The sequence below is a fragment of the Lepisma saccharinum genome, unplaced genomic scaffold (genome assembly GCF_977018435.1).
Source record: "Lepisma saccharinum unplaced genomic scaffold, izLepSacc3.1 HAP1_SCAFFOLD_247, whole genome shotgun sequence".
Lineage (NCBI taxonomy): Eukaryota > Metazoa > Arthropoda > Insecta > Zygentoma > Lepismatidae > Lepisma > Lepisma saccharinum.
This window is the reverse complement of record NW_028143013.1, coordinates 271,025-394,584: the sequence shown is the minus strand read 5'-3', so window position 1 is coordinate 394,584 and position 123,560 is coordinate 271,025. Positions and strand designations below refer to the sequence as shown.

Here is a 123,560-nt window from a genome sequence, read left to right as displayed (position 1 = left end):
CACAGGTACACTTGTACTTTCTTACCTTCAAATTTATCAGTTTCCAGCTTCCGACGTATCTGTCTCCTGTTATAGATCGAACATTCAAAATAAATATTTGTATCTTATCTTTTCGTTTTTCTTCACTTTTTCCGTCAGATGTGCCAGTCTCGGTTATGATCTCCGGTCTGATTAACAGTTTTGTGGTACGTACACAATTTTTCTCCTTTATATACTGTACTATCTCCCTGACGTATTTTCGAAATATATTCGGCATGCATTATTTCGCGCAGAGCATCTAACGCCTACGTGCCTCTCCTATCTTCTTCCTGTCCTGGGACAGTGTACACTTCCACCTTTTCCGAGACACGTGTTCTTTTTCCTCCCTTTTTACCATCACTCCTCTCCATATCTTTCTTTTCTTTATGTTTCTCCATCAACACGTACTAACTACCGCCCACAAACACACACACACACACACACACACACACACACACACACACACACACACACACACACACACGGAAACACAGACCTCACACTTTCTCTCTATATTCACGGATAATCGTTACGCCACATCTCTCTCATCAATTCCAAGAATTTCATAACTATCTTCTTTAACTGTCTCACGTTCCTTCCAATTAACAAAGACCTTTATCTCCCACACTTCAAACAGTTACAAGAAGGCTACGCCCAAAACATGTTCAGGCATGTTCCTTTGAGACAATTTAACCTCTACCGATTTCTCACCGATTCCGAGAATTTCAGCACACACAGATATCACAATTCCAAGAAAACCAACCGTCACCGAAAAATACACACCTACTCCCCAATTCCCAGAATTTCAAACTCATCAACACCATCTCTCCTCAAACACCGGAAACACGTATCACAATTCCAAGAAAACCAACCGTCGCCAGAAAAGAGTCAGCCACATTTCCTCCTCCAACCAATCAAAATTCTCCTCACAAAATAAACCACGCCCCTTTTTATGACGCCACACCAATCAAAACACTCAAAACAATACCCCCATCCACACTAGCTTGCCCCCACACCTACATCATCAATTGATCTTTAATCGATCTCTACCAATCAATTGATTTATCGACTCCAACGGGTAGCCATACCTACTTAGATCCAGTTGACGAAAAGTAAAGTTTCGGATTAATATTTTGTGCATATTATTATAAGTAGTGTGCATATTAAATATTCTTTGGTACTGTCATCCAAAGTTATATAATTCTCGCCTTACAATAAGTTTGGCGGAAATAAATAGCTCTCGATTATGCGACAAATGCTAAACTAGTATATTTACATTACTTAATTTTAGTACTTGGTAAGTCTTTCGGTAGAGGGGTCGGACCCTCCAAAATACTTCGTTGCTTTAAACCTTTACAGCGACCGGCGAGTTTCAGGCGAGGGGGTAGGGAAGTAGAATAACAAATCTTCCGTTTTCCGTTCTGCAGCAGTGTATATCCTTCTGACCGTACCGAGTAGGTGAGAAGCGCATGAAATGTGTGTTGCATATGAAATGTGGCTTCTACAACCAGGGTTGTTAAAATTCCAGGAATTTTAAATAAATTCAATTCCGGCCCAGGAGAGAAAATCAGCAACCGTAAATGTGCTCTGGACCGTAAAGAACCTTTTTATCTGTAAAGCATTTCAATTCGGTTCAGGAACCTTTCCTCCGGATGAATTTAAATACTGTCCAGGAACCTTTATTTTCGGATCAAATTTCAATCCAGTCCAAGTTCCGTATTGAAACGAAACAATACGGAACTTGGACCGAATTTAAATTATGCGAGAAAAAGTGTTCCGGTCCTGTTGTGGAACCGAATAGTGCCCATTAGAATATATGCGTTCCTGGGCCTTTAACAGCCCTATCTACAACACAAAAAATATTGCGATTTGAAAGCAATTAGAGACGTGAGATCGAGCGATATATCACTGCTAGACTTGCCTCGTCATATATCTTGTAAATGAAACATTAAAAGCCTCGTTGATTTGGATAAATGGCGCCGTATGCATTTACATGACGCATTAGAGCGTAACCTTAACATTTTATTCCGCAATCCTAGCTATTAGACACCACTTAACTGGCAGCGCGTTCGTTATATGCTGTTTTAGTAATATGTCCCATGGTGAAATAAATGCTTTCGAAGACATCTCCTGTTAATGTACTTTATGGATTTCTATCGATGCATGCTAACGTGAATATCGATCACCTTCTACGCCTCTGCTTTAACAGCATTACCTTGCATCGTTCTTCTGAGCGGGAAAGGATACTGTAGGGCAGAGGAGGGTCGACACAAGAGATGAAATGTTTCTTGCAGTGATTCGAAGATTGCACGCTTTCCCCAGGTGAGAAAAAAAAAATATTTCGGATTAACGATTTTCTATCGTGGGGTTTTGGATGATATACGAGAGTTTTCATTCTTATGTTCATGTATGTTCACACTTTCGTTGAAGATTTGTTGTAAATTTTAGACTTTTCTTACGAGAATCTATATATAGATTCCCCTAAGAATAGTCTAAAATTTACAATATTTTTACTTATCGCTTAGTTTTCATTTAAGCTGAAGACTCGTTACTCTTTCCAGCCCTCATACTCCTTGTTACGAATATTCGCTTCCCAACCAAATTGAAAATATATATACCGGATGTCCCAAAAGTCGCTTGACCGAGAAATAAATATTTGTATTTTTTTAATACAATTAATGTTGATTAAAACATTTCATATTTGTTACGTTGGTAAGAGACTGTATTGGTAGCAACTTTGACGAGTGGATCGGAAGACGTGGTACAAAAATATTCTTGATTTAGTAACACAAGTATTGTTTTCAAATACAAATATTTATTTCTCGGTCAAGCGACTATTGGGACACCCGGTATATTATAGGGAATAGTAGTAAAATAGCTGGACATATATGTAAAAGATTTACGGGATATTCGTCTCATATGATGAAATTTCTTTATTCATTTGATTTCAAAGGGGAGCTGCAAATTAGCCAATAGTGGCGAAAGAAGCGAAGTAAAATAAAACAAATCAATAATAATAATAATAATAATAATGTTATAATAACATTATTGTTATAATAACATTATTAGTAACATTATTATTATTATTAACATTATTTTATTAACATTCTTATTATTAACATTATTATTATTATAGTACGTTTATCCTGGTACTTGCCTCCCCCCAGACAAAAATTCGTGGTTGCGCCTCTGGCTTTATATATATAGAATCTATTTGGAAGAGAACATTATTTTCTCCTGTAGCTCCCAAAATTTTCGAATATAGACTCGCGAAATCCACGGCCATTATTCGGGAATCTAAATGCAGAATGAACTCATTAACCTAATGGCATCTGGACAGTCTTTACAAATCCATGTATTTTCTCTTATGTCAGATTTGAGACACCACAAGCAACTTCATTAGTCCTTACTCCTTGGTTTTTTAAATTTGCTCCCAGAAAATTGGGAAGTAGAGAAAACCCTCTTCCGTCAGTTTAGATGTAAAAGGGTGCTGGAATCAGGTGCATAAGTATGACAACGGTGCGAAAATGAAATGTTTGTGTAATGAGTTCAAGATAGGCGTCTCATGCATTTTGTTTATACCTGAATCGAATCCGGCGGCCTTTAGTGCAAGGCGACACTTTTATCCCCTATTCTATGGGACATACCCGAGTCTTTTGTGGCGTCGTACTGTACACATTGGAGATGATGACGATATATAAGAAATTTTATGAACGCATCTAATTTCTTAAAAGTGATCTTCCTTGTGAGTGCAAGACTGAATATATGATGGCAATAGAAATAAAATTCCCGCGCGATAAAATTATTGCGCAATCATCTTTGGTACGACAGGTTCAAGGTTCGATCCCTGGTAGGAACTCCAAAATTTCTGTGATGGTCCAAGATCGTGAGGACAATTGGGAACCTACTTGAAATCGATATGTAAGCGAATTCCACTCTCAAAACTAGATGGGACTCGATGTGATGACCACGCGTCACCGAATGGAAAAACACTTCGCAGGCTTTGTCCTTCAAAATTAATTTCACTGAATAATTGTAGTTTTCTTTAGAGGACCTAAACATGGCTTTCTTGCACAGTACAATGTTGTTTTCTTTCACCCTACTTTGATAGTTATACATTCAAAGGATTCCACTACCGAAGCATGAGCATGACGCGCTACGAAACCAGATGTCCCAGGTTCGGACCTTGGACATGTCTCTCGCATAGCTATTCCTTCGGATCATCATTCAATGTCATCGTCGGATTTAACCCAAGAGGTAGAAAAGCGGCGTAAAATAACGAAATAGAAATTATTGATTGACTTGGTTCATTTTACTTCACTTTTCTGAAACTTTTTGGCTAATCGTGAAGATGAGAATGAGTTAAGATTAAATTGATGAAAGAACCATCATAAAGAAGACATTCCCAGGCCGGGGTTCGAATGATTGATTGAATGATTGATTGATTCGCATTATTTTACTTAGCTTTTTGTGCCACTTTTGGCTAATTTGCGAAGATGGGGATGAGTGATGATAGCATGAAATTGATGAATGAACACACACTAACATCCATGCCCAGGACGGGATTCGAACCCGGGATCCTTGGCGTCGTATCGCGATGTGTTAACCACTCCGCCACGGGGCCGGCAAATTGCATTAAATTAAATAACATCTTGCAAAGGTTGGAAGCACGTTGCTCCATAGATCGGCAAGGAAAATGTTTAAGTGCCCTTTTTTACGCATACAAAAAGGTTAATAGAGACTGATATATCCCAACAATATCCCTAATTAATCATTATAACTGTATTTCTATTTTTAGTTATTCGGTGTCCCTTTCCTGCCACTTTGGCTAATGAAGACGAAGAGATTGAGTGATGATTAGATCAATTGATACTCACAAATAATACCTGGACCCCTGGTATCGTGTTAACCACTCCGCCACAGAAATCTACGTACATTACTCTCGTAATCACCTTCATAATGGCACCATTAGTACAAAGTGGCGCGCGGGAGTGGGAGATTTTGATAATGTCGTAATGCACAGTAATAATATATATATTGTTACATAATTCAGGACATAGAAAGGTACATGTATGTCATTTGCAAAAAAACAAAACAACATAACTCACGGTTTGAAAATAGCGTTCTCTAAATGTCGTTACTCCCTGAGGTAACATTCCTGCATTCGGAAATGGACGTTTCTCATAACTTTCTGCAGTACGAGTACGAATACCGTTACGTGTACTCCTAATACGGATTCACGGGAGATGATGGTAAATTGGGCGTCCCTCCCTAAGGTAACATTCCTGCATTCATGAATGAACATTTCTCACAACTTTCTGCAGTACGTCCGCAGTGTATGAGGACGAGTAGTAAACACACGATCCTTTAAATGTACCCATAAAAAGAAATGACACACTAACAAATCTGGTGCTCTTGCAGGCCAGTTCATATCGTCGTTCCTGGACATCATACGCCATTTAGAGGACGTTATTTTCAAACCGTGAGTTATGTTTTGCTTTTTGCAAATGGCATACATGTACCTTTTTATGTCCTGAATTATGTAACAATATATATATTATTACTATGCATTACGGCATTATCAAAATCTCCCACACCCTGTATAAGACCCCATGTGCCACAGAAGAATTTGCAACTTTTAAATTAATTTTGGTATTCTCAGGTGGAATACTAGTTTTATTTATGCACACAACAAGCCTTACCCCACATTAAATATTTAAATCAAGAGTAAAAATATTAACAATAAATATAATTCAAATACTACTCGTATTAGCAACACTATGTATTTGTAGACCCATTGTTAATTCCATCCAAATAGAATTATTTACAGTAATTATTTTATTTGTTACATTTTCACGTCTCGTTTCAACCTCCGTGGCGGAGTGGTTAGCGCAGAGCACCACAACGCCAGGGATCCCGGGTTCGAATACGGGCAAGCGCATGAATGTTCTTTGTGAGTGTCCCTCCATCAGTTCCGTATCATCAATCGTCCTCATCTTCGCGATTAGCCGAAATTGGAAGAAAAGCGAAGTAAAATACGTAAACCGAATCATTCGACCACTATTATTACTCGATTCGCTCGCACCACATGCAATATATTGTGCTACGTATTTTTACATAAACAATTTTACTTTCTACAATACGATAGGTGGGATTAAAACAGGACTCTCAATCAAAAGGCTGCTTATATTTAAGTGGGTGGGGGAGCGGAGTCGGGCGATCACATTTTACCCTTAAGCTAATTGATAATATACTTTTAGTTTTAGGCATCTTGGGAAGCAGTGTCTAATTTATGCAAATGCAGAGGAGTAAGAGGGTTTCAAGACTTTCATTCTGCACATTTTAATTTTTTCTTGAAAGTTTATTCACACGAAATTATGCAACTATTCGAAACTAATGGCAAGCTAATCTTAATCTTCACTACCAACATCACTAGACATTTTATCTAAAAGAAAATTGCGTAACACGGCCACTATTGCCGCTCAACTGAAAGAATTGGCGGACAGAGCGGTTTGTGCTGGGAGAGGGAGATGCCTCAAAGTGTGACCATGTTCATTGGATCCCAAAAATGTTTATGGCCTGATCTGAAATGCGTGCGAAGGCGGCATGTTGACAGGAAGAAGTGTGGTGGATGTACCCCTTGTGTTGTACCGACTGGACAAAAAAATCAGGCGATAGCAACCGGTAGCAACACCGCTTTTTCCCCGTGAACTGGAGACGGAAAGTCTGGACACACATCCCCATGTTTTTCAAATTGCAAGAGACACAATTCTACTGTTTGTCCTATTCCTGACGCAGGGACTAATGGCAAAGAGGCCGTCAGTCCCAAGGCGGTTCCTCCACATAACCCTTGTGCCGATGACCTGCATGGAGGAGGGAAAGGCCATTCTCTGAAAATTCAAAATTTTGGTGTCGATTGCACTTATATTGCTTCGGCTCAGTTTCAGTCTGTGGTAAACTAATAAGCCTTTGTAACGTACCGACTCACATCGTTCCTTGATATTATAACTTCCCACTCATTTTCAAGAAACCTCTGCCTCTTTTTGACCTACTCTATTGATTTGGAGGACAATTGATGAATTTTTGGTCCGATCGGTGAACGCGAGACTGTAGGGTCACGCAGTGTTTGTGATGCCGTTTTCATACATTGCTGAGTGAAATCTCGAGTGTGAAGCTGCCAGCTTGTTTTCCTCTGGATAAAATGGAGCAGATCACAACACCAAAGCCTATTCATAGTGCGAATCAAGATATAAATTTCACTCGGGCGACTTGGAGTTTTAGCGCCCATCTACATTCCACCCTGTTACTCACCCCCGTCTTTCTACTCTGCTCATCCTACTTTCCGCCTTCCTCCAATAATAATAAAACATGACTGCATTATAATTAACGTTTTTAATGACAAAAAAAATAGCGATGTTTTTGGCGTCGGTTTTTGCCTTTGATGTTTTTACTGTCGATGTTTTTGCCGTCGATGTTTTTGGTGTCGACGTTTTTTGCGTCGATGTTTTTGGTATCGATGTTTTTGCCGTCGATGTTTTTGGTGTCGATGTTTTTGGTGTCGGTGTTTTTGGTGTCGATATTTTTGGCGTCGGTGCTTTTGGTGTCCATGTTTTTGCGTCATTGTTTTTGGTGTCGATGTTTTTGCCATCGATGTTTTGGTGTCGATGTTTTTGGTGTTGATATTTTTTGCGTCGACGTTTTTGGTGTCGACGTTTTTTGCGTCGATGTTTTTGGAGTCGATGTTTTTGGTGTCGATGTTTTTGCCGTCGATGTTTTTGCCGTCGATATTTTTGGCGTCGGTGTTTTTGCCGTCGATGTTTTTGGGGTCGATGTTTTTGGTGTTGATGTTTTTGGTGTCGATGTTTTTGGTGTCGATATTTTGGTGTTGACGTTTTTGGCGTCGATGATTTTGGTGTTGACGTTTTTTGCGTCGATGATTTTGGTGTTGACGTTTTTTGCGTCGATGTTTTTGGTGTCGATGTTCTTGCCGTCGATATTTTTGGCGTCGATGTTTTTGGTGTCGATATTTTTGGTGTCGATGTTTTTGCCCTCGATGTTTTTGGTGTCGATGTTTTTGGTGTTGACGTTTTTTGCGTCGATGATTTTGATGACGTTTTTTGCGTCGATGTTTTTGGTGTCGACGTTTCTTGTGTCGATGTTTTTGGTGTCGACGTTTCTTGCGTCGATGTTTTTGGTGTCGATGTTTTTGGTGTCGATGTTTTTGCCGTCGTTGTTTTGCCGTCGTTGTTTTTGGTGTCGGTGTTTTTGGTGTCGATATTTTTGGCGACGGTATTTTTGGTGTCGATGTTTTTGGTGTCGACGTTTTTTGCGTCGATGTTTTTGGTGTCGACGTTTTTTGCGTCGATGTTTTTGGTGTCGACGTTTTTTGCGTCGATGTTTTTGGTGTCGACGTTTCTTGCGACGATGTTTTTGGTGTCGGTGTTTTTGGTGTCGATGTTTTTGCCGTCGATGTTTTTGGTGTCGATGTTTTGATGTTGACGTTTTTGCGTCGATGATTTTGGTGACGTTTTTTGCGTCGATGTTTTTGGTGTCGACGTTTCTTGCGTCGATGTTTTTGGTGTCGATGTTTTTGCCGTCGATGTTTTGTACTGTCGATGTTTTGTGCGGTCGATGTTTTGTGATATCGGTATTTTGTACTGTCGATGTTTTGTACTATCGATATTTTGTACTGTCGATGAAATGTAGGCGATGTTTTTGTTGTCGATGTTTTTGCAGGCGATGTTTTTGGCGTCGGTGTTTTTGGTGTCGATGTTTTTGGTGACGATGTTTTTGGTGTCGATGTTTTTGTGTCGATGTTTTTGGTGTCGATGTTTTTGGTGTCGATGTTTTTACCGTCGATGTTTTTGGTGTCGACGTTTCTTTCGTCGATGTTTTTGGTGTCGGTGTTTTTGGTGTCGATGTTTTTGCCGTCGATGTGTTTGGTGTCGATGTTTTTGGTGTCGATGTTTTTGGTGTCGATGTTTTTTGCGTCGATGTTTTTGGTGTCGACGTTTTTTGCGTCGATGTTTTTGGTGTCGACGTTTTTTGCGTCGATGTTTTTGGTGTCGACGTTTCTTGCGACGATGTTTTTGGTGTCGGTGTTTTTGGTGTCGATGTTTTTGCCGTCGATGTTTTTGGTGTCGATGTTTTTGATGTTGACGTTTTTGCGTCGATGATTTTGGTGACGTTTTTTGCGTCGATGTTTTTGGTGTCGACGTTTCTTGCGTCGATGTTTTTGGTGTCGATGTTTTTGCCGTCGATGTTTTGTACTGTCGATGTTTTGTGCGGTCGATGTTTTGTGATATCGATATTTTGTACTGTCGATGTTTTGTACTATCGATATTTTGTACTGTCGATGAAATGTAGGCGATGTTTTTGTTGTCGATGTTTTTGCAGGCGATGTTTTTGGCGTCGGTGTTTTTGGTGTCGATGTTTTTGGTGACGATGTTTTTGGTGTCGATGTTTTTGTGTCGATGTTTTTGGTGTCGATGTTTTTGGTGTCGATGTTTTTACCGTCGATGTTTTTGGTGTCGACGTTTCTTTCGTCGATGTTTTTGGTGTCGGTGTTTTTGGTGTCGGTGTTTTTGGTGTCGGTGTTTTTGGTGTCGATGTTTTTGGTGTCGATGTTTTTGCCGTCGATGTGTTTGGTGTCGATGTTTTTGGTGTCGATGTTTTTGGTGTCGATGTTTTTACCGTCGATGTTTTTGGTGTCGACGTTTCTTTCGTCGATGTTTTTGGTGTCGATGTTTTTGGTGTTGACGTTTTTGCGTCGATGATTTTGGTGACGTTTTTTGCGTCGATGTTTTTGGTGTCGACGTTTCTTGCGTCAATGTTTTTGCCGTCGATGTTTTTGGTGTCGACGTTTTTTGCGTCGATGTTTTTGGTGTCGACGTTTTTTGCGTCGATGTTTTTGGTGTCGATGTTTTTGCCGTCGATGTTTTGTACTGTCGATGTTTTGTGTGGTCGATGTTTTGTGATATCGATATTTTGTACTGTCGATGTATTGTACTATCGATATTTTGTAGTGTCGATGTTTTGAACTGTCGATGAAATGTAGGCGATGTTTTTGTTGTCGATGTTTTTATGTCGATGTTTTGATGTATAACCTCCGCTACCTTTGCCCCTATGTTAAACACAGACAGAAGAATATGTCGGAATTATTATTTTTCCCCACTGGACACTCATTGTTCTTTAGCCCATAAATAAGACAATTTTTCTTCAAATGTGTAAAATTCAATGCGTATTCACATGTACAGCAATACCACTCCAATTGATGAACATTAATCGATAAACAAACTCTTAAAACCGCAGTGTTGCCATACCAAACACAAACGCTACCAACTTATGCATCAACCCAATATATCTACTATTAAAATTCAAACACCAAGTTTTCAACTTAACAGCTTGATACTTTCAAAAAAATTTTTAACAAACACTAACAAATGAAAATCGACCAAAGAGTAGGAAAATGTTAAATAATTTCACATCAAACAAAGTATAGCGTTACTGGATGTTATTACAACTTGTTTTATTAGTTCGTGACATGATAGAGTATCGGCTCGAGACAAGTTTATTAATTAATATAATAATGAGTTAAGACACGAAACCTGTTATCTTTAGGTAAAATATTATTCAACATTTTGGGCCGGTCGTGTCAATTTACGTGTTACATCCGCAGTATGTCTATTTTTTATAATTTTGGGGAATGGAAAACGGACCAGGATTGCGATAGTAAGTTTTTGATTGATTGATTTGGTGTCTTAAGTTCACGTTATGAACAGTAAGGCTAATCGGGATTGGACCTACAGTTTAAAGTGAGATCCGAACCACTATGTGCCTCCACCGGGTATCGAACCTGGGACCCTTTAATTACAAGGCGACGACCCTTCCACTGCACCATTGGGGAGGTCGACGATAGTAAGTGGAAATTGTTAAAGCTGTAATGTGCAGAAGATATAATAAAACAATAAAACAAACTACAGAGCGCGAGATCAATTTTAATTACAGTTTAATTTTGCATACAGGTTTGTAAACCAACATGGACGTAACTTGGGGACTTACTTTGGGGAGGCAGAATCGAAAATTTCCCATCCCAAGAAGGGGAACACTCTTTATTATTTTGCTCCTCAGGTCCCAAGAGGTTAAAAGAAATACCCTAACTTGCAAATTTTAATAAACCTTAAAATGTAGCGGACGAGTGCCCCTCTTGCCTCCCCTCGAATTACGCTTATATACCACCACTCACAGGTCGTGAGTTATTACCGTTTGAAAAGTTCACACTTCCCGCGTCACTCTTTCATCCTAGAGCTCCCTTGCAAATACACATAATTCACTTCAAAACACTACAATTTGTGTGTTGATTCTGGTAAGAATATACTGCTGTAAAAATATCTCAGTAGTATAAAAGTATATAGGACTGGGACGAGAAATGAAGAGCCCCCCTCAAGCAGATTTGCTTACACTTAAAACTAGCTCAACATGCCCATATGAGCTTTTTGCTCAAGTGTGGAACCCTGTCTAATCCAAGATTTTTGTAAAAATGCCCTCGGGAATTTTCTGTGAAATGAAGAGCCCCCTCAGATTGATTTGCCTACACTTATAAAAGGCACTTCTGTGAGATTGTTGTCCATAATCCTGTCAAAAATATGCCCCTCTTGATATTTTTTTTTGGCCACACCTAAAATTGATTTGCCTACACTTATAAAAGGCACTTCTGTGAGATTGTTGTCCATAATCCTGTCAAAAATTGATATTTTTTTTGGCTACACTTAAAACTAAGCCACCCACACCCATATACATACCCACACACACACATACACACATATTTACTTCAGGTTTAAGTTCAATTGGGCACCAGGCTCAATTTGCTTATCTAATATTAAAACAATGCAATATGCAGAGACCCTCTAGAATTGCTCCGTGACTCTCTCATTTCTTACATCATAAACATATGATTTTTCACCTATGAGAATAACACTACATATGGTGTCATCAGGTAATGCCTCATGGAATTCACAGATAATTTTAATGTTTGTCCTGTCATTCACCACAACTTGTTTCCTTTTTGAAGTATTGATTACAAACATAGGTCTCTGTGCTTTGAATTCATCTGGTGTGTAATACATGTCAGTATTGCCAGTAGTGACTCCTTTGAATGCTGAAAATGCCTCATATAATTTAAGGAAATCATTCTTGGACATGTCTAAGTTGTAATTTTCTCTAGGAAATACCTCATTTCTGCCATTTTTAAGATATATGTTCTTGATGTTGCAGTTATCAAATTTACTTGAATTTTTTTCCTGATTATTGTGTCTTCCAGTCTGAAACAATACCACTACAAAATCAGGCATGTCATATTGTATGCTGGAAAATGAATTTGTAGCATCAAACTCATAATATGTACCAGTTGCGGGCTTCTGTACACATTGATATGTATAAAATTGTAGAGGAACCTGTGGATTTTTTATTATATCAGCTTTGTATTTAAGAGCATAACTGGCCTCATATTCAACAACAGGGATTCTTAACTCCATAGTCTGAATAATGCATTTGCCTGCATCTGGTAGGGTATTAGGCAGAGCTTCCCCTGTAGAGTTTATTGCTCTGTACCTCATCAAAGCATTGTTATCATTTGCAGCTCTTCTAAATGTGATTCTTAAACCACCCTTCCACATAATATCTTTGTAATCTGAGAAGAATCCTGGCAACAGGCGCATGGGGAACAGCACTGTGTGGTTTTTAGATAATATCTTATCACCAGCCTCAAATCCACCTATTTTGTAGTAAGAAGCCTCGGTTTTGGATAATTTTAATGTGGCCAAAGCTGTGGAGGTAATGCCGGGATAATCCACTCTGTTTATAACAACGCCATGCTTTCTGACCTCAATTTCAGAGAATAGATGTGGCACAAAATTATCTACAAGTCTTATATTTGAATTTGCCGGATAATCTGTTCCATCGAGCTTTACAACATCAAATTTGATGTATAGATCTGCTCTGTGGGGGTGTATAAATCCATCCCCCACATCAAGATCAACCTCAATCTCTGTGTTGGGTTGATTTAAATTTGCAAATGTCCTCCTGTTTGGGGGGAATGATTGTAGATCATAACTCTCAATATTTTCCATTTTCTTCTTGTATGTATTTTTATTTAAATATTAATTTCTATGATTGCAGTTGTTGTGGCTCCAGCAAAATCAACTAATTCTTCTTTTTCATTAGTGACCATCAATTCAATATAATCTATTCTATTATGACACACAGGAAAATATAATGTTGGGGATGGATTGTGGATGATTGGCTCCATAAATTCAGAATTAGGTTTAAATGTTGCAATGACGCCTGTTTGTTTGTGAGTGCCTATGCCATTTGATTTGGTGATCATACCCTCAGCCACATTACAGTGAATATTCAGAGTCTCTATGGCTAAGAATTTAGGTATATTAATAGCAGTGTGTTTGATGCCTGCTTCAAGTTTTGTGTTGTTCTCAAATCCTAACAGCTCTCCTATAGTACCCAGATCCACTGTTTCTGTGGCAGATACAATCTCTACTCTGTGAGTGACAGAATTTTGACTTAATACTACACCTCTGGGTAATTGAGCATTTAGAGTGGATAGATTATACTGCCCTGGAGTAATGACAATTTTTTGATCCCCAACTGCAATTGTGTTGTTGTGATGTGTAATATTAGGGATCAAGTACATGCCGTAAAATGCTCTGAGAGCTATTGTTTTGGGATACACAATGTCATCATGTAATTTGAGTTTCAATATTGAATTTTGGCTGGTGAGATGGAATACCCCCATGATTTTTTAAACTTATTCATGGCTCTCTTAACACCTTTGCTTTGTTTCTCAATAGCCAGGTTATGGCGCTTCAATTCATCTAATTCTGCCCTATTTTTCTTGGCATCTATTACTGTTTTTGCTATGGCAGCTGATCCCCCAGCCAAGCTCCCAACAGCCCCGAGAGCAGCTAAGATGGCAGGGATGGTAAATATAAATCCCCCCACATGTGATTTTTTTCTTGATTGCTGTAATTTTTTTAATTGGGGGGTACTAAGCAACAATTTCATTCCATGCCCCTTTGCAAGACAATAATTTTTTTTCTTGCGCTGTTTTTTGGTCAAAAGACTGTCAATAGTTTTAAGAGATTTGAGACCTGCATAAGGTACTTGATACATAACACCCTTGGCCTTCATTGTAGGTTTATTATATACATATTCACAACCCCCACCCCAGTTTTTGTTTGGTGCTCATAGCTATGGTGGTTCCCAATGCTGCTATTTTTTCACTCAAAGATGCATCTTTGCTTACAAATCTGCCAAATGCAGCCTCTTCTAATTTCTTGTCTGCAACATGTCTTTTGTCAAGATCAGAATGTGTGTTGTATGCTATGTCATGGTCTCTACAAGCAGCATCTAGGGGATTAACACCAGGATCCCCTCTGTTTAATCTATGATCCAATTTTGTGCCTGGACCACAATACTGATAGCCTGGAATGTGTAGTTCAAATGGCAGCTTATTTATAATGTCATTATAAATAATGCCCCGGCCCTCAGAAATATTCCAAAATTTAGGTGGTAGAGTATTAATAATTTTTATAAGATATCCAATCCCCTTAGTGTCATTCACTATAAAATTAGACAATTTGGTGCTTATCATGTCCATAATTCCAACCTTTTCATTGTAAAAATTGTGGTTGCCAGCATTTTCCTCCCCAGCTATCACCAATAACCTATCTACAAGTTTCCTGACATCATCAACCCACACAAATTCTTTAGGCAGGGTGTTGTATTGTTTGATCCCACTGCCTGTCTTAATTTGTGACCATATGGGCTTGATTAAATTATTGTATTTTGCTCCACTGCTCGACTTGACTCTTTTTTGTGTGGGATCATTGTTCTGGTATAGAGCATCTGATTTTATTAATATTTCTTTGTAATATTCATAATCTTGATCTGTATAGCTGCCAGGCCTTTTGCTAGTCATCAGTTCCCACAATCCAGGTGTTCCGGGGTACTTAACAAAAGCACCTCTTTCTCCGAGACGAGATTCTGAATAAACAATCAGATCATCCCCCATAAATGTTACTCTGAAATTGCCAATTCTATGTATGATGCTACCATCAAGCTCTGTGTCAGCATATAAGCCAAAAACCTCATCTTTATTGTCTTTAGGTGTGGTTAAATATTTTTGAGCAAGAAGACCCAATTCAATAGGATCCTGAGTAGCTTCAATTCTTCTAGGAGCAATAGGACTAGGTGTATGAATACTGGAAAGTGGGGTGAATGGATAATCTAATATGTTCCTTGCAGCTACAGGTACAAGCTCTGTGATCAAATTTTGATTTTGCTCTGTAACAGTTTTAATATTTTTACCTAATTCACTAATAGCATCAATTACAGGCTGTTCTGTTTGTTTGTATTTTTCATAAATTCCTCGGTTCTCTGATTTCCATCCCTTAAATCTTTTTACAAGATAATCTCTTAACTTAAGATCATCAATAATTGGCCTTTTCATGTTTATTTATATATGTTTCAATGTCTAGAAAATTGTTAATTTTATTTCTGTATTTGCCACTATTGGGTGTTCTTGTCATATCAATTGTGACAAACCCATAACTGTCCTGGTTCCAGCACCTGCTGCAAAACTTGGAAAAATCATTGTAGCTCAAGTCCCCACCTACATATTCATCATGTATGTGTTTGAGGTTGGTATGATCCTGATGAAACACACATATAAAATTGCTGTTGTCTCGGATCAGTTGCTTGGGTATTTTTGAAAAAGTCTGTGCCAGGTAGAAGCAATCAATGTTTTTGTGCCGGCCCTGTGTAAAGAAATTTCTAACCTTGTTTTGATTATCCAGTATAATGTCATCAAACACAACAACAGAATTATCGAGACAGTCATGAAGTGGCTTAACATCTGGTTCAAAAGTGGCAATATCCAATCCATCATATAGCTTCATCAGCTGCTGATATTTTAATTGTTCCAAGCTCTTAGAGAAGATATACAAGTGCCTGTTTTTCCAGTCTAACCAGTTGGGTGCCAATAAAAAATTATCAACCATTAGTGTAGTTTTACCACAAGCAGATGGCCCAACAATAAGACACCTAATATTATCAGGCAGCAAGTTGCCATTTCTCTTATTCTGTTGTTCAGGTTCTGGCAGCCTTTTTATAACATCCCAGGTGTTCATATTATTATTTTGTTTGCATCGATCCAGCTGTTTTCCGGATGACCCAGCCATTTGACAAATAACTTGTTGCCTTTTCTGCGGATAATTTTTTCTATGAGATATGTGGCAGGCTGTTTAGTTTTGCTGAGCTCTTGTTCATAGAACCTGCCTTTGAGAATTTCTCCTCGGTGATCCTTTATTATATATGTGTTAAGGGTCCCGGGTTTAACTTGAACCACTGTAAATAATTCAGTGCTCCAGTTTCTTGTAAAGCCTCTTTTGAATAAGTGCCTATATTTGCTGATTCTTACTTGATCACCAATCTTGTATTTGGCCTTTCTTGTTGTTGGCTGGTATTTAGGATAATAAACAGTGCTGATCAATTTTTGCTCATCAGATGAAGTTACTTCAGAGGGTTTCATGTTGATTGTGGAATGGACCGAGTTATTATATTTATGTAGAAGTTCAGGAAGAATATTAATCCATTTATAATTACCTTGGAGGGTAAATTGTTTATACATAAGATTTTTTAAGGTTCTGTTGAATCTCTCTACAATTGAGGCTTTGAGATCACTGTAACTCGAATAATGTTGTATTGACTGGCTTTTAATAAATTGTTGAAACACTGAATTATAAAATTCTTTGCCATTATCTGTTTGCAAATAGCGCGGGGATCTTCCACTCTGATTGATGATTGTCCTGAGGGCTTCTGTAACACATTTTCCAGTCTTGGATTTGAGTGGCACAGCCCAGGCAAATTTTGAAAATGTGTCTAACACAGTGAGTAGATACTTGTAGCCCTTGTTGATTTTGTCTAAGTTTTTCAACTGTCCACTTGCTATTTCAATCAAGTCGCTTTGCCATAAATCATCTATGCCCTTTGTGACTACTGGGAACCTCTTAAAATTATGTCTGGCCTGTCTGTGTAATTCATCAACAATAATTTTTCTAGACATAATATGTAAACAAAAATATTGCAACTATAGGGTGTTCAGCAGCTGAAACTGCAGGATTTTCTAAATATAATTTGTCTCCAATATGTATTTTAAATTCCAAAGAGCCTTCATCTTCAATATAGGCTGTTTCTAATGTATTGGGGTCTGTAAAATCCTCCAATTCTACACTGGTGATTTTTACTTTGTTCTCAGCATTTGTTATTGATAAGGTAGGGTAGTGGTGTGCCTGTGGTTGAAGCCAATATTTGATCTTGATTGGTCTCAATGTGCCCCCAACAAAAAATTGGTAATAAAATTGTGCAGGGGACAGCATATATATTTTGCCACCTGGTGTAAATGGAGAATCATATTCTTTGTTGGGGATGCTGTACAATTCAAGAATTACTGTATGTTTAGGATTTTCAATTATGCCTGTTATTTCTTTTTCTGCTGTGAGCAATCTGCTTGTTACAGATTCAAGGTGCTCATGAATGGTTCTAACAACATCATCATGGCCTGGCTTAATTTATATGTCCACAACAAGTTTTTTGTATTGTTGCACAATTTCTTGTAGCTTGGTGGCAAAAACAGACAGAGCATTTGCTTGATTGGATTCCATGGTCCCTAGCTGTTGCTTGATATTAGCTACAATTTGTTGCAAATTTTCAACAATTGCCAATTTTGAATTTTGAGCAGTAAGATCATGGACCTGTCTTCTGATATCCTCAAACAGGGCATGCAGTTCATTAATATGTTGATTTGTTGGTAGAGTGGCCACTGTCTGAGTGAGATGTTTGATCTCTGCTTGGATATTCTTGATATCTTCTGATTTCAATATGCGATTCACTGCCCTCTTAATATTTTTAAGTTCCTGTGATGTGGGCAAATTTGATACTGTATTTTGCAAAGATTCAAGTGCCAATTTCACATTGTTTAATTCAGAAGCATCAGCCACATTTTGCATAGCATTTTGGAGCAGGGCTATATCTGCCTGAGAGGGTGTTGATTGTTGTAAAATTTCAAGTTTTGTTTGGATATCATCAATCAAGTGATGAAAATGAGATAGTTCAGATTCAGTGTTGAGGTTTTCAAGCTTTGTGATTTGTTGCTGGACACTGACAAGGGTATCTACAATCCCAGGCAATCGGGATTCTAGTACATTTGCCAAATCACTTTGCACTGCTGCTATTGTACCTTCAAGATGGGTTATGGAACTTTGAATTTTTCCAAAATCTTCATATGTTTCAAGTTGCAGCTTAATATTTGCAACACTCCGAGTTATTGCATTCAAAGCATCAGAAGATGGCAAATTGTTCATAAAATTTTCAAGTGTCTCAATTTTTTCTTTAACCTCGGCTATGGCATTGTTCAGAGGGTCCAGATTAGGTATTTGGAGTGACTGAATCTGTTCCTTTAGAGTAGAAATCACTAGATCAAAATCTTCTTGTGATTTTATGCTTTTGACAATTGTTTGGAGCTGTGCCTGGACATTATTTATCTGCTCTTCCAATTGTTGTTTCAATTGCTCAGAGTTGTTAGCCTGGGTCTTAAATTTGGCTTGAAGAGCTGCTACAGCCTCTTCCAAACTTTGAAAATTATCCAATGTGGCCAGGTCAGTATATTTCTGAAGCAGCAATTTGAGTTCAGAATCAATTTTAAGAAGAGGGTCCATGCATTGTGATTGCAAATTTGTAATTTCTAATTGAAGACTGGCATTGAGTGTAGTTTGTAAAGCTTGTAAATCACTTCTTAGTTTCTTGACTCTGACATCAAGCATCAGAATCTCATCACTGTGATCTTCATGTCTTGTATGGCCAAAAATATCATTAGGCATTTTTGATTTAGTGGTTATTTATTATAGAGTATCTGATTCTTAATTCTATAAAAAAGGGTATAAGCTTGTCATATGATCCAGGGACCTCAATATATAAGCAGTCACCAGCAGAAACAGTATAAACAGTGCCAGAAATCATGTTTGAGTGCTTAATTCTATAAATATTTCTCCCTACTGAAATTTTAACATCACCCTCAGGGGTTGTAATAAATTGTAATTGCCCACCTACAGGTAATTGGTAATGATTTAAATTATTGTTAAATATGTACAATGTTTTGCCTGTTTTATCATCAATATCTGTAAGTATGCTGTTCAGATGAATAATTAACAAAGCACTCAGTTTAGACAGCATAGACTGTATATCAGGAGAGGCTTGTGGTGTTGGCAGGTCCATAATACCTTGTTTTTTAAACCCAAATAAGTTCATAGGCATGTTTATTTATTTCAAATCATGCTCTGTAATTGGGCATTGATTCCCATTTTTCAAATCACAATGACCCCATGGTAAAGTATGTATGCCACATGATAAAATGCATCTCTTATCATCATGTGGGTCCAGAGCCACTTTTCTTACAATATTGCTAGTCAATAAGTGATCCACACTCTGAATTCTGGATTCTGAAGTTTTGATTGTGCTACATGATTTGAGGCAATTTTCATAATCTTCAAATTCAAGCTCTTTTTCAACAGTCACTCTGCCAATGCCCTTGGCCTTTTTGGCAACAGCACCACCACATGTCTCAAAACTGTACATCTTGGCCCTTAACCCAGCAAATGCCACAATAACATCACCAAGTGTCTCATCTTTTAACTTGCCAGGCACCTTTTTGTTGTGGGGTTGAATTTTTGTATGTTCACTGGTATCAAAATATTCAAGCAATTCAGGCTGGGAAATATCTTGATAAACATCTTCTGTTTTAATATCAAGAACAAAACTATCCGTGTCCATGTACATCAATTTTACACTATCACCATAAAAAGGTTTCAACACATCATAATACAATTTTAACATATGTAATTTGGCCAATTCCAATATTACAGCCCCACATAAATAGGCTTATCAAACTTAATTTTTGTTTTTTTCATGTTGAAAAGTGCCATATTTTCATCATAAATTCTTCTATAATTGAAATTAGGCTTTGCAATCAATTTTTTGCTCAGGCTGGGGTCAGTAATTATTTTAACATCGGTATGTTTTCTGACATTTTCAATTGTTTTGCCATATACAGAATTGACCATCAATTTAAACAAGGCCTTATCAAATTGGCTCATTGCAGATGTTCGAAGCTCTGTGTTTGTATTAATATATGATTTCAACCATTCTGAGTGCCTGAACCTCAAAACTTTGCCAAGTTTGGTCACTTGAACACCATGATGCATCAGGAACTGGAGGTTTTTGTAATATATGACATAGCCCTGTTTTGGCTCCAGTGTCATCATGAGCTTCTTCTGTTTAGAGCCAGGTGAGCACTGAACCTCAGGAATTGGGGGCAGATCAGAAAATTTGTTGTGTAAATCATCAGGAATTGTCAGATCAACCTCTAAGAAGAGGCCATAGTTACTGTCATCAAAGTCCTGAAGATCTTCAATATTGAAATCTTCAACCCATTCAAGCCCTGCATATGGCAGTTTTTGCATCATGGCATAACCATAGAGGCTGTTTGCATCTACATACAGTATATAATTTGATGGCCGTGCTGGATCATAATCAGGCATATTTTTGTTATTTGCTCTGGCATATCTCTGTGAGCATTGCACCATGCCTCCTCTTATACATTGCTCCATAAACAAGTACATATCTTGATCTTGGATTAGATCCAATTGCTTTTTAGTATTTAAAAACATTGCAGCCCATGCTAGGCCCGGGGCACTGTAAAAATACACTGGGTCCAGCTCATAATTTTGCATGGAAGATTTTCTGAATGCCTGCAATATATCAGCTAAGAGGGTGACATCAAGTTTTAAATATGCCATGTGATAATCACCAAATGTCTGGCATTTTAAATTGTTCCACATCAATTGGGCATGGTGATAATCATCATCAGTGATTCCAGATCCTCTGATTTTGCTGTAAAACTCTTCTTGTGGTGGCAGAGAACACTCATCAAATTTAGAAAAATCTGTAACATAATCATATGGATATACATCCTTCCGCCTAATTAATTTCAGGTCCTGATTTGGAAACAAAGCACTTGTAATTTTGAATTGATCATCAGATAATTGAGTGGCCAGTGTAGCCAGGCTAGCAGATAAAATTCTGTAAGAATCAAGAAATCTTATGTGAATAGGAACACCATTAACTTTAATTATTTTGCTAATAGCAATATATTTCTCATCATTTTCAGCTAAAATATTTAAATTCTACTTCTCAAACCCCTCGTGCCTGATCAGATGATGAAAATCATAATTGGATGCGCCATGGCAAAATATTGGGACAAATTTTGGTGTCTGGATCTTAATATTACAGCTATTACACAGGGCCATTTTGAATTTACCATCTGTATGAGAATGGTGTTTCACCTTGATTTTTGTATCTGAAAATTCAGATTTACATACCGGGCATTTTTCTGCATTGTTGAAATCTTCAATCTGTTTCTCTGTTAAAGGCAACATAGGTTTTGATTTTAATAAGATGTTAGATGCTATGTCATGGCACTCATTTTCTATTCTATGTGCAAATATGTTGATGGCATCTGCTTCCATGTATGAATCTTTTTTACTAACAACACCATCCTGTACAACAACATAATAAAAACTAGAAGGTTCATGTAGCTGGTATGGTGTAATTGAAGATTCTTCAGGATCTGGATTGCAGAATGCAAGAGGTTTGAGATTTGATTCAAAATCACAGACAATATATGCTGGGTGTCCAACAAGGCTTCAAATTTTTTGAATTTGCAATTTTCACTTGGCATTGGCATCACCATATGAACAGGTTTATGATTTTTACAGTATTTTAAATGCTCAATTAACTTATTTTTTGCAATTTCTGCATTCACTTTACAAACCCCTTTTATTATTTTTTTGCCATCAAATACACTTAAACATCTTCTGCACAACTTGAATATTGTATTGGATTTGTCTAGTTGTGTTCTCACTAAAGCTTCAAGATTATGTATCAGAGTGTAATGATATGTGCCATCCCCTTCAATTAAGAGCAGATCAATCGGAACAGCAGAATCATCATCAATTGTACTGATTCTGAGAGGTTCTATCAAGCAATTGCCACGGCCAGTGGAACAAATAAATACATTAATAGATAATTGTTTGCCATTGATATTCCTGGCCTTTTTTTCAAATTTATCAATATTCTGAACAGATATTGGATATTCTAAACCCTTCATTGCTTCATCAAAATCATGTTCATTTTGTTTATAATAACTTATTCTCTCAGGATGCCTTGAAACTGGATACAAAGCAGCTAAAATACACCACAAAAAGCATTTCTCATCATTATTTTTTATATTAACAACGGCTTGTTTGTTTTTAATATTGACAGGTAATGGCAAATATGTAGATCCTTGTAATGGGCTGAATTCAGAAATATTAACATATAACTTGTGTGGAGAGCCGCATAGGCTCCATCCAGACTCTTTTGCTGCAAATTCAGAGTGTTTAATATTCAATTGATCCATCAAACTGCTTATTATTTTGTCTGAATTTGCATTTGAATATACCGGTACAGTTTCTGTTATGTGGGGCTGTGTAAATTTTGTGCCATTTGGCTTCTTATATTGTGCAAACAATTTGAGGGACAGCTTATAAGAGCCATTTTGTGCATTAAGAATTGCCTGCACATCAGGATTTACACTGTTCAAAAAATTCTTAATACCACATCTTGGCTCTGATACAAACCGATAATCTCTTAATTGCCTATTAAAACTGCTATGGATGGGTGCATAGCATGGCTGCTTTGCAGGTCCAGCATTAACAGGTGCTTCATGCTTCCTTTTCAGACCAGATGTAGATGGTTGTGAGGGCAATATTGATGACTGTGCAGAGCAAGTACCTTTATGTTTATATGTGAAATATTCCATGCTATATTTTCTATTGCATTTAGGACATATTTTTGTGGGAGTTCTGTATTTGTCTGGGTTACAAATCCTTTGGTGTCTGGCCCAATTAGAGCTAAATATATTTTTATTGCATTGGTCACAATATTTTTGATTCGGCATTTTTGTTGTTGTTTATTATATACAATTTTCTGGGCTTCAATTCAAAACTTTATACTGAATAAAAAATATCAGTTGGGTTCAGCAGTGTGATTTGTGTGTGTGTGTGTATGTGTATGTGTGTTAATATTTTTAGCTTTGGTATTTATATAAAATTTCTTGGGGTTCAAATCAAAACTCTATACTTATTATGACAGGTTGTAAAGCCAATAGCCTACAAGTGGAAAAAGAGAATAAATATTGATCTATACTGACCTTCCGCAAATACCTGCACGGACATGCATGTCTAGAATAGCAATGACCTAGCACTGTGTTATGTATTGATTTTTGTATAACAGGCTGGGACAGATATAAGCCTGACTCTAAATAAGCAACAAACAAGCTGGATGTAACAAATATCAGGCAAAATATTGTTCAATATACCAGAAATATATTTAATATGAATTAAACCAAACAGACCTGTAAGTATGAGAAGCACTGTAAAAACACATCTGTTCTCCTCAGCCACTCTCACAATACTGGCTGATGCAATTTTGTTTGCACGCAAAGCTTCATTACTCGGGAATTTCTGTAAGCACTGACGCAGAGGAGAATCACTTGAAACATGCAAAGCAAAAATCAATACTACCGTGTCGGGAATTGTACACACTGACACAAAAAAGAATCACTTGAAACATGCAAACATATAATATAAGAAATAAGAGAGTCACGGAGCAATTCTTCTAGAATTGCATTGTTTTAATATTAGATAAGCAAATTGAGCCTGGTGCCCAATTGAACTTAAACCTGAAGTAAATATGTGTGTATGTGTGTGTGTGGGTATGTATATGGGTGTGGGTGGCTTAGTTTTAAGTGTAGCCAAAAAAAATGTCAATTTTTAACAAGTTTATGGACAACAATCTCACAGAAGTGCCTTTTATAAGTGTAGGCAAATCAATTTTAGGTGTGGCCAAAAAACATATCAATTTTTGACAGGATTATGGACAACAATCTCACAGAAGTGCCTTTTATAAGTGTAGGCAAATCAATTTTAGGTGTGGCCAAAAAAAAATATCAAGAGGGGCATATTTTTGACAGGATTATGGACAACAATCTCACAGAAGTGCCTTTTATAAGTGTAGGCAAATCAATCTGAGGGGGCTCTTCATTTCACAGAAAATTCCCGAGGGCATTTTTACAAAAATCTTGGATTAGACAGGGTTCCACACTTGAGCAAAAAGCTCATATGGGCATGTTGAGCTAGTTTTAAGTGTAAGCAAATCTGCTTGAGGGGGCTCTTCATTTCTCGTCCCAGTCCTATATACTTTTATACTACTTATCTCAAAAAACATGATCTATATTTATATTTTCTGAATGTTAGAAAATATTAATATGAGGGACTCCCGAGGGCGTAGTGGTAATTCAATCGCCTTGTATTCAAAGAGTCTCCGGTTCGATTCTAAGTGGAAACACATTGCATAATGGTTCGGATTAGGGATGGGCAAAGGGATCCGGATCCAAAAGTTCCGGATCCGAAAGTTCCGGATCCAAAATTTCTGGATCCGAAAGTTCCGGATCCGAGAGTTTCGTAACTCAATCCCATTATAATATTACGGTTATACGTCAAAACATCGACGCAAAAACATCGACAACAAAAACGTCGCCTACATTTCATCGACAGTACAAAACATCGACAGCACAAAACATCTACAGCACAAAACATCCACAACAAAAACATCGACAAGAAAACATCGACGGCAAAAACATCGACATCAAAAATATCGACGATAAAAACATCGACAGCAAAAACATCGACAGCAAAAACATCGACTACAAAAACATCGACAGCAAAAACATCGACACCAAAAACATCGACATCAAAAACATCGACGACAAAAACATCGACAGCAAAAACATCGACAGCAAAAACATCGACAGCAAAAACATCGACAACCAAAACATCGACACCAAAAACATCGACGACAAAAACATCGACAGCAAAAATATCGACACCAAAAACATCGACACCAAAAACATCGACGGCAAAAACATCGACGACAAAAACATGGACACCAAAAACATCGACGGCAAAAACATCGATTGCAAAAACATCGACACCAAAAACATCGACAGCAAAAACCGCTACTTTTTGTCATTAAAACCGTTAATTTATAATGCAGTCATGTTTTATTATTATTGGAGGAAGGCGGAAAGTAGGAGGAGCAGAGTAGAAAGACGGGGCTGAGTAATAGGGTGGAAAGGTGAGGGGCGTTAAAACTCCAACTCGCCCAGGTGAAATTTATATCTTGATTCGCTTGATGAATAGGATTTAGTGTTATGATAATAGCATCATGAAGCTACAGCTCTTCTTTGATTCGACCAAACATGCCTACATTGGTCGATCTTGTGTTTAGATTTCTTATCATATCAGCCATGGTTGTTGTGCAAGAGCGGTATTTTCATTGATTCGATTATTTCGCGCTGCACGCGCACCTTCTGACATCAAAACAATATTATTATTAGCACCTGATACTTGCCCCAAAGCTCAAACAATGGAATCGTAAACAATGCGAAGTGTCATGTTTCCTTCTGCTTTCTAGCAAGCTGCTTTTATCATAGACGGGATAGTTGTATGTTCGTTATAGTTATTGTGGATGTGGAAGAAATGTTCCTTTATGACTATGGTACGAACCGACTGAGGGCCCCTTTGCTTTACCTCCCCCGCCCACCTTCACACAGCAGACCCCTTGTGGCAGCCACTGGACAGAAGCCTTCAAAACATCGTCTCTCACAAACATCAGGGTTTATCCGCAACTGATATCAATTCTGCCAGTCACACCAGAAGGGTTTCAAGAATTTTTGTCACAAATGTAGATTGTGCATGAAGTGTTTTTAAGAAACAACGTGTTTTATTTTAAAAAAATACACAGCCTTATATGAACTTAAGAAAATAAGGAGAATAATTTAGCTGTAATTTTTTGCTAGTAGTTTGTGTTAGACATAAATATACAGGTTGTCGCCGTACACATAGGCGGATCTAGAACTTGTTTCTGAAATGATGTCCTCCTGCATCCACATATTTATAGGAAATTTTCACTAACACGTATCAGTTCCTCTTTCAAAATTGCTTCAATTTATTTCTTCATATTTTCTTTCAATTCTTCTGATATATGGCTTCCGGTATAAAAGCTTGGTAGCTCGCCACGATGACGTTAAAAATATGTCTGTTTCTTGTGCAAGGCATCGGAGAGATTTCTGAGGAGTATGTTTCAATCGTGTTCCAACGTCGTCTAGTTTATCCTCAGTAAGCACATGCCGTTTTACCTTAACAAGAGCAGACCCTATTTTCCTAAATTTGTTCACAAGTAACAGATCACTGTCTCTGTGTGAAACAGGAACATCTAGGAATTCTGCTGCAAAACGCATTCTATCTTCCCTACAAGAATTCGTAATGACGTAAGAGTCGTATATAAAAATTCGTTGTTTAAAATTGTACGGATAGCGTGGCATTATTATACTGCAGAAAGAACTGGTAATACATAAAACAAAACAATCTAAAACACTTGTTAACAATTTAACATTTCACAAACACGTGCAAACTGGACAACAGCTGTCTGGGTACTGAAGCACGGACGCGTCCAATGTCAAGGTCAGCGTACAGTTGTGGGTTTAAATGCCGGCAGATGTGCTTTAACTTTCCGACGCGCTAGCCGCCGCCCAACGGCCACCTCGGCCGTGAAAGGCAGTGTATAAGTATATTCTTATCGCTAAAAATTCCTTGAGAGAGAAATACGACGTTATGAAATCAAGGAGTTAACAAACTATGAATTAGAAATATTAAAATTTAGCTCAACACCCAGGTAGTCTGGCAATAAGAGTGTTGCCTTGTAACCAAGTGTACCCGTGTTCGATCCCTGGTGGGGGTACATTTCATTAAGTGGCTCGAATTCCACTATAAAATACTGCAATTTGAGCAAAAGTCAGCACGCTTGGGCAAGTTAATGGTCTTCGGAGTCTTAGGAGTATGCCTACATTCCCCAAGCGTGCTGATTTTTGCACCATATTGCAGTATTTAGTTGGTTGGATTTATATTAACCTCATTTCTGAGGTTAGAAAATAATTTGTGCACTGTCATAGTAGCCCATTTCGATTCCAGCATGTGAAAGCAGAAGAGCTACACGTGAAGAGAATATTAAAATTATGATTTATTAATTTCTAAATTAAAGGAAAGCTTCACTAAGGACAGTAAATGATGTGTTAATTGGATTTGGCCGTTTCAATTCAGAAAGTTCCGATTTTATGAACTACGGAAAGCTACAATCTTCCGCCGCTCACTACTGTTGTGATATGGAAGGGAATTAGCAATAAGAACCCTTCAGCAACTGCTTGCAATGGTTGAAACGTTCAAATTTGCCTTTACCGAACTTTATAAGCTTTGTGTTATTCATTAACAGTTAAATGCAGTGGAGGCGATTGGGTTACAAAACTTTGGGGTGGGGGCAAGAACAATTTACTTTCTCTTCGTACATACGGTTTAGCATAATGCGGGGGCAAAATCGGCAAAAAGTGTGTGTGTGGGGGGGGCATCTGCACCCCCATGCCAACCTAATCGCCGCCACTGCACTAATCGAGAATCAAAAAGTTGTTCCATCCCATAAAAATAATATCCAGGACTATTTTGTTAAATAACTGTTACATTTGAGGGAATAAATACAGCACTCAACCTCCAGTTACCAATCCCATTACGAAGGTAACCCATGATTTGCTGCAAAGTAGAAAAATGTTCTTTCACATTTAACTAGTGGCGGAGATTATGGGGGCGTGGGGAGGCAGTTGCACCACCCCATACATTTTGCCACATTTTCTCTCGCACTATGCTAAACCTTATGTACCAAGGGAAAGTAAACTGTCCTTGTCCTCCCCCCCCACCAGTTTTGGAAACCAATCGCCGCCACATTTAGACATCATTTTCCCACGTATTATCTATTTTTTTGTTTGACGAGGAATTTCTCTATCCAAGTTCATGGGCGTAACTTGGAATCTAACTTTAGGGGGGCACAATCGAACTTGCCGCTTAACTTTTTTGGGGAGGATTCAAAAGTTTTCTAGGCCATAAAAATAGCGTCCAAGATTATTTTTATTTTGTGAAACAACTGCCACATTTGTGAAATCATAAAAATTGCTCCTCTGGCCCGAAGAGGGGAATAAAAGTACCATTGATATGTAAATTTTAATAAACCTGAAAATTTTAGACTGTCAATGCTCCCCTTGCTTCCGCTATTCTCATTTGCGAAAGCAGTCCTCTTCTATTGCCTTTACTTCAGTTACTTTTGTATTTGAGACTATTTCCTGATGTCAAATATTTATGGAAAGAATTTATGACTGTCGTAGCATTCGCACAGCAAGCCCATCTTGTTACAGATAGGATCCTTAAAGGAATAAGTTTCTATCCTGATTCTCTTAAGATGCTTTCGAATATACCATGCCTTGTTGGACTACTTGCAATCAGGGACGCCGACTTGTCAAAATTATTGGGGGGGGGGGGGGCTCTGATCACTGAAATAAATGAATGAATGACTCACTCCCTCCTTTTTTTAAAAATAAGAATTACGTCTTCGTATAGCAGTTTTTAAGCAGCTATTATATTTCTCATGCAAATGAAATGTAACATGAAAAACGTTTAGAAAATGTTTCGAAGTCTCTTTATGTCTTTTGTGTCTGCTCATTTGTTTTTTAGATAACAATTAACATTTTTATTGAAAAGTATGTATTTACATTAAGAGACCAACTTAACAGTTTTATGCGGGCCTCGGTAGCCGAGCGTGTTGGGTGGTCGACTCAACTCGCTTTGATCCAGAGGTCTCGGGTTCGAGTCCCGCCGAGGGCATGGGTGTGTTTTAATGTCCGCAACAGACATGTGACGGGTTGAAAATAACCCATAAAATAACGAATATTTACAATAATTAACAGTTTTATTTAATTATTTACATAAATGCTAACACAAATCGCAGGAAAATAGTTTTACTTTTTTGTTCTTGCTACAATATTTTGATTTTTAAATTTAATTTTACAATAATAAAAAAATAGCATGTACACTAAGATATAAAGTGACATACACAACAAAAACATATGAACATGATTTTAAAATAAAGCAAAAGTTGCTCTACGCACTGGATTATTTTTTTATGAACTCATTAACGTGCGATCTCAGGTCCAAATTATCAAGCACAGTTTGATGTATGTGGACTACCGCTAACCTGCTTAGTCTCTTCTGCCCCATTGTAGATCTCAAATATGTCTTTAGTCGGCTAATAGCACTGAATGACCTTTCGGCTGTGACTGTCGTCACTGGCACAGTGCGGAGGATCATCATGAATTATTCTCCTGGAGGGTGCTGTCTTCCAACAGAAACTTCCTTATGTCACGCATGGTAGTTAGAACCACTTTCTTCTGTTTGGCAATATCACCAAGCATGGACATGTGTATGGAGAGCCTATCGGCAACCAAATCTTGGCGAAAGAATTCTCGCGTTTGCTGAAAGTTTGTTGTGCAACTGTTCACAGCTGAGATGCATGCTTTCTCTACAGCTGTTACTTTTTGTAGTCCTGTAGATTCATGTCCTTGTTTAACACATGATTTTGCTGTATCACACACGTCAGTGTATATTGATTTATAATACTATTTTGGAGTGTAGAACTTGCGAGGTTTGGCAGCATCAGATTTTTCAAGTCTCTTAGGGTCATGACGTTGCTGGGGCAATTCTGGCTCATCAACGAGGCTGGGTTTGCCCTCTGTGCATTTCTGCCAGAACTGCTCAAAACACATTCGCTTTTCTTGAAAGATGTCAGTCAAGTTTTTATTCCACTTATGTAGCACCAATGCGTGGAGACTGAATCTTACAGTTTACCTCTTCTATTGGACCCATCACATTGCAGTAGAGGGAGAGAAAGAAAAATGTCTTGAAGTGAAGCATTGTCTCCAGGTATCCAGCACATTTTAATGCTGCGTCAGTAGAATCTTCTTCAGAAAATCAAGAAAATTGAGAAGGTTTTCATTGTTCCTTAAGATCTCTTGCATACTGGAGGCTCTCAACGTCCAGCGACGAGGGCAGAGAGAAGAAAAATAATACATTAGATCCTCTTAAGCAAAATTATTTGGGGGCTCTGCCCCCACATCATTAACATTGGGAAGGTTCGAGCCCCCCTAAGCCCCATAGAGGCGGCGCCTATGCTTGCAATTAAGCTATATATGTATTGCATTATTAAAAAAAGATCACACTGTTTAAATTATATGTGACTTTAAATTAATCTCTCAGGTTCAGATTCGAAACAACTACACATATATAAACACAATGTATATATTTAATCGTAATAATTGAGGATTTGGTGTTTTAGACCTTTAATTTAACATATATTAAGAGCCTGGTCTCTGGCACCGTGAGCGATCAACAAGGTAATTTTTCTCGTGTGACCCACGAAGGGTTAATCGGAACTGAACCTATAGTTTAAATAATCCATACCACTGTGCAACTTTCCTCCACCGGGGATCGAACCTCGGACCCCTTGATTCAAATACAACAGCGGTACTGATACACAGTGAAGGCGCTTCGTCGTGCGACACCCGGGGAAAATGTCTGGAGAGGAATGGGGCAATTCAATATTGCAAGGGGGCAGTTATATTACTTGCACAAGGTGTGTACCAGTGCATGAACCGAAAGAAAGTCACTACGGAAAAGTCAAGTTGTATATTGGTCATTTCGGTCTCCTGCGTGTAATAAACAAGGAATAACAATAGCCGGTGGTCTTTTCATCTTTCACACGGAGGAGCCTTCCTTTTCCTTTCCCCCGACCACAAACGATGACGGCGAGAAGTGATAAATAGTTACCAGAAACTAAACAATCACGTTCACTGCGCAGTCTCATTGTTTGTAATTTTATCAATAATAATAATAATAATAATAATAATAATAACGTCTTTATTGAGAGGGCGTGTTTCGGCCTCGCGGACCGTTCTTACAACAATGACCATTATACATTGGTAATATGGTAGCACTATAAGTTGGCAACTTGAGTTCGCTCATTACACATTGTTCGTTTCACTGAAACACTTTATAATTTAGGGCAGCCCATCTCAAAATATTCTGGATTAGATCTGAATTCATTAGTGTGAAAAACTTTGTAAAAAATGATTTTCCCGTCGATGTTTTCGGTGTCAATGTTTTTACCGTCGATGTTTTTGGCGTCGATGTTTTTGCCGTCGATGTTTTTGCCGTCGATGTTCTTGGTGTCGATGTTTTTACCGTCTGTTTTTGGCGTTGATGTTTTTGCCGTCAATGTTTTTACCGTCCACGTTTTTGATGTCGATGCTTTTATCGTCGATGTTTTTGGTGTCGATGTTTTTGATGTCGATGTTTTTACCGTCGATGTTTTTGCCGTCGATGTTTTTGCCGTCGATGTTTTTACAGTCGATGCTTTTGCCGTCGATGTTTTTACCGTCGATGTTTTTGCCGTCGATGTTTTTGATGTCGATGTTTTCGCCGTCGATGTTTTTGGTGTCGATGTTTTTGCCGTCGATGTTTTTGATGTCGATGTTTTTGATGTCGATGTTTTTGATGTCGATGTTCTTGGTGTCGATGTTTATGATGTCGATGTTTTTACCATCGATGTTTTTGGTGTCGATGTTTTTGATGTCGATGTTTTTGCCGTCGATGTTTTTGGTGTCGATGTTTTTGATGTCGATGTTTTTGATGTCGATGTTTTTACCGTCGATGTTTTTGGTGTCGATGTTTTTGATGTCGATGTTTTTGCCGTCGATGTTTTTGGCGTCGATGTTTTTGATGTCGATGTTCTTGCCGTCGATGTTTTTGGTGTCGATGTTTTTGCCGTCGATGTTTTTGATGTTGATGTTTTTGATGTCGATGTTTTTGATGTCGATGTTTTTGGTGTCGATGTTTTTGATGTCGATGTTTTTGCCGTCGATGTTTTTGGTGTCGATGTTTTTGATGTCGATGTTTTTACCGTCGATGTTTTTGGTATCGATGTTTTTGATGTCGATGTTTTTGCCGTCGATGTTTTTGGCGTCGATGTTTTTGATGTCGATGTTTTTGCCGTCGATGTTTTTGGTGTCGATGTTTTTGCCGTCGATGTTTTTGATGTCGATGTTTTTACCGTCGATGTTTTTGGTGTCGATGTTTTTGGTGTCGATGTTTTTGATGTCGATGTTTTTGATGTCGATGTTTTTACCGTCGATGTTTATGCCGTCGATGTTTTTACCGTCGATGTTTTTGCCGTCGATGTTTTTGGCGTCGATGTTTTTACCATCGATGATTTTGCCGTCGATGTTTTTGATATCGATGTTTTTACCGCCGATGTTTTTGGTGTCGATGTTTTTGATGTCGATGTTTTTGATGTCGATGTTTTTACCGCCGATGTTTATGCCGTCGATGTTTTTACCGTCGATGTTTTTGCCGTCGATGTTTTTGGCGTCGATGTTTTTGCCGTCGATGATTTTGCCGTCGATGTTTTGTGCTGTAGATGTTTTGTGCTGTCGATGTTTTGTGCTGTCGATGTTTTGTACCGTCGATGTTTTGTACCGTCGATGATTTGACGCTACGCCTAATATTACCACACCTTAAAAGGTATTATGATGAAACCTTTAACACATTTAACAAGATAGAAGTGTTATACAAAAATTATACAATTGTTCTACAGCTACAGTTTTAAAAATGAAAATAAAACATTATAATAAATGCAGTGTGTATAATTACAAAGTTTAAGCCTAACTAAGTGTATTAATTTCAAATCGTGCACGCGCGCGCGCACGCACACACACACACACTATATATATATATATATATATATATATATATATATATATATATATATATATATATATATATATATATGTATGTATGTATGTATATTAGCAGGTAACAATATGTTATAAACACATTCTTACTTCCCAAAGAAGCGCTCATGTGGGATGGCCAAACGGATACGGATCCGAAAGTTCTGTATCCACGGATCCGGAACCAAAAATTCCGGATCCGAAAAATTTTAGAATCCGGATCCGGATCTGGCCATCCCTAGTTCGGATACCACTTTAAACTGTAGATCCAGTCCAGATCCTATCTGAGCATAAATTGTACTTAAAACAAACTTCACCCTTGGAAATAAAAAAATCTAACTATCGTCTTTTGAGAGGAACCGCATCGATAGGTGGATAAAAGTCTTCATTATTTTTATTTGACAGATTGAGGAGTAGCACTGGAATTCCATGGTTCTCCGTGCAGTTCCTCATCGTTTTCTCGCCAGTTGGAATAGCTGGAAAGTTCTTCAGCCTCCCAGAAGGCTACGACAAATACGAAATGCCAAACAAATTTCAAGGTACTGGGCGCATCCATTTTATAAGTTTATATGTTATGTGTTTCGTGTTAGACAAGTAGTAACATAGATGAAAGGTACGGGTGTTGGTTTGCTTCTATTGAAATAACTAATTAATTGCGTTTAATCGTCAGTCAAATGTTATGTTTACGAAATCAAAATACACATCAGAGCATTAAAAAATATTTTGATCCATTATATTGCTAAACTCTATGTGATACTATTTTATGAATCTGACGGGCAATGTAAACTACGCCTAGATGATGTGCAGATGTAAACTTGAAGTTTATGTGCACAATGATGCCACCAGGAATTTAGTAAGTACAGAGTATTAACTTTAAAAAGAGTATTCTCTTTTTTTATTTATTCTTTTAAAGAAATAAATTATCTCTATATCGTGCAGTCCTTTCCTGCATTTAACTTTTTTTCGGGGGGATTTGGAATAAAGGAGGGGAGTTATGACACCCACCAATTCCCCAGGAAGTGCCGGATCTACAAGCCGCAAAACGCCTCAGTGCGGGGGGGGGGGAGTCAAGTAAACCTCTAGGGGGCTCACTTAGCCATTGACATAGTAGAGGGTTCGCGTATGTAAAAAATAAACGTAGAGAAACGAATACAATATATATGTACAGGTAAAGGCAAAGTTAAAATTCCCTGTGCTAAAAACACCGTGTCATGAAGGCACAATTAGGGTATGTGGGGGTAGGACCCCACATATTTTCGATGTCGGCCATCTTGGAGGTGATGTGATCAGCACCAAGCTGCGGCCGCCTTTACCCCCTTCCCTCCCGCGCACCATTTCATCTTAGGCTGGGTGGGCCCCTAGAGCCGCTGTTTGTGAGGACAAAGTCGTAAAACTTCCGTCTCTAGATCATCTACCCCTGGTTTTCCGCGGGGCAGTCATACTAGAATCAAATCAGGCTGGAATTTCTCTTTTAAATCATAGTTGCCGTCATATTTTATTTTCAAGAATTCTGTTTATTTTCAAGACATTCACTCTGAAAGACGCGTGTGTTTGGAATCCTGTGCTTTTCTCCGTGCTACATGGGAATAATAATTCAAATTATTATTATTATTAGTAGTAGTAGCATAGAATAGTTAGGTGGTGGTGGTGGTGGTGGTGGTAGTAGTATTAGTAGTAGTAGTATTGTTGGAGATCTTTGACTGTGATAAATTGGCCATTTTTAATTTTTTCCACAGAATTTTTCATAATATTTCAAAAGCTCAAGGGGGGGTTTAAACCCCGTAACCCCCTTGCGTACGCCACTGGTGTTTAGTACACTCGGTTTCTTCATAGTGCAAGTGCGTTATACCAGCTGGGTGTTTATTGCTTTGGCCGTTGACGTAAAAATCTTCAATTTGCGTGTAAAATATATTTTCGGAAGGTAAAGGGCAACCGTGCTGTATATGTGATGATTGCATGTGATGATGATTTGTAATTCACCGTTCCAGTTCCCCTACGTCTTGCGGAAGTGGAGGAACATGCATTTGGATCTTCAAAAAAACCCATAGAAAGGGGGGGGGGGGATGTAATTGTAAGGTCCGAAGAGCGGTGGAACCACGTAAGAAGTGCGTCGTATTTTTTAACTCAGTTCAACCCTGCTTCACGGATCTTGCACCCTTTTTTCCTTTGGAGGTTTTGGAAAGACCAATTATATGACCCCTTCTTTCCCAAGAGGTAGATGAACTGAAAAGGTGCAATTTCGCTGGTTACAGCTGAAATACTCAACTGCGTGTAGCGGGAACTGCAAAGTCGTGTGACCGTATTCCGTGATACAAACGGCGCCTGTTTAGAGTACTTATGAGGAAATCACAAGTAACACATCAGAAAAAATAACTTCCAGGGTTTCTGTAATTATTGTATTGCGGTGTCTTCAATAATTAGCATATACGTAATTGTAAAAGTGTTACTTTCTTTGTGATTTACCTTGCATAACAAAATTCATAAATGACAAAATCAGCATCTATCCCTGTATGTATACAGAAATGTCAGATAGGTACAATTGTGGGAAATTTATCAACAATCTTGTAATGACCTGGACATTACATTGTAATTCTTTTTAATGCACTTAAAATATTGTGTTTGTTCGGTTTTTAAGTTTGAAAATATTTATGATGTCATAGATGTCAGATAGAAAATAAACTAACATTGATGTGCCAGGACCTGGCAACATTTAGAAAACTGGGAGATTTATTAACAATCTCATACCACAATAGGGTCATTCCACCAAGGTTATTACAAGTATAGGTTGGGCCAATCCGTTGTTTACTCGTGATGACGAAACGACGGTAAGAGGTGAATTTATCCATGAAATGAATTCCAAATTTATGCGCTAGTGTTGCACTATGCAGATAGGAAACCATGCAAGAAACTGAACTACAGCGCCTAGAATAACGTAGTGTGGAAAACGGCATGCTTCTGCGCTCTCAGGCTGGTTCCACCCGAAAATGATACCGCTAGAGGCGCTGGTGTCGGTACACGTGCTAGGCATTCGTCTGCTTATAATGGAAGTAAATGGAGTTTTCGCTGCAACGTCTGATTCTTTTACATGAAGCATTTCTATGAATGTGATAATTGCTATGATATTTGGTACAGTGGTCGCGAAGATATTAACGAACATTCTAGACAGTCGACCACGTCCTGTTATCGTCATACTTTCGTTAATAATACGAGAGAAAAAAATACGCGTGGAATGCTCTTGGCAACTAATGTTTGTGTATGAATTAGGTTCATTATTATTATCATCATCATCATTTCTTTTAAAGATATACACACTGAAGCATTTGTATTTTTGATATTTACTGTCTCTTTTCTTCTGCTTTAAACTAATCGCGGCGATGATGATAATGATGATTGCATGAAACGACAAGGGGAACCCCACAAAACTTTCTTAGTGCCATCGACATGAGTGTAAGGCAACTTTCAAACCAATGGGACAAGCGACACGGGATGTTCACACTGTCACACTAGTGACACACACTTCCAGATTGTAAAATAGCATTCATTGCACATGAGGGTCCCAACTAAGTGACAAGCGACATGGTGCCTTCAGTCTATTAGCAAGCGTTGCTTGCGAACAACAGATAGGCGACACGATAAATCGCACATTACAACAACAGATCTAGGCGACACGATAAGCCACACGTGTCGCTTTGTCGCTTCTGCGTCGCTCAAACTGGGCCATTTCCTCAATAGCTTGCAACATGTTGCCGTGGTTTGTTGTTCGCGCATACGCGATGCAATGAGTGTCTTGCTTTAGTGAGATTGCGCACCAAAGCGACAAGCGGCACGCGACACTTATCGCTTGAGGTTTTCACCAACCGAACGCTGGCCTGTGCTTCCCGTCATGCCGCTACGATGTGAAATGTTGCTCTTGATTGGCTCCTTCCCAAGCAACATGTGTCACTTCGGTATGAAAGTTGCCTTGGACCAAATGACCCGTGTCGCTTTGGTGTGAAATCCTCGTATCGTTTGTCGCTTTGGTGTAAAATCTCCTTGAGGAAACGGTGGAGTCAGAGCTTTTGTCCCTACGGTTCGAAAGGCTGTATTGATTTCCGACTGCTCGCTTTCAAGCGACATTTGTGGTTTGTCGCCTCGGTATGAAATATCTCTCAGGATACTATTTATATTCTAATAACATAGAAAAATAAACTCTAATACACAGTCCAAGACCTGACGTCCGGAATCACATTGCGATGTTTCTTTCTTCTTGTGTTACGCACGCATGCTATTTATTTATTAATTTTATTTTACTTTTCTTTCCAAATTAATGCCATTTCTTGACTGCAAATCACTCCACAAATATAACTGTTTCCATCAATTCACTTACCGCCTTTCTAGAGAAACAAATCTACAATATATTCCAAAAACTAACTAAGCCGCATTACTTTCATAACAAAATTAGCACGTGTGTCGATCGCACTGCCATCTACTTGTCATCGCCTCGGGGAACCAGTTTCTTGGGTCGTTTTCCACACTACGTTATTCAAGGCGCTGTAACTGAACACACGAAATCGAGTACACAAATGAGCATTTCCACCCATTTACATTTTGTGGCTTCAGACAAATTGAAAATAAATATAGATAGTTACTTATTGTTATGCGGGACAGAATATTATTCATCGGAACGGGAATTTTTTTTAAATCCCGACATTCGGGACGGGAAATATTCGCAATTTCTCGACTAGTCGGGAAATCTCAAATTCTCATTTTCACCTTAAGTGATTTTCTTTGCATTTCTGGAATGAAAACTAACAATTTCCGATAAGTTCCAGACACTTGTAATGCAGAAAACGTCAAGAATTAATACCGTTTTAAAATGACCATTCGGTATTTCCCGACTGCTCGGGATCCAGAAAAGTAGGGAAGTCATTTGCTGTAGTCGGGATAGGGACGGAATTTTTCTTTCCGATCCCGGTCCCGACTTTTCGAGATACCACACACCACTTGTTATTTATTTATTTTAGTTCAGCACAAGATACATCTTCCAAGTACGTTGAACATAATATATACGTTATATACGTTTTTCAAAAGGATTCTTCGGTCACCGAGCTTTGGATTCGTGTGGAAACGCTAACGTGAATCATGCTAATGCTAGAATCTGCAGTGCGCATTTCTGCCCAGAAGATTATGTACGTAATCTGAAAAGTCAACTTTTAGGTTTACATCGAAGAAAGATCCTTAAGCAAGATGCCTTCGACTCCTTATTATGAGCAGGAATGTAGGGAGTATAATCCTGGTAAATACTTCACCTACCATTTCTTTGCCATTGGTGTACAATTCTCTCTCGCTTTTTCCCTACATATTCACATAAAGCAATAAAAATATAAACTGCTAACTTTTCATTCCATTTTGGTTATTTATTAAACGGTACGTGTTTGTATTTATATTTGATAAATTTCCTTGCTCTTCCGGCCATTTAAGTCAATTGAGATTATGAAGAAGTGATAAAATAGATGAATGACCAATCACAGTTCCCCTTACTTAGAAGAGCGAACACAAGAAAAAGAACCTTCGTCGAAAAGTCCCGCGCACCTTCTTCCTCTTCCGTTCAGCTCGGGCTATAAGAGAGCATGCTCCACTCTCCCCTCCCCTCCACACTGGAGTACGGTGCACAGGACTCGCGAGTCTGCGCAGGTTTCTTTGATTGTGGTTCCACTATAATAGTAATATAAAATTGTACACTCATCTCACTTAGTTCTCCGGCAGTTTGTTTCTTTATACATCATATTTGGAGAAGATACAATCATATACAATTCAATCTATAGTTGTACAGTCACGGACACTGCCGGCTTGTAATGAATACATTGACTTTCAATGGAATCGTTACAAGCCGGCAGTGTCCGTGACTGTACGTACACTGTATATAACACACCTGGATGTATAGGGTCAAGGAAAAGAAAGAAATGAGCATAATTTTCTCTTCGGTGAAGATGTTGAACCTAAACCAAAAGAAACTCAAATAATGAATTCGACAATGTAAATTGATGAGATTTAGTAAATCATTTGATGAAGTGAACTAATTCTTAGTGGACTAATCGCAAAGTACATAATCAGCTCAGACCCTATTTCTTCTTCATGGTATGTGACGTAAAGTTCCCGCCCAACCGTTTGACGGCGTTAGTGGTTATCGCATCTCCTTTTCTACAGCCTGTAGTACACATCCTCATCTAGACATTGTTCTTGTTCTGGTGTTTAATATCTGCATACTGCAACACTGTCGTTTTGTCATTTCACGTGACTTCACATTGAAGTGATGGATTCACTTGGCCGGTGACACGTCATCGCACGCAAAAACTTCAACCGTTACCATGGTTTTGGGCCAGGGCTGCATTCCACGTCAATTCATCCAGGCCATGTCACCCACCATCCCCGATTTTGATGAAATTCGGTATGCTTATAGAACCTTTGATGCTGATTACAAAAATGACAACTTTTTTAAAATTGGTCAAGGTTTTCAGAAGTTACGCGCTTTTTAAGATCTCCGTGTACGCCACATCCGGCTCCACTTTGAATGACACGCATTAGGTTATAAACGATCGTATCTTCCCTCGGGTTTGCCGTAGAAACTTCAAGTTTGTTTTCTTTTGTTCAGAATGGTATAAGCTTTTATTTAAATAACGTTTCAGATGAATGCATCAGTAAACATGTATTTTTATATATAGTTTTATGTATTTTTTGAGAAAAATAAATGACTAACTTCAAGAGCAAATTTCATGCAATGCCCCCCCTTCAATTTCTCTCCAATTTTATATGTAGGTAGCTCAGAGTGTGTACTAATGCCTGATGAAAAAATTGGGATGGGCGGTTCAGAGACAGGGTGATAAAAAAATCATTTGCATAAAATGACATTAAAAGTAAATCTTATTAAAAATGCTTATGTATTTAGCACAACGCCTGAAGTACAATATGTTTCAAGTTACAATATTCAAAATTTATGTTCACTAAGCATAGGCGTAACCTGGCGGGGGCAAAGGGAAGCTCTTGCCCTCTCCCAAATTTATAGATTAATTTAAAATTTGCAAGTAATAATTACAGTGGAACCCCGATTTAAGTTCCTCGATTTTACATTTTCCTTCATTTTTCATTCAATCTTGATGGTCTGGTTAGTTTTTTCATCTTGGTCTCCTGGATAATGTAAAATTGAGGTTCCACTGTATCTAAGTTAGTTTCAACAGTCTTCATTTTTTAAAATTTTATATATTATATAATTATATATATAATTATTATTAACATTCCCAAGTTTAGCAAATTTATCTTCGAGAACATTCTTTTTGTGCATTTTATCTCAATATGGAAGTTCTTTTTTGGCTACTCTTCATGGGGATACATAATATGAAGTAAGAATTAATACTACACATTTGTGCTGATTGAAGTTTTTTCAAATGGATCTTTTTCGCCACATACCACAGAAAATATCCTTCTGACGGGATGGTTGGAACAGTAAAAATACTTGTAAAGACTTCTATAGTATAAAGAAACAAGTACGGCAATTATGTAGAAATAGTATTCAAGGCATAAATTTCTTAGTAATCATCTAGGGTGAAATGACAACAACCCACAGTACAATGTGTCATCAGCGATTGCAAAGTACTACAACAGTACCAGGAAGTATGCACTATTTTGAACTTACAGGTTCCGTAAGTTACTTTTTACAAGTAACTGAGTTACAGTCAATCATTAAAAAAGTTACTCAGTTATTGTTACTGGTACTTTGAAAGTAACTGAGTTTCTTTTACAGTTACTGTAACAGTAACGTACTGTTAATGATCATTGATTTGTGTAAACGTTACACAAAATCAATGATCAAGAAGACTTCCATGTTTTACTTATGTTTCTAGTACAGTAGAATAGGCAAGACAAGAAACTCCTCGCGACCTCACTCCCAAGCCATACGTAGGGGAGGGACGCACGGAAGCAGGGTTGGCAGTACATACGGGCCAAACTGTCTACGCAGAACGAGAAGAAAAGTAAGCAAGAAATTGAAGTTCATCAAAAAAATAGGTTTTTACAGTAAAAAAAATACACAAGAAGTGAGATGTTAAGATAGTGAATTAAGGTAGAGCATACCTGCACTATAAAGTTTAGTCGCTATCGGTTATGTCTTCTATGCCACTCATGTCATCCTCGTTGATGTGACGATCTTCCAAGGAGCTATCATCTTCCAAGGGACTATCAACGTCAGAATCACTGTCGTCGGCAATATTGATAATGATTCTCTCTGTTGCACTATCGATTAACGGTTCTGCCTTGAGATATTCGTCCTCAATTTTTTTAACGTGATTTGACACTTTTTCCTACGCTGAAAGTGGTAACGTGGCTACAAATTCTGTGCACAAATTAGTAGCTGATTCCACAGTAAACTTCACGTTCTTTTTCGAAATGTATTGTTTCATGTCTGCCCATATCAGTTCTATCGGGTTAAGATCTGGGTGGTATGGCGGTAAACGTACAACAGAATGACCGTGTTCTGCTAAGATGGAATCAATTTTGAACATCTTCAAACGGGGTTTGTTAAGTTTCACCAACGAATACAATTCTGGTTTGAACATGTGTGCGTCAAAGGGGATGTTGTTTTGAACGAGCCACTGAATCATAATGTCTTTTCGGGAGGAGGAAGAAGGCGCAGGATTTATTTGTACGTTATGGTATGAGGCGTTGTCAACAACAACCACACTGTTTGGTGTCAAATTTGGGATCAACTTCTCTCGTAGCCACTTCTCAAAATTTTGGGCATTCATATCATGGTGGTAATCGCCAGAAGACTTTCCAGATTTGAATGTTAACAGTGCACCTGGAACAAAACCCTCTTCGCCGCCAGCATGTACAACAATTACACGTTGCCCTTTAGGCACCGGTGCTTTGACGCCAGCCGCGGTTCCATCTACCCATGCTTCTTTCTTTGTTGTCGAGCTGTGAAAATAAGTCTCGTCAACGTAAACAATGGGTCGCCCTTGTCGACGAAAGATTTTTATGGCTTTGAGGTATGATGAACGTAAACTTCTTATTTCGTCCTTTTCTATAAGCAGTTGTCTATTATTTTCCGCTTTTTTCCACTTAAACCCTAGGTCACGTATTATCTTGCGCACACACCAGACACTGCCTTGGAACCCTATTCTTTGTTTCAAAACCCTTCGGATACCTTCTAACGTTGGCCTTTCCCCATCCGTAATGTGAAATTCGTGCACAACACGCCTAACAACACACTTATCGAACTCGTCTATATCACTCTTGATTTTTCGGCGAGGTCGTGTTTTATGGGGCGTACGGAAGTGCTTCTTCAACGTAGTGCATGCTTTACTTTCTATTACAATTCTTCTGACACTGCTGAAAGAAACACCACATGCGCGAGCCACCCTCCTTTGCAACTGTTTTTCGGACATACGAACTCCCACCTCGTCTTTCATAAATGTATATACATTATATACAATTTCTCGCCCTTGGCTGTGGATTACTTGAAGTCCCCCGAGTTTACTTGCTTTCTCTGAACTGCAAGCTTCCATGATAGCTAGTACACTGCGCACAAAATCACACACAAAACAAACACACACTTTAAATTAAGACAAGGAAGTCGATCACTTTGTTTCTTCGTGCTCGCACAGTATTTATGACGTTCGGCAACCCTGCCTGTGTGCACGATAAGGGGAAGTTCGCGCATGCGCTAGTCGCGTTTCCGACCCAGCACACGGGTGGGAGAGTTTCTTGTCTCACCTCTTCTACTTGTACATAATATATATTCATATATTTACATTATTACTGCTAATAAATGATGGAAAACACAGTCAACTTTGCTTGAACGATTATAATTAAAAATCATTTGTATGCCGACCACGGTATTTTGTATATGGTGTCATTGATTCCACTTGCACCTATTTCTTTCTCCTCCATTCCAAGTTCAACAATATCCAAAGATCCACTCCCTCGACAATGACTTTTTCCTAGCTGGACAACAACATTCCAAACGAACGCAGCAGTCTACCAAAAACAATGGAGTTTTCACATATGATTAGAAATGAATTACAGTAAAGCGTGGATGTTCTAAATTTAGCATGCAACAAAGTATAGCTTCCTTGCCAGCAATTCCAAGTAAATCCTTTCATGTAGCATCCGGAGAAGGTACATATTTTATTTTTATAGTCTGGAACAGAATTGTCCAATTTAGCTATTTCCCTACTGCAAAAAGTAACTCTGTTACCGTTGTTAACGTTACAGGTACTTACTTTTAAAAGTAGCTAATTACAGTTAGAATTCCTAAATAAAAAGTAACTGTACTTGTAACTTTGTAACTAGTTACTTCGAAACACTAGTTGTTTAACAGTCAGAGCCAAAATAGTAAGTGCTGATGTGATATGTTTTGTATAACTGTATGGTTTGACTTTTGTGAAGAAGTGGCTTTCGAATTCCAGCAGTGAACAGTTATGTAGTAGCATGTGTGTGCGTGACTCAAACTTGTTTGTAGGATTGCTTCAAAAGTCCACGTGAAAATGGCGATGCAGCTATTAAATTCTTGCATCCACTTTGTCCATCAACTTCCCACTACTGGCCAAAAAGTATGCTGTGTCTAGGGGACATTAACAACACAAATGGATGGACATATGTATTTAGTGATAAGTCAAATACTTTAGTGTGTTTGAAATGGTCAAAATATCCATCTAAATTGTGAACGGCACAATTTATAGTACATGAAATTTTGGCAATGCATAGAGTACAATTTTTAGGTACTATCTTAATGGGTCACTTGGAAACTTTCTTCGGGTTGAGATAATCGCAAAGTTTTCCATCGCATAAAAATAGTGTCCAGGATTATTTGATAAATACATTTGAAATATCACAATTATTACTCTTTATTCGTTTGTTCCTCAAGTGCCAGGAGGATCACAAAATATATTTAACTTATAATTTTGGAGGGGGCAAGTGCTTCCCTTTGCCCCCGCCAGGTTACGCCTATGCTTAGTAAACATAAATTTTGAATATTGTAACTTGAAACATATTGTACTTCAGGCGTTGTGCTAAATACATAAGCATTTTTAATAAGATTTACTTTTAATGTCATTTTATGCAAATGATTTTTTTATCACCCTGTCTCTGAACCGCCCATCCCAATTTTTTCATCAGGCATTAGTACACACTCTGAGCTACCTACATATAAAATTGGAGAGAAATTGAAGGGGGGGCATTGCATGAAATTTGCTCTTGAAGTTAGTCATTTATTTTTCTCAAAAAATACATAAAACTATATATAAAAATACATGTTTACTGATGCATTCATCTGAAACGTTATTTAAATAAAAGCTTATACCATTCTGAACAAAAGAAAACAAACTTGAAGTTTCTACGGCAAACCCGAGGGAAGATACGATCGTTTATAACCTAATGCGTGTCATTCAAAGTGGAGCCGGATGTGGCGTACACGGAGATCTTAGAAAGCGCGTAACTTCTGAACCCCTTGACCAATTTTAAAAAAGTTGTCATTTTTGTAATCAGCATCAAAAGTTCTATAAGCATACCGAATTTCATCAAAATCGGAGATGGTGGGTGACATTTTCACAAAATTCTGGATGATTTGACATGGAATGACCCAATAGCAACTGATGAATAGTGGCAGAAAATGTCAAAAATAATTGTAATATGTAGTTTAAAGTTTATTTGATTGCTGTTAAGTGTGTTTTCAAAAATATGTCTTACATTAAGGTGATATAGTAAGTATTAATTTCCACGCCTTGTGATCGCTGGAGACTTTTGACACGACATGAGGAGCGAAGGGAGAAATTCCAGGTTATACTGAAAGGTATGTAACAGGAATTTATTGGCGACCAACGTGGGAGCCCGAAGTGAAAAATAATTTCTATAATATACGCGTGTGGCTTAAACTTTGTGATTCGCGTGCGGGTTCAGTTTACGTGATTTAGTTTCTGACTGCTGAAGCTTCGGAGACTTTCGCGGGTGGCTTCAGTTTACGTTATTCGGTTTCGTGAGGCTGAAATTTCAGAAACTTTAGCACGTGATTTCAGTTTATGTACATTAGATACTTTCACGTACGGTTTCGGTTTACAGTGTAAAATGTAGTTATGATAGCCCTTTTTAAGGTAGCCCAAGCTTAAGACAGTTTCCTCGAGGGAGACTACTAAAACATAGAAGAAAAGTTGCTGGGAATACAGAAGAGGTTGTTGAGGAGTGAAAGCAAAAATCATAAGATGGCCCTATTTATGTGCTGCCAAGATGTTTGCAGAATGGAGGAAGTGGTGACGCAGTGTTACGAGTGTTCAATGGAGTTTAATTTGAAGTGTGCCGAGTTTCTTCAGACCAAGGAGTCGTATTCAGCAGAAGAGTTGAAGTGTAAGAAGTGCAATCAAAAGGATATATCGAGCACTGCACGAAAAGAGGTTACGTTGGTGGATGTGTTACGGCTATTGCAAGCGCAAAGAGCAGAAAGGAAAAGAGAAATGGAAAAGCAAAGAGAAGAAAGGAAAAGGGAAATAGATGAACAAAGAGAAGAAAGGAAAAGGGAAATATATGAACAAAGAGAAGAAAGGAAGAGATAAATAGAAGAGAGAGAGAGAAAATTCGAAGAGAGAGATAGGAAATTGAAAGCAGAAAGGTAAAAGGATAAGGAGGATTTAATCAGAATAATTAAGGACGGAAGGAAGAAAGATAGGGAAGAGAGAAAAGCAGATAAAGAAGATCAAGACCATAAATTATCAGAAATTTATCAAAAGATAAATATTCTAGAAGAGAGTAGGGAGCTCGATAAAGAAGAATTAATTTCAAATTGTAAACACAACAAGGATGACTTAAGCAAAGTAATAGATGAGGGCAGAAAAGCAGATAAAGAGGAACTTTATAAAAGCTGGGGAGAAATGATCCAACAATTAAATGATCAGCGAGATAAGCTAAGTCATGAAATAGATGAAAGGAAGGAAGATAAAGAAATGGTCTTAGGAAACCTTCGATAACATGAAAGGAAGGAAGAAAAAAGGGAAGAGCTGATTAGGGGAGCTCTTAGAGCATTGGAATTGGATAAGGAAGAAAGGAAAAAGATAAAGAGGAGTGACAATTAGAAAGAGAGAGACAAGAAAGAGCTAAGGAGAAAGAGGAGAGAGAAAATGAAAGAAAGAAAGGCCAAGAAGGTAGAGATAACGGGATTAGGAAGAAAGAAAAGGTAGTATTACATGGTAATACTAATTTAACTGAAGATAGCTCTACATCCTCTTAAGAATAGTCGCATGCCAAAGGGTCTGACACTCGAAAGTGGAGAAAAGAATACTACAACCGAAGGAATGGAAAATTTTTAGACGAAATATACGAACTTGTGTTGATAATGCTAGTTACAGTCGCTATTTTAGAATGTCTGATGTCAATTTGCTTACAAAATTCAGTGGTGAAATTAATTCAGTTTCAGCAGAAAGGTATTTAGAAGGCTTTATAACATATATGGACTTGATGCGGATGCCTATGGAGTATCGCCTAAAGGTGTTACCGTCCTTGATGCAAGGAAAGCTATAGCTTGGCTGATAGCCAATGAAAGGAAGTGGAGGGCTTTCGAACAGTTCTGTGTGGCATTTAAAAAGCAGTATGCATCTTCAGAAGCCAAGCAGAGGAAAATGCAGACTCTGAGGAGCCGAAGGTACACAAAGAGTTCTGGATTAAATCTGGAAGAATATTGTTGGGAGATTTTTGGCAGCTACTGTAATCTGACTGAAGAGGTAAACCAGTCAGAAGTTTTGCACACGATAATAAGTCAGCTACCACACCGGATAAGGCAACTGGTTTTGACCAGAGATCCAGCTAATATAGATCAGTTAGCAAACTTCTTAGGCAGGTATGAAGCATCCGAAATCCAGGATAGCTGGAGGAACGAGCCGCCTAGATGGGAAGATAAGCGTTAGAGTTCTCCAAGGTTAGGTACACTAGTTTTGGCAGACTTTCTCCAGACAAGAACGAAGTTCGGAACTTCCAAAATCCTAACGGTGTGTTCCAGATTAACGGCCAAACAACTGGAGAGATCGCAGACCAGCAAGAAAAAATTGGTACAAAAATTGGACTACGCCTTATAACGATGACAGGGGAAGAAATCTTGGAACCAATAGTAGAAAAAAATGTGTAGTACAAACTGATGTATCTCCAGGCAGTGGAGACTCCAGCTTAAACTCTTGTGCTAATATTTGGGATAGTACTGCACAAAGCACCTCTGGTTTAAACACAAGGCCGTTTTGAGTGGTGCTCTCTCATTCACAATGAATGTCTGTCTGCAGATATGATTATGAGAGCGAAGATCAGTATATAAAGGAAGGCCCTTTAGAAGTTATATTTTTTAAATTTGTCTGCAGATGAGATAGTTTTGAAGAATATTAATTTTTCGGCTTTGACAGAAATGAACTCTTTAGCTAAGAAACCTGAAATTGTTGCGGAAATCCTGGGGATTAAATGTATTTGTACGTTAGACACCGGAAGCGAATGCACTCTTATGTATTACCGAGTTTGGTTAAACCTACGGGATCGACTTCCTGGCTTAAAATTACAAAACTGCCCTAGAATTAAGCTGAGAGACTTTGCTGGCAAGGATCAATCTAGGATTATGGGATGTAGAGAATGTCGTTTTGAGATAGCTGAATGTTTCTTTAAAGATTTGGTTTATGTAGGAAAGAATTTAGAAGCTGAATTGTTATTTGGGTATCCCTTCATGAAGAAATACAGAGCTACTTTGGACACTGGAGCTAATAAATTGTATTTATCTACGAATGATCGATTAATTGAAGAAGATTTAATCCAAGAAGAGGAGATAGATGTGGGAAGGTCGACAGAAGGGACTACCACGATCAATTATATTAGATCCTCAGAAGAAACTAGTCAAGATGAATGAATGGCTAGAGAATCCAATATTAAGGAAAGTGGCTAAGTTCCAGAAGGTCTACATCCAATTCAGAAGAAACAACTTTTCAAGTTGTTAATAAAATACCAATCAACTTTCTCTGATAAACCATGTCTAGCTAAGAACGCGATATAGTACTGAAATAAATCTATGTTATGCAGAACCAGTGTATTCTAACCCATATCCGATTCCGATGGCAAAAGGAGAAGAATTAGAAGAGGAGTTAGCAAAGTGGAAAGCATGGGGAGTGATTAAACAATGCAATTCGCCATATCTGATTCCAATGTTGATAGTGGACACACCTGATGGTTCGGTCAGACCATGCATTGATTTTCGCAAGCTCAACAAAATTATAATTTCTCCAAGAAGTACAGTGCTGCAGCTTCAAGAATCCTTACAGAGATTTCGTGGGAAGAAATTCTTCACCAGCCTAGATTTGGTCTCAGGATATTTACAGATCCCGATAAAAGCCAATCATCAAATCTATACTGCTTTACATATAAAGGTCGTTCCTGGTGTTTTTCTAGAATGCTTTTTGGATTATCGAATGCGGTTGGCAGTGTTTATGTATTCAATGCATAAGTTATTCGAGCCGGCTACTGAAGATTATCTTACAGTATACATAGATCATATGCTTATTTTTGATGACAACTTACATACCCATTTCAAACATATCAAATCCGTTTGAAAAACCCTTGCTGATGAAGGATTCACTGTAAAATTAAGGAAGTGTGATTGGGTTAAAACTGAGATTAAATATTTAGGCCACATCATCTCGAGAGATTATGTAAAGATTGGCCCTAAAAAGGATGAAGCTACCTTGAAACTCCATACGCTGACCAAGGCAGAAATTTATTTCATTATAAAACATAAACTAAACGTAACGTTTCAACCTTCTAGCAAGGTCTTCTTCAGACTATGTACCAAGTACAAATGTAACAAGGTACAAGAAAAGGACGATATATGTACACACAAATACTCCCCTCCAGACTATTAGAAAGTTGTTCTGGAACATTCTAGCAGGTGGCTTTCCCTTGTCAACTTCACTTTCACCTGAAAGTGAATGTAGTTGGACTCTATCTCACGCTCTATTTCCTTCATTCTTCTTTCCTTCTTCTCTCCTCTTTCTCTCTTGTCCTTTCCACTCTTTCTAACACCTTCTTCCATTCTTTGTTTATCATCAGTCCCCATTCCAGTTCATTGTGTCTTCTTCACCTTTCTTCTCTATTTCCTTGGACTCTTTCCATTTTCTCACTAGCATTCACTTCTCCCTTCTCTCTCTCTTAAGTCGTACATCATCCCTATGTTGTTTCAACCTGTCTTCCAGTCTCTTTTTCATTTCTCCTATGTACACACTTTGACATTCTTTACATTGCACTTCGTAGATAATCCCTTCCTCTTCCCTGTTTTCCTTTTTCTTGTTTGAATTCTTCGCTATTCTTAAGATGCTTCTCCCTCCCTTCCTGTAAGTTTTAATGTTCGCTTTCCTAAGCACTTTGCATATCTTTTCTGTGGTCTTCCCCATACTCCTTATTCCAAACCTTCTCTCTTTTTCTTTCTCTTCCTCTTTTTCTTTCTCTTTCTCTTCCTCTTTTTCTTTCTCTTCCAATTCTCCCCTTCCTCTTTTCTTCCTTCTTCTGTTTATGTCCAGTCTATCCTCCTTCTCATAGCCATTCTTTTCCAGCTGTTTCCATAGGCTATTTATTGTGCCTTCTTTTTCACATTCTTCTTTGCATATTTTCTTGATTCTGTCCTCCATATTCTTTATAAAATTTATTTTTGTCACCTCACTTACATCACTTCTTTTGTGGCAGAATACCCCTGCTGCACACTTCTTCTGATGCCAAGCGGTTTCAATTTCATGTCCTCATTTCCTTTTCATCATTATATCTGGGAAGCTTATCTTGTCTTCTTCTTCTATTTCGAGTTCCAATAATATCCCTTTTTCTTCATCTTGTATTTCTTTGGCATATGGAAGGGAACTAAGAGGCAGCTCGACATATTTGCCAAAGAAATATAACTACATTTTAACCATGGTGGACATTGGAAGCCGATTTGTTATGGTTTATCCATTAAGGACAGCAAATACAGGAGAAATAATAAATAAACTAGAGCAAGGATACCTTCTCCATCATCTTAAGCCAAAGTTTATATTATCTGACAGAGAAAGTCAGTTTACTTCTAAAAAGTGGATAGACTTTATGGATAAACATGCGATTAGGGTAGTCAGGACTACGCCTTACCATCCGGCTAGCAATCCAGTTGAAAGAGTGAATCAAGAGATTGTGAGGTTATTAAGAACACTGTGTTGCCGTAAACATGACTCTTGGCATAAATATTTGAATTCCATATGCTGGTTACTAAATTTATCAATATCGGAGGCTACTGGATATGTTGCTGTTGAACTCTATTTCAATAAGCCCATTCCTACAAATCTCCTTCCTGAACTAGATTGGTCTACAAATGAGATGAATGGAAACTCTGATTGGAAAATTAAATTATTTGTCGCTCAACAGACAAATATTAAAAATAAATCAAAACATGAATCCTAACTCACATGAATTGTGTATAGGAGACCTAGTGTTAAGGAAGAACCACCTATTAAATTCAGCAAAAGAAAGGGAAATTTCAAAATTCTTTGAACGTTATAGACGGTGTTAAAGGCGGAGTTACTGCGGAGCATGCGCACTCGTCTGGTCCCCCTTGAACATCCGGTAACGCTTACGGTTCTATGGACGTTAATATGAATCGGCGAAGTAGAGATTCTTTTACAAGGAAATAGGATCAGCTGTGTAGCGTGTGGTTGCACAGTTCGAACGGGAACAAGTCAAGTATCACTTCGTAGGTTTGCGAAGGACGTAGAGAGAATAAACTTTGGATAGAAGCGGAACGAAGGATTGGCACGGCTCAAAAACATAGTTATTTGCACGACTTGCATTTTGTTGCAAGCATATGATCGTTTATCTGCGTATTGTGTTGTGGTGAAAAGCACGCCTCTTAGTAAGGTTTCAAACCGAAGCGACACGCGACAGCGGTGATTCACACCGAAGTGGCAAGCGACACAGGCCCATTTAGTCTATAAATGAGCATTCTCTTGGGAAAGCAAGTCTCAGGCGGCACAATACACGCCATTGGGAATCTGAGCGACACGTGCAGCTTGTCGTGTCGCTTTGGTTCGAAAAATTGCATTTATCACTGACGGTTCACTTTCAAGTAGCAAAGAGTTTACACACCGAAGCGACAAGCAACAAACAGAGGCACCTTCATTCTCAAGCAAATAAAACAATTCACCTCGCATTCGAGTACAACAGACCGAAGTGACACGATGCATGGTACTGAGAAAACAGTCCAGTCCAAGCGACACGTGCATTTTTTTCGTGGTGATTTGGTTCGAAAGGAAGCTTTCAGACTGAAGCGACAACTCTTGGAACCCAACATTCAAAATTAAACAAGACCTTCCAAACTAAAGCGACACGACAAGTTGCAGGTGTCTCTTGTTGCTTTCATGTCACTCGGAAGGGCCGTTTTATCAATATTGTGCATCGTCTGTTATTTGCGCATGCGTGGTGGAATGGTTTGCTTTAGATCGAATGCTTCTGTGCGAAATCCCTATGTCGCTTGTCGCTTCAGTCTGGAAACTCCCTTGTTCTTTGAAGTAAATTAGTGCAAGTGAAAGTAAAGTGGCATGCCATATCACAGGTTTTCCCTAAATCCCTCAGGCTTTGGTTTGGTTTGATTTGGTGTTTTAAGTCCACTTTATGCGCAGTAAGGCTAACCGGGACTGGACCTACAGTTTAAAGTGGGTATCGAACCCGGGACCCCTTGATTACAAGGCAATGACGCTACCACTGCGCCATGGGGGAGGCCTAAATCCCTCAAGCGGAAAGGCGAAGTTGATAGCACACATATTAACTAGCACTTGTATGTGCCATTATCCTTACATTACTTCAGCAAATTTGTTGGCAAAGATTCACTTAAGCATACATTATAATATAACAATATCACTAGTTTTATAGAATTCTCTTTCCCTCACTTTTCCATTTACAAAATAATTGAATATATCTAAACTTTCGTACATTTTGAGTTCGTCGTGCGTGTACATGAGATACTTGTATGTAGTGTCCTATACAACTGACGGCCACAAAGACACAATTTTTTAAAAAATAGTATGCACTGTAGTTGATCATCCGACGGATTCAATCAAGACGTCCACTCCTTCATAGTAGAACTTTAACAAATACCTTTCTTGACTATCGTCGCACAACTAATGAAAACAAGTGCTCATTTCTTACTTCGCATGCCGGTGAATCTGCAGTGAAAACAACGTCAACTGGCCTAAACCGGAAGTTCTGGGGAACCGGGCAAGACCTCACCAATGTTTATGTTTACATTTTTAGCACGGTCCATATAGGTCCATATATAGTAGCAGATATATGCAAGAATGTGGCTACGTTGAAGGATCCATGGACTAAAGAAATATGTAAGAAAGAAAATTTTGAGAACCTTAAAAGGATAAGTTGTTCAGAAGAACGCTAGCAAGAATTGTTGGACAAATGGAAACCTCAAGTTTCCTAAGTTGTTTAAAGAAAATTTCCTCCACACAAGTGTTTTGTCAATTTTCTTTGTTGTGTGAAAGGAGGCCATGTAATGACCTGGACATTACATTGTAATTCTTTGTAATGTAGTTAAAATATTGTGTTTGTTCGTTTTTTAAGTTTGAAAATATTTATTATGTCATAGATGTCAGATAGAAAATAAACTAACATTGATGTGCCAGGACCTGGCAACATTTAGAAAACTGAGAGATTTATTAACAATCTCATATCACAATAGCAACTGATGAATAGTGGCAGAAAATGTCAAAAATAATTGTAATATGTAGTTTAAAGTTTATTTGATTGCTGTTAAGTGTGTTTTCAAAAATATGTCTTAAATTAAGGTGAAATAGTAAGTATTGATTTCCACGCCTTGTGGTCGCTGGAGTCTTTTGACACGACATGAGGAGCGAAGGGAAAAATTCCAGGTTAGACTGAAAGGTACGGTGAGTCACATAATTATTCGGACAGATAAGGTTTCTGAATATTTACTGACGTAGTCGTGATATAATACGATGATAAATGTTTAATATTTATTTAACAAATAAAACTCAATATGAGCACACTGTTAATTATCTTCAATTATGTTTAATATAATTAAACGTGGATAATTTGCATAAGCATCCTCTTCCCCTAACTCGAACAAGGAAATTCGCCACTGGGAATTTTCACTTCGAGCACTATCCGCTGTATACCCTGCGTGGTGAAGTAAGGGGTACTGTCCCTGGGCTCCACCTCCTGAGGTTTTGGGCCCCTTTGAAGTAAAACGTAACAGGCGTGTACAATGTGGGAAATTTATCCCAGATCTTATTTCAATTTCATATTGAGGCTTGGGTCCCCTTTGAAAATATTTGGTTGGAAGTTACATTTTAAATATCATGTGTAAAACTAATATTACTGGTAAAAGAAGGTCATGAGTTATCAAGTTTGTTTGTTTACGTATTGTGTAGCAATAAGGCATAGACTGGTTGAGCCACTGAATCTCTACTCGATTCATAACTGTCCTACACTACACTATTTTTACGACAAACTGCGTAGCTATAAAGGTATGAGATGAGAGAATTTTCCTATCTATTGCCATCTGTGAGGAAGTAAGTTAATTCTGCATTTTGGATGACACCCATACGTCACAGTTGCCCGGTCCCCTCTGGCTGAGACAATACGCCACTGTTTGTTATTGCAGGCGTCATCATATGTTATGTTACTGGGAACCAGATTTCTGATTCGCAAATATTTTTTTTAAATAAGCAACACTATGTGTTGAATTTTTTCGATTATGTACAATTTCAGGAGCACACAGAGAGAAAACATTACACTTCCGGGTCTCCCTGCAGTGCAGAGGTTGTGTGTAAGGGGGGGGGGGGGGCAGCCGCTACGCCACTGAGTTCGCACTGTGCCTGACAACTTGAAACGCGTTTCCCTCACAATGTACGTTTGTTGAGTTCGCCCTTCGTACCCGCAATGAAACTATAATAATTTCCGTAACATTTCTTCTGAAAACATTCTGGATGTACTATATAATTGTAACTTAAAATATTTTTTAATAGTCTTTGTAGCTGAATTTTGGCAATTTTGTTTAATGATAGTTTGCAAAATACCAACTGCCATGTTTATTTAACTGCTAATAACTCATGTACAGTCACCACCAATAAAAATGAGACACCTATATCCTGAAATAGCCATTTCTGTGCGACGCGTTGCGTGTGTTGCCTAACTCTACGGCCACAAACCAACTTCAATAAGAAATTCTGCTGCCAAAGCGGAGTTGGGCAACACACGTAACTCCATGCAGGAAAGCGGGTATTTCAGGATGCCATTTTTATTGCATTTATTGAAGATGTGAAAGGAATAAGATTGCTGCCAAAGAAGTAGTAGAAGAAGAAGTGAAGATGATACATTGAAGATGTTACGTTTGAAAAATATACGTATTTCTACATCAAAGTATGATGTCAAGGTTTTCAACCGGAGGAGGAGGCTATTGCAACAGTTCTTTAATTCAAAGACATTATACAATTATATTTTGTTATTTAGTTGTGAGCATAATCTGAAAAGAATGAAGAAAATTCTGTTGTGCTACTCTGTTCAATTTTGATGTTATTTTGTTTGTTATTCGTTACTATAGTGACTGTAGAAATTGGTTAATATACTAATTTTGTTAAGTAACATTTGAAAAGTTAATTTTATTTAAAATATTGCAACAAACTGCTCCACACCGGGGACAGTTGCAACGGACTGTTTGCGAATCTTCTGAGCTCCTACCCTGATCATCTTCGTGCTGTGAGAGAAGCAAATGGCGGACATACTAACTTTTAATTTTGTTTTTGTGGCCGCAGTTGTCGTGGGGAGCATTTGGTGTTTCCGTGATTTTTTGATTGTTGTTGCTTTTTACTGTGGACCCCTGGCAAGGGGTTATTTCCCACCCTGTATTTGTCTTGTGTAGTATCGGTGGTGTGTATGTATGTGTCTTGTGTTGTAGTTGTGCTGTCTGGTATGTTTGTGTAGTAGTTGTGCTGTCTAGTAGGTTTGTTTTGCGTAGTAGTTGTGCTGTCTAATTTGTTTGTGTTTGTCTTGTGTAGTAGTTGTGGTGTGTTTGTGTTTATATTGTGTTATAGTTGTGATGTGTTTGTGTGTGTCTTGTGTAGTATTTGTGCTGTCTAATGTGTTTGTGTTTGTCTTGTGTAGTAGTTCCTCCATTCATATTGGGGGTTAGGTGTAGAGCTGACAACTCTGCACTGTAAAAAGCCATGTCAAGAATCAGCAATATAAGGCCATGGATGTTCCCAAGGTAAAATATTCCGGAGGTAAAATAGTCCCCCGTTCGGATCTCCTGGTGGGGACTACTTTGGGAGGTCCCTGGACTAAGGATAAGATCTACGTTAGGAATAAGAAAAATATTAAATTAGGCACCTGGAATGTTCTGAGCCTTTACCGGCCTGGGGCATTTCAGTGTACAGTTAATGAGATAGTTAAGTATAAATTAGATGTAGTAGCTGTCCAGGAAGTTAGGTGGCCAGGAGAAGGGAATTGTAAAACTAAAAATTATACTTTTTTTCTATGGTGGTACTGAAAATCATAATTTTGGAACAGGCTTTTTCATAAATAATAGAATTATCTCAGCTCTTAACACAGTAGAATTTATTAATGATAGGATATCATATGCAGTTTTACAGGGTAGGTGGTGTAAAATTATTTTAATAGACATACATGCACCAACGGAAGATAAAGATGATAATACTAAAGATGATTTTTATACAGAGTTAGAACAGGTCTTTGATAAATTTTCTCAGTATGATATGAAAATTCTGTTAGGTGACTGTAATGCACAGATTGGCAAAGAAGAGACATTTAAACCCACGATTGGTAAAGAAAGTCTTCATGAATTAAGTAATGATAATGGGATAAGATTGATTACTTTTGCAACCTCAAAGAATTTAATTGTTAAAAGTACCACTTTTAAACATAAAGATATCCATAAATATACCTGGTCTTCTCCAGATGGTAAAACTCATAATCAGATAGATCATATTCTCATTGATAAGAGAAGGCATACTAGTATAATTGACGTTCGTACACATAGAGGTACTGACTGTGCCAGTGACCATTATTTAGTAATTGCTAAATTAAGAGAAAGACTCTCAGTGATAAATCATAAGCAACAAAATCTAAAAGTTATAAAATTTGATACAGGAAAGTTTACTGATGAAAGAATTAAGAAAGATTACCAAATTAAACTGTCAAATAGATTTGATGTTTTGCAGGATTTAAATGATGATGAAAATATAAATGAAACAGACGTAAATAAGAATTGGGAGCACATACGTAATGCAATAGAATCAGCAGCTAAAGAAAGTATAGGATACCATAAACCGAGAAAAAGTAAGCCATGGTTTGATAATGAATGTCATAATCTAATAGAAATAAGAAATCAGGCTAGACTTAGGTGGTTAAATAACTCTGATGATACAAATCTAAACAATTATAATAGAATAAAGCGAGAAGTTAACCGCACGTTTAGAAGTAAAAAAAGAGATTACTTGAAAAGCAAAATTAACGAAATTGAAACAAACAGCAAAAATAAAAATATCAGAGATTTATATAAAGGTGTAAATGAGTTTAGAAAGGGGTGGCAACCTAAAGTAAACTTGATAAAAGATAAAGACGGTGATTTTCTAGCTGACCCAAGCGATATTCTAAATAGATGGAAGAACTACTTTAATGACCTTTTAAATGTCCATGTAGGAGATAAATCAGAAGTGAATGAAGTACACACAGCAGAACCTTTAGTCCCAGAACCTAACTTGACTGAAGTTAAAGATGCTATTAAAAGGCTAAAGAATAACAAAGCACCTGGCATTGATTTAATACCAGCTGAGTTAATTAAATATGGTGGAAATTCATTAATTTGTCAAATTCATAAATTAATTTGTTTAATATGGAATAAAGAAGAAATCCCTCAACAGTGGAAAGAATCCATAATTGTTCCTGTGTTTAAAAAAGGTGATAAAATGAACTGCAATAATTACCGTGGAATTTCTCTACTCTCAACAACATATAAAATATTATCTAACATTCTTTTAACAAGACTAACCCCATATGCTAATGAAATTATAGGTGATTATCAATGTGGATTTAAACACAACAGATCAACTACAGATCAAATTTTTCACATCAGACAGACACTTGAAAAAAAGTGGGAATATAATCAAAATGTCCATCAGCTATTCATTGATTTCAAAAAAGCATATGATTCGGTCAAAAGAGATAAATTATATAATATATTAGTAGAGTTTGGAATACCTAAGAAGCTTGTTAGTATGATCAAAATATGCACCAGTGAAACAGAAAGTAAAATTCGTGTGGGTATTAATATGTCTGACAAATTTACAATTCATGATGGGTTAAAACAAGGAGATGCATTATCTCCATTGCTCTTTAATTTTGCCTTAGAATATGCTGTTAGGAAGGTAAACGAAACTAAAGAAGGACTAAAATTAAATGGTGTGACTCAGTTGTTAGCATATGCAGATGATGTAGACTTACTGGGGGATGATGTGAATACAATTAAGAATAATGCTAAAATATTTTTCAAAACTGCTAAAGAGATAGGTTTGGAAGTTAACAAAGAGAAAACTAAATATAGTATGCTTACAGGCCGAAACCAAGTGTTAGGTAATAATCAAAATCTAATTATTGATAACAACTCGTTTGAACCAGTTTCCAAATTCAAATACTTGGGAGTAATATTAACAAATTAAAATTATATTAAAGAGGAAATAAAAAGTAGGCTTAATTCAGGAAATGCATGTTACTTCTCTCTTCATAAACTTTTGTCTTCTCGTTTAATATCTAAGAATCTAAAAGTTAAAATATACAAAACCGTAATTTTGCCTGTAGTATTATATGGGTGTGAAACTTGGTCCCTTACATTGAAAGAGGAACATAAATTGAGAATATTTGAAAATAGGATCCTTAGGAAAATATTTGGACCTAAAAGGGATGAGGAGACAGGTGAGTGGAGAAGGTTACTACATAATTTGTATTCATGTCCAGACATTATTAGAATAATTAAATCAAGAAGACTTAGGTGGGCAGGCCATGTGGCACGAATGGGAGAGGAAAGAGGAGTTTACAGGATTCTTGTTGGGAAACCTGATGGTAAGAGACCAGTAGGAAGGCCAAGACGAAGATGGAGGGACAACGTCGAGATGGACCTAAGGGAAATCGGTAGGGATGGAAAAGAGTATATAGATCTTGCTCAAGATAGGGAAATATGGAAGGCCTGTGTTGCTGCAGCCATGAACCTTCGGGTTTAAGAAGGCTAGAGAGTTAGTTAGTTAGTTATGTTTAATATATCTAATATATTAGTAAAATATTTTCATTAAACAAAACAAACATTTTTTGTGGGTTAAACAAAATTATTCGGACACATGGAAGGAGAAACAGGAAAACACGCTTGAAAAGCAGCGAACAGAAATGTCAGTATCTGGTAGGCATCCTTTTCATTTTTAACACCTCGGATAAACGATTTGGCATACTTTCTACCAATTTTCTGGTGTACACTGGCGATATGTTGGCCCATTCATGTTGAAGTCTCTCCTTGAGGTCTGCCTTCGAGGTTATAGGTGTTTTCCTCACTTCTTTCTCCAACTTACACCAGAGGTGCTCAATGACGTTCAAGTCTGGAGACTGCGGTGGAGGATGGAGCACTTTTGGGCAGTTGTACAATAACCATTCTTGTACTACGCGGGAAGTGTTCTTCGGGTCATTATCTTGATAAAACATAAAGTTACAAAGAATGCCCATCATTTCAGCACTAGTCTTTAGATTTGACTTCAGAATGTCAAGGTAACGGTACCTGTCCTTTGTCTGTTCGATGAAAGCCAATTTACCAACGCCTTGGGCCGACATGCAGCCCCAAACCATTACGTGATCACCCCCGTGCTTCACTGTTGCTTGCAAATTTTTCCCTCGGAGCTCCTCATTTGGTTTACGCCACACTGTTACCCTCCCATCTGACTCACAAATATTGAATTTACTCTCGTCAATGAAAAATACCCGATTCCACCATGTCTGATCCTTTCCTAAGTGTTCCTTTGCGAACACCAGTCTTTTTGTCCTGTTTGGCTTACTTACAAATGGCTTTCTCCTGGCTACACGGCCATGATAGTTTGCCCTTCTGAGCACTCTTCGTATAGTTTCAGGATGACTATGCTTTCCACACTCCTCAGCTACCTCAGCACACACCATTGGAGCACTCATCTTTTTTTTTTTTTTTTAAATTTTCCTCACGATTACTGTCTCTTCTCTGGGGGAAAAAATTCTTGGTCTCCCTGTATGACCGTGGGACTCGATCCTGTCTTCATCTTTAAATCGCTTAATAATATCTGCAACTGTACTTTTTTTTTCATTTTCAACATTGAGGCTATTGCACGGTAAGTTTTACCCTTAGCGTGGTGCCATATCACTAACTGACGTTGTTCAAATGAACTTTCCTTTCCTCTTCGCTCCATTTCTACATAGAAAATGTTCTTATATCACAACTTTGTTAAACAAAACACGATCGTAATTGCTACAGAAACCTACAGGAAACCAGAGTTAATATATATGAACAGAGTATCAATCAATTCGTAAATCGAAATTGTCACTGTATCGCAAACTTACGTTAACATTTACTATGTGTCCGAATAATTTTGTGGCACTATTTTTGCAACGGTAGGGATTCATCCTTCGTTATATTGTTGCTGATGTTCGTTTTTTAACTTTTTATCGTCCAATTTTGTGCTAAACATGACATTTTTTAAACGAAAATCAACTTCAACGCTGTACACAGATTTCACTCCCTTCCCGCTCTTAAACGTTAGAAATTTACTGTGTGTCCGAATAATTATGTGACTCACTGTACGTAACAATCTATTTTACTAATATGCCACCTTTATCTCATAATCCATATCTACTGATCATTATTATTGCTAACTTTTGTTCTTCATGTATTTTCTTCTACAGACAAACCTTGGTTGATTGAACTCAACTTAAGAGATATCCAAATTATGAGAATTGACCAAATTGATGGGGTAAGCATTAATTGTATATTTAAGAATAATTAACACAGCTAATAAAATAAAAGAAATTGGCACAAATAACCTCACAAACATATAGAAAATGTAGAATGTTGCAGAATTCATTCCACCATGGAGTCAAGAGGGTGGCACGATCGGTGGATGTTTTGTTGTTGTTGCTTTTTTTGGTATTTTTAATGTATTCTTCGCTTCTCATCTAGGATAAGATGTGATACTACTCATCACAAGTATTAATCACGTCTCATAAAACCGGGATGGTAGCCTGGTGTATTTTTATATCGTATTATTCATTCGTGGCTAGGTTTTAAAAAAAATCATCTTAATTTGTGTTACAGCTAGAAGCAGGAAATCCATTCATTTTGCAGAATTAATAGGTACACAATTTTATTTTTCTTAGTTGTCTTGGGTACACATAACCACGGTGCGTTTTTATAGAAGTTCTCAACGTTTGTTGTTACATTTTGGTCCCTCGGCAATTATGGTCATTTTGCACCCTTTAATATATACGGGAAAATATCCCCTTATCTAAAATCCTTACCTTAGTTACAAAGGTGTGTAAGAGCCTTTTGAGAAAGGTTGTAAAGGGACCTGCACAGGACAAATAAAACACATTAGAAAGGTAAAACATTAAAATGCTGACCAAGGCAAAACTTTTATACAATAGTATAAAAAATATACATAAAACGTAACGTTTCCACCCTCTAATAGGGTCTTCTTCAGACGAATACATTAAAAAGGTAAGGACACAGTAAAAATACTTCCTCATAGACAGTGGAAGAGATCCGCTCTTCTCAAAAAGTTAAAAACATTCGCTGAAACACTGACATCATCTCCCAACAGGGATAATAAATCGTCGGCAAGGTTAAAACTCTGTCTGAGGAATGTAAAATCGGCACATTCGAGAAGAATATGCATAACACTTAAAACATCATTACATACACGACACATTGGACAGTCCAGCCTAAAACATCAATAAATACACGACACATTGGACAGTCTAGCTTCTGATGTAATTGAAAATGGGTGAGACGGATGTGTCCAATTCTAAGATGGGTTCAAAGTACGTCTTCTCGACGGAAGGACGGACGAGGAACACCAGATTTTGAACACAGCTCGACACAATGGACAGAATGTTTTGAAAAATGAAGGGAACTAATGTTCTAAACGTCCTTTTTAACCCCTCCCCCCAGATTCATATTTCCAAACAAATGGCGCTACGACGCCAGGGGTCCCGGGTTCGAATCCCAACGTGGGAATGGGTGTCCTTTACGAGTGTCCCTTGATAAATTTCATCATATCATCACTTATCCTCATCTTCACGATTTGCCAAAGTGGCAAAGAAACGAAATAAATTAAACCAAATCAATCCTTCATGGCGTGGTGTAAAGCATAGGACTTTTAAATCAATCAGTCAATCAACTAACCAAACACAATCGCAGAATTGTATGAATAGAAATATAACATTTTCGCCAGAAAAGTTAATTCATTTTGGCTTAAACATTGTTGATAGCATTAATATAAATCTTCGATATGCAGTCTAATATGCAAACGTGAACAATTACATACAGCTTGAATCAATATGCAGGTGAGCTGCAAAACCGACTGCCCATTTTTTTATTATCCGTATTTCTCGAAGCAATTTTTTCTTTTTTGGTCTGATTCGTCGAAAGGGTACATTCAGGGACATAATCTTTCTTCAATATCTAAAAATGCAAGCAACAACTAAGTAGCACCAAGATATTACAACAATTACAAAATATTTATCGAAATGTATATTTCAATATTAGTTAATAAAAGTCATAATAATCGATCTCCGTGGCGGAGTGGTTATCACAGTGCGCTACGACGCCAGGGAACCCGGGCTCGAATCCTGCCTGGACATGAGTGTTCCTTGTGAGTGTCCCTTCACAGTGTTCGGAAAGTTACTTTTTAAAAGGTAACTAGTTACAGTTACAGTTACTTGCTTAAAAAATTTTCTTGCAAACAAATTACACAAATCGATTACTAATTGTAATAAGAAAGAAACTTTCGGATGCTGCTTACACAAGGGGGACAATTGAGGCCACAGATGAACAAACTACAGAAACGAGAAATACTTCACAGCACACAATTGACAATGGCAAACTAACAGCAGCAGGAAAGAATCATTCTCCTAATCTCATCTTCCTGCTTCTGGGAAATCCACCCGTCTTCCGAGGTATGCATAACGCTTTAGAATTGAGGAATACCAAACGAAAGATGAAACATGCGATAAACCTGCCACTCTGCAATGCCTGGAACCCAGAGCCTACCGACTGGCCACGGACAGGAGACAAATTTAGTTCAACAAATTTATCTTTTCCTCTTCATCTTATGTTTTCAAGAATTGATGTAACAAAGGATGGATATTTGTATCGCAGCAGAAACTAGTATGTAGTTTATCGATGGTTCTGGTTCACTATAAGTCCTAAATCACTAATAATTTACGACACTTGCATAGCAAGTAACTGTCATGAAGTAACTGTAAATGTAACTGTGATAGTAACTGTTGAAACGTTACTTCTCTTCGAAAAAAGTAACTCTGTTACAGTTACAGCTACTTGGTTTCAAAAGTAACAAGTTACAGTTATATTTCTTCAAAAAAACTAACTGTTACTTGTAACTGAGTTACTTGTAACTAGTCACTCCCAAATACTGTCCCTTCATCAATTTCATCATGTCATCACCCATCCTCATCTTCGTGATTAGCTAAAAGTGGAGAAAAGCGAAGCGAAATAAACAAAACAATAAATCAATCAAAAATCATAATAATTTGAACAAAAATCGATTTAAAACCATTAAAAACCGTTCTTGACCCAGCGGTGGTTTTTGAGGGTATGGAAACTCTGGCGGTTTTAGTGTTAACAATGAATGTAGAATATGCCCACTATAAACAATAGTAAAATCCAAATGCCATTAAAACTTTCCAATTCATGTATTTAGAGAAACATAAATATTGTTTTTGATATTTATACGTCACAGAATATAAAAGCCGATTTGTACATGACCTTCTCTTGGAGAGACGAGCGCATCAACATGAGCACAGTGGAAGATCCTTCATTCTCGAAAATTTTGAACCCAGGTGACATGGAACGCCTGTGGAAGCCAGACCTCAGGGTGGTCAACATGGAGCAGCTGATCACGAACCGCGGGATTACAGACACCAGGGTGCTCTTTCTTTCCTACGGACACTCCCTGAAGTACACTATCAGGTAAGTTTCATGAAATCGATGCATTGTGCCTCTTTGACACAAGGACCCAATTGGATCGAATAAGAGTTGGAGATTGAAAGTTTATCTTTCGAAAGTATTCAGTTATATAGTGATGTAGTAAACAAATCTAAAAAGCATGATTAAACGTGGGGTTTGAAAAAATTGTGAAAAAACAAAAAAAACATAGAAAAACATGAGGCACTGGGACATTCTTAAATAATTTGATTTTAAACGGCAAACTACGTGAAGTTGTCATGTCTTCCCGTTTCGCCTTATGCACATAAAAACAGGTTGATCTAAAGTGGCCAATTTAGCCTTAAAACCGGAGAGAGGGAAATTCTCGATTCTGCACATATCCATCCACCTAGGCCCGTACCCAGCCTTTGTTTTAGGATGGTCGAAATCATTGAAGACTCGGGGTGGTCTTATTTTCATAAAGGCGTTTATTTGTTAGTTTTATTTATTTCAAACATTAATAAAATAACAAACTAATTATTTTACCAACTGGTTAAAATGTCAAATTGCAAAATGGTTGAAATTGTTTCATTACGTTTAAGTTTTTGTTGAAATTTTGCTTTTCACTAATATAAATCAATTATATTTTCTTCATTATATTTGTCTTGCATTCTTGTATTACTTTTATTGTGGATATGTTGTTATTACTGTCGATCTGTACACATGTCATTCGTGTGTGTGTGGGGGGCGGGCGATGGATGTGTGTGTGAGTTTATGTGTTTTATATTTGCATTTGCATGTCCACTGCCGGATCTACAAACTTTGGACCCTCCCGCAAAATATTACAAAAGGCGCTCTCTATATAAAATACACGAACTTGTGAAAGGAACTGTCAAATATTTTGCTATTATTCAGCTTCTTCAGTATGTGTGTGTACGTACATCCAGAAAGATTTGATTCGTTTTTTATTTCGCGTAACTTTTCTGCCAATTTTGCTAATCGCAACAATGAGGATGAGTGATCATAGGATGAAATTCATGAAGGAACACTTACAAAGAACACCTATGCACAGGTGGGGATTCGAACCCGGTACTCGTTCCGTCGTAGCACGCTCTGAAAACGACACCGCCACAGAGGTCTGGGCCTCCCCCATGGCGCAGTGGTAGCGTCATTGCCTTGTAATCAAGGGGTCCCGGGTTCGATACCCGGTGGAGGCACAAGTGGTTCGGATCCCACTTTAAACTGTAGGTCCAGTCCCGATTAGCCTCACTGTGCATAGAGTGGACTTAAAACAGCAACTCAAACCAAAACCAAGCCACAGAGGTCTGAAGAACGTAGGTAGAATTGTATTGTACTTCTTACAGATGTTTTGCAAAATCATGTGCAGATGAAAATTTTTGATAAGTCACTTTTGAGAGCTGCTTGAAGAGACAATTCAGGAAATGATGGACCTGTCAGGTACAGGTACATAATATTTCTGTAATTGCCCCTAATTTGCTCTCAGTTCGTCATGCTGTGGGTTGGTTAGATAAACAAATCAGGTTTGATGGCCCCAAAATCTATCCACGGGATTTTCGTTCCCTGCTCCGCGTGTTGGACTTTAATCCTGTCCCTGGCCGTAAGTCCCGCAAAAGTTTTGAGGTGGACGAGTTTTCTCTTTTGATCATGTTAGGGCATGCCTAAAGAAAGGAAAAAATCTTGTGTAGACATACCAGGCCCAAGTTCTCTAGGGGCCCATAAATTCAAGATGGCCGCCGCTGCACGCACCAACAAAAGAAACCGATCATAACTCCTTTAAAATTGGTTTTGACAATTTTGCATACATGTGAAAACGGAACCAAAAATATTCTTACAGTTTTTTTCATACCTTGCACTGTTATGGCCGCGGTGGCTCAGTCGGTAACGCGTCTGACTACCATGCTAAAGGTCCCGGGTTCGATCCCCGGCCGGTAACTTTTCTAACGATGGAAGCGGCCCCGGCCCCCATCCAGCGTCGAATAACATGGGTACCTGGGGGAAACCCCTGGGGGGTAAAGGCGGTCAGGGGCGTGATGCTGATCACATCACCCCCACTCACGACCGGATCAAGAAAGTGTGGGGCGTTACCCCCACACCCCCTATACGCCTTCACGGCGTAGTGCTATGCACAGGGGAGAACTTTACCTTTACCTTTTTTCACTGTTATGGAGATATATCTAAAGTGCGCGTCAAATCTCCTGCATATGACCTTGAACGGCTGAACAGCTCCAGCGAATCACAGACGTGCGGTGTTGCCTAGTTCCTTGACAAGACGTTTCGCTCAACCACGCTGTATCTTTTCCGTGTGAGATTTCGACATGGCACCGCTGCAGTGCGCTGCTATTGGCTATCGCCATATGCAGGAGATTTGACGCGCACTCTAGTGAAAGAATTCCGTACCCTTTTCTGCAAGGATTCTAAGCAATATTTTACACTTTACTTGACATCCGGAGTAGTGTAATTGATGATATTATAAACCCGAGAAAGTATGAGGTATTTTGACTGAATAGAAATACTTAAAACTAAGGCAAAATGTTTATAAAATCTTATTGCTACTGTGTATAACCTACGATTTTTGTAAAAAAAAACTTCCGAGAAAGTATGAGGTATTTTGACTGAATAGAAATAAATTTTTACACTCATATCGAAGAAATATTTTTTTTGGTCTCGTAGATTTTTTTACAGTGTGTTATTTATAGAAAAAAGTTTCGGCATTGCCTAATGCAATGAGGTGATCGATGATCCTACTGGTTTCTGCATTTGAAGCATACCAGTCGTCTGTATATCGTCTCCTCCCCTGTCTCCACTCGTGAAGTTCGTCCATCTTATCAGCCAATTTTTCATCAGCAGCCCGAAAAAAAGCATAGGGAGAAGAAAAAGATTTTACACCGCTTATTTTTCTCAGATGATCCAGAAGTAGCATTTCACAGGGCAAGCGAAATTGTGGTGTTATTTTAACTAAATCAATAAGCTTTTTAACATCCTCGTGACTATCGTCGAAAGTAAATGTAAATATTTTATATAACACTTCTGTTGGTAAGTCTGTTATATGCGTAGACATTTTTTAACTGTATGTTATTTAATTACAGCCCCCACCCCAATTTTCGTTTTGTATTCATGGCAATGGTCGTGCCTAATGCTACAACCCGTTCACCCAGCGAGGCGTCTCTGCTGACGAGTCTCCCGAACGCGGCATGCTCCAATTTTCTATCAGCATCGTGACGCGCATCTAAATTCGTATATGTGTTGTAAGCAATGTCGTGATCCTTGCATGCAGCATCCAGCAGATTTACCCCCTTGTCTCCTCTCTCCAGTCGCCGTTCCAGTTTAGTACCCGGTCCGCAGTATTGGTAACCTGGTAGGTGCATCTCGAAGGGTAGCTTGTTGATGATGTCGTTCACGAGACCTCGACCCTCGGCCACATTCCAGAATTTGGGAGGCAGGGTGTTGATGATTTTGATAAGGTAACCTATACCTTTGTTGTCGTTGACAATAAAGTTGCTAAGCTTGGTGCTAATCATGTCCATGATGCCCACCTTCTCGTTGTGGAAGTTGCGATTGCCTGCATTTTCTTCGCCTGCGATAACCAGCAATCGATCTACAAGCTTCCTTACGTCGTCTACCCAAACAAACTCTTTAGGTAGGGTATTGTAGAGTTTGACACCGCTGCCAGTCTTGAGCTGGTTCCATATTGGCTTGATGAGGTTCCTGTATTTTTCTCCACTGCTTGATTTTACGCGATTCTGTGTTGCATCGTTGTTTTGGTACAGGGCATCCGTCATGATTAAAATTTCTGTGTAACTTTGGTAATCCTCGTCTGTGTAATCTTTAGGTTGCTTTTTGGTGATAAGTTCCCACAGGCCCACAGTGCCAGGATACCTAGTCCAGCTGTTCTTCTCGCCCAAATTAATTTTCACGTCGTCACCTTCGAACGTGACTTTTGACTTTCCAATTTTCCAAACCACACCCTCGTTAAGTTCCACAGAGGGGTACAATCCAAACACCTCGTCCTTTTCAAATTTCCCGGTGCTCAGGTAATCTCTCGCCAACGGACCTAATTCAACTACCTTGTCCGAAGAGGTACTGCCTAGAACCTGACGTCTCAGAGGTGCAGCTCCAAGTTGGAACGGGGTAGTGTGAATACTGGATATCGGTGTAGGCACAGCATAATTTCGAGCAGCAAGTGGCACGAGCTCGTTGATTAAATCTTTATTTTGCTCGGTAACATCTTTGATGTCTTTACCTAGTCCACTTATAGCATCAATAATAGGTTGGTCCTGTCGCTTTTTCTCTTCGTAAATTCCGCGATTCTCTGATTTCCAACCCCTGAAGCGTTTGGCCAGGTAGTCGCGCAGCTTCAAGTTGTCGTCTGTGAGTTTGCGTTTCATTATTTGTTATTTATAATACGTCAAGACGTTTCTTGTAACGTCGCAACGTTTAGAAAGTTGTTTATTTTGTTTCTGTATTTTCCGTCATTGGGTTTCCTCGTCATGTCTATCGTGGCGAATCCGAAATCATCTTGATTCCAGCATGAAGAGCAAAATTTGGAAAACTGATTGTAGTTCATGTCCCCGCCTACATAATCATCGTAAGCATGTTTTAAATTGGTGTGGTCTTGACGAAACAAGCAAATAAAATTAGCGTTGTCTCGGAGAAGCTGCTTGGGAATTTTAGAAAAAGTCTGAGCAAGATAGAAGCAGTCCATGCCTCTGTGCCGCCCCTGTGTAAAAAAATTGCGAATTTCGTTATGATTCTCCAGGATGACATCGTCGAAGACCACCACCGAATTTTCATGGCAGCAGTCTAGTGGCATTACTTCGGAGGCAAAAGTAGCTATACTCAGCCCTTCGTACAGTTTTGTCAGCTGTTGATATTTTGCTTGCTCCAAACTTTTGGAAAAAACATACAAGTGCCTGTTCTTCCAATCTAACCAGTCGGGAGCAAGAAGAAAATTATCAATAAGTAAAGTTGTTTTCCCACACCCTGAAGGTCCGACAATAAGGCAGCGAATGTTGTCCGGCAACAGTTCGCCGTTTTTCCTAGCCTGACGCTCCGGGGGAAAATCTGGTAGTCGCCTCACCACATCCCAAGCACCCGTTACACAATCACCTCGTTTGCGTCGATCCAACTTTTTTCCTCGAGTCCCAACCATTTCACCAACAGTTTGTCACCTTTTCTACGTAATACTTTTTCGATAAGATACGTATTGGGGTATTTTGTTTTAGAGAGTTCCTCCTCGTAGAATCGCCCTTTCAAAATTTCGTCGCGATTATCTTTTATTATATACGTGTGACGGTTACCGGGTAACAATCGAGCAACAGTGAAAAGTTCCGTACTCCAGTTTTTGGTAAAGCCTTTTTCAAACATGCGCTTAAATTTACTAATTCTTACTTGGTCTCCAATTTTGAATTTCGGTTTTTTGTTAGTGGGCCGGTATTTGGGGCAATAAACAGTAGAGATCAATTGTGCCTCATCAGACTTGCTGACATCGGCAGGCTTCATGCGTATCGTGCTATGCAAACTGTGATTATAGTCGTTTACGAGTTCCGGAAGCACATTGACCCACTTGTGGTTACCTTGAAGCGTGAATCGTTTCCACATGCGTGTTTTGAGAGTACGGTTAAAACGTTCCACTATGCTGGCTTTGATGTGACTGAAAGTCGAGTAATGTTGAATATTTTGTTTCTGAACAAACTGTTGAAATATCGAGTTGTAAAATTCCTTTCCGTTATCCGTTTGAAGAAATCGAGGTCGCCTGCCACTTTCATTGAAAATAGTTTTGAATGCTTCCATTACACACACACCTGTTTTAGCCTTGAGGGGCAAAGCCCACGCAAATTTTGAAAATGTATCTATAACAGTAAGAAGATACTTGTATCCTTTATTGATATTATGTAAATTTTTTAGGTTACCGCTACTCATTTCCACAAGGTCAGCCTGCCAAAGGTCATCCACGCCTTTGGTCACCACCGCCAGTCGTTTGTAGTTTCGTCGTGCAGGTTTATGAAGCTCGTTCACGATACCCTGCCTAGACATGGCGCGAAAATAAGAATATAGCCTGGATGGGATTTCTGGCTGCAGACAATGCTGGGTTTTCTATATACAGCTTGTCACCTATTTCTATGTCGATAATTTGAGTGGCATCTTCGGCATAGGCAGTCTCGCGACTTTCGGGGTGTGTGAAATCGACCAGCTCAACTCCTCTTATTTTAGGCTCATCGCCAATGTTCGTCACGGTCATGATTGGGTAGTGGGTTGCGTGAGGCAAAGACCAGTAGGAAACCTTGACGAACTGAAGTGTGCCAGCGAGGAAAAATTGATGATAAGCTTTTGCAGGAGTCAACATGTAGAGTTTGTAACCTGGATTGAAAGGGGAGGAGAACTCTCTGTTTGGTATGCTGTACAGTTCGATGACAATCGTAGACTTGAGATTGTCGATGCTGGCATTTAGAGTGTTTACGTTGGTTCGAACCTCGGTCTCTATATCCTCCAATCTACCATTCACCGATTCCAGGTGTTCCTCGATAGCATGAACAATAGTGTCGTAGTTTGGTTTGATCTTTACATCGACAATAAGGCTCTTGATTTTTTCATTTAAGTCATGTAGTTGGGTGCTGAAATTGGCTAGAGTCGATTCCTGACTTGCCTCGATACTCCCAATTTGCTCTTTCACGCTGGCAATAATCTGCTGCAGGCTTTCTACAAGCGTCAACTTGGAGCTCTGTATTACAAGGTCGTGGACCTGGGTTCTAATTTCCGCAAACAATTCATGCAGCTCGGTGATGTTCTGGTTGGTAGGTAAAGTCGCGACAGACCCCCGTATCGATTCAATTTCGGCTTGGATGTTTTTGATGTCGTCGGATTTGAGTATTCGGTTTAGAGTTCTTTTCACGCTTTTCAGTTCCTGAGAGGTAGGTAAGGTGGCCACCGTGTTTTGGAGCGACTCCAAAGCTTTTTTCACCGCGTCCAACTCGGAGGCATCGGCAGCAGTACGTATGCCTTCTTGCAGTTGCGTTATGTCATCCTGGGTGGGAGTAGATTGTTGCAGGGTTTCCAACTTAGTCTGTATGTCGTCGATCAAGTGATGGAAATGAGACAACTCGGATTCTGCATTCAGATTTTCCAGTTTGGCAATTTGCTGTTGAACGTTGGCCAGTGTATCCCTGATGCCCGGCAGTTTGGTTTCCAGCTCATCGTGAACGTTCGCCAGATCATTTCTAATGACAGCAAGTGCATCCTCAATATGGGTTATGGTGCCTTGCAGCTTCCCGAAATCCTCGTAGGTCTCAAGTTGGAGTTTGATGTTGGCCACGCTACGGGCAATGGCGTTCAGTTCGCTAGACGACGGTAAATTGTCGATAAAATCCTCCAGTGTTTGGAGTTTAGTTTTTACTTCGTTGATGGCCGCATGCAAAGCGTCCGTTTGTAGCTCAGCCTTGATGCTTTCCAACGTAGGGATTTTGAAAGATTGAAACTGATCGCGTAATTTAGCAATACTAGCGTTCACGCGATCGTAGTCGTCTTGTGTTTTAATGCTCTGGATGATAGTTTGCAGTTCGGTCTGGATGTTGCTTGTTTGGTCCTGCAACCGTTGTTTCAGCTGTTCAACGTCTGAGGTTTGCGTTTGTTGCAGCTTCAGAAGTTCGTTCTGCAGATTGCCCACACTCAGTGCCAGCTTGTCGAGATTGTCTATCGACGCAAGGTCGGTGTATTTTTGCAGCAGCGATTTTAGCTCTGCATCAATCTTGAGTACAGGGTCCAGGCACTGAGACTGCAAGCTGGCTATCTCGGTCTGGAGGCTGGAGTTGAGCGTGGACTGTAAGACCTGCAGGTCGCTTCGCAGCTTTTTAACCCTGACGTCGAGCATGAGAAGCTCGTCGCCATGGTCGTCGCGTTTCGTGTGGCCAAAAATATCGTTAGGCATTATTGTTATTTATTATAGGATAGCTAATTTTCATTTCTATGAAAAGAGGGATGAGTTTGTCGTAGTCGTCCAAGAGCTCTATGTACAGGCGATCGCCAGCAGATACATCGTACGTGGTGGTACTGTTCATCCTATCGTGTTTGATGCGATAGATGTTCTTGCCGGAGGAAATTTTGGCCTCTCCTTTATTCTCGGGATTCATGTCAAACTGCAGTTTGCCGGAGATGGGGAATTGGTAATAATTCAAGTTGTTGTTGAATATGTAGAAAGTTTTGCCCACATCCTCGTCGTACTGGGTCAGGATGCTATTCAAGTGTATAATCAACAAACCGTTGAGTTTAGATAATAGGGAGGGTAACAGGTCCCAGCTTGCAGGTGGCGACGGTGCGCTTTGGGCGGATGCCTCCATAGCCTGCTTCCTGAAGCCAAACAGGTTCATAGGCATTGTTATTTTATTTTATATTTAGCGATTTGTTTTCGAGCCTCAAATAATGATTCGAGCGTCAAATAATAATTCGAGCCTCGTCAGTGCTGCCAATTCCTATTTGTAGGTTAGCTTAGCCAGTGAAAGATCATATAGTGGAATTTTTTTCGAATAGGTTGGCAAAACCCAACCCTCAAAAAAGAAACATCCAATAGAGTTGCCAAATATAAAAAAGGGACAATGGGTCCCCCTCATAAAAAAGCTACAGTAAGAACCCACAGGTCGCCAACTCTGTGCCCCCCCAACAGTGTTGCCAAACATAAAAAATACATGGGTCCCTCAGGCCCTTTGATGAAAATTTACAGTGAAAAACCCAGTAGGTTAACAACACTGTCAAAGAATCTACGGTAGTGTTGCCAGATGTAAACAGAGGGCAATAGACCCCCCCATAAAAAGCTACAGTAAGGGGCCCCACAGTGTTGCCAACTCTGTCCTCAAAATATACATCATAAAAAAACTACGACAAGAGCCCACAGAGTTTGCAACACTGGGCGCACATAGGCCCCTCATAAAAAAGCTACAGTAATAGGCCACAGTGTTGCCAACTCTGTGCCCTCAAAATATACATCATAAAAAACTACGACGAGCCTCAAATAATAATTCGAGCCTCAAAAAAAAATTCAGAACTCTCATGTACGCTGAGGCTAGTGGGGTTAACATACACCGTAAAAGGCTACGCCTCGCCCGAAGACATGTACACTCACACACAAAAAAAAGCTAAAAAATTATACACCGTGAAAGGCTACGCCGAGTTGGAAACACTGCTGGTGAGGTTAACATACACCATAAAAAGCTACGCCTCGCCCGAGTTGGCAACACTGCTTGTGAGGTTAACATACACCGTGAAAGGCTTCAAAAATATCAGTTGGTGAAATTTTCGTGGGGTGAGTTGGCAACACTGAGCCCCACATGATGATTCGAGCCCCAAAAGAGGGCTTAGAACCCGGCCACCTGTACTACTCATGGAATTCACAGATAATTTTAATGTTTGTCCTGTCATTAACCACAACTTGTTTTCTTTTTGAGGTGTTGATTACAAACATGGGTCTCTGTGTTTTGAATTCATCTGGTGAGTAATACATGTCAGTATTCCCAATTGTGACTCTTTTGTATGCTGTAAATGCTTCATATAATTTAAGAAAATCATCCTTGGACATGTTTAAATTATAATTTTCTCTGGGGAACACCTCATTTCTGCCATTTTTAAGATATATGTTCTTGATGTTGCAGCTATCAAATTTACTTGAATTTTTTTCTTGGTTATTGTGTCTTCCAGTCTGAAACAGTACCACCACAAAATCTGGCATGTCATATTGTATACTGGAGAATGAGTTTGTAGCATCAAATTCATAATAGCTACCAGTGGCAGGCTTCTGTACACATTGATATGTATAAAATTGTAAAGGCACCTGTGGATTTTTTAGTATATCTGCTTTGTATTTAAGAGCATAACTGGCTTCATATTCAACAACTGGAATTCTTAGCTCCATAGTCTGAATAAGGCATTTGCCTTCATCAGGTAGAGTATTAGGCAGAGCTGCCCCAGTAGAGTTTAATGAACTGTACCTCATCAAAGCATTATTATCATTGGCAGCTCTTCTAAATGTAATTCTTAAACCACCCTTCCACATAATATCTTTGTAATCTGAAAAAAAATCCAGGTAACAGGCGCATAGGAAACAATACAGTGTGACTCTTAGATATTATTTTATCACCAGCCTCAAATCCACCTATTTTGTAGTATGAGGCCTCAGTTTTGGATAATTTTAGTGTGGCCAAAGCTGTAGAGGTAATACCAGGGTAGTCTACTCTGTTTATAACAACACCATGTTTTCTGATCTCAATTTCAGAGAATAAATGTGGCACAACATTGTCTACCAGTCTTATATTTGAGTTAGCTGGATAATCTGTACCATCGAGCTTTACAACATCAAACTTGATATATAGGTCTGCTCTGTGAGGGTGTATAAAGCCATCTCCTACATCAAGGTCAACCTCAATCTCTGTGTTGGCTTGATTTAAATTTGCAAAGGTCCTCCGGTTTGGGGGGAATGATTGTAGCTCATAACTCTCAATATTTTCCATTTTATTTATTTATTTATTTATTTTTGTATGTATTTTTATTTAAATATTAATTTCTATGATAGCAGTTGTTGTGGCTCCAGCAAAATCAACTAATTCTTCTTTTTCATTAGTGACCATCAACTCAATATAATCTATTCTATTATGACATACAGGAAAATATAATGTTGGTGATGGAGTGTAGATGATTGGCTCCATAAATTCAGAGTTAGGTTTGAATGTTGCAATGATGCCAGTTTGTTTGTGAGTGCTTATGCCATCTGATTTGGTAATCATACCCTCGGCCACATTACAGTGAATATTTAGAGTCTCTATGGCTAGGAATTTAGGTATATTAATAGCAGTGTGTTTGATGGCTGGTTCAAGTTTTGTGTTATTTTGGAATCCTAACAGCTCTCCTATAGTACCCAGATCTACTATCTCTGTAGCAGACACAATCTCTACTCTGTGAGTGACAGAATTTTGAGTTAACACTATACCTCTAGGTAATTGAGCATTTAGAGTAGACAGATTATACTGCCCTGGAGTGATGACAATATTTTGGTCACCAACTGCAATCTTGTTGTTGTGGTGTGTAATATTGGGGATCAAGTACATGCCATAAAATGCTCTAAGAGCTATTGTTTTGGGATATACTATATCATCATGTAATCTGAGCTTCAATATTGAATTTTGGCTGGTAAGATGGAATACTCCCATGATGTTTTAGATACCACAAAGCTTTTTGAAAATTTTCAATTGATGGTTTATTTATTTGAGACATATATCTAAGAACAGATAAACACAAATGTCCACAATTAACATCTTTGAAGTTTTGAATACGGGCATTATTGTAATAAAGATTAGTTGATTTTAGATATTTTACTAAATTCTCAGGTGGAACACCTCCAAATGAATCAAACACAAATGCCTCATTGTTTAAATATTTAAGATAACAGATCCAGTGAGTGCCCTGATTTTTGTATTTATCCAAATTAACTATGCCACACTCTTTTTTGAGTGGTTGTTCTGGTAAAGAATCAGACATGTATACTCCTCTAAAATTTTTGATGCCCAGTGGTTTGATTAAAGCTTCAATATCTTGGTTCGAAAGCTGCTCTTGTTTTTTTAAAACTTATTTATAACTCTCTTAAGACCTTTGCCTTGTTCTTGCATAGCCAGATTATGGCGCTTTTGTTCATCTAATTCTGCCTTATTCTTCTTGGCATCTATTACTGTTTTTGCTATAGCAGCTGATCCCCCAGCTAAGCTGCCAACAGCACCGAGTGCTGCTAAAATAGCTGGGATACTAAATATGAAGCCACCTATATGTGATTTTTTTCTAGATTGCTGTAATTTATTTAATTGAGGGGTACTAAGTAATATTTTCATACCATGGCCTTTGGCAAGACAAGAGCTTTTCTTCTTGCGCTGCATTTTGGTTAGAAGACTATCAATAGTTTTAAGTGATTTAAGACCTGCATAAGGTATCTGATACATAACACCCTTGGCCTTCATTCTTGGTTTATTATATTCATATTCTGGGAGTAACTAGTTCAATTAAATTGTAGCTAATTTATTTAATCTATTACAACCCCCCCAGTTTTTGTCTGGTGTTCATAGCTATAGTAGTCCCCAATGCTGCTATTCTCTCACCCAAAGAAGCATCTTTGCTTACAAATCTACCAAATGCAGCCTCTTCTAATTTTTTGTCTGCCACATGTCGCCTGTCAAGATCAGAATGTGTGTTGTATGCTATGTCATGGTCTCTACAAGCAGCATCTAGGGGATTAACACCAGGGTCACCTCTGTTTAGTCTATGATCTAGTTTTGTGCCTGGACCACAATACTGATAGCCTGGTATGTGTAGTTCAAATGGCAGCTTGTTTATGATGTCATTAACCAGTCCTCGACCCTCAGAGATATTCCAAAATTTAGGTGGTAGAGTATTAATAATTTTTATAAGATATCTAATCCCCTTAGTGTCATTCACTATAAAATTAGACAATTTGGTGCTTATCATGTCCATAATTCCAACCTTTTCATTGTAAAAATTGTGGTTACCGGCATTTTCTTCCCCAGCTATCACCAGCAACCTATCTACAAGTTTCCTGACATCGTCAACCCAGACAAATTCTTTAGGCAGGGTGTTGTACTGTTTGATTCCACTACCTGTCTTGATCTGTGACCATATGGGCTTGATTAAGTTGTATTTTGCTCCACTGCTAGACTTGACTCTTTTTTGTGTGGGATCATTGTTCTGGTATAGAGCATCTGATTTTATTAATATTTCTTTCTAGTGCTCATAGTCTTGATCTGTATAGCTGCCAGGTCTCTTACGAGTCATCAGTTCCCACAATCCAGGTGTTCCAGGATACTTAACAAAAGCACCTCTTTCTCCAAGATGAGATTCTGAATATACAATCAAATCATCTCCCATAAATGTTACTCTGAAATTGCCAATTCTATGTATGATGCTACCATCAAGCTCTGTGTCAGCATATAAACCAAAAACCTCATCTTTGTTGTCTTTAGGTGTGCTTAAATATTTTTGAGCAAGAAGACCCAATTCAATAGGATCCTGACTAGCCTCAATTCTTTGCGGAGGAACAGGACTAGGTGTATGAATACTAGAAAGTGGGGTGATTGGATAATCTAATATGTTCCTAGCAGCTACCGGTACAAGCTCTGTGATCAAATTTTGGTTCTGCTCTGTAACAGTTTTAATATTTTTACCTAGTTCACTAATAGCATCAATAATAGGCTGTTCTGTTCGCTTGTGTTGTTCATAGATTCCTCGGTTCTCTGATTTCCATCCCTTAAATCTTTTTACAAGATATTCTCCTAATTTAAGATCATCAATAATTGGTCTTTTCATGGTTATTTATATATGTTTCAATGTCTAGAAAATTGTTAATTTTATATCTATATTTACCACTATTAGGTTTCCTTGTCATATCAATTGTGACAAACCCATAACTATCCTGGTTCCAGCACCTACTGCAAAACTTGGAAAAATCATTGTAGCTCAAGTCACCACCTACATATTCATCATGTATGTGTTTGAGGTTAGTATGGTCTTGATGAAACACACATATAAAATTGCTGTTGTCTCTTATCAGCTGTTTTGGTATTTTAGAAAAAGTCTGTGCCAGGTAGAAGCAATCAATGTTTTTGTGTCGGCCCTGTGTAAAGAAATTTCTAACCTTGTTTTGGTTTTCCAATATAATATCATCAAATACAACAACAGAGTTATCAAGACAGTCATGGAGTGGCTTAACATCTGATTCAAAAGTGGCTATATCCAGTCCATCATATAACTTCATCAGCTGCTGATATTTTAATTGTTCTAAGCTCTTAGAGAAGACATACAAGTGCCTGTTTTTCCAGTCTAACCAGTTCGGTGCCAATAAAAAATTATCAATCATTAGTGTAGTTTTACCACAAGCCGATGGCCCAACAATAAGACATCTAATATTATCAGGCAGCAGCTTTCCATTTCTCTTAATCTGCTGTTTAGGATCTGGTAGTCTTTTTATAACATCCCAGGTGTTCATAGTATCACTTTGTCTGCCTCGATCCAGCTGTGTTCTGGGAGACCTAGCCATTTGACCAGTATCTTGTTGCCTTTTCTGCGGATGACTTTTTCTATGAGATATGTGTCAGGCTGCTTAGTTTTGCTGAGCTCTTCTTCATAAAACCTGCCTTTGAGAATTTCTCCTCGATGGTCTTTTATTATATATTTGTTACGGGTCCCAGGTTTAACTTGAACTACTGTAAATAATTCAGTACTCCAGTTTCTGGTAAAACCTCTTTTGAATAAGTGCTTATATTTGCTAATTCTTACTTGATCACCAACCTTGTATTTAGCTTTTCTAGTTGTTGGTTGGTATCTAGGATAGTAAACAGTACTGATCAATTTCTGCTCATCAGATGAAGTTACCTCAGAGGGCCTCATGTTGATTGTGGTGTGAACTGAGTTGGTATATCTATCTAGAAGTTCTGGTAGGATAGTAAACCATTTATAATTACCTTGAAGGGTAAATTGTTTATACATATGATTTTTTAGAGTTCTGTTGCATCTTTCTACAATAGAGGCCTTGAGATCACTGTAACTCGAGTAATGTTTTATTGACTGACTTTTAATAAATTGTTGGAACACCAAATTATAGAATTCTTTGCCATTATCTGTTTGTAGATAGCGTGGTGATCTTCCACTCTGATTAATAATTGTCCTGAAAGCTTCTGTAACACATTTTCCAGTCTTAGATTTGAGCGGCATAGCCCAGGCAAATTTTGAAAATGTATGTATAACAGTAAGTATATACTTGTATCCTTTGTTGATCTTGTCTAAGTTTTTCAGCTGTCCCCCATGAGGGGCCATTTCAACCAAGTCAGACTGCCATAAATCATCTATGCCTTTTGTGACTACTGGTAGTTGCTTATAGTTATGTCTGGCTGGTTTGTGTAATTCATCAACAATAATTTGTCTAGACATAGTATGTAAACAAGAATATTGCAACTATAGGGTGTTCAGCAGCTGATACTACAGGATTTTATAAATATAATTTGTCTCCTATTTGTATATTAAATTCAAGAGAACCATCATCTTCAGCATAAGATGTCTCTAATGTATTGGGGTCTGTAAAATCCTCTAACTCTATACTGGTGACCTTTGGTTTGTTGTCAGCATTAGTTATTGATAAAGTAGGGTAGTGGTGAGCTTGTGGTTGTAGCCAATATTTGATCTTGATTGGTCTAAGTGTGCCCCCAACAAAAAACTGGTAATAAAATTGTGCAGAGGACAGCATATATATTTTGCCACCTGGTGTAAATGGTGAATCATATTCTTTGTTGGGGATACTGTACAATTCAAGGATTACTGTATGCTTAGGATTCTCGATTAGGCCAGTTATTTCTTTTTCTACTGTAAGCAATCTACTCATTACAGATTCAAGATGCTCATTGATAGTCCTAACAATCTCATCGTGACCTGGTTTGATTCTTATGTCTACAGCAAGTTTCTTGTATTGTTGCACAATCTCTTGAAGCTGCGAGGCAAAAACAGGCAGAGTATTTGCTTGGTTGGATTCCATGGTCCCTAGCTGTTGCTTGATGTTGGCTACAATTTGCTGTAGATTTTCAACAACTGCCAATTTTGAACTTTGAGTTGTAAGATCATGAACTTGTCTTCTGATATCCTCAAACAGAGCATGCAGTTCATTAATATGTTGATTGGTTGGTAGAGTGGCCACTGTCTGAGTAAGCTGTTTGATCTCTGTCTGGATATTCTTGATATCTTCTGATTTCAATATGCGATTCACAGCTCTTTTAATATTTTTAAGTTCCTGAGATGTAGGCAGATTGGCTACAGTATTCTGCAAAGATTCAAGTGCCAATTTCACAGTATTTAATTCAGAAGCATCAGCCACACTACGCATAGCATCATGGAGCAGGGCTATGTCTGCCTGAGTAGGTTTTGATTGTTGTAAAATTTCAAGCTTTGTTTGGATATCATCGATCAAGTGATGAAAATGAGATAGCTCAGATTCAGTGTTGAGGTTTTCAAGTTTGGTGATATGTTGCTGGACACTGACAAGAGTGTCTACAATACCAGGCAGGCGAGATTCTAGAGTTTCTTGTATATTTGTCAGATCACTTTGTACTGCTGCTATGGTACCCTCAAGGTGGGTTATGGTACTTTGAATTTTTCCAAAATCTTCATATGTCTCAAGTTGCAGCTTGATGTTGGCAACACTACGAGTTATAGCACTCAGAGCATCAGAAGATGGTAGGTTGTTCATAAAATTATCAAGTGTCTCATTTTTTTTCTTTAACCTCGGCTATGGCATTGTTCAAAGGGTCAGATTAGGTATCTGTAGTGATTGAATTTGTTCTTTTAGAGTGGAAATTACTAGATCAAAATCTTCTTGTGACTTTATGCTTTTGACAATTGTTTGGAGCTGTGTCTGGACACTACCAACCTGCTCTTCTAATTGTTGTTTCAATTGTTCAGTATTGATAGTTTGAGTTTTTAATTTAGCTTGAAGAGCTGATACAGCATCCTCTAAATTTTGAAAATTATCCAATGTTGCCAAGTCAGTATATTTTTGAAGCAATAATTTGAGTTCTGAATCAATTTTAAGAAGAGGGTCCATGCATTGTGATTGTAAATTAGTAATTTCTAGTTGAAGACTAGCATTGAGTGTGGTTTGTAAAGCTTGTAAATCACTTCTCAATTTTTTAACTCTGACGTCAAGCATCAGAATCTCATCACTGTGATCTTCATGCCTTGTATGGCCAAATATATCATTAGGAATTTTTATTTTTTGCTTTAGTGGTTATTTATTATAAAATATCTAATTCTTAATTCTATAAAAAAAGGTATAAGCTTGTCATAATATCCCGGGACCTCAATATATAAACAGTCACCGGCAGAAACAGTATATACAGTGCCAGAAATCATGTTTGAGTGCTTAATTCTATAAATATTTCTCCCTACTGAAACTTTGACATCACCCTCAGGAGTTGTAATAAATTGTAATTGACCACCTATAGGTAATTGGTAATAGTTTAAGTTATTGTTAAATATGTATAATGTTTTACCTGTTTTATCATCAACATCTGTAAGTATCCTGTTCAGATGAATAATTAACAAACCACTTAGTTTAGATATTATATTATGAGAAGGTGCTGGTGTTGGCAGGTCCATAATAGCTTGTTTTTTGAATCCAAATAAGTTCATTGGCATGTTTATTTATTTCAAATCATGCTCTGTAATTAGGCATTGTTTGCCACTTCGCAAGTTACAATGCCCCCATGGTAGAGTATGTATGCCACATGATAAAATACATCTCTTATCGTCATGTGGGTCCAGAGCTATTTTTCTTATATTAATAGTAGTTAATAAGTGATCCACACTCTGAATTCTGTTTTCTGATGTTCTGATTAACTTCTGTGATTTGAGACATTCTTTATAATCTTCAAATTGGAGCTCTTTGTCTACAGTGTCTCTACTAATACCCTTAGCTTTTTTTGGCAACAGCGCCACTACATGTTTCAAAACTATACATTTTAGCTCTTAACCCAGCAAATCCTACAATAACATCGCCAAGGGTCTCATCTTTTAACTTGCCAGGTACCTTTTTGTTGTGGGGTTGAATTTTTGAATGTTCACTAGTATCAAAATATTTAAACAATTCAGGATGTGATATATCTTTATAAACATCTTCTGTTTGAATATCAAGAATAAAACTATCTGTGTCCATGTACATTAATTTTATACTATTACCATAAAAAGGTTTCAACACATCATAATAAAGTTTTAACATATGTAATTTGGCCAATTCTAATATCACAGCTCCTACATAAATAGGTTTATCAAACTTAATTTTTGTTTTTTCATATTAAAAAGTGTCATATTCTCATCATAAATTCTTCTATAATTGAAATTAGGCTTTGCCACCAATTTTTTGCTCCGGCTAGGATCGGTAACTAATTTAACATCACTATGCTTTCTAACATTTTCTATAGTTTTGCCATACACTGAATTGACCATTAATTTAAACAAAGTTTTATCAAATTGGCTTACTGCAGATGTTCGAAGCTCGGTGTTCGTATCAATATATGGCTTTAACCATCTTGAGTGCCTAAACCTCAAAACTTTGCCAACATTGGTCACTCGAACACCGTGATGCATCAGGAACTGAAGGTTTTTGTAATATATTACATAACCCTGTTTTGGTTTTAGAGTCATCATTAGCTTCTTTTGTTTACAGCTAGGTGAACACTCAACCTCAGAAATTGGGGGCAGATCAGAAAACGTGTTGTGTAAATCATCAGGAATTGTCAGATCAACTTCTAAGAACAGGCCATAGTTACTGTCATCAAAATCCTGAAGATCCCCAATACTAAAATTTTCAACCCACTCAAGCACTGCATATGGCAATTTATCCATCATAGCATGACCATACAAGCTGTTGGCATCCACATAAAGTATATAATTTGATGGCAGTGCTGGATCATAATTGGGAATATATTTGTTATTAGCTCTGGCATATCTTTGAGAACATTGCACCATGCCTCCTCTTATACATTGTTCCATAAAGAGATACATATCTTGATCTTGGATTAAATTCAATTGCATTTTAGTATTCAAAAACATTGCAGACCATGCTAGGCCTAGAGCACTGTAAAAATACATTGGATCCAGCTTATAATTTTCTATTGAAGATTTTCTAAATGCCTGAAGTATATCGGCTAAGAGAGTCACATCAAGTTTTAAGTATGCTTTATGATAATCACCAAATGTCTGGCATTTTAAGTTGGCCCACATCAACTGAGCATGGTGATAATCTTCATCAGTGATTTCGGATGACCTAAGTTTACTGTAGAACTTTTTTTGTGGTGGCAGAGTACACTCATCAAATTTAGAAAAATCTGTAACATAGTCATATGGGTATACACCTTTTCGCCTAATTAATTTCAAGTCCTGATTTGGAAACTTGGCACATGTAATTTTAAATTGATCATCAGATAATTGACTGGCCAGAGTAGCAAAGCTAGCCGAGAAAATTCTGTATGAATCAAGAAATCTTAAGTGAATAGGAACACCATTTACTTTAATTATCTTGCTAATAGCTATATATTTCTCATCATTTTCTGCTAAAATATTTAAATTCTGCTTGTCAAACCCCTTGTACCTGATCAGATGATGAAAATCATAATTAGATGCACCATGGCAAAATATAGGGACAAATTTTGGTCTCTGGATCTTAATATTACAACTATTACACAGAGCTATTAAGAATTTACCATTTGTATGGGAATGGTGTTTCACCTTGATATTTGTATCTGAAAATTTAAAATCACATACCGGACATTTTTCTGCATTGTTGAAATTTTGAATCTGATTTTTTGTTAAAGGCATCATAGGTTTTGATTTTAATAAGATATTAGATGCTATGTCATAGCACTCATTTTCTATTCTATGTGCAAATTCTTTGATAGCATTTGGTCCCATATATAAGTGTGGTTCACTAGCAACACCATCCCGTATAACTATATAACAAAAACTAGAAGGTTCATGTAATTGGTATGATGTACTTGAAGATTCATCAGGATCTGGGTTGCAGAATGCAAGAGGTTTGAGGTTTGATTCAAAATCACAAACTATATATGCTGGGTGTTCCAACAAAGCTTCAAATTTTTTGAATTTGGCATTTTCACTTGAGTTAGGTATCACCATATAAACAGGTTTATGGTTGCCACAATATTTTAAATGTTCAACTAACTTGTTTTTAGCAATTTCTGCATTTTTTTCACAAACCCCATTCACCATTTTTCTACCATCAAATACAGTTAAACATCTTCGGCACAACTTGAATATTGTATTAGATTTGTCTAGTTGTTTTCTAACTAAAGCTTCAAAATTGCGTATCAAAGTATAATGGTATGTGCCATCTCCTTCAATTAAAAGCAAATCAATTGGAATAGGTTCTATCAAGCAATTTCCAACACCAGTAGAACAAATAAATACATTAATAGATAATGGTTTACCATTGATATCTCTGGCCTTTTTTTTCAAATTTATCAATATTCTGAACAGACATTGGATATTTTAAGCCCTCCATTGCTTCATCAAAATTATGTTCATATTGTTTATAATAAGTTATTCTCTAAGGATGCCTTAAAACTGGAAACAAAACAGCTAAAATACACCACAAAAAACATTTTTCATCAATATTTTCTATGTTAACCACAGCTTTTTTGTTTTTAATATTGGCAGGTAATGGCACATATGTAGAACCTTGTAGTGGGTTAAATTTAGAAATATTAATATATAACTTGTGTGGAGATCCACATAAACTCCATTCTGATTCTCTAGCAGCAAACTCAGAGTGTTTAATATTCAATTGCTCTATCAACCTGCTTATTATTTTGTCAAAATTTGTATTTGAATATATAGCTACAGTTTCTGTTATGTGGGGGGTGTAAATTTTGTTCCATTTGGTTTCTTATATTGTGTAAATAATTTGAAAAATAATTTATAAGAGCTATTTTGTTTATTTAGAATAGCTTGCATATCAGGATTTATATTGTTTAAAAAATTCTTAATATCACATTTTGGCTCTGATATAAAACAGTAATCACTTAGTTGATTATTAAAACTGCTTTGAATAGGTGCCTTGCAGAACTGCTTTGCTGGTTTATGATTAATAGGTGTTTCAAGTTTTCTTTTTAGACCAGATGAAGATGTAGATGGTTGTGATAAAGTAGAAGATTGTGCAGAACAAGTATTTTTATGTTTATATAAGAAATATTCCAGACTATATTTTCTATGACATTTTGGGCATATTTTTGTGGGGGTTCTATATTTGTCTGGATCACAATTCTTTTGGTGCCTAGCCCAATTAGGGCTAGATATATTTTTATTGCATTGTTTACAATATTTTTGATTTGGCATTTTTGTTATTAGTTATAAGATTTTTTGGGGTTCAAATTAAAACTCTATACTTAATATAAAATATCAGTTGGGTTTAGCAGTGTACTTTGTATATTTATTGTATATACTTAGTATATTAATATTATTAGTTTTTGAAGTTGGTTTATTATATCAGATTTCTTGGGTTTCAAATCAAAATTTTATACTTAATAAAACTATGACAAATTGTAATGCCAATAGCTTACGTGCACGAAGGTAGAATAAGTATTGATCCACAGAAGCAGTGACCTACAAATTCACTGACCTACCACAATTGCATGTCAGCACTGGCAATGACCTAATGCGTATTGATCTTGTATAACACACGGAGACAGATTGCAACAGCTGCAAGCCAAAACTCTAAATATAAACTAATTACAACTGGATGTAAAAAATATCAAACTCTTTTATATAAAATATAAGATTTTTGTTCAGTATACCAGAAATATGTTTAATATAAATAATAAAAAATTCGGTATATCAAACTAAACAGAGCTATAATATGAGGAGCACTGGAACAACACGTCTGTACTCTTCAACTATTCTCACAATATTAACTGATCTGTAATGCAAGAACTCTTTAAATAGCCTAAGCGCGAACCGCATCTGAAACAGTAAGCCAATCAGAAGACACCCATTACATCATAACCAACCAATCAGAAAACAACACATGTCTAATAATTTGTTGCATAATATTGAATAATAATTTGTTGCACAACATGATGCAATAAAAGTAGACCAGAAGTAGACTTGTATGAGTATGTGTGGGTAAATATATGTAGGTGTAGGTGTGTGTGGGTAGGTGTGGGTAGGTAGGTGTGGATGTATATGGGTAAGTGTAGGTAGGTGTAGCTCATATGAACTTTTTGACTTAGTTTTAAGTGTGGCCAACACAGTATCGAGAAAAGCTTATTTTTAACAAATTTATAAACAGCAATTTTAGCAAATTCAGGTTTAGCCACATCAATCTTGGGGGGGTTATACTTTCTCGGAAGCTTTTTTTTTTTACAAAAATCGTAGGTTATACACAGTAGCAATAAGATTTTATAAACATTTTGCCTTAGTTTTAAGTATTTCTATTCAGTCAAAATACCTCATACTTTCTCGGAAGTTTTTTTTTACAAAAATCGTAGGTTATACACAGTAGCAATAAGATTTTATAAACATTTTGCCTTAATTTTAAGTATTTCTATTCAGTCAAAATACCTCATACTTTCTCGGGTTTATAATAGTACAAATACCACTACTATCCGGCATATAAAGGGCAAATAATTACTGCCTGCTATTGTGGCGCATGGCCTGTGTGACTTTATATATCAAAGATGGCTACCTCTGAAGACATTAACAAAGAAAATCGACCATGTCTCCTTATCTCCTTCAGAAGTCATTTTCACCATTTATAGGTTCGTTGGGTTTTTGAATGAAGGGAAGACATGTGTATGGAGGATGCCTTCATTTAGAGGCATGCCTTCATAAGTATAATACTAGGTGTTTTGCTGGACAATGTGTCAAGAGAAGGTACATAGCGTCGGGAATCCAAGATGGCCGCCACGTAGGTTCTGAGCATAAAATACTGTCCATATACTGATTTAGAGTTCGTTTATCAGATTCTTACAGAGGTATTATCTGTTAATAAATAGCAAGTGAAAATATGTTAATTATTATAATTTTTGTAACTACAGTAGTGTTCAGAAGTTAAGCATGACGAAGATATGAGAAAATGTGATGAAGTGCCAGAACTGCACAAAACATAGTGAAAATTAATCTAAACGTTACATGAATTAAGAATTGTTTTTAGTGTGAAGACAGTCCAAAAATAAGAAAATTGAAGACCTCTTCCTTAACAAGAGAAAGAGGCTTGTATGGGGCGTGATTATCCCCAACAGCTACACAGCCTTGCAACGACATAAAAGGTGGTTAATGCAACTTTATATATTACGATAGAAGTGTTGAAATATATCCCCCAATACGAACTAGTCAATTAAATTACATAAACTGCACAACATTCGAAGTGCGAAAACTGTGGTGTTTATATTAAGTTACCATATTATACAACATTGACACTTCTTTGTTCCTAAAATAATTATTGTGAAATTTACTTTGAAGTCTATAAAGAACTAATTACAATTCGTAACTTATATATCTTTACAACACTAGAAGATTATTTTACTGTGGTGCTACACACAGCACAACCAATAAACAGCAAACAGCCAAGAAACCAGAGTGTACATACATACGTATATGGCTGTTCACACTGTTTACTTCAAAATACCGGGTGTCCGAGAAGTCTTTGTATGAAAACAAAAATTAACTGTATCCGCTATATGCAACATAGACATGAAAAAATGGTACCAAAATGTTCGGAAACTATTCAAGTTTTATTGGCAATAGGAAAGAAATCAATAAATCTCCACGTGAGCACCCTTGGTAGCACGGAGTACATCTAGTCGAAATTCAACTTTTCGCCATGCATTAGCCAACATCAAAGGAGGGATTGATGTGATGACTTGGGTTATCCGTTGTTGCAGAGTTGCAAGATCGGATGCAGGAGTTCTGTAGACATTGTCTTTCACATAACTCCATAGAAAAAATCTAAAGGGGTTATGTCTGGAGATCGTTCAGGCCACGCCGTCGGTCCATCTCGACCAATCCATTTTCCAGGAAATGTCTGTTCAAGGTAGGAACGAACCTCCAGACTCCAATGTGGCGGTGCACCGTCTTGTTGAAAGATAACATCTGGATGGTATTCTAGCAATTGAGGAACAGCAAACAATTGCAACATGTCGAGATACACTCCAGATGTTACGGTGTCCTCACAGAAAAAGAATGGTTCGATTATTCTGTCATGCAGCAGCGCGCACCAAACGTTCACCTTCGGGTTGCCCATGGTCGAATTCCTCACCTCATGAGGGGGCTCTTTACCCCAGATACGCACGATGTTTGAAACTGTCTCTGCACTGTTTTTTGTGACCTGCTCTCGTGAAACCACAGGACACACTCAGCCTTTTTCTGATTTGTGTACATTTCCGGTTTGCTGGACACTGGCACTGCTACACTACTGCAACGGTACAGAAATCTGAAACAAAAAAAACTTGAATAGTTTCCGAACATTTTGGTACTATTTTTTCATGTCTATGTTGCATATAGCGGATACAGTTAATTTTTGTTTTCATATAGACACTTCTCGGACACCCGGTAGTATTGGCGTCGGTTGTGAAAGTAAAATTACAGTATCACAGTAGGAAAATTAGACTACGAACTATTTATTTAAAAAAATAATAATTAGTAGATTCTTCACTCAACAAATAAAATATTTGTCTCATTGAATATTTTTCTTCTTTAAGCTGCCTTGAAGAAACAGTCGAACATCTATTGCCTTTCTTTTTCTACTACTTCCTACTGTGCTCCTCAATTCCGATTGGTAGTTGTATGGTATTAACGGTGGATTTAGAGACGGTTTCTAATTCTGTCGGGAATTGCATAAGAGAAAGCTCTCACACGATTGTTAAGTAACGAAGCTAGAAGTCGATGGCGAAGTGAGGACGTACCTAACTGCATGTGAGACTGGCTTTAGAATCCTTGCAGAAAAGGGTACGGAATTATTTCACTGGATATATCTCCATAACAGTGCAAGATATGAAAAAAAAAACTAAGAATATTTTTTGTTCCGTTTTCAATTCTGAACAAAATATATCTGTATGCAACATTGTCAAAAAACAATTTTAAAGGAGTTATGATTGATTTCTTTTGTTGGTGTGTGAAACTTTGGCCATCTTGAACAGAGGTGTTCACCCTCCGGAGGGCAACCCTCGTGTGGGCAGACCTCGCCCTCACCCTCATCCTACGAAAGACTTGTGAGGGTGAGGGCTGTGGAGGGCCAGGGCGATTGCGATCTCGGAGGGTGAGGGCGGTGGAGGGCGAGGGCGATTGCGATCTCGGAGGGTGAGGGCGGTGGAGGGCGAGGGCGAGGGCGAATGCGACGTCGGAGGGTGAGGGTGAGGGGAGGTTGATTCAAAATGAACACCTCTGATCTTGAATTTATGGGCTCCTAGAAAACTTGGGCCTGGTATGCCAGATGTCTACCCAAGATTTTTCCCTTTCTTTAGGCATGCCCTAACAGGATCAAAAGAGAAAACTCGTCCACCTCAAAATTTTTGCGGGACTTATGGCCAGGGACCGGATTACTTCTAGTAAAGTCCATTTCACTCCTTAACTCACGTGTACGTATCTAGAGTACAATCTAAACTAGTAGCCCCACACCACAGAAAAAATTGCTGTTAGAAAGAATGTAATGTTTAGTTTGTGGTGCGAAGCATTTAACAGAAGTTATTAACCGACAACTACTGCATGTTATTCAACTTAAAATGAATAACAAATCCTTAAACAACATTTAGGATGTCTTTTCTTCTCTGCTCTGCGGTGCGGAGCAAATTACTGTGGGATTTTATGTGCTGAAAAGGCAAAACGGGAAAGGCGAACCGGCCATACACGTCATTTATTTATTTGTTTGTTGTTCTAAGTCCACTTAATGTACATATAGGATAATCGAGACTGGACCTACAGTTTTAAAGTGGGATCCAAACCACTACGTGACTCCACCGTCATTTATTTGTACCTTTGGATAACACCGACGGGTAATATAGAGGCCTGGATTTATACAGGGTGATTCAGAATTCCTATTACACACTTCTAGGAGTTGTACAGGGGACTTAGTAGATCAAGATTTGATAAGGAACCCATGTCCGGAAACGTACCGTTTTGTTACTACGCAGATGAAAAGATCACATAATTTCACATCTCCATCATCATCTAATCGGGCAAAATGATATGTGATAGAGTGAAATGATGCGGAAAACGCTCTGCATACAGACGTTGCGCAGCTCTACCATTACGTCCAGCTGCGCCGTAAATTAACAACATGTCGGTGTTCTCGGCAAACGTGTATTCAACCATACTGTACTGTCTTCTGCAACGACTGAATAGCAACTGACGTGAAGGTCGAAGCACACTGGATTGTAAACAGAGGACGTTGGAAGCAGCACACATGTCATCAGGTGACTGAAGACGTCGTCCTCCGGCAATGTGGGTTGCCTACCGTGAAGCGGGAGATGTGAAATTATATGATCTTGCCATCTATATAGTACCAAAATGGTGCGTTTCCGGACATGGTTTTCTTTTATCAAAACTTGATCTACTAAGTCCCCTCTACAACCCCTAGAAGTGTGGAATAGGAATTCTGAATCACCCTGTATATGTTGATACCGGGGTCTAACAGAATCGAGGACACTTCCCCCACCTTTACAAGTTCAGTTTTAAGTTTTAGGTCAAGTTATGTCAAGTTGTTAGTTATATTAATTACATTTTGGAGGCAAGACTCCCCGCTTCCTCCAACCTAAATACGGGTCTGGGAATATGAGAAGACCCTGAATATAAAGTGACGAGTGAAGTCGTGTGTCGTGGTAAGCATTTGTTATTTGCATTGCTTGATAAGTAAATTGTGAATTCTGTAATATGTACATTTCAAAATGTGTAAACGTATATTAATATCAATTTACGTTCTATACTTTCAGAGCAATACTAACTGTGAAATGCAACTTCGACTTCGCACTTTATCCAATCGACACACAAATCTGCGTTCTGGATATGTTGGTTTGTAAGTTCTCGAGTTTCTATTTTGATATATGAATTGACACCAAATTGCCATTGAATGTAACAGTTCATTCTCCTGTATATTTTTCTTTTCTAAACTACGCTATTATGGAGACTCTGGATGCCTGGAATCTTATTCGAACCATGTATTATGGAAGATTCTGGTGGTGCAGAGCATTGATATATTTATTTCGCTACGCAGAGCTCGAAATGGACCGGACCAAACCGGACCGAATGGCGTTCCGATTCGTGAGTATTTGGAACCTTCCCGTCCCGTCTCGTCAGAAAGGGAACGGATCGTTCCGATTCATTTAAAATTTTAGATATTTCACTACATTTTCCTATTCAGTGTGGACTAAGTTGTTAATGCTCTTTAATAGTACGTACAGCTGTAACATTCATATAAGCTTACTCACTACGTGGAATGCGTTGTTGCCGCGAGAGAGCTTAGCAGAGTATGATGGTGTCTATGTTGCCTTCGGCTTTTTTTGTGGCTTGTGTTTTCACCTTTTTATTTGTTAATTATTATTACTTGTCTTGTTTATTTATTATTTATTGCTTTGCTTTATTTGTCTTCGCTTCTTGTACCACTTTTGGATAATTTGCGAAGATGGGGATGAGTGATGATATGATGAAATTGATGAATGGACACTCACAAACATCCATTCCCATTCCGGGATTCGAACCCAGGACCCCTGGCGTCGTAGCGCGATGTGCTAACCACTCCGCCACGGGGGCCGGTTACTTGTCTTGTGGATTAGATTGTTCTGACAGATTAACAGAATAGTCAAATTTCAGTCAAACAATAAATCCAATCCCTGATCATACGTAAAATTACACAATCCATATTTCATTTAATTTCATTTCTTTATTAGTCCATCACAGGGCCGAAGTCCCATTTATTCTGAACATAATGTACAGAAATATAATTTTAACAGTGCAATTTTAACGAAATACACAAATGTTAATATTAATACATAAAATAATGTTAAAATTTATGATAGTGTGACAACATATAAATACAGTTAAAACTATTTTACAAATACGATAAAATAAATGTTTTACAAAATGTTGCGCCTGATAGAATAACATGAATCAAAAAATATATCCAAATCATACACTAAGGATAATTCATTAAACTAGTGCTCGAAAAATTTTCTTCAAAGCTAGGCGCCAGCTCTGAAAATCAGGCGCCAGCTCTGAAAATCAGGCGCCAGGAAACTACCTACTAGCAATTGTGGATACTACAGAGTGTTTCAAAAGTCGCACAACCAATACTTTGAAAATATATATCATGAAAACCGTAAGAGGTATTTTCACCAGGTTGTCTGCAGTAAACTAATCATGTACGCTATCACTGGGTTAATAAATTTATGTTAGCATGTATCCATATAAAAGCAATTACATTATTTTAAAAAATATTGTTAATTTGCTGAAAACATCTGAGAATTGATTTTCAACAATATATACCAACGTAGAAATTCTCAGCGAAAAATGCAGTTTCGACCAGGGCTCGAACACGGGTCTCTGATATACCGTGCCATTTCTCTAACCACTGAGCTACTGAGACGGCCTGGCGTCGCCAGATTTTTCGCTGTCGCTGTTTTACCTGTGTGGAATCGTCTCTGCCAGTGCTACCACACCGGGATCTGTTGCCTTTGAAACACAGTAGACTTCGACGTTGCCTGGTTCCTCCCAGCGTAGAGATGTTAATTATTGAAGATCAGGCACACACAGGAAATGTACTACGTAGAAATTTTCAGCGAAAAATGCATTAACATCTCTTCGCTGGAATGAACCAGGCAACGTCGAGTCCTGATCGAGCCTGCATTTTTCGCTGAAAATTTGTACGTAGTACATCTTCTGTGTGTGCCTAATCTTCAATAATAATACCAACTCTTAACAATTTGTGGGATCATTTGTTGGTGTTTGACTAGTTGTAAAATAGTTGCTTTGTGAGGTACAGCAGAAGCAGGGGATTTTTCTTGGAAAACCTCTTGCACATGAGTGTAAGAATGAGTAGTAAAATACTCTTCAGCAATGCACACGCGCTGCTCCAAGGAATACGCCATGCTGAATCAATTAAAAGAACAGGCATAGTAGCGTCGAAAGTGAGCGAAGAGAATTCAGTGTAACCAGAGGCAGACTAGGATTCTCGCAAGAGTACAATTTTGGTACAATATCTTGGTTTATGATTTTTCACGTAAATGTATAGCCAATACTTAGGCACATGTGGCGTGCGTCTGTTGACAATATTTCGACCTGCTAGCATTGCCATATATGTCCCAAAAATGGCACTTTTTCACTCAACCCATAAAATCGTCAATAAAAAATCCATCAAATGTTGCACATGAGCAATATTGGTCGCAAATGATAGATTGACATGTCATCAGACATCTAATTACGACCATTCGACAATTTCTTACGTATTTTTCTCATTTAAAAGTGCATTTCTGGAAAAATTTTAACGCTGCCTTCTGCCAGTTATTAATTTATCTAAATTTTCTGTATGGAGAAAACTGATAATTTTAAGCATTGAAAAATATCTCAATGGTTTATAATGCAGAAATCCCAGTGTAAATAACTCTTACGGTTTTCATGATATACATTTTCAAAGTTTGGGTTGTGCAACTTTTGAAACACTCTGAATAAGAGGCTGAGCATCACGGTATTCAAAACATCGCTAAATCATTCGAGAAAACAGGAAATGGGATGTTGTAAGAAATTATTACTGATTCTCTGGAATGTTCACAACGTTTATTTAAAAAAAAATCATTTGCTAACTTACGCTGTACTGCAATTTGAACTTAGAATAATCAAAATTTCGTACATATTACAGCATAAGATCACAGTCGCCAGGATGAAATTTTTAGTCGCCATGGCGACCTGACGACCGGGATTTTTCGAGCCCTGCATTAAACGATTCCTGAACTCTTATTATGGGCGAGTTTTTGTGTATGTTTAACCTTGAGAATGTCGTGTAGAAAGGTGTTCTGTTCCTCGCTCTAAAAGGTGTTACATGGAAGTTTATTCTCTCTAACAGCTCAGAACATAGCCAATCTTGTCTTACTAATTTACGTAAAAACATTAGATCATTAAAAACTCTTCTGTCTTTAAAGGTATTGATACCAAAATGGCTACATAAAGTTACATAATTTCTATTGTGATATTCAATATCGCTTTTAAAACACAATATTCTAAATATTCTAAACTGTAATATTATAACATCGGGCGAATTAGTGAGATGTATATCCTATTTACCGCTGAGACTGAAAAATTATGCAAAAAGTTTCTCCTGATAAAACCTACAAGTTTCAGACTTCTTTTTATGATAGCTTGATAATGACAATTAAATGTTAAATCGGAAGTAAACGTAACGCCTAAATCTATGGCATTGTTTGTTCGTTGAACTATTTTATTGTCTATACTATAGTCGTAAGAGACAACTTTTTCTTATTACTAAATGATACAATCTTGCATTGTCTACGTTCAGGACCATTCCTGTTTGTGTACACCGCTCGGCAAAATTGTTCAATCGCCTTGCAGTTTTATGCAGTCGTCTACTGACCGAATCTGGTGATACAACTTTACGTCATCTGCGTACATTAAGACCTTAGCTTTTTGCATTTTTATGGGCACATCGTTTACAAATAATGAAAACAAGTATGGGCATAAGTTGGAACCTTGGGGCACTTCAGATGGCACATCCCTTTCAGAAGATGAAAAACCGTTCAATACAACAGTTTGCGTACTGTTTGATATATAACTAGTTAACAGTTCTAATAGCTGACCTGATACCCCACTGAACGTAGTATTTGTATGAGAATTACATGATTCAGCTTGTCAAATACTTTACTCATGTCAGTGTAAATAACATCCATTTGTTGTCTGATATTAAAGCTATCGGCAATATCCTGTGTTATTACAGCTAAGTTTGTAACCGTTGATCTTCTGCCTACAAAACCATGTTGTTGGGGTGCAATTGCATCCCTCAGGTGCCATTTAAGGTGGTCGCATATAAGCGATTCCAATACCTTGGAAAAAATAGGCAGGAGTGATATATGACGATAATTACAAATGTTATGCTTGTCACCTGATTTATGAATTGGTGTTACTAGAGCTTTTTCCATCTCGGAGGATTCTAGTAATTTTTCCATCACGGTTTCTAACATTTTTCTGTACAACATTGTTAAGGGATATGAAAGTTCACTGGCCCAAGCGGAAATGAAATGTGAAGGTATAGGTCAGATCCCGCGATTTCCCCTTACGTAGGTTACAAAGTTTTGCGTTAACTTCCTCATTGGTTACACAAAGTTATGGTATCTTGTTTGAATAAATGTCTTCCCGCTCTGTGATTGATATTTCATTCAGGAACATAAAAACTAGCAAATTGTCAGAAAAAAGCTCACATGACACTTCCGAATCTACAGAGGATCTAAAAAGTAAAAAAAAAGTAAAGTGCTCCCCTGTGCATAGCACCACGCCATGAAGGCGTATAGGGGGTGTGGGGGTAACGCCCCACACTTTCTTGATCCGGTCGTGAGTAGGGGTGATGTGATCAGCATCACGCCCCTGACCGCCTTTACTCCCCAGGGTTTCCCCCAGGTACCCATGTTATTCGACGCTGGGTGGGCGCTGGGGCTGCTTCCACCGTTAGAAAAGTTCCCGGATTTGAACCGGCCGGGGATCGAACCCGGGACCTTTGGCATGGTAGCCAGACGCGTTACCGACTGAGCCACTGCGGCCACAGAGGATCTATCACCACAAAATACGTACGTTGGTATTCTCGTCGAGCGTGACTTGTTCCTTATATAACCCGAAATTAATTTAGGATTTAATTCTATTTGCTCGTCCAAGTTGATTAAATATTCCCTGTACTTTATTTTATGAACTTATCAAGTGGTACGTACAACATGGTTGCTTGACCATTTTTAAAAAAGTTTATTTTTTGTGTGGTGTGAGCCTCATATGTTGACAGTTCAGAACCACTGTAATTTAATTTTACTATCACCGATTTGAAGATGGCGGGCATTTTTTTTTTATCATGGCGTGCGTCATTTTCTCCATTCGTAAGCATCAGCGGCAACTTTCTTTCTCAGCTCTGGTAAGTCCTAGGACAATGAGACAAAATCTGTGATGTTAAGCACATTATAGGCTACAATTATATTTGTGTGTAATTTTTCTAAATATTATTCCTTCATAATACATTTTAAGGTCAAAATTGTGTATCCTAATCGCTCAAAATTACATTTTCGGATATTTTTTTTAGGGGGAAGGCAGTTTGTTTAACGCTTGAATTGTTTTGTGCAAGTGCCTGTGTATCAATAGTGTATATCAAAATTATTTGAAGCTTGAGACTTTACTCCTTTTTTTCTACAGGGTCATAAACATGTACTTTTTGTTAAAAAATTCCAAGTTCAGAACTATCAGTGTAAGTGAGAGAATGGAGAGGGAGGTCGCGTACTGCAAATGATGGAGGTCATCGGAATCGTGTTCAGCTGGTTTTTTTTTTTTACGAGCATGAAAAGCCCAACGTCGCACAGTACTGATGTTTACGCATTCATCCCCGTAAAATACCTTCAGTCTCAGCTGAATGTTAATTTGTAGCACTTTTCTGCGGTTAGAAACTCGATCACGGCACGCTACTTCAGGCGCTACACCGACATTGCATGGTTACATGCTTCCATTTTCCTCGCTATAGTTCATCACCCCTTGGCGATAAAAGTTTGAAACCTTCAATGGAGAAGCGGGAAAGTCTTATAAGTGCAATGTATGGTTGTTCAAAATCCAAAATGCGTTTACAAGGTAACAAAAAATTAAAAACATAGGAAGCTTTACTTTTCAGCACGCCCTCGTATATATACTTTATTGCAGATCCATTTCAGGATTGTAATGTTGCTGATTGACATTCCAAATTACAGTTTGCAGAATTTTAACACAAAATGTTAATGAGAAATGAAATTAGGCATACCATATTTAATGCAAAATATTGAATTTTTCACGAGTTTTGTATCTCTTAAACCAATTGATCAAACTCAAAATTTTTACTGAAGTTACTTATCATGGAGTACCAGTGTTCGGAAAGTTACTTTTAAAAAGGTAACTAGTTACAGTTACTTGCTTAAAAATGTAACAGTTACAGTTACAGTTACTCATTTTAAAAAGTAACAGTTACAGTTACACGTCCTTCAAAAGTAACTGTAAGTTATTTTTACAGTTACTTTCTACTGAAACTCTTCTTGCAACCAAATTACACAAGTCGATCATTAATTGTAAAAAAATATTTTGTGAAGACTAACATGTAGGTATTTTACTTATGTTACTGGTACATAATATAATATAATATATATTATATAAATGAAGTGCTCTCATGTGCTTTGCGCCATGCCATGAAGGCGTATTGGGGTGTGTTGAGTTAGGGCCGCACACTTTCTTGATCATGGTCTAAGGTGGTGTCCGGTAAAAATGGCAAAGGAAAAAATGGTCAAAGTGAAAATGGCAAGTTTTCTTCTTTGGCAGTTGTCCTCTCTCAGCGTGCAGAATGATCACTTTCACTGCTGCATTTCCTTGCTGGATGCACCTGATTAGCTTCCACAATATAGTCTATACAGTCTTTAATCTGTAGGATGCAGTGGCGTAGCGCAGTTCTCTGGGCCTCCCTGCAAGTAAAATATTGCCCCCCCCTTTACTGACAAAAAATATTTTGCGGAAGTGGGACGGACGTACAATTGTTAGCTAGTCCCCCTACCGCCCTCCTCCCCTCAAGTTGTACAAGAAATTAAGTTTTACATCAAATACTCTCTTTTTTGTTATCGTCTTATATATCAGTGTATTACCTTCTTGAAACTAAATCAGGATGGTCTGAATCTCTGATAAATAACTGGAAGAAGAATCTGGAAATCTCTTCTCGTATTTAAACGCAGCGGCACTGCCAGGAATCTCTTTTGGAGGAGGAGAAAGCTTCCCACTGCCAAATATTTTTTTCGTGATAATTTGTGCTTTTGCTTGAAACATTTTTTAATTAGGTTACATATAATATACAGATATTAAAAAAAATACTGTCTTGGGGGGAATTGTTAAGGGATAGTAAGCACTCATTTCATGGACTTTGAGGTGCTTGCGCCTTCAGCCCCTAAGCCATCCCTGGCTGCGCCACGCCAAGATTCAACGTAAGAGTCACTCACATTAGCTTTCTAATACTAATAGTGACCTCTCGATTTCCGGTGGTGACCTAACATCACACAAAGTCAATTGCTATCTGGTACGAAAAAATGGTCACGGTCTCCGGTCTTGGGAGATAAAAGCTGCGATCGGACTCTATTCACTGGAAATTTGCCGCTAGGAAGGACTGAACCCCCTCCCCCCCACCAAAAAAAAGGTTCGACCTTATCATAATTTTAACGCTGCTACTTCTTTTCGATAGACCATTGATCATATATTTCTTAAAGTATTTTTAATGAAACAAGAATAGTTTTATTAACAGATCATCAGTGCTCGAATTTGCATAAGAATCCTTGATCCATGCAAGGATCCTTTCTTCTATCCCCAAACTCTGAACAAGGAAATTCGCAGACAGGAATTTTCACATCGAACACTGCAGATTACAAAATCGTAACACATTGGAAAAGGAAAAAATGGTTCGACAGAAATGTCCACATAATTTAAGTATGTAAGAAAAATGAACTTCACAAATTACACAAAATAATGGACACATTTAACTAATACGCTGTATATCCTGCGTGGCAGAGAAAGGGATAATGGCCCTCAGGTCAGGGCAAGGTGGTAATTGCCCCTGGGCCCCACCTCCTACTGGTGTTTTTGTACCCCTTTGAAGTAAAACGTAACAAGTGTAGACAACGTTGGAAATTAATTTCAACTCGTATTCCAATATGAAAAGGCTTGGGGCCCCCTTGAAAATATTTAATGTGAAATTAAATTTTAAATATCACGTGTAACACTAATATTAGCGGTAAAAGGTCATGAATTACCAAGTTTGATATTTATTGTGTAGCAATAAGGAATCGACTAGTTGAGCAACTGAATCTTTCTAAAGAATTCATAACCGTAGACAATTTACACACTACACTACGTTTACGACAGCTATAACGGTATGAGATGAGGGATATTTTTCTATCGATTGCTATCTGCGGAGCAAGTAAGTTAATTCTGCATTTCAGAGGGGATCCATATGACAAGTTACCGGGCCCCTCTGGCTGAGACAATACTCCACTGCTTATTATCGCAGACGTCGTTACCAGTTATTACTGGGAACCAGATTTCTGTTTCGCAAATCGATCATCTTAATGGAAATTTCTGCTATTATATAAAATTTCAGGAGCACATTGCGGGGCCCCTATACCTCGGGGCACCCCCGCATCGCGGGGGTTGCGGAGGCGGCAGCTACGCCACAGGTAGGATGTTTGAATTTGAATTGCATTACTCCATATAAACCATATACATTGGTATTTGGAGGTTTCAGTACAGTTCAGATAAAAATATAGTTACAAAATTTTTATAATTTACAATCTAGATGTTCACTAACGCTATAATATTCCTTATTAACTAATATTTTTTTTTAAACTTGGTTTTGAAACTTATCATATTTCCTGTTTTAATATCATTTGGTAGGTTATTGAATATTTTAATTGCCATGTGTTCAGTTTCTTCTTGAACTAATGTTAACCTGGTGAAGTATGGCTTTAGAAGCTGATTATTTCGGGTGTTATATGTATGTATGTTCTATTGAACTTCGTAGCACAATATTTTTTTCTCGTATATAATGACATTTCATATATGTACAGTGAAGGGAGGGTTAATATTTTGAATTTCTTAAACAACGTTTTGCACAATTCCCTAGGCTTTATTCCTGCCCACCAAATGGAAAAACTTGTTGTTTTATTGTTTCTACCTTCAAGTATATTGTATGCAGTGTTCTCTTATACCGTCCAAAATTAGGACACATGGCTATCTTCACAGCATCATAATCAGGTGAATGATTATGGTCATAGGAACACACAGGATTTTGTTTCAATAATTTTGTTTTTAGAATTCCTCGACACTTGAAATTGTTCCTCCACCTTATAACATTCTTCAGATCAGACTTTTGTAGAAAGATTTAACAATTTTAATTTTAAAAAAAGTAAACAAGTTCGTCCCTCTTTGTGCGAGGGGGTTAGATAAGGGCTGACTTGAAGTCCTACTAGTAACAAACATGTGTGACTGGTCAGCAGGTGCGCACAAAGCGTAAACTTGTTTTCAGTCAAGATGAAAACCCATTCTATGCTGCACCCCCACTTAAATTTCATCAATCACACATGCTTCAAATTATTTACAAAGGTTACCTTTTATTAGCATGTGATTCTATAGCGACAGCAACTCCTGCCAAAATAAATAAAGAAATAAACGGCATTATTTTTGGAGACATAAAATAAAATGTATCCATTCAAAGGCAAATTAATGTTAAAAGACACCAAAATTATATTAAATTTTAATTGCAAACTGTGAAATGCAAGACACATAATTTCTCAATTTTCATGTAAACTCGTAATAGGTATATTGTATTTGCCATTTTTTCCGTTGCCTTTTTTCCTTTGCCATTTTTACCTAAATTCCCTAAGGTGGGGGTGATGGTAATTGTGCGACAAGATAAGCCCCTGGCCGCCTTTACCCCCCAGATATTCCTCCAGGTACTTTCTATGACGCTGGGTGGGCGCCGGAGCCGCTTCAACTGGTGGACAGAATACCAGATATCCCCTATCGAGGATCGAATCCGGGTCTCTCGCATGGTAGTCAGGAACCATAATGACTTTTTTTTTTAAAAGGAATACCCCTATGCGGTAGTATCCCCCGTTATTCAAATTTTCTCAATTTTCACATATGTCAATTTTCTCTGTTTTCTGTATTCTCATTGGGACAAACATCCATGTCCGAAGCGAACTAGAATTCTGGACCTCGGACCTCTGTGTTGTGCTAACCACTCTGCCATGGAGGTCGACTGAGCTACTGCGACTCAAACATTTATATTTAAATTGAATTTATATTTGTTATCCTTGTTGTACTTAAGGAATATCCATTGGAGATGGATGGGGTTTCTAGAAACTGTATAACTTTATAGAAAGAGAGAGAGAGAAATCACTCACGTAGAATATTTCTAACAAGGGAGGTATGTTGCACATAAGGGGTATGTCAGAGAGAAATAAATTTGTTGTTCAATTTCAAGTGTTTATGAACCAGAAAATTATAAAAATTATAATGTAGTAGCCTATAATTTTACGTTATGAATGAAGGTGAGAAAGGCATTTTAAACTTACCCCTTAAGTTCTACATGAGACGATTACATAAACAAGCGAGAATGTTGGCTAGTCACTAGTCATTTGTCACTTGAGTGTTGTAATTCACTGTTGTATCAATAACAATGGCGAGATCTGTTACATTTGTCATCTCAATAAAATGAGTTCTCATACATCTTAAACGAATAGCACTTACCAAAATATTTTACTCTTTTCAAAATTTCCAGAGATGCTGAATAATCGTAAGTAAGCTAATTCTAACCGGAAATATTTTTACTTCAATTTTTAAATTATCAGGAACTGAGATAAATGAAATCACACGGAAACAATTACATTGTTTTCCATTCATATGAGCACTTCCTAGCTCTCGTCTTGTTCAGTTTTGTTCATAGTATCAGTACCGTTAAATTCTTTCGTAATAACAATGAAATATTGCAGTACGTCCCTTTTCAGTTTAATTCGATATTATAGCAAAGAAAAAAAAACTATTGGATGCTGCTTACAAAAGGGGGAGGTTATAAGGGCACAGAGGAAAACCGCAGAGGAACAAACTACAGAAACAAGAGACAGTTCACACCACAAAAGTGACAATGACAAACTGTCAGCAGTAGGAAGGAATTCTCGTCTTAGAAGCTTATCTTCCAGCTTCTGGTAAATCCACCACCCTTCCCAGGTGTGCATATCGCTTTGGAATTCAGGTCTACCAAACGAAAGATGTACGATAAACCTTGAAATTCCTAGGACCTGGCTGGAACCTACCAACTCCACATCGACAAGAACAACTTTCTCTTTTCCTCTTCATCTATTGTTTGCAAGAATTAATGTATCAAAGGGTGGGCTTTTATATCGCAGCAGAAACTGAATTCAGGCTCAATTTAAACCCTAAATCACCAATAATTTACCGACACTTACATAGCAATTTAAGTGTAGCAAAGTAACTGTAAAAGTAACTGTTAAAACGTTACTTCTCTCGTAAAAAAGTAACTCAGTTACAGTTACTTACTTTTAAAAGGAACTAGTTAGTTACATTTTCTCAAAAAGAGTAACTGTTACTTGTAGCTGAGTTACTTGTAACTAGTTACTTCCAAACACTGTGGAGTGCTGTATTGTGTACAAATTTCAGATTTTTAACCAACTGCCCACCAGAGATATTTAACCCTGAACTTGGATTTTTTTAAACAAAAAGTACATGTTTATGACCCTGTAGAAAAAAAATTAAAGTCTCAAGCTTCAAATAATTTTGACATACACTATTGGTACACAGGCACTTGCACAAAAAAATTCAAGTGTCAAACAAACTGCCTTCCCCTTAAAAAAAAATGTCCGAAAATGTCATTTTGAGCGATTAGGATACACAATTTTGACCTTAAAATATATTATGAAGGAATAATATTTAGAAAGTTACACACAAATATAATTGTAGCCTATTATGTGCTTAACATTACAGATTTTGTCTCATTGTCGTGCGTCTTGTAATTGTTAAATTATTCAAGGTCAAATTAGCATAAATTGCCCTTTTTGAGCCCGCTTAGCTATACTAAATCTGCTGTAACTCCGCCCCTATTTCGCCTAGGAAGCTCAAATAATCTCATTGTACATGGAATTGAACAAGCTTTCCAGTGGTATATAACAAGCCTACCTTTGGATAAAAATATAATTTTGTCACGTGACATTGACTTTTGACCTTGAATATCTGAAAACATGTCATCACCAAAAATCGTGAAAAAAATATATTTGGTCCCTCATACCATACGATAGACCATACTCTAAAACATATCAAAAAATCATTCTGGGACTGCAATGGGATCAGAAGATACAAAATAATATGTGTAACTATGTGACTGATAAAAGCCCCATTATATGAACTATGAAGAGTCAAATGTCCCTTAACACCCCCTACAAAATGTAAAGGAGTTATCCTGGTTATAATAGGTCATGAAAGAAAAATGTTAGGCACAGGGAGATCCCTAGCCGTGTGTGTCAAGCGCAGGTCCGGCATATTGTTGACCGCCATATTGAATTCAATGTAAAAATTTCAAAGGAAAGGGGGTGATGTGATATATCAAATCAGGCTAGAATTTCACGAGATATGAAGTGACGAAGATTTATCCAACATATATTTAACCAGCAAAAAGTGATTACTGCATACTTGTAACCATTTTCTCCTTTTCGAGGTGTTAAAAACAAAGCATTGGAATGCTCCTAACGTGTTAGGAACTCATCGAGATCACGCTGACATCTTGGGAGAGAAAGAAGTATACGCACCATTGCATATGATTTTAACCAGCGACATTCACCAAATAGTTGAATAGTGAAGAATATTGGGAAAAGTATCTCAAACAATTACGTGACACTTCCTTTGGAATGGTAAAATTATTCAGTGACGAGGCTAATTTTTATGTTCACGGTGAAGTGAAGTGAAGCCCAGCCGAATCGTTGTTGCTGGTAAGCTAATGATGTGGTATAGTGTATGGAGAACTGGAATGGTTGGTCCATATTCAACAACGGAACCTTAAATGGTGAGGGCTTCTTGGATTTGTTAAGTGAACAGGTTTTTCATCCTTGTTTACGGGATATGGCACTTTTCCAGAGTTTTGAAACAGGACAGAATGTGACCACACTATGTGGACATTGTGGCAATTTCTTCATGGTAAAGTTCTAGGTAGATTGATGGGCAGACAGGGATCTATTAAAAGGCCTGCACATTCCCCAGATCTAACATCTTAGGAGGACTTTTACCTTCAGAAACATTTGAAGAGAATGGTGCATGCACTAAACGTACGTGATATTGACCATCTGAGAGACGGCATAGTTGCTGCTTGCGATGTTGTTGCACCTGCTACATTGCAAAATGTTCAATATGAGTGTGAGAAACGTCAACGAGTGTGCTCACAGGAACATTGACAACATTATAATGTGCATATATCGTAAGTGAAATATATATACATATAACTTTTTGCAGGCTAAAGATACGTTGGAAAAACCTTCGTCACTTCATATCTCGTGAAATTCTAGCCTGATTTGATATATCACATCACCCCCTTTCCTTTGAAATTTTTGCGTTGAATTCAATATGGCGGTCAACAATATGCCGGACCTGCGCTTGATACACACGTCTAGGGATCTCCCTGTGCCTAACATTTTTCTTTCATGGCCTATTATAACCAGGATAACTCCTTTACATTTTGTAGGGGGGTGTTAAGGGACATTTGACTCGTCATAGTTCATGTAATGAGGCTTTTATCAGTCACATAGTTACACATATTATTTTGTATCTTCTGATCCCATTGCAGTCCCAGAATGATTTTTTGATATGTTTTAGAGTATGGTCTATGGTATGGTATGAGGGACCAAATATATTTTTTTCACGATTTTTGGTGATGACATGTTTTCAGATATTCAAGGTCAAAGGTCAATGTCACGTGACAAAATTATATTTTTATCCAAAGGTAGGCTTGTTATATATCACTGGAAAGCTTGTTCAATTCCCTGTACAAAAAGCTTTATTTGAGCATCCTAGGCAAAATAGAGGCGGAGTTACAGCAGATTTAGTATAGCTATGCTAACTTTGACCTTGAATAATTTAACAATTACAAGACGCACGAATCTAAAAGTTTTCATAGTTACTAAGTTCCATTCATAGTTTCAACTCCCCGAATTTCATGAAAATATGACATGGTCAGGTTGTGGGCTGTGTTGATTTCATATGGAATGACTATTGAAAATTTGTTATTTAAATCCGTTTATCGCCGTAGAATTAGGTAGCACACAACGTCTGCAGTGAATCGAGTATTTCAGGATCTAAGTGTCCCATTTTCATTCCCGATGACTGTACATTCAATTGAAAAACATATCCCAAATTTAGCAAGCTGTCTACCATTCACGATTTCCGTCTGTTTAAATTTAAAAGGAAAGAAAATTCCAGAAGATGCGTTTCAACATGTATTTGATACAATTTGATGTTTATGTAAATATTTTAATATTAACTATTATTAATTGTAGTACAGCGCATCATTTTACTAGTCCTTTCTCGTTGCTCTAGTAACTATGGGCAAAAAGAAGACAAAAACATTTTAACTAAAATAAAGCGTTCCGTTTCGTGAAATTTCCCATTTCAAGCCCCGTCGCTAAGCGAAGGGTGGAGATGCTGCGTTGCGTTTTCTGCTTCTCATCACTTTCTTCCTTTCCAACTATTCGCAGCTCGGTTGAATCAAGTAGACAACTGCACGCTCCAGTGGGAGAAAGAAAACACCTTAAGGAAGATGGTGTTCTCCCTTCCTCTGTACCACGTTCACATCTGCTCTCGTCCAAGACCCGTGGAAAGGCGTATAAATCCAAGTAAGTAACTCCAACTCACCCGCATCACTTAGCTCTATAGAGAGGGCCAAGTTAAAGTTATACAGCCTTTCTCTACGCAGTGGATAACTTACTGGGCCCACTAGATCCTGGAGCCATACTTATATAGCGAGAGCTTGTCGTCATAAGCAATATCATCGACACCTGTTGACGGAAATATTTTTGTTGAATCAGATAGTTATCATTTCAATGCCTACTTTATTACAACAGAGGGCATTTCTTTGTTAAAAATTTTGACTTTTATGTTACATCCAAATATTTAATTACATATTCAGTTAACAAGCAATTCAATTATTTTTAATAAATAACAGTTAAGTAATGAAATGCTAATAACAAGTTTACTTTACCTAATCCGTGTATGTATGAAAGTGATATGAGACAGAATCGACAGTGGCATATAACCCACCATAAAAAGGTTAAACAATGGACTTTTAAAACAATAAATCCGTCCATATTTATGTTGTGATTATGAATCCTACATGGTTAATAAAACCACTTATCGCTTATTTGTATACATACAGTACATATTATATTTTCCAGGTTTTATTTTGCCGCAGCTTAGAGTCTTCGTAGTTCTTGATCGTCAGATCAAGACTCACCTGCTTCAAATGTACCTCCCCAGCACCATTTTCGTGATTCTCTCGTGGGGGAGCTTCGTGGTGCCGCCTGAGATGGTGCCAGGGCGCATGGCTCTCCTCGTCACCAGTCTGCTTTCGCTGGTCACCATGCTCGTTGCCAACAGGTGAGGATCAATTATACATCATGCTCTATTGGACACTGAAGTTCTTTGTATGGTGCCTGTCCCCCAGAGCTATAGCTATGACTATGAGTGGTGAAGAGAGAGGGTCATTTCGAATGCCGAGGAAAAGGGGGCGCCAAGTTAGCAAAAAGATAAAAAGCTCGAGAAGAATAAGAACACAGATAAATTTGTGCTTCGTTAATTAAAACAAATATTTTTTTTATGTGTAAGGCAAGAACCGTCACAGCCATGGTCATATGTATTAATTAAGGAGATGAATACATACACAAACCATTCTTTCTTAGACGTCATTATTTATTATGATTTTGTGTGCTTTCGTGTAATAACCAGCCTGTTAAACCGAAGTGATTCATAGCGTACCTATTCTGCGAAGGAAATGTATATCTCTTTCTGACTTGCCCAGAGAAGGAGACTATATCACCACATCGACTGATATTTTTAAAAATCAAACGAAGAACATTGAGTTTGTTACAGGGCTGTCACGAGATAAAAACGGAATTTCTCCCTCTCTCTTACAACAACGTGGTGTCTTATATGTTTGTTAAGTAATTGCATTGAGGTCTAAGGATGCGAAGAGTCAGTTCACTACTAGTGCAGGTTAGAAGTACTCATATTTTAAGCAGTTACATAAAAAATAACAAGAGATAATCAATTTAGTTTGTAATATTCAATTAAGTAATTGTAAGGATATCTGCATTGCAAAACTATTTGCTCATGTACTTTATGATTATATGGCATTGCTAGTAAAATGTCATTACACAACTGATACAGAAGCAGCATTTTTTCTATTTAATTCCTATTTCTGAAATATAATATCAGAGAGAGAATGGCACAATAGAAGCCAAAAATTATATTCAAATAAAGTTTTTAAGGTCTTATTTTTTGCAGTCCTCGCAAACATTACTGCGATGTTCAACACAAATACTCATAAAGTATGAATTCATCTTTGTTACAACATTCCTAATCTTCTCAAGGCAACAGAAAGCAATTCGTCTCTAGTCATCCAGCTGGTAGCGTTCTTGATGATGATTCTTCTCAATCGAAGATTTGACGGTGCCATTCTGGTTAACTTTCAAGTCTTCCTCGTTCTCATCTGTTCCCCGTAAAGTTAAAAAGAAAGAGTATTTTTAAATCTACATTCTCTACTCCAGGAAATCAAAACGTCTTGAATATACCATTTCCAACTAATTTCATTCACTAAAACACAACGGCACGTAAAACTGTTCAAAAACAAAACTGGCAAGTTAATCACAACGTGGATTCATATGTGACCCAAGCATTCAAAACAAAAAGGCCGTACGACTTTGAAATATAATAGGCTACACCTCCAACAACACCCTCAGAACTAAAGTGTAAAGTGCTGTGTAGAACAGGCTTAGCATGGAATGGAGTCACACGCGACCCCACATTGTTGTTTTAAAGTCAAGAAAATCTATTGTAAGAAGTTTTTGAATCATTGATGGCTTGTTCTTGCAGAGCGTCGTCGCCGCCTTCCCTTGGGGTGACGTGCTCGGAAGCTTGGCTGATCATGTGCATCATGTTCCTCTTCCTTGCGCTGCTGCAGTACATCTACGTGCTAATCCTCGCTAGGAGGTCGACGGGCGCCTGTACGAGCGACAAGGAGGAGGAAAGGCTCTTCACACGCAGGCGGTTCCTTAAGTCACCAAAGGTAACCAACTAACAAACGTTGACAGCTATAACGACAAGAAAATGTGTTTATTGCAACAAATTTCTATTTGGTGTCTAAAATTGCTACTTTCCAGGGGGTGCCCACAGAAAAGGATTATGGCGCAGCCTGCGCCATCGAGATTTTCTTTGGGGGGGGGGGATTTTTTCTTTTCAAATAATATAAAATTCAACAATTATATATATTTTCCAAAATGTATGTAATCATTTTACACCTTAAATGCACCATTTAATCCATTAGATGAAGCAAATAAAGTGTTTAAGTGTATTATCGAAAGGGGGGAGATAGAAATATCCAACTCTTACATATTAGGCCTTAATTGACACGTAGGTTCTGGGGTGAGGATTTTGAATTTAACGTTGGGGGGACAGTATCCAACTCTAGGTCTTAGATTATGACGGGTATTTTAGTTAGAGGGGGATTGAGCATTAAATTAATGGGGGAAATCTAATTCTCGTGTATTACTATTGTCTTAGACTGTTGCGGAAATTCTGGTGTGGAGACAGAATTAATTTTATGGAGGAGGCAATATCTACTCTTCAATATCAACAGTAAGTCTAAAATTGGCATGGAAATTTTGGTGGGACGATTGAGTATTAAATTTAAAGGGGGAGATAGAAAGCTCTTGATAAAGCGTTAAATCTTAGATTGTCAAGGGATTTCTGTAGTGGAGAGAGAGTTCGAACATTACATTTTGGAGACTGTATTTAGCGCTATGGTATCCTCACGATTTCGACCCCGAATGTGCCAAAAGAGAAGTTGGAAAAAACTAAATATTTCGGTATCCTAAGAAAATATTGACACCCAATTAATATTCTTGAAAGCCTGCAAGGAAATGGATGTAAAATATTTCGTGCCAGCTTCGCTCGCACTGGTGTGTTACGAGGATGAGTGTTTCGCGATTTACTGAGGTGAATATGAGGTTTTGTACTATAGTTTCATTACAAGACAAGCGATATTCTCTATATTTATTAATAATTATTTATATTTATATTATATAAAATATAAAAAGCCAGTACAATATAATGTGCCATATCAAAATTTTCTGCATGAATTTAATTTTAAAAGCCTTTGTAATAGGCGGAACATTCTGTATCACTTATACTTACATAAAACTGTAAACGGTATGTTAAACAATAGTTATTTCCTCAGTCAACTACAATTCAATTCCAGAAAAAGTAATTTACGTGGGCGAAACTTACTGATTCCGAAAATTCCCAAAACTGAGAAATATAAAAGCAGCCCATTAAGTAGAATGTGTGATTTGTATAATACGCTTTCAATGAATAACCAGGCCTTAGATTTATCATTGCCATTCACACTATATAAAAAAATTATTGAAACAGAATTATGACAAAATACACTGTAATCATTCCGGTATCACTATTCTCCCATTATTTTCCATTGTATTCTACAATTATATATAGATGTATGGTGAAAGACAAGAGAAAGCGTCAGATTGTTTAATTTAATTATTGATTATGTTATTGATTAATTGTATTATCGGTGGATGTATGTTTATATATTTGCTAATTGTATTGTTTCCATTGTATTTTTTTCCTGCCGTCTGTAATTGGAGGTTTACCTCTGTTGAGGGCAGTAAATACATAAATAAACATCACTTCTTAAATATGCCGTATAGTGAATGCTTAGTGTTGGTATACTGCTTAATTTAAAGCAGATGCATCATTTGAAACAAAAATATATCGAATCAGCTTTTCTAACTTCTTGTCACAGGAAAATTTGACTTTAACAAGTTAAATTTGCCCTTAAGGTAAAACCCAAGCAATTATTGTTATGCCTTACTAAAATAATGATATTTATTCAAGAAAACGTGGGGGGAGGGTGGAGGTATTTGAAATATCGCCCTGAGCTTAAGCATTTCTAGCTAGAGTTCTGTAATGTTTTGTGACACAATAACTGAATCGGTCATACGGCTGAAGCATGTTATTTGGTTTGCCAAGGTTAATTACTCAAATTGTAAGTTTTATAAACCCACTCACAAACACTATTTATATGCATATTTACATAATTTAATTTACTACATTTAATCAATCAATGTGCTAGCTCTAAGTTTTTTTGAAAATTAAACAATTAAAAAATATGGACAGTTTAACATGGTATTGCATTCAAATAGACATCAATTAATACGTATTCATCCAAACTATTTGGGGGCGGATTATGATGAACGATTATAGGGGCGGTCTTGAGTGATGGGCACCCCTGGTTAGGGAAGAGGGACAGATCAAGTATAGTGTTCAGTAAAGCTAAGAAGAAAGTTACTTTCAATAGTACTTTGTGGGGATTACGATATGGTTTGAGGGAGCTAATGATATGGTTTTTTGGGGGGGGGGACACATGACATGATTTTGGGAGGATGAGCCAATGGCCTTGGGGGGGATGGGCACCCCTGTTACATTGTAAGTACAAAACGCTTCTTCCCTGGTCTTTGTATGTAACTGTTCATGACTACATCACCCATTGATTAATTGGTTAACATTCTTGGTAAGATCCCACGAACTTTACAGTTCGTTACGATATGCACGAAGGAATGTGAAAAAGAAGGCAAATAAATAGCCTATGGAAACAGCTGGAAAAGAATGGCTATGAGAAGCAGGATAGACTGGACATAAACAGAAGAAGGAAGAAAAGAGGAAGGGGAGAATTGGAAGAGAAAGAAAAAGAGGAAGAGAAAGAAAAAGAAAGAAGGTTTGGAATAAGGAGTATGGGGAAGACCACAGAAAAGATATGCAAAATGCTTAGGAAAGCGAACATTAAAACTTACAGGAAGGGAGGGAGAAGCATCTTAGGAATAGCGAAGAATGCAAACAAGGAAAAGGAAAAGAGAGAAGAGGAAGGGATTATCTACGAAGTAAAATGTAAAGAATGTCAGTGTGTGTACATAGGAGAAACGAAAAAGAGGCTGAAAGACAGGTTGAAACAACATAGGGATGATGTACGACTTAAGAGAGAGAGAAATGCGATATTTAAACACACGAGAGAAACAGGACATGACATAGAGTGGGATGAGGCTAAGCAGATAGGAAGGGAGAAGAGAATGCTAGTGAGAAAATGGAAGGAAGCCAAGGAAATAGAGAAGAAAGGTGAAGAAGACACAATGAACTGGAATGGGAGACTGAAGTTAAACAAAGAATGGAAGAAGGTGTTAGAAAGAGTGGAAAGGACAAGAGAGAAAGAGGAGAGGAGAAGGAAGAAAATGAAGGAAAAAGAGGCTGAGATATAAAGCCCAACCACATTCTATATGGAAGTAAATATGTTTAGCCTTTTAGGTGAAAGTACAGTTGACAAGGGAAAGCCACCTGCTAGAAAGTTCCAGAACAACTTTCTAATAGTCTGGAGGGAGTAATATTTGTGTATATATAATGCCCTGTTTTTGTATCTTGTTACTTTTGTACTTGATACAGAGTCTGAAGTTTGCTAGAAGGTTGAAACGTTACGTTTAGTTTATGTTTTTAATAAAATAAATTACTGCCTTGGTCAGCATATTTATTTTTTTCATAATCATGGAAACAAGGCTTAATGGTGTTATAACATTAAAATAACATTGTGTTCTTCAATCATTTACCCGTCTACAGAACTTACATAAAAATTCTTGATTATTAAATAGAATTTTAAATTACATGCAGGAAACCTGACATCTCTCCTCAACACTTGGCATGGGGTTGGCTTTCCATGGAGTTATCAACCATACATAAAGAAAAAAGACGGCCTTAGAGCGCTTATATTTGGCAACTTCTACTAGTAACTGTCCGAAACTCTTACTGTCTTCGGAGTGTCGGTCACAAACAGCATGCTCAAAATTGTCATACACTGAACGTTTGTATGAAGGTTCCTTCTCACAAATCTCACAATATTGTTTTTGTCCTCTTTCTTTTCTATCATTGGTTTAATTTTCATCGTTATCTCTCCTTAGCCCCCGGCTTTTATCTTCCTTGTCTGAAGCATTCTTCGTTCGTGCATTGAAGATCGGTTCCAGGTCTTCAGTTTCTATCGAAGTATCAAGAAACAAACTCCTATCACTGATTGGGTCATTCAACTAATTCAATTCAATATTTTTCACACTAGCAATAGACATAACTGTATAAAAGAGGATGCGAATTATTGGGAGTGAATGGCAGAACACTTCCCCATCACCTTAGACGAAATTACTCTAATAACAGAGGTACATTTTCATTCCTTCCCTCTTTATCTTCCCCCAAAACAATAATAGTTACAAATATTTCCATTACAAGTAAACCTGTTCGTGGAGTAAGTATCGTATCGTGGTTTCAAACGTCATCAGTGTTATAGTTGACAACATATCTGATTAATCTCAAACTGACAGATTCTCAAGAATACTTCTTTCCTCTACGACCTCTCCTCCCTAAAAATTTAATTCACAGAATGGTAAAAGGAACCAACTTCTATTCGCAACTAACGATGGACAGCATTAACCCTTCGGAAGGTTGGATTGGGTCAAGAGCTGAATTGGACCACCATTTTCCTATTATTGCATATGGTTTGTTCATTACACTTAATAAAAAATTGGATATATTGACTCTAAATTAAATGGGAGTTATTCGTCTACCCGGATCAAAAAAAAGAAGGATAAGTGCGATTCGTTATGTGGGTTCGCCTTTTCCACATTGGCGAGGAAACTTACTCTAAACCAATATTTAATTACTCCAAACCAATATTTAATGTGTTTTTTATTCTTTGGCTCCAGAAATTCTAGATTTCGACTCCGAAATCAAATCTTAAGGTTTGTGTATCGTAAGGTAAATTCGATTAATTGTGCAAACTGAAAATTGATGCAAGATCTGTTGCACAAAAATCAAGATGTTTGTCCGCGTTTGTACGTAACATTTGTGAATAAGAAATACGAATCAACGAAGACAGTCTCTGGACCTCGAATTTTCCGCGAGAGTATCCAGGACTGCATCTAATGAGAATTGATTGATTGAATTAGGTTATTTTACGCCGCTTTTTTGCCACTTTTGGTTAATCGCAACGATGAGAATGGGTGATGATATGATGAAGTTGATGAACGGACACTAACAAAGAATACATATACCCAGGCCCGGATTCGAATCAGGGACCCCTGGCGTCGTAGCGAGCTGTGATAAATACTCCGTAAGGGGGGGGGGGGATTGGCTCTAATGAGAATATCATGGAGGTTCAAATATATATTTACACTGGCGGTATGAAGTTGAGTAATAATTAGACCTTGTATTTTAGATTTTTAACCTATTTTTTCCTTTGCAGGCACCTAGGTAAATAAGAAATAACAAGTTACGTCAGCGTTTCATTAAAAAACGAAACAACTGATGAAGTTTCATAGTGCCTAAAATAACCTATTTTGCTTGTTAGAACCTATTTTAGGTATATGCGCCTAAATCAAACCTTTTTTAAAGGTTTTTATATATACAACCTCTGACAATAAAGTTCGGTGAATGATCCTGAATATCGAAAGTAGACGAATTCTTAATGAAACCTACCTTACTGTCCTTCGAAGTAGTCCCCTCCCATGGCTATGCACCGTTGAGAACGGCTGCACATGTCCTGGAAACTTTTAGAAAAGTCTTCTTTCGGGATGGTGTTCAAGACCCTCGTCACGTTCCGTTGGATGTCCGGAATATCCTCAAATCTCTGACCTTTCAAAGCGATTTTGAGGTGTGGGAAAAGAAAGAAATCTGGAGGATTCAGATCCAAATTTCTTGCAATGCATTGCTACAGAGGATGAGAGCTGGTGTGTGAGGTACGACCCTGAAACGAAACGCCAAAGCATGGAAGGGTGTTCTCCTGCATCACCCCGTCGGAAAAAGGTCAAGGCGTAAAAATCACGCATCAAGACGATGCTTATCACTTTGTTTTACAGTGATGGCATGATCCACAAGGAATTCCTTCCCGAGGGAACAACAATTTTTCTGCCTTGGCCTTCTTCCGACGGGGTGATGCAGGAGAACGCCATTCCATGCTTTGGCGTTCCGTTTCAGGGTCGTACCTCACACACCAGCTCTCATCCTCTGTAGCAATGCATTGCAAGAAATTTGGATCTGAATCCTCCAGATTTCTTTCTTTTCCCACACCTCAAAATCGCTTTGAAAGGTCAGAGATTTGAGGATATTCCGGACATCCAACGGAACGTGACGAGGGTCTTGAACACCATCCCGAAAGAAGACTTTTCTAAAAGTTTCCAGGACATGTGCAGCCGTTCTCAACGGTGCATAGCCATGGGAGGGGACTACTTCGAAGGACAGTAAGGTAGGTTTCATTAAGAATTCCTCTACTTTCGATATTCAGGATCATTCACCGAACTTTATTGTCAGTTTAAGGTTTTCAGGATTTTTATGTCGCACAGAGGCATTTGTTCGGTTTGATACCAAAAGAAACAATTACTAATGTGTTTGAAACATATTTTCTGTCAATTTCCTTCCCTTTATTTTCCAGGCAGCTTTCTTTTCCTTTCCTTCTTCGATAAAAGTAAAAGCTAAACTGTGAAAAAGGGCCTCCCCCATGGCGCAGTGGTAACGCCATTGCCTTGTAATCAAGGGGTCCCGGGTTCGATACCCGGTGGAGGCACAAGTGGTTCGGATTCCACTTTAAACTGTAGGTCCAGTCCCGATTAGCCTTACTGCGCATAAAGTGGACTTAAAACACCAAATCAAACTCAAACTAAACTGTGAAAAGCGTCACGGCATTTATAAATACAGTATATATAAATTCAATGAGATTTGGATTAATAAAAGTTGGAATTTTTAACGCCTATGCAGAAAAATTCACGCAAAATTCCCGGAGCCAATTATTCACGGACAATTCCTGGAATTCAAGGAATTCTAAGTGACTAGCCACCCTGGTATTGTGCAGCAAATTATAGATACTTAATTCATTCTTCAGATCAACAAGTAACTTTTGCTAACAACACAAATATAGGATTACAATAATTTATGGATAATTTTGAAAATAATGTAAGCAAATGAAAATTTGGTTAGAAAATTAATATTTGGTTGTTACATGTAGCAATTAAAATTTCTTACGGTTCTTTTGAAATTTTGTTTTTTGAAGATGTACCAAATCAGTATTTTTCAAGAATTTTGAAGCATTTTAGGTTTCTTTTGGAACCTACTTCAGGATTTTTCGCGCCTGATTTAAGATTTTTAGAATCTACTTTAGGATTTTTAGAACCTATTTTGAGATTTTGAGAGCCTCTTTTTAGAACCTAAAAATTCGAGGTCTAGTAATAATACACTACATGCTATACAGATACGTTTTCTTTCGAAAGAATGCCTACTTCCTACAGCAAGATCGAGCGAGACAGACACAGAGAGATATATCAATTTTGTCCTCTCCAAAATTACTTTTATGTGCACCACTGAGCGTATGTATTTTTCTCCCACAGACAGTGAAGCAAAGGAAGCTGCTGAAGAAAGTGATGGTGACTATAAAAGAGTGCTTCACGAGGAATGACAAAGGAATTTGGGGAATTCAAGATAGGACAGCCATAGTCTTGTTTCCGCTTCTTTTCATTGCTTGCCTTTGTGTCTACATAAGCTATGTTGTAACTCAATATCATGTGTGGGAAGAAACACAAAGGGGATGGTTTACAGAATGCTGGCGTGAACAGTAACCAACTGTACAGGGAAGTTCTCAAGGGCGCTTCAAAACTGAAAATTTCTCACATCCTTCTATTTTCTGAAAGATATGTAAGTGAAAAAATGAGTTTGTTTGCTTTATTTCACAGATGATTTTGTAAATTTCTTTCGAAGTGAAAAGGTTGTCCAATGTAATTTCGCTGTGATTTGCTCCTTTCTTATCTGACTTCAAACAAATCCTCTTAAAAATCTGAAGTCCCTAATAAATAAATAAACAGTGATTAAAATGTACATTTCTACAATTATTTATGTAATATATTATTTTTTCTAATTAAGCTTGTGAGAACTAGATCATCAGGTTATATACTTGAACCATGTCTGTCCTGGGGCTACAAAAGAGTCCAAAAATCATTGATTTTGCAGTTCAAAGCAATCTGCGTCTGAGGATTCGACCGATTTCGTTTATTTTACTTTGCATTCTGGCACTCTTGGTTAATCGCGAAGATAGGATGAGTGACGACGATATGATGAAATTGATTAATCGCCACTCACAAAGCCGGGACTCGAACTGGGAATCCCTGGGTGCGAAATCATTGAAAACTGGTGGGGGGAAAAGTTCTTAATCTACAAACCCCCCTCCCCCACATATGTGTATTATTAAAAGTAAAAATAAATTACTCAATTAAAATATAATATTATTACTACTACTACTTTTATTATTATTACTATTATTATTAATTACATAAAGGAAATTAATTTGTTACTTTTATGCATATCAGATATTTCAAAGCAGCTAACTAATTCCTTTAGTTACTGGTTAAGGATGTTAATAAATTATGTAATAGTTGAAGTGGTTTTATTATGTGTAAATTTTTGTTTTGTTTGTGCTTTATATTAATATAAATCAATTAGATTTCATAGTTATAATTTTCTTGCATTCTTGTTTTACTTTAATTGTGCGTATTGATGTTGATTTGTTAATGATCTCTTGAGAGAGAATGCATTCAATACTCACAACTACACTAATTTGTGTTTTCGATATTATTCTTAGTAAAGTATATTTCAAATTAAAAGTAATTGCTTATCTTTTGTTTGCTATAACAAAAACTCCAACCCGTAAATTTTTGGTGGGGGGGAGATTTTTGAGGCCAAAATTATTGGTGGGGAGGAGTTTTACCTTCTCAATTCCTACAGTATCTGTTTTTTCCGAGTTCATTTTATGCTCATATGGGCTAATGATGACTGGACCTACATATGGTTTGAAGGGAAATCTGTGTAGTCTCCACCAGGAATCAAACTGGGAACCCTCATTGCAAGGTGAGTACCTAATAATAATCTAGCATAGACAGCAGCATCAGCCTTTCTACAGTTAGAGATTCTTCACATCATAAAGAAATCAGGGTTTATGATACAAAGGATTCTCGTATGTTTACATTTTAAAATTGTTAAGACGTAAGAATCGTTCGTCAGCCTGCCACTTGAATTTAGTAGTTTCTAGACATCCCTAGATCATTGCTTTCATTCCAACATCATCCTAGAGTCACTCCAGACCAAATCAATGCAATTCTTACACAGATTCTACCTTACTATTTCGCATTTTGGTGCAATTCGTGAGTTTACATATATCATTATAGAATGAAAAATTACCAAATCTGAGATTAATATGGTAAATAGTTTTGAAGCTACTGACCCTTGAATTTGCTAAATTTTGCCACATATCAAAATTACAACTCGAGTAATTAAGCTAGAGATCTGATAATGGCCTCGATTTGAAGCTCTCCCTATGGGCTTCCATATCATATGATATGTGACGCAAAATGGTTTGTCGTCAAATATATTTTCAAAATAGAAATAAAATTTTGATTTGTTTCACGAAGCTGAATTTTTTAAATGTTGAAGAATTTTTCAAAAACTGTTCAGGATGTTGCTAATTGTTCAGTTTTTATCTGGGCCAACAATGGGATCATTAGTTATATGAGTTATAAGTTTAGAGTGTTGTGTTGAAAATATCATCTGACTCATTTTACTGATACTTGGCATATGATGTGGCTAATTTGCAATGACAAGAGAAAAATATAAGTGAGGAGGCATAAGGGGATGGCAAAAAATACTTCAGGAGGGCAGTAACATTGAACATGCCCCTAAATGGAATCCAAAAATGCTGGTCAACCAGGGGCTACTTCTCTTTCCCTGCCTCACATCAGACACAATCATTTCTAATATTTTATGTTTCATTTTTCACAAGTCTTCAAGTCATGGAACATTACATGGGGCAGTGTTAGATTTAATCTCTTGAAGACGTCTAACACTTCCCAACCTCAAGGAAAGGTAACATTACTCTTGATACTTCAGTTCTGTTTACTCGTGTGTGTGGGGGTGTTTGCGTGTGTGTGTGAGGGGGGGTGTCTAGTTGGTACGTCGCGGTTGGGTGTTTGACTTCCACACTGGAGACCCGGGTTTGATTCCCGGGGTGGGTGATCTAAGGTCGGAATTTTTCCGGCCTTATAATTGTTGTTTGCTTGTCAAAAACTTTAATTCTTAAAAAAAAATATATATATATATGATTTGAATTGCGCTTTTCCAACAAAAACCCTTGAGACCAGTGATCGAAGCGGAGGGGGGTATGGAGGGATGGCATACCCAAGTCATTCCCCTTGGAATATGAAAGAATTGCTATCTTGTTATTTTTTTCTTATGTTTGTATTCGTTTTACCTCTTTACCTTTTTCTTTATACAGGGTGTTTCTGTGACCGTGTTAGAAACTTGCAGGGATGATAGAAGGGAACAACAAAATGGATAGGGAACCCTGGTCCGGAAAAGCGTCAGTCAAAAGTTACAAGTCAAAACCTTCGAAGGGCAAGTAACCGTGCACAACACGGAGGGGAACCATAAAAGAAAGGGGGAAAGAATCCACGTGTGTAGTCTAGGAGCACGAGTGTCGCGGCTGCAATTAGTGCAATGGACTATACGCTAGAAGAACTGGCTGATATGGTGTTTGTGTATGGACGAGCAAATGGAAACTGTAGGGAAGCAGAAAGGTCGTATCGGACCACGTATACACGGTGCAGACATACAGCGCACACCATGTTTCCTAGACTTTTCCAACAATTACGGGAAACTGGGCAAGTGCGACCTCAATTCCACGAGCAAGGAGGACAAAGATCTGCAAGGACACCCGACCTTGAAGAAGCAGTGCTGGATCGGGTGGAAGGAAAACCATCCATTGACCATTAGTACACGGGCTGTGCCACGTGAAATTGGTGTGGCCCATAGTACTCTTTGGAAAGTTCTGAGCTGCACCCTCACCATCCACACACCATCCACAGCGTGTCCATGCCTTGGGTCCAGCTGATTTCGCACCCCACCTTGTGTTTAGTGAATGGTTGCTGCAGCGCTGTGTGGCCGACCCCCAGTTCCATGCATGTGTGCTTTTCACTGATGAGGCCGGTTTCACAAGAGAAGGGATGCTGAATAGTCGCAATAGCCATGTATGGGCCGATGAAAATCCCCTTGCCACAATCGTGAAGGCCCATCAAGACAGATTCCATATAAACATGTGGGCGGGCATTGTCGGCGAACATTTAACAGGTCTGTATATTTGACCGCCACGATTAACTGGGCCAGTGTACACTGTGTTTCTGAGAGACATCCTCCCCGAGTTATTGGAACATGTCCCACTTCTCGTGCGTCAACGCATGTGGTTTCAGCATGATGGGGCCCCAGCCCACTTCCTACCTGGTGCTCGTGATATTCTGACGCAGACCTTCCCACAGCGGTGGATAGGAGAGGCGGACCTGTTGCTTGACTTGCCCGTTCACCTGATCTGACCCCACTTGATTGTTTTTTGTGGGGTCATGTCAAAAGTGTCGTTGTCTACGAGACACCTGTGAGTAATGTAGTAATTTAGAGGAACTTTTGTCATGAATCCTTGCAGCCTGTGATCTGGTCCGAACGACTCCTGGGATATTAGAGCGGATGCGACAGAGCTTATTGCGACGCTGTCATGCCTGTATCGAGGCAGGGGGCGTCACTTTGAACAACTGCTGTAATAATGACTACAGTTACTACTCATTAAAGACACTACAGTGATTCTTCTGTGTTTGTTTTCCACTTCCTCAGTCATCTCTAACGGTTCTCCTCCGCGTTGTGGTTGGTTGCCTGCCCTTCGAAGGTTTTGGCTTGTAACTTTTGACTGGGGCATTTTCGGACCAGGGTTCCATATCTCATTTTGTTGGGTTTTATCCCTTCCATCATCCCTGCAAGTCTGTAACACGGTCACAGAAACACCCTGTATATCTCTAATAATATATATTCACCTTCATATCTCTTAGCAGTGGCGGCGATAAAGGAGGATTGGGGGGGCAGTCACTTTTTGCTATTTTTGCTTCCACACTATGGCTTCTTCACGCTATGCCTTGTCTATCAAGTGTCCTTCTGCTCCCCCCCCCAGTTTTGACACCCAATCGCCGCAACTGTCTCTTAGAATAGATATATATTTCTTCTTGCTTTCTCTCCTTCTCTCATTAACTATTTCCTTTACTGATTGATTGACTGATTCTTATATTATGATCACGTCAGAACATAGGCTATTTTCGCCCGTCACAGAATACGGCGATGAGTCTCTTAAAGGGCTAGGCCCTAACAAAAAATAAAGCAATTGCTAAAGCATAGCCCACTAACAACAAAAACTAGGCTACCTCTGAGGATAAAATCTCCATACAATACTGTAAAGAAACACTCAGCACACACACACAAGGCCAAACAAAGGACAACACGAACCCACGGAGGATTATCTTGGCCGTGGATGTAGGCGCCAGATCCTCGTTGGCCTGCAGCATTGCAGATACCGGGGCGGGATGTACTACGTGCAAGTGAGGTTGACTTTTGGGTGCCTTGGCTAGGGAGGAAGTAACAGAAGGTCAGAGAAGTTGACACTGGTCTGGCTCTCGGCACGTGGAGTTAGATGTAGCACTAACTTCCCCCACGTGTGAAGGTTGAATCAACAGGAAGTTGATTGTGGCTTTACGCTTGATTTTGCCAAGGAAGGAGCTTGGCCATGAAAGTATTTTACGACCCCATTCTAAGTGACCGGGTCAAAATACTCCATCTTGACCTTGCGAGGTCTTCTTTCTAGAACTTGGACTAACTGCGAAGTAGCCACGAGACATGATTGATGATAACCTTGAAAGGCTAGTTGAAGGAAAGGTTAACACAGAACTACAAATTGTGAAGATTCTAATTATTGGCATCCTGTGTGTGTTGGAGGACTGCCCGTGCAGCTACCGATATTGCTGTTCTGAGGTAAAGTTGCAGTTTTACGTAAGCAGCACAGAATCTTGGAGATCTCAAACATTGCACAACTTTTGAGTTAATAATTTGGTTGGTTGATTTGGTGTCTACTTTATGCACAGTAAGGCTAATCGGGACTGAGCCTACAGTTTAAAGTGGGATCCGAACCACTATGTGCCTCCACCGGGTATTGAACCCGTGACCCCTTGATTACAAGGCAACGACGCTACCATTGCACCATAGGGGTGGTGTTTTGGGTTAATAATGTAGGGAGAGATGGTTATTAATCCATCAGACAGGAAATAATAGCCCTGAGGATATGAATATCTCTGAATAAAATTTAAGGAGAGTTTAATGAAAAGATATAAAGTACATGAGCATCAATGTATGAATTGAGCAAAAGGGTTAATCTCGGTGTTTCATCCTGTGGGCTTCTCTGCCAACATGATCCAGTTTCCACAGAGTACTAACGTCTTCAGTACGCTACTTGGCAGAAAAAAGAAGTCAGTGGCAACGATGAATCTGTATGCAAGGCTACATGCGGACGGCTTATATTTACATACAAGAATTTTTATTTATGAATTTAGTACTTTTTTGGTAACTTTCTGCAAGGAGCCAGATGCTTTCGACCCCCTTACATCCTCGGTAGCAATGTTAGGTAGAATTCAGTCTGAGTAAAGGGTTGTTCTTAACTGGCATGAGTTATATTCCCACATTTCTTCTTCCTCCCCTACTTAAAGAAGCTTCACTTACAAAGACTAGATTCCAGTGTAACCGCAGATGTTTGATGAATGCACACAACCATAGGCTAAAAGTGTTTTACTGTGGAGCCATACCTTTTAAAGTAGATAATTGATAAACGCTGGTATAATAAATTACTGAAATTTAATTTCAGACGTTTAACTTAGTCGTCCGCAGGTGCTGAAAGCGAAGAGACCCTGACAGTTGCCGTGGAAACACTGGTCCGATGGTGAAGACATCTGTGTGCTGCAAAGCTATGTACAGCGTTCCCCTCCTCCTGTTGGTCGCCATCTTGAACTAACCTCTGTTCGCCACCCCAGGTGAGTACACCAATGTTCGGCTTCAGGATCTTCCGAGATGGCTACTGGCCACCAGTATACATCTTAGCCAGACACTGAAACCAAACATTTAGTATCGAAAAACAAAAATAAGTACAGGGTCTCCGAAAAAGAATGGTGGGGTTTGACGAGAATATTGTGAGATACGTAACACGGAGACAAATAAAGTGAGTTTATTATGTTCAGCAATTCAAATAGTTTTTGTGCAGGTGATGCACGTCCCGCTGCCAGCGTCACTCAACGGCGGAAGAGGAAACTACTCTAACGACACCTTTAAGATCATCTTTCAACAAGATGGTGCACCACCTCACGATGCACATGGTACGTGCATTAGATGTCCGCTTTCTTGAGATGTGGATCAGAAGATAAAGACCCATCCAGTGGACCACGTCAAGAACATACATTCCTCACAAAAAGCTTTGTATATTAGGCAATAGGTGATAGACAAGATCTTGGAATTCAACAACACATGCTATCTGTCTGCTGGACGTTCTCGTGCTTTTGCCCACATATGCCACCCTGGCTATCACATATCGCCCAATGGTCGTCGCCTTGTAATCAAGGGGACCCTGGTTTGACTCCGGTGGAGGCACATAGTGGTTCGGATCCCACTTTAAACTGCAGGTTTAGTCCCGATTAGCTTTACTGTGCATCAAGTAGACTTAAAACACCAATTAATCTAAACTTATCGCCTAATATAACAATATTCCAAACTTTTTGTGAGGAGTTTAGTTTACAGTGAAACCATTCACAGTATCAATCATCACAGAAGCACTTTACCACACTGCCTACTCCAGGCGTTATTGATAGAGTATGGACTGAAATTGAACACCGTTATGACGTGCGTCGTGCATATAACGAAGCCTCTAACGTAAATGCTGTCCAGATTGTGCGTAGTCCACGCATAAATTATTTGTTTTGCCAAAGCATCTTTTACCTCCCCGTATAAAATGTTTGAGCTGCTTCATGTAATAAAGTCACTTTAACTCAGGCCCGTAGCTAGAGGGGGCAACTGCCCCCCTGAGAGCCTGCTTTGCCCCCCCTGTGAAAAATACAGAACAAATTCCTACCTGGAATTCTCACTAATCTTTACAATTATATCATGTGTTACTCTAGCAACATAACAAAGACACTTATTGATTTTGTGATTTATTAGGGTGTAAGGGATTCTATATAATGTCGTATCAGGATTGGGGAAAAATCCCTTCCAGATTCAGACTTCGGGAAATGATTTAGCAATTTTCAATATCTAGAACAGTTGTGACATTTTGAGTAGTCTTGTATTAAAGGTGCCTAATGTGTTCGGATGTTTTTCTTGGATGTGGTGCTATGAACTTATATAATAATAATAATCCGCACCGCGACAACCTTTGAGGGCCTTGGCTTACCTACCGACTGCTGGTCTCCCTCCCACACTGTTCCTCCGTCACCTGTTGTAGCGTGGAGATCTTAGACCAGTATTGGGGTGACGGGTGGTCAGCCTGACGAATCCCCAACCGTTGTAGGTCTTCTCGACCGGGTTACCGCTCACTCATTCCTTTCCCAAGTCTACCTTTTGGTAATAGTGATTCATGTGGTAGGAGTGGATATTTGATTTTTGTTACTTAGCGTTGCTTTTGTGCCACTTCTAGCTAATCGAAACAATGAGTGATGAAGTGAAATTGATGAAGAGGCACTCATAAACAGTGCCGCAACCAGAGGGGGACAAGGGGCATTGCCCCCCCCACCCCCGACCTCGGACGGAAGTCCATTCTAGGAGAAGCAAACATTGAAGTAAAAAAACAAGACTAGGAGAATTTAAGAATAGCAGGATAATTGGATACTCATGATAGAATTAGTTTTTACGTGTTCCTTGCATTTTTCTTCCAGAAGGTCAAGCGCACTTGCAAGGAGCACAGAGGGGCAAATGCACAACCTCGATTTCAAATTATGTACAAATAAAAATACATTTCGTAAAATTTTCTTGCTCGCTTCGCTCGTAATTTCTGCTATTCTAGTCCAAGTTCAGAGCCATAGCTATGAGACGGCGGTAGTCGGCCCTGGAAGCGAAACGATGTTTATGAAAAAAGAAAATGTTAAAGAGAATGCCATGGCGCTCCGTGAAATTATTTGCGCTCTATTTAAACAATTTATTTCTATGAAACTTAATATGAAATATTACTGATGACACTGTAATCCAAGAAGTCATTGATCAATCAAGGGATTCCTATTTGTTTGTCAGGTGTCAAAACATGTATTTCAACTAGCAATATAATACAATTCAGTTTACACAAATCAAAGTGTAGATAATATGTAACAATTATTATTTAATTCATTCGATTTTTCTTGCATAACACAACACAATGGTGTTGTTGGATTCTCATTAGATTCCTTTGTGCGTAAAAATCTTGCATACTGGAAACTGATGTTCTGATTGTACTACATGATTTGAGACAATCTTCGTAATCTTCAAATTTGAGCTCTTTGTCTACAGTTACTCTACCAATGCCCTTGGCTTTCTTGGTGACAGCACCACTGGATGTTTCAAAGCTGTACATCTTGGCTCTTAACCCAGCAAATCCTACAATAACATCGCCAAGTGTCTCGTCTTTTAACTTACCAGGCACCTTTTTGTTGTGGGGTTGAATATTCAGATGGCCAGGCAATTCGCTAGTATCGAAAT

General features: G+C 38.1%; 1 protein-coding gene across 1 annotated transcript; it reads left to right on the top strand.

Annotated features, from left to right (window-relative positions):
- Positions 1–2,282: 2,282 nt before the first annotated feature.
- Positions 2,283–117,330, top strand: LOC145982545 (glycine receptor subunit alpha-1-like). The gene is made up of 9 exons (XM_083116000.1): positions 2,283–2,340; positions 33,371–33,504; positions 59,969–60,036; positions 63,043–63,272; positions 89,768–89,850; positions 104,336–104,473; positions 105,032–105,233; positions 106,728–106,920; positions 117,268–117,330. The coding sequence occupies exons 1-9, from the start codon at positions 2,300–2,302 to the stop codon at positions 117,328–117,330; spliced, it is 1,152 nt and encodes a 383-aa protein (XP_082972126.1). The 5' UTR covers positions 2,283–2,299.
- Positions 117,331–123,560: the final 6,230 nt, after the last annotated feature.

Bases quoted from the DNA above. Each gene is read 5' to 3' on its own strand.
- LOC145982545 (XM_083116000.1), top strand. From the start codon at position 2,300: ATGTTTCTTGCAGTGATTCGAAGATTGCACGCTTTCCCCAG. The intron at 63,273-89,767 runs GTAAGTTTCATG...CTATACTTTCAG, and splicing joins TCCCTGAAGTACACTATCAG to AGCAATACTAACTGTGAAAT. The intron at 89,851-104,335 runs GTAAGTTCTCGA...AACTATTCGCAG, and splicing joins CGTTCTGGATATGTTGGTTT to CTCGGTTGAATCAAGTAGAC.